Consider the following 144,179-nt stretch of genomic DNA (forward strand, 5'->3'; position numbering starts at 1 on the left):
CTTCGGTATGACGGTGATGTTGACACTTCTTTTGCTAGTGCGGCTATAATATAATATAATTAATAGGCTGCTGCTCAACGATTAAAATCATAACCGAACTAAAAATTGAAGTGTCAACATGACCTTCATACCGAAGAAAAAACAAAAAAACAGGGAGTCAGGAACATTGACGCTAACCATTACCTCGACGTGTTTCGACTTATGAGTAATGTACAAGCATACATGTGTGGACGTGTGTCAACGATCGCATAACGTGCCTACAACACGTTACTCATAGGTTAGAAATAAGTTTCGGGTACGCTAAAGATTACCTCGACGTGCTTCGACTTATGAGTAACTTACAAGGAACGTGTGTGGACATGTGTCAACGATCGCGTAACGTGCCTACAACACGTTACTCATAGGTTAGAAATAAGTTTCGGGTACGCTAACCATTACCTCGACGTGCTTCGACTTATGAGTAACTTACAAGTAACGTGTGTGGACATGTGTCGATGATTGCGTAACGTGCCTACAACACGTTACTCATAGGTTAGAAATAAGTTTCGGGTACGCTAACCATTACCTCGACGTGCTTTGACTTATGAGTAACTTACAAGTAACGTGTGTTGACGTGTGTCAACGATCGCGTAACGTGCCTACAACTTATGGCCAGCGTTACGCGGAAAGTGTGAGTCATACGCTGGCATACATTGAAAAATTTCAAGCATGGAACATTGGTCTAACACCTCGGCATACTACGACCTATGCCAGTGTACAAAGACGTATGCCAGCATACGACAAAAAAGCCAGCGTACTACGACGTATGCCAGCGTACTCTTAACATATACAAACCTACCCACAACGTCTTCGACGTATCAGCGTTTTAGCCAAATTTTGCATACGTTAGGCATACGCTGGCTTAATCGTCAAGGTGTGACAGGGCCTTTACATTGTGCTTTGCTATTATCAGTTTTATACTTTATTTCTATACTAACGGGGGGGGGGCGAGTAAGGGGTGGGGGAGCGAGTAAGGGGTGGGGGAGGGAGTAAGGGGTGGGACTGAGGAAGAGGGGGAGCGTGGAAGGGGTGAGAATGAGGAAGGGGAGGAGAGCGAGGCACCCACACATTGCTATACACTTACGGAGGCAGAGTGAGGAGGATGGGGAGAGAGGGGGTAGTGAGGTGGGAAAGAGGGTGCTCTGGACATGCCATTGATAGGGGGACTTGTGGGAAAGTGGGGAGGTAGGAGTGGTCCACCTATGCCGGCAATAGTACAGGATTGAACGAAATTGGGTAGGTTAAAACAGCATGTTCAAACGGATAATACTAAACACCACACAGATGTCCATGGTTGGTTAAGGGGCTTTGGGAGAAGGCAAGCGTGAGGAAAAGGGAATGGAAGGGGTATGGAAGGAAGGGCATTTCCATCAGTAGTTGAAAAAGCCATGCCAGTGTTTGTGCCTTTATTTAATTTGCACACATACAATAAGCTCCAGAATCTCTTAACCTGAGACGAATTGCGGAATTGATCCGATCAGCAGTTCTGACTGCCACAAAAAATAAAGCTTTCATTTGTCCAATTCGCACATTCTTTGATACCCCTTCCTCTCCTCAACTTCCGGAGAGTTGTATGGTGGTGGAGGGGGTTTGGGAGGAGGATTGCATAAAGGGAGGGGAAGGGAAGGCATTGTGAGGGAAGGAGAAGGCACTGAGAGGGGTAGGGAAGACAGTCAGAGGGGAGGGGATGGCAGCGTTAGGGAAGGGGATAGCAGCGTGAGGGAAGGGGATGGCAGCATGAGGGAAGGGGATGGCAGCGTTAGGTGAGAGGATGGCAGCATGAGGGGATGGGATGGCAGCGTGATGGGATGGCAGCGTGAGGGGATGGGATGGCAGCGTGAGTGAAGGGGATGGCGGCATGAGGGAAGGGGATGGCAGCGTGAGGGGATGGGATGGCAGCGTGAGAGGATGGGATTGCAGGGTGAGGGGAGGGGATGGCAGCATGAGGGAAGGGTTGGCAGTGTGAGATGAGAGGATGGCAGCATGAGGGGATGGGATGGCAGCATAAGGGGAGGGAGAGGCAGCATGAGGGGAGGGAGGCAGCATGAGGGAAAGGAGAGGCAGCAAGAGGGGAACGGAAGGCAGCATTGGGCGGCAGTGTAAGGGGAGGGTAGGCAGCACACCAGGGCATTCCCAGGGTGGTAAAATGCGCCCAAACAGCAATGTTTTCTTTTTAAACATCATGTTATGTATAAAACCGGGTGGGAGCACACACGTTCCTCCATCCTCCTCATATGCAGACACACACACACCCCATGGAGAGTCATTTGTACCCATTTGTTCAACGTTCATGTGTGCTGTCTTTGTACCTCTTCATTTTAAGCAAGTCGACTATTAATATTTTTCAGGAACTATAAGTATATTTATATTCATATTTTGTCTTGCGTCGGCGTGGCGACCCATCCAGGATTTTGCTCAATAGCCCAGGAGACTGCTTTGGCAGCAGTGATCCTCTGTACAGAGAATGGTCCCAATGGATGGGATATAATTTTTTGGCAATGCAGATCGCACAAAACGGTACAAAGAAAACTGCTTACATAATTGCTGTAAAAAGGGACCGCTGTGAACTGTATTGTCATAGATTGCAAAAGCAGGTTATATAACACGGCGTTTCTCTCAATGAAGTTCCACTTTCTGCACATTCCTTAATCTTTTCTTCACTAAATATAATCGTCCAAACAGTGGAAAAAAACTGAGCTTAATGCTTTGCTTAAATAAATACACTAAGTGATAAAAAAAATCACTAATTTGTTTTAATTCTAAGATTTCACTCCAGATTTTGAGACTTATTTAGTCCATGAGATTCGATTCTCAAATCAGATATAATATTTTGATTATATACTTTGTCTTGGATGAGGGGATGGGATGGCAGCATGAGGTGAGAGGATGGCAGCGTGAGAGGATGGGATGGCAGAGTGAGGGGAGGGGATGGCAGCATGAAGTAAGGGGATGGCAGTGTGAGATGAGAGGATGGCAGCATGAAGGGATGGGATGGCAGCGTAAGGGGAGGGAGAGGCAGCATGAGGGGAGGGGAGGCAGCATGAGGGGTGGGGAGGAAGTGAGAGGAGGTGAGGAGGTATGAAGGGGATGGTAGGCAGCATGATGGCAGGCAGGCAGCATTAACTCATTAACTCAGCATTAACTCAGCATTAACTCAGCATTAACTCATCCAGCATTAACTCATGGATGTTGAAGTTCCCACGGTGTCTTTTATGGAGTCGGCGAGTTATTGCTGGCACCCTAAACAAGTTACTTTATGCCAAACAAAATTCTTCTGATGAGAAAACATCCCAATAACATGATGCTGCCACCACCATGCTTCACAGTAGGGATGGTGTTCTTTGGGTGATGCGCTGTGTTGGATTTGGGCCAAACTTAATGTTTTGCAATTTGGCCAGAAAGTTCCATCTTGGTTTCATTAGATCACAAAACTTTTTGCTACATGGCTTCAGAATCACTGGAGTTTTTTTTTTTGCATACCTCAAATGGGACTCAAGGTGGATTTTTTGAGTAATGGCTTCTTTCTTGCCACCCTACCGCACAGGTCAGACTTGTGGAGTGCTTGGGATGTTGTTTTTGCATGCACACAGTGGCCAGTCTTTGCCATAAATGCATGTAGCTCTTTCAAAGTTGCCATTGGCCTCTTGATGACCTCTCTGATCAATCTCCTCCTTGCTTGGTCATCCAATTTGGATGGACGTCCTGATCTAACCAGGGTCTTTGTGGTACCACATGCCTTTCACTTCTTAATGATTTTCTTAACTGTGCTCCATTTTCTTAATGCTATTTAATTTGAGGCGATAAGGCAACAAAAGGTGAAAATTTTGAAAGGGGGTGGAGACTTTCTATAGGCACTCTGTATGTATTCCAAATGCATTTATGTTGTTGTTTTTGAATTGACTTCACTTCTGTTATAAACTCTATTTTTAATTTGGAGCATTATTTTTAGTTGTGCTTGTAAAGCTGTTGTTAAAGTAGTGTTTATGTTGATCTGAGCCTGAATAGTTGTCTCTCACTTGCATTACCTGCTATATCTCTACTTCTTACTACCAATATAGCATGCATGCTCACCCCCAGTATTGATCGGATTCCAAGAGACTGTCTGTACACAATTTGACATAAGACTCCTCTTACCAGTGATCCCCTGATATCTGGCCTGCATGTTAACACTAAGCACTGATACCTGGGCTACATGTTGTTACACAATTTCTCATCCACTCTGTAGAATATCTAATTATTGCATTTACACATTTTGAGTCTCATAGGATGGTTGGGATGTTTAATACACTTTCCTCTGAGTTTTCTGGTCTGTGTTGGATTATCAGTGCAACAATAAACCATCGTTTTTGTCTTTTTTTTTGCAGGCAGGGTGTTACATCATAAAGTGCACCATGCCTCTGATAATCGACGCCAAGCTGGGGACCCATCTGCCAGCATTAACTCATGGATGTTGAAGATCCCACGGTGTCTTTTGATGGAGTCGGCGAGTTATTGCTGGCACCCAAAGCAAGTTACAAATTGCCGTCCTGCCTCCGTCTCTCTTGGTAAACCACACCTGCAATTGGGAAGAGTTTCCTGAAAGCATCTCATCACGAGTTGAGAGAAGCTATCCTCTTTTGGTGGACTGATAAGATGGGATGCTGATGCTGTTGATGATGCTGATGATGATGCTGATGATGATGATGCTGCTGATGATGATGATGATGATTATGATGATTTTTTTCCCCAAAATATACAGCACTGCTTCAATAAGAAAAACTGAATTAAATTTGAAATGTCTTGTAAATGGTCTGCAGCATGAATGTTAATTTTAACTCGACTAATATTTTTGTCATTTTATTCTTCAGAAGGACAGGAGACGGGACGTGTGCTCTGCCCCACCAAACATGACAGTGATTTTTTTATTTAAGTAGATCAGTCAAACCTTTACTAATCCTTGTGTAGCTTTGATACCTTCAATCATCCCAAAATCAGAATTGGGATTAAATATGTACAACCATTTCACAATGGTGCAAAATTAACTGACATATTTAGGGAAGGATAAATTGTGACATAATTGAAAACTGATTGTGCACAGTATATAGCCAAACATGGAATTATAATTTTTTTTTATTCATGCAGTGATTGCACATTTATATCGTTAAATATTGACCGCAAAAATGATTCAACTTGTTGGACGTGCAATGATGATAAATAATTATAATTGTTCAGGAATCATTTTTGTCTGATCACCCTTCATGTCATATTCCATCATTTGTTTCTCGTCCACAGACTTATGAAAAGCATTGATGCACACAACAAGCAAACAATAATTTTTTTGCAAGTATTTTCACAAGCTATTTTGATTATGAACCAAATATGAAACATGATATATGACATTAAAATATCCACAAACAGAGGGGCATTCAAAATATTCCACAATCGAGATACAGTTTGGAGACAAGAGGTTCGGGGGTTGTATATATTGATAAACTAACAGGGGCACTTGTTGTTGCTGGGTCCCTCCTCCTGCCACTTTCCCTCCCTCTTCCCACCCCTTCCCTCCAGACTCCCACTCCCTCTTCCCCTCTCCAGACTTCAACTCCCCTTCCCATGCCTCCCCTGATAATTAAAGGTTGGCTTTGGGGCTTCCCACTCTCTGGAGACGTGCACAGTGCAAAATACAAGTTATCTCCGCAGCTGACTTGTAATACCCTCTACAACCACCAACCAGTGGCGCTACACGATACACATTTACATCGAGAATTTACGTCGACCTTCCCTCCAGAACCTCCGTGACTACAAATGAAACCAAGTAGCCCATTTTCACCAGAAGGTCGAACTTGGTCAATGTGCCAAGTTTGGTGGCAATTGGCCCAGTAGTTTTGGCATGATTGGTGTTACACACACATACACACACACACACACACACACACACACACACACACACACACACACACACACACACACACACACACAGACACACACACACACACACACACACAGACACACACACACACACACACACACACACACACACACACACACACACACACCAATGACATTTATTTATTTACAGGAAGAGAGAGCATGATTACAATAGATTTTACTTTCTATAATTTTCTTCATGGATCTGTTGCATAGGATGATGGCAAATGTTGGTCTTCTTTGTATAAGTAAATCTGAAACATAAGGAATTACATTCATAGTAGCTGGCAGGTTCCAGCAAAGTTCCTTGTGAGGTGCTAAATGGAACCAGTTATTGACATTCATCAGTAAGGAACAGTCAGGCACAGAGTAATGGCATGGAATAGCAAGGCCAGAGCTGGGAGTAATTGGACGAGTGAACAAGTCAACCATCCAGAGCTGGAACAATGTACGACTACAACTGGGATGACAACCCAGCCGATACTGGGCTCCATGAGTGTCATTTCAGCCATAATTGGGCTCAATAAATACAGTTCATTGATGTTGACTTGACTGACAACAAGAACACCACGCTACCTTTTATCAGAGAAACTATCAGCTATATCTCTTCCTTTTTTCATGCACCAGCCTCAGCCAAAGCGTATTGGATTGAAATCACAGACTTCAGTTCGGTCCAGGTGGAGAAACAGTGACCCTACATGGACTGTTATGCCATGGTGTGACATTGAGGATAAGCTCTCTATGTGTATGAAATGACTCATAGTTAAGATTTGTATGGAGATCTCAACATTGTTTTTGTGTGTCTTTATCTGTCTTTTGTGTTGTTTAGTTGTACCTTCGCAGAGACTTCGGGCAATTTTAAATTATCTTTGTGGTTTATGATATTATTGGAGTGAAGTGTTTAAATTCTCTGTGTGGCTATTTTATTGTATTGCCAAAATTTAAAATGTTTGCTTGCCTTTGTAATCATAGCATTCATGTTAGTTGTAAAGCTGTTGTAAATACATATTCATGACCTCATTTAATTCGTTTATTTTTGCCAATGTGTTTGTCCTATCATTACCTCTGCCACGGAAGGTGGATGGAGGTTATGTTTCCACTCCTGTCTGTCTGTTTCTTTGTCTGTATGTGAATTGCCTGCAGGTCACAATTTTACACTGATCTTCACAAAACTTCGCCAAAACCCAAAAAATGGTGAAGTTAGTCATAAGCAAGAAGCCTATTGATTTTGAGGTCAAAAATTCAACATAGGCCAAAGGTCAACAACTTACGCCGAATTTCTAAAATTGTCAGTTTTCATCCGATTGACTTGAAATTTGAAAAGGATTTGCATATTTGGTCATGGAATTCAATCACCAATCATTTTGAGGTCAACATAGGCCAAAAAGTCAACATAGGCCGAATTTCTAAAATTATCAATTTTCATCTGATTGACTTGATATTTCAAGAGGATTTATATGTCAGGTCATTGAATTCAACAAGCCAATTATGTTTTGAGGTCCACATCGGCCGAAAGGTAAACAACTAAAGTGGTATTTCTAAAATCCTCAATTTTCATCTCATTGACTTGAAATTTGAAGAGGATTTACATATCAGGTCATTGAATTCAACCACCAATTACTTTTGAGGTCAACATCGGCCAAAAGGACAACATGGGCCGAATTTCTAAAATTGTCACTTTTCATCCGATTGACTTGGAATTTGAAGAGGAGTTGCATATTTGGTCATTGAATTCAACCCCCAATCATTTTTGAGGTCAAATTTGTTTTATCTATTTTGCAAGTATCTTGCTCTGCACAACGCCTTTTTGTTTGTTAGTTTGTGTGCAGGATATTTACAAAAGTCGTGGCCGGATCCGGATGAAATTTGGTGGCAGGTTCGGTGTGTGACAAGGACAAACTGGTTATATTTTGGTGAAGATCCGGATCCAGATCCGATTCCAATAATTTTTTATGTGATTCTTCACCATTGAGAGATAGGGCCAAAGACGATATATCATGACATTTCAAAAATTATTGGGCCCGAAATGTTCTTGTCGATCAGGCATTACGTGGCGGAGGTATGCGCTCTACCGAGTGCCCTTCTCGGTGACAATTGTATGATTCAGTTTTGGAAAATGATAACCCAAGATGTGTGAGTTTAAGTGTTTGTGTCCATGATTGCAGGAAGAATTAAGCTGGTGTGATGGAGGTACTAGACAGGTAGGGGGAAGGAAGGTGGATAGGCTTCAACTGCACAATGTATTTGTGCTGACCACTATGTCAGTATTTAACATGAGGTGACTGATGGCATTGCAAATCGCTTGCCTTTCTAGTAATTGCACTGCACCCATGTGGCCCCAGAAGGTAATTAGATCAGTAGGTAATAAATGTGACAAGCACAAACTCTCTTTGCCTTGATGCCCTCAAGTGCAAAGATAAAGCTTATTGATGCTTCAGGGCTGTCTGTTTCTGTGCTTTGTGTCAGTGTGACTGATAACACTGTGCTAATTTGCCTTCGTGTACTTTTTGCTCGTTTGAGATTCTGCTGCAACTCCACACACTCATATTAGTGCAATCAATGTAGTGTACATGATATGCATCAAAAGCTATTTGTTAATCACTAATTAGCACATTCAATGAAGTTAACAATGGTGGCATTTGTTCAGGCTCTCTCAAGCATCATGGAGTGAAAATGGCATTTGACTGTCATTTGACGAAGAGAATGGCTTATTATCAGATCAACATGAATTATTGCCTAATTAAATTAGTATGTCATCATGTTGCTCAGTTGAAACAGTGAGGATAACATTTGTATTATGGAATGATACATCTATGCAGTTGTACTTTACTTATAAGATTATGAAGACTAGTAAACTTCATAAAAAATAATTTTGGTGCATAGACAAGGAAACTTTGAAACAGTCCAAAAAATAAACTTAAACAAGATGGGTATTGCTAATTTATATACAGTATTGAGAAAAATGAATCGAATAATTTTGTCTTCGAAAGGGTCATTTGAGATTTGTTACCCCACGTGCGAAGCAAAAAGCAACGAGAAGCAATTGGTTTACTTTGTCTGTCTGTCTGTCTGTCTGTCTGTCTACAGACTTCTGTCTGTGATCGAGGAACAGCTTGATTTCATTTGAATGTTATATTTTGAACAATGGAAAAAATAATTAGAACACGAACCTGCAGTTTAGCAGTACTTTGGCTCTATTTTTGGCAAATTGTACAGAATCTTGTTGCAATTTCTCATGCGCAGAGAGGAGTATAAGGTAATCGTTTTAGTTTGGCTGCCTGTCTGGCAATCAAACAAAATTGAAAATCATTCCATCTAGGAAACTTATTGTTTTTAGGGACATCAGAAAAGCACACAAACAACAGGTACGAATAACTCATTTAACGTGTTTTGTAAAAGGTCTGCAGCACGAATGTTAATCTTAACTCGACTAATATTTATGTCATTTTATTCTTCAGAAGGAAAGGAGATGGAATGTGTACTATGCCCTACCAAACATGACAGTGAATTTTTTATTTATGTACATCAGTCAAACATTTACTAATCTTTGTGTTGCTTTGATACCTTCAATCATCCCAAAATCTGAATTGGGATTATGTAAAAAAAATTTACTCTTTTAAATTTACAAAATCCACAATTCTCTATGTAAAAAAAGTTTCACGTGTTAAATGAGGTGGTGTAAAAGATGGAGTATCAATGGCAGTGAAATTACAAAAAAAAACGTTTTTTTTTTTCCAACAACCTTTAAAACATTAATTTTATTTCAATTGAGTGATACACTTCAACACTGGAGGACAAAAAAAATCTTTTTTACCACTTCCAAAAAACTCCAGTTTAGCAGTACTTGGACAAATTATTACACCATTTTACGACATCTCAACCAATAAACTGTGCTGCTTGTACTCTCAGCATTGCAGCTTATTGAGAGTCAGACAAAATGGCGGTTCATGGGAAATTTAGATTGTGCTCAGAAATTCAAGAGTTTGAACAAACAAGAGTTTGAACTATTCTTCCCAGGTCCTTTTTCTCAAGCCTGCATGAGGTGAGGTGTTCTCTGAACTCTCTGTTTCAAAAATGTTAATGTTCTATCTGTAAGCCTTTCCACACACACCAAAACCACATTGGTGTTCTTTGACATCATGCGGAATCAGAAAAGGTTCCTCATTGTGCTTCTGTATAAGAAAGTATTTATGTGCGACTGAATTGGGAAAGATTGTACAGCGGAATCAGAAATGGTTCTTCATTTCCTGTTGAATCAGAAATACTTCGACATTTTCCTGTTGTTTCAGAAATTGGTCTTCATTGTCCTTCTGAATTAGAAATGGTTCTTTATCATGCTGCTGAATCAGAAAGGATTATTTGTGATGTTGCTGAATCAGAAAGGGTTCTTCATTACGCTGCTAAAATCCTGGTGTTAGCTTCATGGTTAAGCTGGCTGGCTTGAGATCCTCGGATCCTGAGTTTGAGTTGCGTTGGCTGCTGAATTAACACCAGATGGGGTCGACTCAGCCAGTCATCCTTCCGAGGTCGGCAAAATGAGTACCAGTGTACTGTTGGAGGGGCACAACATCATCGGCACAGCCGTGCTTCCAAAACATGATAGCTACCTGGCAGCCAAGCTGCCATATGCAAGAACAGAACAGATTACACTGTTCAATAATAAAGGATTACTTCTTCGTCATTCTCAATCAGAAGAGGTTCTTCATTGTCCTGCTGAATTAAAATGCTTCTTTGTGATGCTACTGAATCAGAAAACGTTATTTGTCATGTTGCTGAACCCCAAAGGAATTTTTCATCATCCTGCTGAATCAGAGCAGATTCCTCATTGTCCTTCTGAATAAGAAATGGGTCTTCCTAGCGCTGCTGAATCAGGAGGGGTTGCTTGTGGTGTTGCTGAATCAGAAATGGATCTTTCATCCTCCTACTGAATCAGGAGTCCTTTGCCATATTGCTGAGTAATAAAGGGATCTATCTTTCATCACTGCTGTATCAGAAAAGGTTCCTCAACGTGCCACTGAAACGTTGTCAATGCTTGATGTGTTAGATCTTACCTTTTGTGCGAAGACTTCGTTTTCCTCTGTCCCTCATTACTTTGCATATTGTTTCGCACCTTTTCTGAAATTATGACGATAAATGCTAATAAATTTATCGCTAAAAAGACATTTTTAATGAGTTCCCTAATACAAGGAACTTCAACACAGGAGAAGGCTATTTCGGCCCATCAATTAACCTGGGATGGGATTGCAGTGCCTGTCATAGAACTGACAGGCCTGCAGCTGCCACTGGTCTACATAAAATGGACTGGGATAGTGATAGTGCTGTGCAGTACATTACCACTAATTGATATGATTGATAATTCTCGGTATCACGATTATTTCAAATTTCTGCACATTGACGCTATCACTTTTTAGGACCTTTTTTTGTATATATCCTTTAAGCGAGTAATTGACCACAGTGAACTGCCTGCCCAGGTGCTGTAGAGTCAATTACTCCCATAAAATGCACCATAAATGAATCGATTAATAATTTCTCTTAGAAAGAGAAGGCCAGGGAATGTTTTTTTTTTCAAAAGTTATTTAGACTTTGAAAGAAGGTGCCAATTTTTTTTAATGATGTATATCTGAGTTTGCTGTTGAAAGCGAACGATTCTGATTTTCCCAATTTCAGTGCTCAGTCCGTGCATTTTAATTACTCACAGTCTACTTTCAACCTTTGTCTGATTCCAATTTTTTTTATTTGCCATCAATGAAATATTGTCCCTCTTCCCTCTTTACTGCTCCCCTGGATGAGATGGTTGCATAAATTAGATTTCAAAGTAAACACTGGATTGAGAGACATTGCCTTGTCTGGAAAAGGGTCTGTGGAGAGCTCTTTTGGGATGAGTGAGTGGATTAATTGGGGGCACCCACCAGTACTTTGAGGGAGGAGATTTGTTGGAGAGGTCAGCTTTCAAAATAATATATTTACTTGTTTGCACAAAGATGGATGGAGCTGTGAGTTTTATGAAGTGGTGAGAAATTGTCGTTATTTGGGCTAGCCTTTCATGATGGGGAAATGACCTGCTTGACCACAACTATACCTTTGCACAGCATTTGGTGTACCAATGGTGAAAGCATGGATAGTACAGCCATAGACGGGATTGGATATGCCATTGCATGACAGAAAAAGTCGTTATATCCCTGGGGGTAGATATATCAACATCTGGAAAGAGTTGGAAGCAATATTATGCCATGGAGATGGCAGACCCATCCTTTTTTTAAAGAGACGTTTGCAGTCCATGCTATTCGGTCAAAGTACAAACAGCCTTATTCTGCATCATTGAGGTTTCTCCATTCGTGTAGCTGGAGAGAGATATGAGCTTTGACAAGAACTTCGTCAGAGGAACCAAAAGGGGCAGATGAGGAACAAGACAAGTTGGGTTCCAAACAGAACCCTGTCAAAAGACTTGTTGATAGAAATTTGCCATTGATCACCACAGCCATATGCTGAAAAACAAACTTTTACAGTTCGAAGTGAAACCATTCTTGACACATTATATTATCTAACTTCACCACTTGCCCTGTTGTTCATAAGAGTTCCATCATCATCTTAATGCCATATTGACGTTTATCGATTCCTCTGGGAGTGTTCTTCTCCAGCAATGTTTGTGATATTATTAATTCAAAATGTCCAGTTTGTTTTCCCCCAGTTATAGCATTACACGCTCTATCCATCTGGTTCTTAGAGGACCATTTTTCTTTCGAATACAAAGTCAAAGATTGTGGAAGAGTGAAAACACTGAACAGATCAGGGCACAACAGAACAAAAGGAATAGTAGAAAGAGGAGGAAAACACCAACAGCAGGGTTGAAAGACAAAATAGAGGGACACTTGGACAAATAAGGGATGTGGGGCGGAAAGTGCGGTGGGGTGGCAGGATGCATTGGGGTGGACAATATGGAGACAGAAGCAAACACTCAAGATGATAAAATTGGAAACTTGGAAGGATGTAGGCTTTGGAGTGTGTGTGTGTGTGTGTGTGTGTGTGTGTGTGTGTGTGTGTGTGTGTGTGTGTGTGTGTGTGTGTGTGTGTGTGTGTGTGTGTGTGTGTGTGTGTGTGTGTGTGTGTGTGTGTGTGTGTGTGTGTGCGCGCGTGTGTGGGTGGGGGACGGAGATATAGAAGATATGTTTTTGGATGGTGGATGATCTGATCTAGGGGTGAACAGCTGTCTTGAAGACTTGGAGGGAAGTTTGAGATTGAAGAGAATGTGGAAGGTAGCAAATGAGTGGAGGTGATCAGTGAATCTGGATTTTGGGAGTTTCACGAGAAGGGGGTGTATGGTGGACCGCATTGTGCCATACAGAAACCTGGGGGTAACATAGCATAGAAAGAGCTGAGGGTGCAAGATCAGAAAGGAGGTGGTTGAAGATCCAGAGACCACTGACCTGTCTCCAATGGGAAAGTGATAGCCCCATGAAATCAGGTTTATCGTGTGAGAATCCGTTGATCTTGAAGGCTTTGGTTTCCACAGTATCAAGCTGAACCTTTTCGTTGGGCAGGTGTTCGGGCATGCCAAGGAAGGACTTTGTATTGTGGAGGATGCCCAGGTGGTGACTGGCTTTGGAGGCCAACTTTGAAATGTGGTTTGCCCAAGAAATATCATTGCTGATTTGTGGTTTGCCCAAGAAAGACCAGGAGTTTGAAAGACTGAACCTCCTCAAGAGGATTGTTATGAAAGTAGATGGGAGGGTTTGCCAGATGGTATAGAGACGAAGAGATAGAGAGAGATAAAGACAGAGACAGAGAGACACATTTTCAGGATTGAAAGACATATTCCAAGTACATGACCAGCTTTTGATTTTGTCAAGGTCAGAAGAGAGGAAAGACAGTGCTGCCTGCCTATCTAAAAGATGAAGGACGTCGTGGCAGAGGGTGGAGTCACCAGCAAATAGATAAAGTGGATTTAATTAACAGTCAGATAGATTGTTGATGAAGATTAGAAATAGGCTGGGCTCAGAATACTTCCTTGTGGCACTCCAGCCTTGACAGGAAGAGGAGAAGAAAGGATTCTGATCAAAGCCACACTTTGGCTACGAGAGTAGAGGAAGTCAATAACCCAGGAGTGGAGTTGACCTTAGCTGCCAAAGGCAGAGAGTTTGAAGAGCAAGGCAGGATGCCAAACGGTATCAAAGGCTCGAAATATGTCTTGACAGATGGCCTTATGTCTTGAGAGATGTCTGACTTTGAGGGTATCCATCCATTGTTGGGAAAGTAGAAGCAGCATGTCCAAGGCAGAGTGACATGGGTTGAATCCAAATTGATGATCTGAGATGAGGTTTTTGGAGAGAGAAAAGGAAGGATTTCATATCACCTGCAATGAATGAGGGCAAGGGGAGGACATGGGGTGAACAAGATGGATACAGCCACAAATTCTCACTTACAGAAGTGGAAGGAAAGTTGAAATGTCTTGCATCAATAAGTATTCAACCCCTTTGTTACAACACCACAAATTGAGCTCAGGTGCAACCAATTTCCTTTAATCATCCTTGAGATGTCTCTTCAATTTGATTTGAGTCCACCTGTGGCTAATTCAATCGATTGGACATGATTTAGAAAGAAACACACCTTTCTATACAAGGTCCGACAGTTGACAGTGCATGTCAGAGCCGAAACTCCACCATGAATTCCAAGGAACTGTCCATAGAACTCCAAGATAGAATTGTGAGAAGGATTAGATCTGGGGAAGTGTATAAAACAATTTCGAGAGTGTTGAAACTACCTGAGTACAGTGAGCTCCATCATTAGTAATTGGAAAGAAAATGGAATGACCCAGACTCTTCCAAGAGCTGGCAGTCTGACCAAACTGAGTAACCAGGCAAGAAGGACCTTCGTGAGGGAGGTGTCCAAGATCCCAATGACCACTCTGACAGAATTATAGAATTCCTTGGCTGGGATGGGAGAACCTGCCAGAAGGAAACAGGCTCTGCAGCACTTCAAAAATCGAGGCTTTATGGGAGAGTAGCCAGACAGAAGCCACTCCTGAGAAAAAGGCACATGACAGCATGCCTGGAGTTTGCAAAAGGGCATGAGTTTCAACACTCTGCGAGCACGAGGCAAAATATTTTGTGGACTGATGAGACGAAAATTGAATGATTTGGCATGAATTCAAAGGGCTGCTTCTGGCGGAAACCGAGCACAGCTCATCAAGCGTCTAACACCATACCTACTGTGAAGCGTGGTGGTGACAGCATCATGCTATGGGGAGGATTTTCAGTGGCAGGGACTGGGAGACTTGTAAAGATAGAGGGAACAATGACTGGAGCTAAATACAGGCAAATCCTTGAGGAGAACTTGCTTCAGAGTGCAAAAGACCTGAGACTGTGTTAAGCATTTATCTTGCAACAGGACAATGAACCCAAGCATAAAGCCAAAGCAACACTGGAATAGCTTCAGAACAAGAATGTGAAAGTACTTGAGTGGCCCAGCCAAAACTCAGACTTGAATGTCATTGAGAATCTATGGAAAGACTTGAAGATTGCTGTTTATCGATGCTCCTCATCCAACTTGACAGTGCTTGAGCAAATCTGCAAGGAAGAATGGAAGAAAATCCCCAAATCCAGATGTGCAAGGCTGATACAGACATAACCAAGAAGACTCAAAGCTTTAATCTCTGCCAAAGGTGCTTTGACAAAGTTTTGACTTTAGGGGCTGAATACTTATATAAATTAGATATTTCTGCATTTCACTTTCAAATGGTTTGTAAAAGATTCTAAAAACATGTTTTCACTTTGTCATTATGTGGTATTTTGTGAATATCGATGACAAAAATTATAAAATTTAATGCATTTTAAATTCAGGCTGTAACACAACGAAATGTGACAAAGTCAATGGATATGAATACATTCTGAAGGCACTGTATATGTGATGCTCATCCACCCATTGTGTTGGACTATTATACCCTTACATTTGCACAGGTCATCCAGAACAACAACAGGTCATACTATTCTACTGTAATTTCCAATTAAATAAATAAAAAAGTAACATAAGTGAATTTATGCATGTTTTAATTGCCATACAGTGTATTATCTCTTTAAAATGCTGCATATCAACTTTAATACCCAAAATGATATCATATTGTGTTTAACTGATTAAACAGATTGCTATATACTATATAAAGCGAAAACGAAAACCCAATCTATTCAAATTGATGGTGTTTCAAACGGCAGGAAAACATGAACATTTGTCTGGTCTACAATTGTGGGCAATCAAATTATTAATTCGACTGCACTAATAAACACTTCTATCTTGCAAAGAACCAGACAAACTCATTGGTCAAAATGGATTATATCAACAAAAGGCTCACAAGGGTGTGCTTACCAATATGGGAATAGGGGTGCGGCTGACTTTTCCAGCCATCATCCTTCAGAGCAAAAAAGCAATAAAAGCAAAAAGGCATTTTTTGCCCTGACTAAGCTTTAAATGTCAACTGTAGTTCATTTTCCATGACAGTTAACACACTCTTATAAACTCTTTGGAGATAAAATGCATTGACTATGTAACCTTTACAATGATGAGAATTCCTTTTATTAAACAATTAATTTCTATTGAAAACATGTTAAATGTATGTATGTATGTATGTATGTGTATATATATATATATATATATATATATATATATATATATATATATATATATATATATATATATATATATATATATATATATATATATATATATTTTTTTTTTCTGGAAATCTGTGCAGTGTCTGTGTGTGTTGTTTTACCACTGAAATACTGCCTCAAACATTTGTGAAATTGTACCAAACTTCCAGACTGCACGTTCCCTCCGATATGTATGTTCTGGGGGCTTGCATTTTTTTTTAGAGATTTTATTTTATTTTTTGACTCGAAGTCGCCAAGCAGCAATGTTAAAGTCACAGTGCTCAGCTGGCACATGGGAGGAATGCATATCATGTTTTCATTCCTTTACATTTATTTGTATTCACCATTTGATGTATTTTGCTTACAAGAAACCTGTGTCTTGATAGCGATGTGTAGTTCACAGCGGGAGTTGTTTTCAATTACGTGGAAGTGAGGTTATATTTATACCATGGCGGTGAGGAATTATTTTATACCATGATGGTGGTGTTTTTTTGTACCATGGCAGTGAGGTGTTTTTAAACCATGGCAGTGAGATTTCTTTTTATACCATGGTGGTGAGGCATGTTTTTAATACCATGGTGGTGAGGCATGTTTTTAATACCATGGTGGTGAGGCATGTTTTTAATACCATGGTGGTGAGGCATGTTTTTTAAACCATGGCGGTGAGGCATGTTTTTAAACCATGGCGGTGAGGCATGTTTTTAATACCATGGCGGTGAGGCATGTTTTTAATACCATGGCGATGAGGCATGTTTTTAAACCATGGCGGTGAGGCATGTTTTTAAACCATGGCGGTGAGGCATGTTTTTTAATACCATGGTGGTGAGGCATGTTTTTAATACTATGGCGGTGAGGCATGTTTTTTAATACCATGGTGGTGAGGCATGTTTTTTAAACCATGGCGGTGAGGCATGTTTTTTAATACCATGGTGGTGAGGCATGTTTTTAATACTATGGCGATGAGGCATGTTTTTTAATACCATGGTGGTGAGGCATGTTTTTAATACTATGGTGGTGAGGCATGTTTTTTTATACCATGGCGGTGAGGCATGTTTTTAATACCATGGCGGTGAGGCATGTTTTTTAAACCATGGCGGTGAGGCATGTTTTTAAACCATGGCGGTGAGGCATGTTTTTAATACCATGGCGGTGAGGCATGTTTTTAATACTATGGTGGTGAGGCATGTTTTTTAAACCATGGCGGTGAGGCATGTTTTTAAACCATGGCGGTGAGGCATGTTTTTAATACCATGGCGGTAAGGCATGTTTTTTAAACCATGGCGGTGAGGCATGTTTTTAAACCATGGCGGTGAGGCATGTTTTTAATACTATGGTGGTGAGGCATGTTTTTTAATACCATGGCGGTGAGGCATGTTTTTAAACCATGGCGGTGAGGCATGTTTTTAATACCATGGCGGTGAGGCATGTTTTTAAACCATGGCGGTGAGGCATGTTTTTAATACCATGGCGGTGAGGCATGTTTTTTAAACCATGGCGGTGAGGCATGTTTTTAAACCATGGCGGTGAGGCATGTTTTTTAATACCATGGTGGTGAGGCATGTTTTTAATACTATGGTGGTGAGGCATGTTTTTAATACTATGGCGGTGAGGCATGTTTTTTAATACCATGGTGGTGAGGCATGTTTTTAATACTATGGTGGTGAGGCATGTTTTTTAAACCATGGCGGTGAGGCATGTTTTTAATACCATGGCGGTGAGGCATGTTTTTTAAACCATGGCGGTGAGGCATGTTTTTTATAACATGGCAGGGAGGCATGTTTTTAATACTATGGCGGTGAGGCATGTTTTTAATACCATGGCAGGGAGGCATGTTTTTTATACCATGGTAGTGAGATGTTTTTTATACAATGGCGGTGAGGCATGTTTTTAATACCATGGCGGTGAGGCATGTTTTTTTATACCATGGTGGTGAGGCATGTTTTTTTTTATACCATGGCAGTGAGGCATGTTTTAATACCATAGCGATGAGGCATGTTTTTAATACCATGGCAGGGAGGCACTTTTTTATACCATGGCAGTAAGATGTTTTTTTATGGTGGTGAGATGTTTTTGTATACTATGCTTGTGTGGTGTTTTTTATACCATGGTGGTGGTGTTTTTTTTTTAATACTATGGTGGAAAATAACTCAATTTCTACATGATGGATCACATTAGAAAAGGGAATCTTTAATTTTGTATACATGGAGGCAGAACATTCAATGATTCAACGAAGCATTCAAATGATCTTAACTAACAAGTTTCCCCAAGCAATCCCTCTTATACTCGTTTAACAGCCAAACAATGGGAGGGTGAGACATTTTGCAATTCAACTACGGGAAGGGCTGTTAGGCACAAGGTGAAAGTTTGCAGTGTTACCCTTGAAGAAAGGATGATAAGTTTGGGGAGAAGAGGCAGAGAGAGAGGGTGGAGGGATACATGAGGTCATCACTTTGAACATGCATTCCCAAAACACCCAGCCTGTTTCTGTGCAGCGAGCAAGACCTTTTTCATAGTAAGATAGAATTCTACTTTGCTTGTTTTTTCATTTATATCACTATGGATGTCAAAAGACTGTCGGGGAAAATGGTAATTTTACTGACAGTCAATTTGACTCCAGCACAAAAGTAAAACCTTATTTTATACTATGTTCAATTGAAAGCAACAAGTGAATATAATTGAGAATAAAGGAAGATAATTATTTTCCTTCCACATCCCCCCCTCCCCTTTTGTCCTATCAGGACAAATTTACATAATTGTATTACACAGGATCACCATACCTTGTTCTTAAAGAAGAAAAGATATCCCTTACACAAATTCACCACAATAATGGCAGCGAGCGCTCATAGGAGAAGAGTGCTAGACAACAGCCATCTTGATAGCACCCCAGTCAGGTTAAAGAGTGTGTTTCTGCCTAGTTTACAGCCTGTTCGTCAGCAGCTGTCACGAGTTGTAAAGGCGTGCTACTCGAGGCCAGAAGAGAAGTGGGTCAGGGTGTAAATAGAACAGCACCCAATGGGAAACACAGTCTAGGCACTCCTTGAGCTGCAAAGAAAGTACATCCTGGCAGGTACGAGTTTGGGCCTGTCACTGGGTTGCATATGACACTGGGTTGAAGGAGACGAAGAGGACTCGAGATGTGTGACCCAGAGATCCAGTCCCAGCAGAATTTGAGAATTCGTAGCAGCAGTTCGTGCAATCAGGTTTGATTCGCCAAAGTGAGCTATGCACATTGGAGGCAGCCGCAATGGCCCCACGGCCTCTCCACACCATTGGGCACAAGTTGCAGATGACTTGCCGTATGGACCTTCAGGGCCTTCATTGTGCATTTTGCTTTCACAGCAAGTTCACAATGTATCTGCTGAGCAAGGGTTTTGAGAGTGTGGTCGGGGTTGCTCTGACAGGCAGGCGCTATGCAATGGCGATGTTAGGTCTTTGCCTTGCTGGGGTTTGACTTGTCTAACCTTCTCTTCAATGTTTTTTTTTCTTACATGCTCATCTTATCTCTCAGGAAGGGGGTCATATCATGATCACGTGTTGAATGCCCAACCACCCAAATCTGGGTTCTCCCCATCATCCAATCTTTTCGGTCGAAGTTCTTCCAAAGCTTCATTCGACGAAATCATATTGTGCAGAGTTCAACTGCTCTCAACACCTCAAAACAAACAAAATCGAGGTTAAACTCTTATTATAATTCAATTAATCAATAAAACGTAGTGGGCCCATGTATTTCAATAAGACTGACAGGTTCTTATAGAAGCATTTCACTTGCATTGCATGTAATATCAGAATTTTACCTTTCTTTTTTTCACACCTAAATGACATGCTAATATCTAAAGAAATCTCGGTTGTATGTATACCCAAAAACATCTCATTTGCTATTTGCATGTAGAAAGGGTGGCAGTATTCATTAGGGTTCCAATTTTCACAATTCTCGAAAGGCCTCTTCAATTTGTACCATTAAAGAGGGGGTCATTTCTCTTTCAAAGCATGAGGCAATCAGTGAAGGAGCCTTTCGTGAGGGCAATGTTGTAGTAGCATGATTGAAAAGTACGATGAGAATAAATAACATGACCAACAAAAATCAACAATTATGTTCACCATACTCCAAAGATTCCTTTTATTCAAGAAAAATATTCCATCATCTGTATAATTATTATGAAAGTTAGCTTCTTCTTCGTCATTAATTTTCAATGTGTTCTAATTTGTCTGAGATATAGGTACAACATTCAAACCCAATAAGAGGGCAGGCTCCCCCCTGTTAAGTAAATACTAAATCCAAAGCGATTCGATTTTGCACAGTTACCCTTTGCATTAGCAATCATTTCAACATTCATATTTGCTAAACTATCCACAGTTTCATTCACAAGCAGTTCAAAAGCAGCTGCCATTTTTTTTTTTTTTTACACACAACTTAGCACTTCTGTACTGTGGAAAGATGGTCATAAAGGCCAAGTCAGTGTTACAAATACCCTGCTGACTTCGTTGCAAATTTTGAAATCTCTTTCTCTTCTTCTTGCATATGGCAGCTTAGCTGCCGGGGTAGCTATCATTTATTGGATGCACGACTGTGTTGCTGATGGGGTGCCCCTCTACCAGTACACACTGGTACTCATTTTGCCGACCTTGGAAAGATGACAGGCTGATTCAACCACCTGGTGTATTAATCCAGCAGCCAACGGGGCTTGAACTCAGGACCTGAGGATCCCAAGCCACCACCCTCACCACTAAGCCAACACCAGGCTTAATTTTGAAATTGAAAATGGAAAATGGGTAAGCAAACGTACAAGAAGTACCACTTCATGAAAAATCACGCACCTGTCCAACTAATCAGAAAACACATAAAATAAGTATTGCTTCATGCTGCTTGTCGGGTGTCATTACACGATTTTCAATAATAAAATTCTTACACTCTAACAGACTTAACATTAATTTTTCTATTGCCTTCTGTACTAGGCAATAATTCTGGTTTATCTTTTTTGTTTGTCTTTTCACAAAATATGGAAGCATTTTACTTACATTACAGTTAGGCCAGTACCAGCTACTAATCAGTGAGAGAAATAAAATTACAATGCACGGAACAATTCCAAATTCCATTAATTGATTTCATTATTGTTGTTTGGTCTCACCATTCTTTCGATTTCTGCATTATGGTAATGCAAATACCATGTTGATTTCCTTCATATATTGATTTTCCCCTTACAGTTAGCTTATGATTCATATTATATAATATTGACCAATCTGTCAATCAATTTAATAACATATACCCTCCTTCAATATTATGCAAGTACCTCAACTTAATATATTATCTTGACTCAATGCTCAGTAACTTTTGTCTCCCCTTAATTAATAGATCAACCCATGTCATGAGGTCCATAGCAACAGTGATTGATAATATATTAATCAATCAATACAAGTTACCAACAACCAACGGCATACCTTTCCTGTGATACAACGGATCATTTACCTGTGTTCCAAATTACTGCTTTTAAAAGGTGCAGACTCCAATAACTCACTGTCACTTGAAGACCACAACATTAAGCCTGGTGTTGGCGCAGTGGTTAGGGCAGCGGATTGGGATCCAAAAGGTCCTGAGTTCAAGCCCCGTTGGGCCACTGAATTAATACACCAGGGGGTTGACTCAGCCTGTCATCCTTGCGAGGTCGGGGAAATGAGTACCAGTGTACTGGGCCGGTGTATACCCCGGTTAAAATAGGTGTACCATATCCCTGTGTCGTAAGAAGCGACCAGGGTTGCGTCAGGAAGGGCATCCGGCGTAAAACATGTGCCAAATCACTATGCGGATCATACGGATGATCCGCTGTGGCGACCCCTAACGGGAGCAGCCGAAAGAAGAAGAAGACTTGAAGACCACAACATAGCTTATAATACATTTATATTAAGATTATGAGACTTGTATGATAAAGGTTTCCCAATTTGTAATTCCAAAACAAAACTTGATATTAAACTGGACACCGGTGAACTGATGGGCTGCCAAAATCGATCAAGTGCAAAATGAGGTTGTATAAAAAAATCTTTCATAAACCTTCAACTGATAACTAATCTAAATTCAAGCAATTTCAAAACAAAGTTAATCTGTTGACTAGACAAGCAAAACAAAAATCATCACAAAGAGAAGCCCTCCCAGTACAACTCAAATACCAAAGGAACCTCGTCTATAATCAACCCATTAATTATAACCAAAAGAAACATGAAGGCTTGAATACCATAATGAATTTTAATGGAGAAAAACGCATAATGAACATTAAAAATGTTGTGCCTCCAGTGCTCAGTGAGTTCCTTTTTTTTTTTTTTTTCCTTTTCATGAGCTGAGTCTGAAAGTAATTAACTCGGTTACCATACACAACCTCCACTAGTTATCAACTCTTCCCCATGTTTATGTATGACAACTAACCCAGTAAGCAGGGGTGTGAAAAATCACCTTTCTGATGAATAACACATGCAAACATTATCACAAGTATTATTCGTCCATCATCACTACAATACAGGTCAAAACACACTGGTGTGCTGTTGCGAGGTTGTTATAATTTCCAAAATAGATTCCCAAAATAATTCAAAGCTCGGTTGCACATTGTTACTTTAATTAAACAGGAGTAATTAAACAAGAAAGGCTATCATTGTTGTCAAAGGTCGATTATTTAGGAGTCTTTTCGGGACTCCCAGCTCTGCGAACTCCCCATCGTGAGAGGAGTGGGTCCATGCCGCTCGGCTTTGACATTTTACAGCAATTTGAGTTGTTGAGTTGCAAAACTTGACAGTGACCCCAGACCACTTTGGCTGAAGAGCATTCATTTTGGATAATTTGGAAACAAAAGCTTTGACAACAATGTTGAAAGATACAAAATTTCTCCAAACAGTTTAAACAAGGCCAAATGCTGATGCTGTTTCATCCATAATCAACCTTTCTCATCACTATTCGGAATTATTTCATCCATCAACATTTAAACCTCTGTAATGTTCCTTTCTTATCCATATACATATGTGTGTGACCTCCATGGAGGTGTGTGGTGGAGGGGGATGTACATACATATATCTATCGAAACATGTAGAGTGTGACAAGCACTCCCCGATCCCAATTGGATTTAGTCCTACACCAAAGTGTCATCTACAACCCAAAGGCATCAGCCTGGTAAATGTCAAACAGACAAAGATTACCTGGTCAACATCAGTTAAACATTCAAACGGAGCCGCCTATCCAGCTTTCCAGCATGTTTGCCCTCGTCAGGAAGCCATACCGATAAATATCCAACCAATGATGACCACGTTCATCGTTTCAACGTCAGATGCACCTCTTGACTGTTATGGTGAGCATTGCCGCAGATTATGTATCACACGGTAAAACTGCATAATTCGCAAAGAACAACCATCTGTCTACCACCAAGACGATGGTTCCCAGTATGGAAAACCATTCAACGGGAAGGCACGTGATGTGATCGGCTGGTAAATTGAAACATGTGTAGTGTGACAAGCACTCCCATGATCTGTAGTGGACATAGTCCTACACCAAAGTGACACCTCCAACCTGGAAGCCTCGGCCTGGCGACTCTGTCAAACAGACGAAGATTGCATGGACAACACCAGTTAAACGATAAACGGAGCTACCTATCCAGATTTCGGGCATATTTGCCCTCATCAGGATAGCATACCAGTAAATATCTAACCAATGACTATGTCAAAGACCGTACATAGTGTAGGTCTATGCCCAATGGAGATTGGGAGAGTCCTCATCACACCTACATGTTTCGATAGATACATACATACATGCAATATATATATATATATATATATATATATATATATATATATATATATATATATATATATATATATATATATATACATACATATATATTATAAGAAGAAGACGCTTCAAATCAAAAGTAAAAACTACATCGACTCCACTAATTTGAGCAAAAAGGTGAGAGCAGACGTGGTCTCAGGCAACGTTTCGCCCGCATCACAGCCGGCTTCATCGGGCACAATAGAGTCTATTGCTCAAACTAGCGAAGTCAATCTCGTTTTGTACTTTTGGTTGGAAGCGCCTTCTTCTACTTTAAAATGTATAATCCCAACCGCTCCAAACATATATATATATATATATATATATATATATATATATATATTTATATATATACATATATATATATATATATATATATATATACACATATACATATATATATACATATATATACACATATACATATATATATACATATATATATATATATATATATGTAAAAAGAGATACCGGGCGTAGTGGCGTGCGCCTGTAATCCGGCTACTCGGAGGCTTGGGTTGGTGAATCGCTTGAGGACGGGAGCTCTGCGCAGGGCCGTGCTCTGAGAGGGTGTAGGGCAGCCCGGAATCCTGGCGAAACCCAATCCTTATCCCTGTGTCATAAGAGGTGACCAGGGTTGCGTCAGGAAGGGCATCCGGCGTAACACCTATGCCAAATCAGTATGCGGATCATAACGGATGATCCGCTGTGGTAAGCAGCCGAAAGACGAACAACAACAACAAGAATGTAATAAAGAATGACCCACCCACAACTCTCACCTGGAATAATCAATCAGCTATCAACCAATCAAGTAAACCTAGGTGGCTAGGATTAGATAGATAAATCCACTCCTCCCATGCTCTTCAAGCCGAAGAGGCTGCATAAAACAACCCCCCCCAAAAAAGCTACGAAGGAAAGCCCTTTGCTGTTTCAAACCCTTTTCAGAGTTCTTCCACTGCAATAAAGACATTCACAAACAGTGCACACATGAGAATCCCCATGCTACACACCCCCTCATCTACCAGACCGGTTTCATCGCTTATTGGTGAATAATCAGCGACAGTGCAGACAGAAATGCACATCAACGAGGCTCCAAAGCATGTACCACGTGCAAATGTCGAAGGTTGTTGATATATAAATGATAGTGAAAGACCAACCGTCCTCTCCTCTCCCCTCCCTCCTCTCTTGTCCTCCACCCTACCTCCATCCTCTCTTCTCCTATCCTCTCCCTCCGTCCTCTCCTCTCCTCTCCCATCCCTCTGTCCACTCCTTTTCCCTCCCTCCATCTCTCCTCTCCTCACCCCTCCCTCCACTCTCTCCTCTCTTCTGCCCTCCCTCCATCCTCTCCTCTTCCATCCCTCTGTCCTCTCCTGTCCCTTTCCTCCGTCCTCAGTATATGATAAATGGGGTTTCTGGGACGCCCATTCAAATGAATGGGGGGAAAGGGAAAAACTTTCTGACCCAAGCCCCAAAAGCCCAAAATAGGAGACTGATTTTCTCCCCACCTATCCCCTTCCCTCCCATACTAGCAAATGTAAAATTGAGACTATGAAAGATTGAGATTTACTGATTAAAGCACATCTTCCCCCCAACATAATCACAGTCCTTTATATTTCCATTCCACTCAAAGAGCGAACCAATGAATATTTGCCCATGTTCTACTCTAGGGAGTAACTTAATTTTCCTATAACATTCATTTCAATCGAGTATATTCACTTTATCTCTTCAAGCACGAAAGAAAAGGAAGTTCACGATCCCTCCTTTGGCTCTGTAAAATGGGGAAGTGCCTTTAAGAGCACAGTCGTGCTGTGAAAATGAGGAAGTATTCTGTGTCCATGTCTCTCATGGTTATATATTAAATCATCAGAACACTAACGGAACAAAGTTTAGCTAAAAGCAAGCAAAAACAACTTTTAAACGTAGGTTTTTCTCAAAATCATTCAAAGCAAGCTGTTTCATTTTCGTGTTAAAATGAGTCAGTCTGGAGTCAGCCAAGCTGCCTCACCCGAACCAAGCCAAAAAAATTCCGTCATTTCCTATGTGGGACATACTCTGAAAAACCCATTGTTGTGTAATCTCCCATTACATCATCAGCAGGATGCTATTTATTACCAAAGCGAACTTCGTTCTTATTCAGAGAATTTTGAGTCTTATTCAGAGAATGGAGTATTTAGAAGAGAACTCTGACCTTGCGGATCAATCGTTTTCATAAGATGAGAGGTGAGATTGTTGAACCCATTCATTATTTGTTTTTTTATACAGAATTAAATCACTATACAACCAATAATTATTGTGTCTTTTTCTAACAGTCTGTCCCCAATAAGAACATCATTGATAACTGATCCAGAACAGGAGGCCTTTGAATTACACGATGAATGGCTAAAAATGAATGACTTCCTTGAAGACATCCGATCGTTCAGAAGAGAATTGAATGACATTTTTGTTGCTGGCAAGAAATTCTCTCACGTCCTCTGACCTTGAAGAGTCGAGTCAAAGGTAAGAAATTATCCCTCTGTCTCTCTCTGTGTGTATATGTGTGTTTATATGTGTGTGTGTGTGTGTGTGTGTGTGTGTGTGTGTGTGTGTGTGTGTGTGTGTGTGTGTGTGTGTGTGTGTGTGTGTGTGTGTGTGTGTGTGTGTGTGTGTGTGTATGTGTCTCTGTCTTTGTCTCTCTCTGTCTCTCTCTCCCTCTGTCTCTATCTCTGTCTCTATGTCTCTGTCTATATCTCTCTTGAGTGTTGACTCATTATTATTTTTATTATTATTTTTTTCAGTTTAAACACCTGTCTGGATGAACCTAGCACACATCTTAATCTTCTGGAGGAATCTGACACGACACTCAATCTTCTGGAGGTAAATGTTATATTTATTATTTTATTAATATCATAATATAATCATCTTTATATACCCTAATTGTTCTTCCCTCTTTGTTTTGAACAGAATATGTTGATCGAGTTTCAAAATCACAAACCATAAGACTGCTGTGCAAGAAGACTTTGTTCAATGTTGTTTTTTTTGTTTAATTATATATGCTTCCCTTATAATTATCTGATTTTGAATTATGAAAAAATAATAGAGGGGATGCAAGGGGGGGGGGGGTTGGGGGGTCGGTGCTCTCCCCCAACGACCCACCACCCCCCTCATCCCTCTCCCCTCCCCTCCCCATGTGTGTGGGGAAGGGTGGGGGGTGGGATGAGGGGGGTAGTGGGTCAAAGGTGGGGGCACACAGGGGGTGGGGCTTGAGTGGGTGGAGCTTGTATGGGTGGGGCTTGTGTGGGTGGGTGGGGTGCACAGGGGGGTGGGGCTTGTGTGGGTGGGGCTTGTGGGGGTGGGGCTTGTGTGGGTGGAGCTTGTGTGGGTGTGTCAAAGGTGTGGGCACACAAGGGGGTGGAGCTTGTATGGGTGGGGCTTGTATGGGTAGAGCTTGTATGGGTGAAGCTTTTGTGTGTGGGTGGGGCTTGTGTGGATGGGACTTGTGTGGGTGAGGCTTGTGTGGGTGGAGCTTGTGTGGGTAGGTGGGACTTGTGTGGGTGAGGCTTGTATGGGTGGAGCTTGTGTGGATGTGGTTTGTGTGGGTGGAGCTAATTTTTTAAATTAAATAAACATGTGTGTGGGAACTAATAAACTAATCACTAATTATGTGGATATGATGGATGTAGGTGCGGCTTATGTGTGTGGGGCTTGTGTGGATGTGGCTTTTGTGAGTGTGGCTTGTGTGGATGTGGCTTGTGTGGATGTGGCTTTTCTGAGTGGGGTTTGTGTGGGTGGGGCATGTGTGGATGTGGCTTGTGTGAAGAAGTAAACAAAAAAAAAATTTCAATTTATCTTTGTCTTTTGTAATTCCTGTGAATAAAATTAACCTAAAATCTCTTCCCACTTTAAATCACATAATGTGTAAGTCCAAGGAACTGTACCGACAACATGAACAATTTAAAAAAGTTCATTTGTCCATCGCTTGGTATAACTTTTTACAAAATGAGGCTTCCACCTGTATATTCTTGCTATATCACCAACTTTGAATTTACGCTTTCTGACATTAATCTCTTTTTCATATTTTCATTTTGTAAATGTTTCTGATGGCTTCGTTTTCGTTGAGGTATGAATCGTGTCATTGTACTTATCTACAATGTCCTGAATTAAAGATAACCATTGTTGAGAACAGAGTTGAGTGAATTTTTTATATAGTCCTCTTTTAAAGTGCGATTAAAATGCACAATAACAACCGCTTTTCCTTCATTAAAGGTGCTGTCTAATGTAATGTTGTTATTTTTAAGAAAATTCATAAATGTTTTGTTGTAGAACTCTGCACCCTCATCAGTCCACAATTTTTTCGGTTTTCTCATACTTTTAATAAATATCTTTTGAAAGGTTAACATGAGTATTACCTGTTTTGTTTTTCAAAGGAAAAACCCACGCATATCTACTCCTCCAATCAATAACGGTTAAAGCATACTTATACCCATTACCATAATTGAGTTCAATTAAATCAGCGGTCCAGATATAATCAACTTCCTTAGAATAAACCTTACCTCTATGAAACTTTGCGATAATTGGTTTATGTAATTCATCAGTGAATTGCTCTTCAATCTTAATGATATCATTAGAACCTATAACTTTTTGAATTTCCAAGCCAAAATTTCAACTTAGCACTGATGATCTTCTTCACGATGAACCGATCAACTTTTTCTTCAAGGTTGGATTTTGTATTAGAGATAAATTATACAACATTTCTCGATCCGCTTACTGTTTTTCTTCCAACGTTGTGGGATTTCCAGGATCAATACCATGCCTCATGCACACTTCATCAACGCTATTGATAGGTTTGCTCCACGGTTTAGGATTGTCAGAGTCATCTAATTTTTATTCAAGTTTGTTCGTGGACCATGGAAAGAAAACCCTGGTAGATGTAATTCCCCTGGTATTCCAGTTGTTGTAAATTTACTTCTTGATAAAAAGTTTTGCATATCTCCCCCTCGTTTGTGTTTGGTGATGAATTCACTCTTTTTTGAGCCACACACCGAAGATGTCAGGTCAGCTATGGGAGCATGCGCCAGAGCAGCACGTTGCTGCATCCACTATCCGCCGATATTCCAGGGGCCTCCGTCTGGCCATCCCCCAGGCAGATGCCGAGCCCATCCCCATCTCCTTGAGATGCCGATCAAACTGCTGCAACCACGAGGCACGTGGTTGGCCCATTGGCCTCCTCCACTCATGAGACTCCCTCGCTGAGAGAATCTGGTGAGCAGGATCAGCATCAGGAAAATGAGCCACATGTCCATACAGCCGCAGCTGACGCTCATGGACTATGCAGGTAACAAATCTCATTTGAGTCTCTCTCAGCAACCGCTTGTTGGACACAAATTCCGACCAGTGATAGCCAAGGATCCCAAGAGACACGGTACCAAAGGAATTAAGTCTCCGTCTCAGATCCTTGGTCAGAGTACAAGTCTCGCATCCATAGAGCAAGACTGGAGGCACCAAGGACCTGAAGACTCAGACTTTCGTCCTCCCACACAGGTACCAGCAGTGCCACACCACTTTATCCAGTGAATCCATGACTCCCCAGGCCTGACCGATACATCCATTGACCTCTGACTCACAGCCTGCAGAGACATGAATATCACTGCCAAGATAAGTAAATCTCTCCATGACCTCAACATGCTCACCATGAACAGGCACAGACAGGACAGCAGCATCCAAGATGTAATTGAAAGCCTGGATCTTAGTTTTGACCCAGGAAACCCGTAATCCCAGTGGCTCCGACTCCTCATTCAGCACCTCGAGGCCTCCCGAAAGGATATCTAAGGTCACGGCAAAGATGACTGCATCATCTGCGAAATCAAGGTCAGAGATCTTGACATTCCAAAACGATGCACCGCAGCTTGATCTCTCCGATATCCTCCCTAGAATCCAGTCCATACAAGTGCTGAAAAGTGTGGGGGCCAGTACACACCCCTGACGAACTCCAGTGACAACTGGAAATAAGTCAGAGATGGCACCACCACATCTCACAGCATTCTCAGTCCCAGAGTAGAGTTCAGACATCAGATTGATCAGTTTTGGTGGCACCCCACGAAGACCAAGAATCCTCCTGAGGGCATCCCGATTCACTGAATCAAATGCTTTACAGAGATCAACTTAAGCCGCAACATTCATCTGCATTCGTGAGGACATGGAAAGCAAGGATACGGTCAATCATTGACAACTTTGGTGTAAAGCTTGACTGCTCTGGAGGCTGGTGCTCAAGCAGATGGTAGCGAACCCTATCGAGAATTATCCGAGCAAAGACCCTGCCCGGCACTAAGAGCAGCGTCATGCCTCGGTCATTCTTGCAGTCTTGGCGATTACCCTTCCCTTTCCAGAGAGGGACAACAAGGCCCCTCTTCCAGTCAGTTGGGATGATGCCTATGTTCCAGGCAGAGCACAGAACTGCATGCAACGACACGAGTGTGGCATCTCCACCAGCCTTGAGAAGTTCACCATGGATGCCACAGATCCCTGGAGCTTTACCCCATTTCAACCGGTTCACCACAGCCTGTGTTTCCACAAGCGAAGGTGGACCACAGTTGATTGGAGGGTCAGCAACAAAGATTGTAACACCCCTGACAACCAACTCGACAGCTGTTGGATCAGTCTGGTACAACCGCTCAAAGTAACCGGCCCAGCGGGCCTTCACTTCGGACTCCTCTGTCAAAAGCTTACCATAAAACTTTAATCTCAAATCTCAATCTACCTATCTCGGAGGTAGATGAGATATCTCAAATATCATATCTACCTACCATATCTACCTACTTACCATATCATAGCCTACCATATCTCAAATCTAGTAAACTAAAATTCATGAAACTCAAAATCGAGTAAACTATTCATATGTATAAAGTAAAACTTTACTTCAAATAAAATTCATCTTCAGTGCTTTCATTGGTGCTTTCACAATCATCTATAAAACTACTTTCATAACTATTGTTTGAACACAAACTCTCAGTATCATAACTGTCTTGTGTTCCAACAGAGATACAATCATCACTCTCATAATCTTCAAAATCTTCAGTTGAATAATGACTCATATTTAATTAGTAGAAAAAACATTACCATCTATATCTATATACTTTTATTCATGAACTGATTTAACAACGACATTTTTATGTTAAAGGTAATTTTAAAATGGTCCTTAACTACGATTTAATGAAATGTCATTTCACCTGATACATTAACATCCTTTATTTCATCAGGATTTACATCTTTAGGGTTGTTGAAAAAAATACAAATTTCTCCTTGCATATTACAGATGGTCTTACCTTTTCTTTCTGAAGCTTCATCCATGAGGTTTTTCTTTTTTGATAGTTTTTCCTGTTTCATTGCTTTTTCTAGTTTTGAATATATTGCCAGAAGGAGAGGAGAAACTTTTGTCAGAGCTACTTTAATTGATGTTCTTCCAGATATACGAAAAGCCCTTCCACTGAAGGAAATTGAAGAACTCATATTATTCACCGTAATTCTTTTTATCCAATAGTTGTTATATTTATCTTTATTCAATTTTACATCCTCGACATATTTCTCAGAATATTTTACAACTGAAGAGATTGATTGAAACTTGTCTTTTGTGTCTTGATACGTTGTATTTATTAAGTGAAAAAAGTTGGAGGATAAAATGGTTTTAAGCACAGATTCGCCTATAAATTAAACGGAATTTTAATCAAGAAAATTTTGTTTTAAACAAAGTTTTGTTATATAAATATGGTGAATACAATATACTGGGATGTTTGTAATCATGAATATAAATGTAATAAAAAACACCTTCAAACCAACAAACACACATTCAATCTGTTCAGACAAATATCTCCACTTGACCAAGAAACAAAACATTGTGATAGATGTGATAATGATATTCTTTAAAAAAAATTTTTTATAATAAACACCTTCAATCACGCAAACACAAGAACAATGAAGAAAGGGAGGGTGCCACTAAATTCTCCATTGAAAACACTGATGGGGCATTTAAAGGACATATAAAAATAAGATTGTTTCGCTTTCAAGACCCTGGACCATCTTCAATCATTGAAGCTGTTGATATAGTTAAACAAAGTATTGATACTATAATTAAAAACACATTAAGTGAAATTAGTGGGGCAATTTAGCTAAATATAGCATAACAATTGTGCATTTTGTGAAGGAAAGCACCAAATTTGGCTGAGGAGTAGCCTATCATATTATGAACAGATTTGGAAATTTGGCCATCTCAAAATTTTTGATGGCAGTGGAAAATGGCTGCTACAGCCATCAGCAGCTGAATTTGAGATGGCCCCAGATCCAAATCTGTTCATAATATGTTAGGCTACTAGTGTGCCAAATTTGGTGCTTTCCTCACAAAATGCACAATTGTTATGCTAAGTTGCCCCACTAAATGAAAACTTTTAAGTTTTATATGGGAGTAAAATTGAATATGGTAAGAGAAGGTGATGAAACTACTCCCTATACGAGGAAAAACCCTCACTTTATCTCTTCATTTTAAGATTTTGTAAGATGTGATGTTTACGATGAACTCCAGAGAAAAGAACAAGATGTTGATAACACTGTAGTAGGTTGTGGATTTGCTATTACAAAAATACTCTTTTTAGATATACACATCTTAAAAGCAGATCATCTTCAAGCTTCTTCTTATATTGATTTACCAAAAGAGATAAAACTTAAGAAAGCAGTTGTTAATATTCAAAACAAAGATAATAAATGTTTTCTATGGTCTATTCTTGCTCACTTACATCCTCCACAATGGAAACCTGAAAGGGTTGAAGATTATAAGAAATACGAGAATACATTAAATGTTAAAGATTTAAAGTTTCCAATGTCATTGAGAGATATTCCAAAATTTGAGAAAATGAATAATCTATCTGTTAATGTATATGGATTAACGGATACAAACAAAGTTCAGATATTAAAATTTTCAAACAACTATAAAAATGATGAAACACACATTGACCTTCTCTACTTTACTTCAAAGGAAAAATCACATTACGCTTTCATCAAAAATTTATCAAGATTAACCAAATCACAACTATATAAGAGAAAATGTAAAACGTATCCTTGAAAGAGGTGTCTCAACTCCTTGCGCACAAAAGAACGATTAAATCAACATTCAAAATATTGAAGGAATCATAAATCAACCATAATTAATTTCCCAAAAGCAGGTTCAAACATATCATTCAAAGATTTTAACAAGTCTATAAAAGATCAGTTTGTGATATATACTGATTTTGAAAGTATCCTTGAAAAGATAGATACTGTTTCTCCAAATCCAAGTAAATCATACACAAATAAATATCAAAAACATACTCCTTGTGGTTTCTGTTATTATATCAAATCATCCATTGGTGATGAATACAACAAGTTAGAACTTTATAGAAGAGATGCCTCAGAGGAGTTTGTAAGACGATTGGAAAAAGTCTGTATAAGATGAAGAGAAATAATGGTTAAAACCTATAAACCAATGTCATTAACAAAGGGAGAGAAAAAGGAATTTAGAAAGAACAGTATCTGTCATATTTGTGAGGAGAAAATTGAGGGAGAGGTCAAAGTTCAGGATCATTGTCATCTTACTGGAAAATATAGAGGTCCAGCTCATTCCCATTGTAATCTTAATGACAAGCCCCCAAACTTTTTTCCTGCCTTTCTTCACAACAATGCTCACTATGACACATCTATTTATAAATTTACTTTCAAAGACATATGGCGATATTTCTTCCATTCCTCACACAGATCAAAAATAAATCTCATTCACAAAAACAATTCATACATCCCCCATAATCCATATCAGATTTCTTGACACATACAAGTTTATGGCAAGTCCATTATCTAACTTCGCATCAAATATTAAAAACTTACCGAATCTTAAATCACATTTCTCAAATCAAGAAGAGATTGATCTCTTTTTCACAAAAGGGAATATATCCGTATGTCTACATGGATTCATTTGAGAAGTTTAAAGAAACACAACTTCCTTCACGGGAAAGTTTCTATAGCAAGTTGAATAAAACTCATATTTCTGATAGAGATTATACACAAGCTAAAAAGGTTTGAGAGAAGTTTAATATAAATAATCTTGGAGAATATCATGATTTGTATCTGAAAACTGATGCATTCTTATTGGCTGCTGTGTTTGAAACTTTTAGAACAGTCTGTCATAAAAAAAATTCTTCTGGATTGGACCCCGCTCACTATAACACAGCCCTGCGTTTGGCTTGGAGTGCTAAGTTAAAAATGACAAAACAGAATTTGGAATTAATTCGTGATATAGATATGCTTTTAATGATAGAGAAGGCTAAAAGAGGAGGAATATCTCAAGTATGTTCCAATAGATATGTGAAAGCAAATAACAAATATCTTCCTGATTATAATAAGAATGAGGACAACTCTTACCTGATGTATTATGATGCTAACAATTTGTATGGGTGGGCTATGTCTCAATCTTTACCTCAAGGAAAACTTAAATGGGTTAAAGGAAAACATTATGAAAAAGTTTTACAAGACATTGGTGTCTCCTCTCAAAAAGAATTGGATGAAGCTGAAGTTGGATATTATATTTGAGGTTGATTTAAAATATCCAGAAGAACTTCATCACAAACATAAAGACTGATCTTATGCCCCTGATAAAGAAAGTCCAAGAAAAGAATGGTTAAGTGATTACCAACAGTCAATTAATATAAAAGGTAAATCTTCAGAAAAACTACTTACTACATTAAATGATAAATAAAGTTTTTTTTTTGCATCAAAGGAACTTGAGACAATATTTATCTGCTGGGTTGAGGTTGAGGAAAATTCATGGGATTTTGAAATTTATACAAAGTCATTGGTTAAAGAAGTATATTGATTTTAATACAAAAAGGAGAACAGTAGCAAAAACAGATTTTGAGAAGGACTTTTATAAATTAATGAATAATGCTGTATTTGGAAAGACTATGGAAAATGTTAGGAATCGAAAAAACATAAGACTTGCTTCATCTTGGAAACAGGCTTCAAAGCTAATTCATAGACCAAGTTTTGAGTGAGCGGAGGTGTTTTTGGAGAACTTTTATGCTATTCATTAGAAAAAGGAGAGTATTGGAATGGATAAACCGATTTATATAGGAACAACAATTCTTGACTTGTCAAAGTCGTTAATGTATGACTATTACTATAATAATTTAAAATCAAAGTATAAGGATAATATATCATTGTTATATATGGATACAGATTGTTTTATATTAGAAATTAAGACAAGTGATGTATATGAGGATATGATTGTTAATGTTGATATATATGATACAAGTAATTATAAGTCAGGTGATGTGTTGTTTTCATCAAAGAATAAAAAGGTTATTGGTAAGTATAACGATGAATTGGGTGGGAATGTCATGAGTGAATTTATAGGATTGAGATCAAAGTCTTACGCTTTCATGTATATTGATAATAATAACATTAAAAGCTGTGATAAGAAGCTAACGGGAATAAAGAAAAATATAATCAAGGAAACATAAACTATAAACATTATTACAACAGTTTAACCTTAAAGAAGGAAGAGTACAGAAAAATGAATACAATAAGAAGTTATATACATCAATTATGCACAGAAGAGATAAATAAGAAAGCATTAGGAGCTTTTGATGATAAAATATATATTTTAGAGAATGGAATCAATCGTCTCCCTTATGGTTATACGTATGTGTTAAGATATTGGGTTGGGAATTTTAACAGACTACCGCCATCTTCTTTCTGATTTATAAATGATAGAACCAAGCAATAACCAAATCAAAGAGTGGAGATGTAATCAGCCTTGATATTTAAATGGGAAACATAAAAAATGTGAGAAATATCAAATAAGTCTTATTGAAGAAATAGGCGGGGTAAAGTAGATAAAACAAATAAGTGGATAAATTTAATTACAAAGAAGTTGGAGGATGTAAAGAAAAAAATTAATATCCTTGAATGGACTGAAAACTTTGATGGGTATCAATTGAACAATGGAAAAACAATTTATTACAATCTCAAAATGATATATGGATCAGGAGGTGGTCAAATAAGAGCATAAAGAGAAGTTTATCATTTCATTTCTGCTCAACAAAGACTCTTATACCAAGAACCAAGTTCCACGTTATTCTTTGTGATTATACTCGATGGAAATGATTGTTATAAGATAATTAAGTTATTCCTTGAAGTAGAACATGTGAAAATATTTGTTGGTTCGCTCTTTCAGTGGAATGAAAATATAAAAGGACTCTGATTATGTTGGGGGGGGGGGGGAAGAAGTGCTTTTATCAGAAAGTCTCAATCTTTCATAGTCTCAATTTTACATTTGCTTGTATGTGAGGGAAGAGGATAGGTGGGGAGAAAATCAGTCTCAATTTTACATTTGCTTGTATGTGAGGGAAGGGGATAGGTGGGGAGAAAATCAGTCTCAATTTTACATTTGCTTGTATGGGAGGGAAGTGGTAAGTGGGGAGAAAATCAGTCTCCTATTTTGGGCTTTTGGGGCTTGGGTCAGAATGTTTTTCCCTTTCCCCCAATTCATTTGAATGGGCGTCCCAGAAACCCCATTTATCATCTACTGTCCTCTCCTCTCCTCACCACTCCCTCTGTCCACTCCTCTCCTCTCCCCTCCTCTCCTCTCCCCCCCCATCCTCTCCTATGCCCTCCCTCCATCCGCTCCTCTCCCCACCCTCCTTCCTTTCCCCTCCCTCCATCCTCTCCTATCCCCTCCCCTCCCTCAGTCTTCTGCATTCGCCTCTCTTCCCTCCATCTTCTCCACTCCACTCCCATCACTCCGTCCTCTTCGCTCCCCTCCCTTCACTCCTTTCTCTTTGCTCCCCTCCCTTCATGCCATCCTCTCTGCTCCCCTCAGTCTTCTCCACTCCCCTCCTTCATCTCTGCTCCCCACCATCCTCTCCACTGCCCTCTATCCTCTCTGTTCTCTCCGTTTTCCTCTATCCTCTCTGCTCCCCTCTGTTATCTCCGCTCCCCTCCGTCCTCTCTATTCCCCTCTGTCCTCTCCACTCTCCTCCATCCTCGCTGCTCCTCTCAAAACCTCTCCATCCTCTCCCTCCTCTCTGCTCCCATTCATCCTCTCCCCTCCCTACCCTCGGTCCTCTCTGCCCCCACCCCAATACCATCTGTCTTCTCCCTTCCCTCCATTGTCTCTCGTCCCCTCCCTTCTGGTACCTTACAGGTGCTGTAGAAAGCTGAAATTTTGATGATTGTCAGGGCAGGCCAGATTAAACCAGTGACTTCCTGCAGGTATCATGCAAATCTGTAACAAGCTGTTTCATGGTTGGGTTGTCAGCGACTAACCTATCTCCTCCACCAGATTTCCTGATGAGGAGGGTGTATGGATAGGGGCATCAAGCAGGATTGAAAACAAAAACTGCCAAAGGATGTAGGAGCTCCTTGTGAACAAATGGCCATTTATATCTAGTGCCCAACTGCGGATGTCCTCCTGCATTTGGGTTGCTTTTTTTTACGAGGTTTGTGTCAAGATTTACACCCCGGCCACTGTAAAACATTTCATTCTGCCAAAATGCATAGAAAACTAAAAACCCACTCTGTGGGAGTACCTCCTGTGCTGCCACACTTCGCAGAGCAGCTCAACGGATGACAGGATTGTGGCAAAGCTTTCCGGACCCCCATTCCTTGATGATAGGAAGAAAAGCAGAGGGTAAACGTCCTGGGTCAGATTGCGGTGGTGGAGTGGTGCTGAGGTGTCGTCCACCAGATGGCGGTCACCTTGGATTAACCTGAGGCGGTCCCTTCAGGTGAGTTCCTGGAATGTCCTATCCCAAAGAGCTCAACCATTTGAACATAGGTATTGCAGCGCCGTCTTGGGTTCGGAGACCGGATAGTGGCGAGATCATGGCGGTTTGTTACACGTACAATAGGTCTGGTTGCCATGATGGTTATAACACCAAAGGAGTAGCTGTAGCTAGGCCCAATAAGCTCACAACAATGATAATTGATGTAACACCAGTCAACGAGCATAATATGCGACTTAGGATTCGTCACTCATTGGGTGTTGTTTCCCTGGTCTCTGTATATGCTCCGACTGAGGCAAGTGATCTCACCATGAAGGAAGTATTCTCTGCTTCTTTGCTAAGGATGCAGTCTGTGGTTGATCAGTGCCCCAGGTAATATACTCTTGTAGTCTTGGGGGATTTCAATGCATCGATCGGAACTAACGGAGATGGTTATGAGATATGTATTGGTCCCCATAGGTCTGAAACTGTGAACCAGAAAAGCACTAAGTTCCCTGACTTTTCAAGAAGTCATGGACTTAGGGTGGCTGGTTCATGGTTTGAGCGCCCACAGGCACATCGCTCGACTTGGTATTCCATCACTGGTGGTGTGGCAATGGAGATTGACCATGTACTCATTGACGGACGCTGGAGGATGATCTAGAACTGCAGAGTCTACATGAGTGCTCAGTTCCTCAATACCGACCACAGGCTTGTTGTTGCAACTCTGAAGTTTCAGCTTAAATCCAGGATAATGGTACCATCTCAAGCTTGGCTGGATGTTGGCAAGCTCAATCATGAGAGGGTAGCTACAGAGTTTGCAAACAGGCTGAGTGGGGATTTGGGGGGTCTGAGTGCTTTTGGAGGTCCTGAAGAGTTGTGGAGTGCCTTCAAGACCACCATCATTGATGTTGCCGGTGGATGTCTTGGAACTCACCGAAGGGTGAAGAATAATATTTTTTCTCAAGGGACACTGTATACCATTGATCAGAGTTGCAGGGTCAGGCTTAATGGCAGAGCTGAACTGTTCAGGGAGTTGAGGCATAAAACTGCATGTCCACTGAGAGAGGACATATATGAGGAATTTATGAGGGGGTAGAGCATCACCTCTGGACAAGTGATTCTCGTCCTGCATGCAGGGGAAATTCGCACATTGTGTTCCTTTAAGCATATCCCTCAGTGTACTGCATTTGGAGTGGAGGGTGGTGGGCTCTTGACAGAGGAGTCCGACATGAAGACCAAGTTTGCTGGTTACTTTGAGCGACTCTACCAGGCTAACCCACCAGCTGTTAAGTTGGATGTCGGGGGTGTTACTATCCCTATTTCTGACCATCCAATCAAACGTGATCCACCTTCGTTTGTGCAAACACATGCTGCAGTGAACCGGTTGAAATGGGTTAAAGCTCCTGGGATGCTGAACTTCTTAAGACTGGTGGAAATGCTGTACTTTTGGCATTGCATGCAGTTCTGTGCTCTGCCTGGAATGCAGGTATTATCACAACTGACTGGAAGAGGGGCCTTGTTGTCCCTCTTTATAAAGGGAAGGGTGATCGCCACAACTGCAACAACGACCAAGGGGTGATGCTGCTCTCAGTGCTTGGCAAAGTCTTTGCTCGATAATTTTTGATAGTGTTCGCCACCATCTGCTTGATTACCAGCACCCAGAGCAGTTGGGCTTTACACCAAAGAGGTCAACGATTGACCATATCCTCACTTCGGTTCCTCACAGAAAGCAGAAGGCAGTTTCGGCAGCGGCAGCTTGGGCCTATGTTGATTTCTGCAAAGCATTCAATTCAGTGAATCGGGATGCCCTCTGGAGGATTCTTGGTCTTCATGGGGTGCCACCAAAACTGATTAATCTGATGGCTGAATGATATTCTGGAACTGAGAGTGCTGTGAGATGTGGTGATACCATCACTGACATATTTCCAGTTGTACTGGCTCCCACACTTTACAGCACTTTTATGGACTGGATTCCTGGGAGGATGTCAGAGAGATCAAGCTGATATGCATCATTTGGGAATGTCAATATCTCTGACCTTGATTTCGCAGATGATGCAGTCATCTATGCGGAAACTCTGGATATCCTTTTGGTGAACCCTCGAGGTGCTGAACGAGGAGTCGGATACACTGGGATTACGGATCTCCTTGGTCAAAACTAAGAGACAGGCTTTCAATGACATCTTGAATGTTGTGATCTTGTCCGTACTTGTTTATAGTGATGATTTTCACATCTGGGTCAAGACTAGGGAGTCAAGGATTCACTGAATCATGGGGTGTGGTGCTGTCGGTACCTGTGCAGGTTGATGAAAGTCTGAGTCTTCAGGTCCTTGTAATTCAAGTACCCTCCCCTCCCTTGCAGCACTCTCTGGGGTTCGGATGTAACACCAGTCAAGGTGTGATACCTTGCTCTACGGATGTGATTCTTGGATTCTGTCCAGGGATCTTAGAGGGAGAAGTAATTCCTTTGGTACCAGGTCTCTTCGGAGAATCCTTGGCTACAACGGGTCGGACTTTGTCTCCAACGAGCCGTTGCTAAGAGAGACTCAAATCAGATTTGTTACCTGCATAGTCCGTGTGTCAGCTGTGGCTGTATGGACATGTGGCTTGTTTTCCTGACGCTGATCCTGTTCACTAGATTCTCTCATCGAGGGAGCCTCATGAGTGGAGGAGGCCAATGGGCCGACCACATGCCACCTGGTTGCAGCAGGTTGATCAGTATCTCAAGGAGATGAGGATGAGCCAGGCATCTGCCTTGTGGATGGTCATATGGAGGCCTCTGGAGTACTGGTGGAAAGTGTATAATGTGATGCACTGCTGCGGTGAATGCTCCATACCTGACCTGACCTGATGGACATCAAAGCTGGTACACCAGAAAAAAAGGATCACAGAATCGTTGGACAACTTCCATGAATGACAAAAAAAATGAAAAAATTCACGTGAGTGACTTGAGACAATGGGGAAGCACGGTAATTTGGTCTGCTGATGGACATTAAAGCTGTTACACAGGGAAAAATCATAGAACCATTGGAAGTCGTCCGTAAATGAAAATATATATCAATGAAAAATAAAATGCAGGTGATCAATCCGAGACAATTGGGGAAGCACAGTCCATATGCTTACAATATGTGTCAGCATACCCTGCTAGTCTTCCAATATATAAAGTTCTTTCTATGACTGATTGACTCATATTAAAGATCGGTGCCTTCTGGGTGACGCAGAAATGCTGAAATTTTGCCTTCTGATGGACATCGAAGCCAGTACACAGGAAAATATTACAGAATCATCGGATACCATACATAAATGAAAATATAAATAAATGAAATAAATAAATATATATATATATATATATATATATATATATATATATATATATATATATATATATATATATATATATATATATATATATATATATATATATATATAGCAATCTGAGAATGGGGAAGCACGGTAATTTTGTGTGTCAAAGGACATCGAAGTGGATACACCAGGAAAAATCACAGAACTGTCAGAAATCATCCATAAATGAAAATATAAGTAAATGAAAAAGAAAATGCAGGTGAGCAACCAAAGACAATGGGGAAGCACGGTTTGTTTGTTTATACAATGTGTAAGCACACCCCGCTAGTATATAACTGTAATTATGAAATTCTCCTGACTTGAACCAATGTCTTTATTGTGACCCCTCATCACGATGGCATCATGCCTGTCAACCCCGAAGGGCATCCAGAAGTTCATGTGAGGCAAAGTCCAAAGCTGTCACCAATCAGATGAAAAGTGAAGCTACCTTCCTGGTTTCACCCTTCTTTGGGCTCATCAGGGCAACAGATCACTTTCCATCCACTCGGTGATGTTTGAAGCCCTTTTGGCTTATATACTGGCATTTGATGCCCCGCTGACTATGACTGATGAAGCCAGATTGTATTTGGCTCCAACAAGTGCCATGTGCCACATGGATACATTGTATTATGTTCACCCACAACCAGGAAGCACCACTGATGTTACCAGACCTTTGGGGTAGGCTATCAATTTGGTCTGCTCAGTGCATCAACTCTGAGATGACGTTATGTTTCTGCTGAAGTAACAATCTTGGTTAGGCATGGAATTTGGAACTTGCAGGGGACCGGTATGCAATGGCCTTTTCAACAAACACATGGCTGGGTTATTTAACATCCACCAGCAAGTGCTAGCAGATGCGGCAGGTGGCTTCACATACCTCCAAAGGATGATGCACTCATTGATGCAAAGCCTTGCCTGAAAAGCAAAAGGATGACAGTTATATCGTCTATATTGGAATCCAATCAAGAATACATAACATAAAGGTAATATGTTACCATTGAGCTGTCCTGTTATATAATAAATAAACAGAAACAAACAATTCATTTTATAAATGCTTTTGCATCTAGTACTGCATGGACGACCAAGTCCAAGAATATGGAGTGAACTGACAAATAAATGCAACTCTTCGAAATCAAATAATTGACATATAATGAATTAATTTAACTCTTCAAAAATGAAACAACAGATATGCAAGTAAAACCACCCAAGGAATAATTATGTAATGAATATTAAAAAGATAAGTTATTACCTGATACTTTTGTTATGTGTGACAAGTAATGCCTTTGGCTGATGAGACAGAAATCAACGAGTTTAATATTACATTGTCATCCACATCATTTCTCCTTTAGGGTGGTCATATTAGTTACACACGGATTTGTTAATCACCAATCACAGATGTGCTGTCACTCAAGACATTCCCACAAGTGTATGTGGGAGTCATACTCAAGCTCTAAAGCAGCTGGAGGAATATCAATACCTTTTTGTTATTTTCTTGCAGTTGTTAATTGTTTCGGATGTATCCAGTGAAACACTTTACTTCTGATGCAGTGATTTCACTTTATTGTTGAGAAGACAGCAAGAAAACAAATTATTCTGGAGAATTGATATTGTTGCTCGACTCGGGGTCGATATGCTCACAGGGCATGCCTGTAATGCAAAGCCACACCCAAATGGGATGGGTACAAATTAAACCACCTCCCACGGCAGGTGCCACATCATGATCAGAAAGTGACCCAAATAAGGAGCAATGAAGATGGCCAATTAAACCAAGAAAGGAGACGATCCACAATACCATTGATACCAAAAATAGCGTTCCCCCACATGAGTTAACAAGAAGAATACTATTCCTTTCACCTGTAACTGGCATGGAGAATATTCATATTGAAGACAACTCAGTCACAACTCTCCTTGAGCAACTCTTGCAAAATTTTCTTATTGTTCATTTCAGCCAGGGCGTTTCACTCTTGAATCCAATTCACAATTGCCTCTAATGAAATTTCAATCCAGATCCAGACAGACAAATTTCAATCCAGACAAATCTCATACTCTCACTATGTCTCTTCGAAAGGACCCTTTAGAACCCCCCCCCCATCCACTTTCTCAACAATCCTCTGGAAGAAGTCTTTTCTTTCAAGCTTCTGGGTCTCACTATCTGCCATGACCTTTCCTGGGAAAGTCACATTTCCAACCTCGCCTCAAAAGCCAGTCGCCGACTGGGAATCCTCCGTCGTGCAAAGTCCTTCCTCGGCCCTCTTGAGCTCCTGACCACTTACAAAGCTTTTGTCCGTAGCCTGATGGAGTACTGCTCTCCCCTCTGGGCTGGTGCTCCTGCCTCCCACCTTTCTCGGCTTCACGCTGTCGAAAGCAGGGCATTTAAGATCATCGGCATCTCCCGCAATGAAGCTGAGTCTTTGGGCCTTTCACTCAATCACTGCAGGCTGGTCGGTGGTCTTTCTGTCTTCTACCGACTCCTCTCCAGCCTTGCCCCCCCTGCTCTCTCTGCGATTTGTTCCCATCACATTTCCACAGGGCGCTCAAGGTCCGCCAACAACCCCCTTCTGGTAAAACTACCAAAATCACGAATTATTGCTCATCTTCACTCTTTCATTCCTCTTTTTTCCCGCCTTTGGAATAAACTTCCTCACTCTATTCTTTCCCATTCTTCCCTCCAGGCTTTCAAAACAGCTGTTCACCACCATCTCTTATCTTCCCCCATCCAAATCCTCGATCTTTTCTACCCCCGATAATCCACCCAAGCCCACTTCCTTCAATTCCCCTGCTTTCCTTCCTGAAAGTCCCTGAAATGTCCATCTTCTCTTCGCCATGTTCCCAGTCCCATACCCATCCCTCTCCCATCCACAGTTCACCTAATGTGTCTGTTCCCCACTGTTTTGTCCCTTCCACTCCCACCCCTCTTGTCTCATGCCTCCTTGCTGTGAGTTGTGTGTTAGCTCTCATACGAGCCTCGACCAAGGTATACAAAAAAAAAAAAAATTGGTGCCCCTGTCCGATCAAAGCTGTCTGATGGAACCCCTCCAGAATATTAATCTACAATATGTGTTGATAAACGAGTCTATGCTCATGGAGTTGGAGGTTTTGATATGAATGGCATGCGATACCATGCAAGTGAAGATTACTCTCCAACATTTGAGGTCATTTTGTCCTTCTTTGATGATGAATGGGACAAGGTAGTCGACGGTGCTGTACGTGAAAGTCGAATCTGGATGCAGTTTGTCTTGTGGAAGGTTAGACATCTTGTGCCCACACGGAGAACCTCAAAATTTCCGGCATGTCACACATCTCAATACATGCATTGTCACAGTGACTCTGGATCCAACTATCCAAAATTCAACTTGACAAATTCCATTCAACGTCATGCCATGAACAGAGTGACCAGTCTCAACATGATAATGGTCGATGATTCCACTGAGGTAGCTGCGACATGGAAGCAGAATGGGATGTTTAACATCCCTCAGCACTGCTGCCCTCTTAATGCATCCACCAACTCTCAATATTTTGTTTTTATCCAGAAATTTTGTCCCCACCATATTTCTGCAGGGCGCTCAAGGTTCGTCAACAACCTACTGTTGGTAAAACTCCCAAAATCACGAATCACTGCTCACCTTCACTTTCATTCCTCTTTTTTCCTGCATTTGGAATAAACTCCCTCACTCTGTTCAATCCCATTCTTCCCTCCAGATCTTCAAAACAACTGTTCACCACCACCTATCTTCCCCCATCCAAAACCTCGATCTTTTCTACCCCCGTTAATCTACCCCGAACCCACCTCCTTCAAATTCCCTGCTTTCCTTCCTAAAAGTTCCTGTAATGTCCATCTTGTATACCTTGTGTTCCCCACCCCATCCCTCTCCCTTCCACAGATCTATTGTCTCTGTTCCCCACTGTTTTGTCCTTCCCACTCGTGCCCCTCTCGTCTCATGCCCCCCTTGTTGTGTGTTGTGTGTTAGCTCTCATACAAGCCTCAACAAGGTATACAAAAAAAACAAAATGATTGGTCAAGCATGTGTAGTGGGCTCCTCTTGCTGACTGACTGATATTTGCATTGATTCTCATCAGTTGCATCACTACTAGATCCAGACCTGCTCAGAACACAGATTTCCCTGGGAAAAACCTGAGCCTGCACCAGTCTCACAATCACTTGTTCTGCCTGTTGCATTTCAGCCACAGAGATAGGAGGAGCATATGTCTTCATCTTGTCATTGACCAACAAGTTGTTGACAGGAATTCTGGACGGCATCTTCACGCTGCGATGTCTAAGTTTGTCAATGAAGCAAAGATGCAATGTTATGACTCTCATGGCAAAATGCGGTGGAGAAATCCTGAAATCAATCCATCAGACTCGCAGAGCCAGTGGGTGTGGCCTAAACAGTGAACACTGATACATTCTTCACCGAAGGATCAACTATTGTCAGCTGGACACATTCATCAGCAGGTGGTGGGGTATCAATCACTGAAAGGAATTCTGAACCAATCCACTGCAGCTTCCTGTCAATCAATTATTGAGCTGACAGACCACAAGAGGCAAGATCCACTGAGTTGCTGGTGGTGTCAAAATATCTCCAGTCCTGTGGCAAAGTGTAGTCTTGTATCTTCTGCACACAATTGGGAACAAATATGCGGAATCATGTACTTTCATTGGAGATACACCGAAGTACCACTATACTGTCAGTATAGAACAACTGAGTGATGCTACTGGATTCCAAATACTTCAGGAGAAGCCTGTGCACTTTCACAGAGGTGACAGCTGCTATGAGCTCCAATATTGGTACTGTGACCGGTTTTGATGGAGTCACTCTCAATTTCCCCATAATCAGTGACGAGTTCACTATACTTTTGGTATCTGTCAGTCAAAGATAATTGCATTGACCATAGCCATCCAGGCTGGCATCAGAGAAGTGGTGTATGTCTGCTGATTTTACATCATCAAAGTCCTTTGGCTTATAGCATGGGGCATCTCAAGTAAAGACTAGTTCCGAACATCACATCTCCATTTCTCCCACTGGACTTTGGTACTTTCAAAGAATGGATCATCCCAAACACATCTTTCATGACACAACACCTGGAGAATGCATTTTCCCATGAGCAGGAAAGGGTAAAGAAGATCAAGGGGGTCAAATACGTTGTTGACGATAGACAGAATTCCACAGTGCATGACTGTTTTATCTTGGAGTTAAACGCGAAACTGGAAAATGTCACATTGACCAAGCCAATGTGCTCCGAGAATATGCTCACTCATTCATCCATTGGGACCATACGCTGTACAAATCATCGGTGCTGCCAAAGCAGCCTCCTGGACTATTGGGTACTTAATAGACAGGTCGCCACTCTGACACAGGATACTCAAATGGCTCCATCATCCCAGCAAGCTGGGACTCATTTTGCCGACCTCAGAAGGATGACAGGCAGAGTTAACCCCACCTGGTATTAGTTCAACAGCTGAGAGGGATTTGAACTCAGGACCCTAGGATCCCAAGCATGCCACCTGAACCATGAAGTCAACACGAGGCATAGAGTGTGCTCCATAGGCAAATATTCTCAAAACATGTTGATGTTCTGAATGTCCTTGGCATGCTTAGAAGAGGCGATTGCTATCAGAATGTCTTTGTCATTTGAGATGTACTTGTGGAGATGGAAAGGTGCCTTTTCACAAAGCCACCCAATGTCCTCTATCGGCTGTAGGGCCTCAATACATGTTGCTACCGACTTCAACCTGTCATCAGATAGAGGTGCTTTTTTGACAAAATCTGCAGCTTTCTTGCCAGAACTATCCTCAAATGTAAAATAAATAATTCTCGTTTCCGGAATTGGATCTCCACCAAAATCAAATCAATTCGGCCATGCCACACATCCAAAGAGTCCACCAAGTTTCGTTCGCATCCATCCAAAACATTTTGAGATATCATGTTATATATCATTTTTGGCCCGATCTACCAATGGTGAAGAATCACTTAAAAATTCTTCTATCTGGATCTTCACCAAAATCTAATCAAATATAAAAAGTCCTTGTCACGCACCCAACCTGTCCATCAACTTTCTTCGAAATCCGTCCATAATTTTGTTAGATATCCTGCTCAAAGACAGACACACAAACAAACAGTGATTTGACTTGACTATATATGGCCAGATTGGTGCTTCACATATCCTTGCATTGCATCGTGAAGTGTACCATCCTTGAGATGGGCATTCAGCTGAGTGCCTCATCTGCAAGTATTTTGTAGGGGATGTTAAATATACCATCGTGTCATTCACAAAGAGTAGATAAGTTATTGCTGGTACACTGCAAAAAATATTGAACTAATTACCGATGAGAAGGCAAAGGCGCACGGCACCGCGGTTGTCCAACAATTCTGTGATCCCCACCCCCAAACGGTATAGTCCTTGGAAGGCGGCTACTTTGTTTTATGATCGTGGTGGGATGGGGGATGGTATTGCATTGGTTTTGCTGGGTTGCTGTGTTTCTCAAGATGGGGTTCTTTCTTCCTTATTTTTATTTTCTTGGTTTGTTTTCGATCTTTCTGCTACTAGAACATCCTTCCCCTTCCGCCTTGTATTCCCCCTTCGAGGCCTCATGTGGTCTCGTGCAAAAAAAAAAAAAAAACTGCGTGAATTTTTTTGGGTGAGAAAAGATAACAAAATAAGACCAAGTATGGTGAAGGAGAGGAAGGAAGAAGATTAAGCACGACGGGTGAGTGAAAAAGGCGGGAATGAACGGAGGATGCGCGTCTGGCCTGTGTGATGAGAGACCTGCCTTGTAAGGCCTCGTTGAGGATTGGAGTGATCCCTCCGAGGGCCGCCTGTTGGCGGCACCATCTGTGTTGAAGACACTAAGGCAGAGGAGAGCCTCACTGGGACATGCTGGTCAGAGGGGGAGCAGAAGCGTTTCCTCCTCCTGTCACCTGAGGCGACCTGAAGCAACATGTGGCTTCAAGGTGTTGCAGGAATTCCTCCAGTTATTTCATTGGCAAAGTTTGAGAACCTTTCCAGAGAGAGGGAGGGGTGGTGGTGAATTGTCAACCTTGTGGCCTGTGGCCGGGGCAAGGCCATCGTAACATCAACTCGAACAGGCCTGAATACTTCTTCTTCTTCTTCTCCCCCCCCCCCCCAACCTTTTACTTTACACATTATTTTATTTATATCTTGGCAAATATTATTTTGTTATTCCCCCTCCCACTCTTGGGACAAGCACGGGATACCGAGTGGGCCGTGGAATTGTCTTGTTCATTTCATCTTGGCGCCTGTCTGCCCTTGAATTTCTTAATTATTACCACTGCATATATTTTATTATATTCCTTTTTGTAACATGGTTTATTCATTCCTTCGTGGTATACCCTGTGTTTCTTTATCCTGAGTAAAACGTTTGCATTTGTTCCTCTTGTTTTGAATTTTGCATTGCATTCTTGGATTTGCATACGATACTATGTGTTGAAGAGTGGGGAGTGTGAATTTACATCAGCATTAGGATGTTAACTTCGCTCGGTCACATCCGACTGCCTATTTGGCGTGACCACACAAGGGGTACGTATTGGTCTCCAGGGCACATCAATTAGGACCTCTGGAACAATAGAAGGTACCCCGAGCCCTCTACCTGAGGGCTAGGTCGTAACATTTGGCAACACTGAACATGCCTTCAAAAAGAGCACCACAGATAGATTAATGAAATGTCAAACAATATCCAGCATGAACATTGGTCATAGTAACATCACTAACTGCTGGACTTTGGCATTGAATCTCTCCAGCTGCATCCACTCAAAGCCTTCTCCTTTGACTTCAAATTGGGTAGTACGCCGATTACTTGTGGTCTCCTTAACATTGATATCCTCAAATGAGAAAATATGAAGCCCTCATTTATTGGAATTCATAGAGTTCTGATATGCACCTCTTTTCCTTAAATCACCTGCACGATAAACTGAGTCACTTACATTGGCCTCTCTTCATGCCTGTCACTTGGTGAACTTCCCTAAGGTAGTACTACTCATGGACACTCAGTGCTTTGAGCAATGCTGCCTGTATCCGGTATCACATAAATGAATAAAGAAAGATGTCTTTTTGGCAGTAATGTCTGAGGTAGAAACATATTTAACTCAACAGGTTCTTACCAATTCCTAATCTACAACTTCAAACAAGTGTCCAATGTGTCCAAATTAGACAATTAAGTGGCAAAAATTAAATTAGTTCCATGTTATTTGATGCAAAAATAAGCAATTTTTCAGCTTCATACAACTTAGTGTTTTTGAGTTATAGTGTGTAGACAAATAAAATGACAACAGACAGACGGACACACAGAAATACAGGCATAGACAAACAAATTCGAAAAGAAGAAAAATGAAAACCTGCCAAGTCAATATCAACAATATTAAACTGGTCAATTCATGTGTATTGTCCAACCTGCAATGTCATGATCACTATAGCTGATAGTTCTATCCTCTTTTGATGAAATACTCGAAGCTGTTTAAATGTTTCAAGTAAGGGACTATCTCTATTTATTTAATACACAAATATGGCGAAATTTTGAATCCACATTTCTAACCCCAACCAACTTTTGTAAGAGGATGCACATGCTAGTGTGAATTAATTTGCCTGCGCTCACGAAGCGAGAAATGTGGTGACGCGATCTGTCGAGTGCGTACATACGTACGTGTCTGCATTTTGTTATTCCCTTTCTCTGGAACCACTTGTCAGATTGACACTAAATTTTCAACATTGGCACAACTACTCATATAGAATGTAGTATTGATAATTATGATGTCAAGGTCACATGATGTGTCAGCAATGTTGGAAAAAAGGAAAAAAGTTGCACCTCTATCTCTGAAACCACTCCATGGGGAAAAAATTGAAACTTGGCAGATGTCAAATACTCCCTCTGGGGAATAATTGTCATTTTTTGATGATGTCATAGGTGGCTTCATTATGATGTCACAATTGAATACGTAGAATGCTACATCCAATCAGTATGAAAAATTTTGAAGATCATCTAGGGATAAATTGGTCAACAGAAAAAAATATTATTACATCATCGGTCATGTGGTTCAGCAGCAATTTAAAAAAAAAAAAAAAAAACTTCAAAAATCTTCTCTGAAACAGCTGAATATATCGAAGAGAAACTTTACAGGCATGACTGCTTATCCATGAAGAAGAAAATGTTCCTCACCTATGATGTCATAGATCTGATAACATCTTTGAATTTTGCCTGTTTGGGTTCCTTCTTATGACTCCAATGCAGTACCTATTATATTTGGTCTTCCATTTGACATGACTTTAATTTTTTTTTTAATGACAAAATTTGCTGCCAGAAGAGTTGGCTCGCACCAAGTCCTTCTCAAGACTGCGTGGGGTAAGTATTCTATGAATCACATTTAATAATTTAAGGGAGGGAGATGTAAGGTTAGATTTTTAAAGTCGATTGCAAGAATCACGTCAGCACATAGTCGATGAGTAAATTTACATCTGAATTTAAAGAGGTATGGTTTAAAATAAAGTATCAGATTATTAAATAGTGTCGCATCCCCAAATTCATGGCGGGGGGAGGGGGATACGTTCCTGAAAAATGCTGCGAATGTCAGGGCATTGTTTCAATGGGAAAACGGGGGATAGGTTCCCGGCAGTTCTTGATTCATCAGGGAAAAATCAAAAATCCTGTGAGAAACTGTGAATACGCCTGTGAAAATGGGAAAGAAGCCATGAATCAAGGTGAAAACATGAAGCGCAGGGCCGCAAATGTAGAAGCATGTTAGAAAAAACACAAATATGCAAAGCACAGAGCTGCAAAATGTAGAAGCAGGTCAGAAAAAACAAAAATACACCCGCAAAAGAGCAACAAAAATATGTGAATACGCCCGTGAAAAAAAAAACCCATGAATATGTCCATGACAAAAAAAATTGAATACACAAAGCACAGGGCTGCAAATGTAGCAGCAGTCAGAAAAATCGCAAATACACCCTCGAAAGAGCGAAAAAACTGAGAAGACGCCCACAAAAAAACCGCAAATACGTCATGCACAGGGCTGGGAATGTAGAAACAGGTCATATTTTATGTTCCGCGAATATGTGGGATCCGCAATTTTCGGGATTTGGCAGTAGTTGAAGTGATATTTAATTATAATTGATGTTTAAAATATTAGGGAAAATATTTTGAGGAAATTATTAGAAATAAAATATTAATATGCAGTATATTGACAAACATGATTCATTAACAATTCCCCACCGACCCTCCTTCTTCCTTCCATGTCGGCACCATGTACTGCATATGCTACATGCCCGAACTAGTCTGAATCTCCTTCCCTCCCATCCAGCACCCTTTGTGTGGAATTAATAAATATATCACCTCAAAGCACAGTTTTTGATAAAAAGAGAGAAAAAATATGTTTGCATAAAGCAAGTAGAGAGTCCATCAACCCTTGTCTCACCTTCTTTTTCACAAGCACATCAATCCAGGGCTGGCAAACATTATTTCGACTGACAGAACAAGTATACCTTGTAGTTTTGCCTGACAGTCCATCTCCCATTGCACATTCCTGCTTGGAGTAAAAGTAGTATTTCACAATCAAACAAGATGGTGCAGAATTTTTTTTTGACGTGGTTCAAGTTTCCACAATTTTATAGCTGCATCATCTCCTCCTTTACCATTTCTCCAATGGTCCCACCCTGTGCAAAATGAAACGTCAGACTTGTGAAAGGCTAGTCACTGCTGAATCCCTTTTGTAAGATCTGGACAAGATATACTGCTGTCCAGCTACTTGTAACATGACATTAAATGCTGGCAAATTGCATGCTCTCATACTATCTCTCCACAACGAGCAGCAACAAAACAAATCCACTTCTCCAAACAGCCACTGGAAGAGGTGTAGTCTCTGAAATGTCTTTGCCTCACGATTTGCCGAAACTTGCGTAATCATATAATCAAGTTAGCATCAAAAGCTAGTCGCTAAAGGTGTATTCTGAAGAGAATGAATGCATTTCTTCACAACACATACTTCATCATGGTGAACAAGACTTACATAGTTTCCCACTCGGGAATCATGCTCTGGCTTTGCAACTTGATTCTCTTCTAGCAGTTGAAAGTATGGCCTTCCACTCCATATATATATGTATATATATATATATATATATATATATATATATATATATATATATATATGTATATATATATATATATATATATGTATATATATATATATATATATATATATATATATATATATATATATATATATGTATATATATATGTATATGTATATATATATATATATATATATATATATATATATATATATATATATATATATATATATATATATATATATATATATATATATATATATATAGTCATGCGCCACTTCACGACGGGGTTACGTTCTGAGAAACGCGTCGTTAAGCGATGTCGTCGTTGTGCGAACATCATTTTTTTTTTCGTTTTCGTTTTCGAACATCGTTTTCGAGCATCGTACTTACACAAACCTCGACACCTAAGCTCTATGATGTATCCTATTGCTCCTCGGATACAAACCTGTACAGCATGTTACTGTACTGAATACTGTCGGCAATTGTAACACGCATCCAAGAGAGACGGAAGACACGTTAGTTTTACCTTTGTGCTGTTCATGACGGCCATCGGTATTGTGAGCAGCAGCTTACAATCTCCTCTCGCATCGATGATAGAAAGATGAATAAATAGCGTTTGGATTTTATAAATACGTAATCAATGCATCGATGTTATAATTTATAAATGAAGAAACGAGCTCCTGTCAATTGTGATATATATTTTCGGAACAGTGCGATTGTTTTAACAACATGAACAGCTTCACTAAAAACAAATTGGTGTTTTAATTTCTACTGTAACAACGATTTATTCGCGGAATTTTTCAATTCAAAGGTAATTTACTTGCGAGAAGGTAAACGTGCAAACATTGTTTCAGTTTGAAAGCCGATTTCCTTGAATCCCGATTTAGCACGACCCTGCTTTTTTCGCGATGACATTTTATGGACCTCAACGATCGCATTATAACAGGGCCACACTGTCGTTTATCATTATGAAGTATTATGTACTGTACAGTGTACATAATTGTACGTGCTATTTTTATACGACTGAAAGCGCGATGTCGGCTGCATCACTCGGCGATAGGAATTTTTCAGCTACATTTTTTTTTTCATTTTTTTTTTTTTCAGAGCTGGGAGATCCGTATATGCGATCCGTCGTTGCCCGGAACGTCGTTAAGCGGCACATGACTGTTCAGGTATGTATATATATATATATATATATATATATATATATATATATATATATATACAGGTATATATTCTGTACTACCCTTATATATATATATATGTATGTATAATATATATATATATATATATATATTACATATATATATATATATATATATATATATATATATATATATATATATATATATATATATATATATATATATATATTGTTGTGGTTACCAGATTCGCAAACCACCATTCAGGTCCCTTAGGTGAGGTATCTCGGTAAGTGCATGTGTAGTTAGGCCCAAACCCGTTGTCTAGTGGGAATACATGTCATTTATACGTGCTGCGACTCTTTAGGATAGCCGTTTTTCTTTTACTATCTTTATTTTGGACCAATCGCCACCATCACAACCACAACAACAACCACCAACCACAACGCCGCTTCACCACAACCGCCATGACCTTTACCGTCGCAACTCGCCACCATCGCATCACCGTCATCTCGCGCCACTCATGGGCACCGATGCTGGACTCGTGTAGGGCGCACGTTGAACAGCGTGTACAAAATCACGGATTTTCTGCTTCAAAAACGGATCCAAAACGACACACGCCCACTTTTTGCCGTCCAATCGGTGAGCGAGGGGCGAATTGGCCCCGCCCCAGGGCGATCGATATATGCAAATTTGTGGATCAAAAAGCCTTCACGCCCACTTTTTCTCGGGCCAATGGGGAGCGAGTTGAAAGGTCAAAGGGAGGGGGTCAAAGGCGAAGTTACGGGGGATAAAAGGACGGTGTTCGTCAGTCAAAGGAGTCGTAAAAGTCGGAACGAGGAAGAAGGGAGTCGCAAAGGAGTCAGAAGAGAGTCAGCAGAACGGGAACGAGAAAGAGTCAGCAGAACGGAGGCGAAGGAGTCGGAACGAGGCGAAGGAGTCGGAACAGAGAGTCAAGACTTCGCGGGCGGTGGAGCTGCTCGTCGTGTGCGTTGAAGTCGGAACGGAGGGGACGAGCTGTGGAGAGGCGGCGAGGGCGGACGAGGGGGTGCTCGCGTCGTGCAGGGAGCTGCACCCCTGGGAGGCCGGCAGCGCGACCTGGCCGAGGTGGAGACGCTCGTCGCGCACATAATAAAGATCCTCTATACCCCGAGCATCAGCAACCCCCTCCTGTTTCCCCCCGCGCTGAGATAGTGCGACCAAGGGGGCCCCGTTCCCACCCCCTGCCAGGCACTGTCCACGAGGCCCGCGGGTTGCGGGGCCATCGCCGCTCCGCGTCTCATCACCAGACGGGTAGGCCCGACCTGGTCTCGGCCCCAGGCCTACCTCATTCTTGAGGGTATTTCTTTTCCTTGGTTTTGGGTATGTGTTGTCGGCGCCGTCTGTGAAGTAGAATTGTATAAGTGTTGCCGTGTGCTCGGTAGTCGGTATTAGCTCTGCACTGTGTTTTCACTTTTATGTTTGCTTTTTGTGTAAATGGAATTGTGTTTTCTTTTTTTGTGTGCATTTGGTGGAATTGTATTTGTGTGCTTCCCGTGTGTCGCGAATAAAAGTGCTTTATTGTTGAGCTGTTCTCCCGCTTCGCTTCGTATTTTCCCCATTGAACCCCCATCTTGCTTCACGTAAAGGGTTGGTAGTGGGCTGAGTACGCCCGATAATTAATCGAACCGTCGAGGTCGACGATAACACCGCTCGGTTATTCTGATAGTACGGAACGGGTCGCTTCGGTGGCCCGTGTCCGAAGTCGACCTGCGGCGAGGTGCGATCGCCCGGTCTACCCTCCGCGTGGGTACTTAGGTAGTTCGAATTTGGCGAGCAACCCTATCCCACGCGGGGGCTGATTGGCTCGATCGCGGTGAGACCGAAAGGTCCACCCGTGACTGGTTCCCGGCGTTAGTCCGAGAGGGTCACGACTGGATTGTCCGTCCGGTGGGCGACGTGCCGCGATTCGAGTTACGTGGCCGTTCGCACGCCGGCGGGCGCGAAGACCGCAACACTGGTGTCAGGAGTGGGATACAAATTCATCGCCCTCCTCGCGGCACTGGTATCGGAGAACAGGAAAACGGGCTCTCCTGTCTCCGGCTAAATTTACGGGAATCGGTCCAGGGGTGAGAGAAGCGACCCCCGATTCCCTCCAAATTACGAGCGAGCAAATTAACCCTTCACGAGAAGCAAGATGGCGTCTCAAGGCGAGCGGGAGCCGGGGGTATTAGAAATGTATATGTGTAATAATGTAGAGTCCATGGTCCAGGATGGAATCTCCGAGCAGGAAATGTTGATTGTGCAGGAACACGGACTCGCCCAACTGAACCCAAGGCCCGAGGTGGGTGCGGCAGCGGCCGCGGTGTATGACACCTCCCCCCCCCCTCTCCACCAAGACCCTTCCCCAACCCTTGCCGAAACGGCTCAGCTGAGTGCATCCAACATGGCCCAGCTATGCGCCATGCTGGCGGCAATGAACAAACAAATGAATGAAGTGAAAACGACGATGGATACAAATACAAATGAAATAAAAAACGAAATGAAAGGCATGAACGAAAAGATGGATGCGAATACACAAAAAATGGATGAAAAGATGGATACAAATACAAATGAAGTGAAAACGACGATGGATGCGAATACACAGCAAATAAACGGAATGGAAGCAAACATGAAAGAAGAAATGAAAGAGCTGCGGGGTGAGACGCAGAACATGGGCCGATGCCTGCAGGCGGGCATGAAGGCCGTGACCAGGGAGCTGGGAATGGCGACTTCACGTGTGGGAGCAAACGAGCTGGGTGGGGGTGCAACGGCTGACAGGCCCGCGGTGGAGGCGGGTGAAAAAATAATTCGTGGAACGTGTTGGGCGAGGGTCGTGACGATGACCGAAAGGGAAAAAATAAATGGGGAGACCAAAACGTGTGAGACGAGACACGAGGTGACGACAACAGAAATAATAGTTGAGACACGGGAGATGGGAACGATAGAGGGAAATCTACACGATGAAGACGGGGTAAGTGACGCGCACGCACACACGGAGGTAGTGGAGGACAATGGGGTTGAGCTCGCGGAGCGTGTTGGGACCCGGTGCGAGCACCTGGATGGCCTCCTCCAGGAACGAGGGGAGGGAGTATGCCCCCTTGAGGCGAGTCACGACCAGGTGAGTTCGGTCGTGTTTTGCGAGGTTGAGGGGACGAGTGCTGTGGACAGGTGCACTGAGAGCTTGGGGGGTATAGAGGCCCCGGAGACCCTTGTGGGGACACGAATCCCCAGTGTGGTTGTCCCTGTGTGTGTGGTGCAAGGTGTGAGTGCGTCCCCGTGTGTGGAAGCGACCCCGTGTGTGAGTGGTGTGGTGGCGATGGTGCCGGAGTGCGTGCTTCCCAGCACGCCGTGTGTGGATGAGGCACCGTGTGTGAGAGAGGCCGTGTGTGTGGATGAAACGGCCAGTATGAATGAGGCACCACGTGTGAGTGGTGTGGTGGCGATGGTGCCAGAGTACGTGCTTCCCAGCACACCGTGTGTGGATGAGGCACGGAGTGCGAGTGAGGCACCGCGGGTTAGTGCCCCCGCGTGTGTGGATGAAACGGCCAGTATGAGTGAGGAACCGCGGGTGAGTGCCCCTGCGTGTATGAGTGAGGGACGTTGTGTGGAAGAGACCGCGTGTGTGAGTGTCGCCGTGTGTATGAGTGAGGTACCGCGGGTGAGTGCCCCCGCGTGTGCGAGTGAGGCACCGCGGGTGAGTGCCCCCGCACGCGTGAGTGAACGGCCGTGTGCAAGGTCGCTGTGTGCAAGGGAGACCGTGTGTGTGAGAGAGCGGTATGTGAGGGAGATGTCGGTTGGCATGCGGGAGCACGCAGCCGCATCTCCCGGTGTGAATGTGATGGTGTGGACTGTGTGCGTCGTAACACGCAGGTGTGCGTGGGTCGAATGGAGACGGAGACGGCGACAGAGGAGAGAAAGCCGGGTAGCGGCTGTAGTTGTTTTGAGGACCGTGCCGGGTTCACCCAGCAGTGAGCACGCGGTTCGTGCTGTGCAACGCACGAGACCGCCACGTGCTCGCTTGCGAGAGTGAAGTCCCGGTCCGGAAACGCACGCGGTGGATTTGCCGATCCCGCGGACGGACAAAGTTAGGCAGGTAAATGGATTTGGACCGGACGGGTTCTCCACGCGATCGTGCGTGTTAAGCTCCAACGGGCAAAGCACATGTGTTCGCGTGGGGAACCCCTCGAGACGTGTGGCTTGTGTTTTTTTTTATGCGCACGGTGACGTCATGGCTGCACGTGGGGTTGGAATCCGGCAGGAGGGGTATCTCTGCCGGATGGTCCCGTCCAAGGAGGGACGAGGAACACGTGCAGCTGCATGACGTCACGGGCAGGTGCAAAGTGCGCGAGCTCTGAGTTGCCGCGCAGGTGCTGGGCATGAAAAAAAAAAAAAAGGAACAAGCCTCACTTTCGGGTACACAGGATTCCTGGGCAAGGGGTGGAAGACCTCCTTGACCTGGGCACAGGATGAAAACTAGTTAGGGGGAAGGGTTAGCTTAGCAAGACCGACTTCATGGGGCAGGGGTAAGTCCTCATGGAGTCCGTGGAATGGATTAGTTAGAGGGATTGTAGCCAGATTTAGGTTGGGAAATAAAATGATTTATTTGGAGACTGTGACAGACTTGTGAATGTGTAGAGGGGACGTAGCTTAGCAACGTAGTGTTAAAAGGAACGTGCTACTAGTTTAAGGGACGACGTGGGAGCACGAGTTAGTTAGGGGATGTAGTTAGAAGGATGGCAGAGTTCAGCGGTGTGTGTGTTGAAGAGTTGTTGGTGAGTTGTGAGGTGAGTACTTGTTGAGTGAGTGAGGCCAGCGGGTCTGTGTGTGTGGAGTGAATGGGGAATGCATGGTGCGATGAGTGATTGGGGGGAGGAGTGACTCCCACCCAAGGGACCCCGGGGTCAGAGTAAAGTGAGTTAGCTGGGTTAGTCAAATTGAAAAATGGAGGTCGTTTTGTTGTTAGTGGGAAAGTAGGCTCGAGACCCATTTGGAGGGGTGCAGGAGCCCTGTTGACGGGCTTGGGAGCGTGGCTGCGAAAGGTGAGTATCGCTGAGTGGGTACCCCGGGCACCAGGCTAGTCGGCCGCGGTAGGCCAAGGGCCCATGGGGGGCCGGGATAGAGTAGTGGGCACGGGTGCGCCTGCTTGGTGCAGGGGCCCGGGGCGCCATTAGCCGCGTGGGCAGTGCAGTGGGCACGGGTGACCCTCGGAAAGGGGCCCGGGAGGCCGGCCTGCCACGTGTGCGTTTCAGGGGAGGTGCCATGGGGGGGCACTCCCCGGTGTTAGGGAGCTGGTAGGCTCGGAGGCAGTGTAGTGCCCGGGCGTGCCATAGCGGGAGAATCGGCAGAGGGTCGTGCCTGCCAAAGTGAGCCACGTGTCCCAGCCAGGAGACCGTGTGAGGGCACGGAGAGAAAATTGGGGGGCGAGGCCCGAAATTGTAAGGACACCAACACAGGCGACGGGAATCTGGGTTGTTAGAACCAATAGTTTAAGCGAGAGGCGCTTGTTGAAAGCCCCGGGGTAGTTTAACAGTTAAATGGTTAGGATAGATTAGGAGATGTACCCCTCCGCACCATCCATCCCCTCGCTGTCATTGTGGGCCGCTGGACCCACTTTGGTTAAGATCGCCGAACTCTGGGGAGGCCATTCTGAGGCTTCGTTGGGCCTCGACACAGGACGTTAGCTCTCCCTTATTCCCCTCTGGGAAGGGAACGTAGGGGTTGGGAGTAGGCTAGGTGACAGAATAGGTTAGCCGAACAAGGACGATAAAGGGGGTTAGGGGACGATTTATAGTGGGGAAGTAAAAATAAAAACAATAAAAAAATAAGTTGGGGCTAAATTGGGGTTTGACAAATTAAGGGAGTGGGTATGTACAGTGACAGGCAAAGGCGATAGGTGGGAGGGAGACAGGAAGGTAGGTCCGAGCCCGCCTTCCAAGTGGCCAGCACCACCGCACTCCCTCCACCAACCTCCACTGAACGGCAAAGGCTGGCCAACTTCATCGGCTGGCCGTGTTTTGCTTCAAGGCGGAGGCCGGCCAACTTCATCGGCAGCTGTTGTTTTGCTGCAAGGCCTGTGCCATCGGCTGGCCGTGTTTGCTTCAAGGCCTGTGCCGGCCAGTTTATCTGCTGGCTGTTTTTTCTTCAAGGCCTGTGCCGGCCAGTTCATCTGCCGGCTGTGTTTGCCTGCAGCGGCCTTCTTCTGCGGGCTGTGTTTGCCTGCTGCCTTTGCCATGCCATGCCCACTGCCCCTGTTCACCAGCCCCCGTTCAATTTTTGCTTTGCCCCCCCCCCTGTTCGTTTCCATGTGCGCCAGGATCTAAAAGCAACAGTTTGCAAGCTGCAAGAACTGCCCTGTTGGCAGCTACAACACGGGCCTGTAGTGGCAGCCCGTGCACCGTGTTTGTGTCCATGCATCCATTCGTTGTGCTCATTGCGTGTGCCACTTGAGCTGGCACGGAGACTGCGTTTGTGCAGCCCATGCACCGTTGTGGTTCACTGCATTCAGTTCAAACCGTTCATGCATCCATTCGTTGTGCTCATTGCGTGTGCCACTTGAGCTGGCACGGAGACTGCGTTGTGCAGCCCAAGCACCGTTGTGGTTCACTGCGTTCAGTTCAAAAGGGAAGGCCTTGGACTGCGTGTGAGCAGCCAGCCACGTTCCCTGTCACCTGCATTGTTTGAGTCAGAGACTGCATGTGGGCAGCCTGGCTCCCTGCTAACTGCTTTTCTTTGCAGAGTTCAGTGATCCTGGGCCATGGTTTAGTGTAAAATTTGTAAGTTAAGGTTAAGATGTACTGTACATATGAGTGCGCCCCCGGCATGTATGTCTTAGCGCCGGCAATTTTATTTAAGTCGTCCGTGTGAGTGAGTTTGTTTAGATAGTTACGCAGCCCTCAGGTTATTTATTTTGGGGACACGAATACCATGAATGTCGCACTCAGGGATCCGTAGGTAAAATGTACTAGGGGAAAACTACACATGATGGCACACGAAAATTTGACGACTCGGGACGAGTCTGTAAAAAGGGGAGGGGGTAGTGTTGTGGTTACCAGATTCGCAAACCACCATTCAGGTCCCTTAGGTGAGGTATCTCGGTAAGTGCATGTGTAGTTAGGCCCAAACCCGTTGTCTAGTGGGAATACATGTCATTTATACGTGCTGCGACTCTTTAGGATAGCCGTTTTTCTTTTACTATCTTTATTTTGGACCAATCGCCACCATCACAACCACAACAACAACCACCAACCACAACGCCGCTTCACCACAACCGCCATGACCTTTACCGTCGCAACTCGCCACCATCGCATCACCGTCATCTCGCGCCACTCATGGGCACCGATGCTGGACTCGTGTAGGGCGCACGTTGAACAGCGTGTACAAAATCACGGATTTTCTGCTTCAAAAACGGATCCAAAACGACACACGCCCACTTTTTGCCGTCCAATCGGTGAGCGAGGGGCGAATTGGCCCGCCCCAGGGCGATCGATATATGCAAATTTGTGGATCAAAAAGCCTTCACGCCCACTTTTTCTCGGGCCAATGGGGAGCGAGTTGAAAGGTCAAAGGGAGGGGGTCAAAGGCGAAGTTACGGGGGGATAAAAGGACGGGGTTCGTCAGTCAAAGGAGTCGTAAAAGTCGGAACGAGGAAGAAGGGAGTCGCAAAGGAGTCAGAAGAGAGTCAGCAGAACAGGAACGAGAAAGAGTCAGCAGAACGGAGGCGAAGGAGTCGGAACGAGGCGAAGGAGTCGGAACAGAGAGTCAAGACTTCGCGGGCGGTGGAGCTGCTCGTCGTGTGCGTTGAAGTCGGAACGGAGGGGACGAGCTGTGGAGAGGCGGCGAGGGCGGACGAGGGGGTGCTCGCGTCGTGCAGGGAGCTGCACCCCTGGGAGGCCGGCAGCGCGACCTGGCCGAGGTGGAGACGCTCGTCGCGCACATAATAAAGATCCTCTATACCCCGAGCATCAGCAACCCCCTCCTGTTTCCCCCCGCGCTGAGATAGTGCGACCAAGGGGGCCCCGTTCCCACCCCCTGCCAGGCACTGTCCACGAGGCCCGCGGGTTGCGGGGCCATCGCCGCTCCGCGTCTCATCACCAGACGGGTAGGCCCGACCTGGTCTCGGCCCCAGGCCTACCTCATTCTTGAGGGTATTTCTTTTCCTTGGTTTTGGGTATGTGTTGTCGGCGCCGTCTGTGAAGTAGAATTGTATAAGTGTTGCCGTGTGCTCGGTAGTCGGTATTAGCTCTGCACTGTGTTTTCACTTTTATGTTTGCTTTTTGTGTAAATGGAATTGTGTTTTCTTTTTTTTGTGTGCATTTGGTGGAATTGTATTTGTGTGCTTCCCGTGTGTCGCGAATAAATGTGCTTTATTGTTGAGCTGTTCTCCCGCTTCGCTTCGTCTTTTCCCCATTGAACCCCCATCTTGCTTCACGTAAAGGGTTGGTAGTGGGCTGAGTACGCCCGATAATTAATCGAACCGTCGAGGTCGACGATAACACCGCTCGGTTATTCTGATAGTACGGAACGGGTCGCTTCGGTGGCCCGTGTCCGAAGTCGACCTGCGGCGAGGTGCGATCGCCCGGTCTACCCTCCGCGTGGGTACTTAGGTAGTTCGAATTTGGCGAGCAACCCTATCCCACGCGGGGGCTGATTGGCTCGATCGCGGTGAGACCGAAAGGTCCACCCGTGACTGGTTCCCGGCGTTAGTCCGAGAGGGTCACGACTGGATTGTCCGTCCGGTGGGCGACGTGCCGCGATTCGAGTTACGTGGCCGTTCGCACGCCGGCGGGCGCGAAGACCGCAACAATATATACAGTCTGGTGTTGGCGCAGTGGTTAGGGCAGTGGCTTGGGATCCAAAAGGTCCTGAGTTCAAGCCCTGTTGGACCACTGAATTAATACACCAGGGGTTCACTCAGCCTGTCATCCTTCCGAGGTCGGCGAAATGAGTACCAGTATACTGGGCCGGTGTATACCCCGGTTAAAATAGGTGTACCATATCCCTGTGTCGTAAGAGGCGACCAGGGTTGCGTCAGGAAGGGCATCCGGCGTAAAACACGTGCCAAATCACTATGCGGATCATACGGATGATCCGCTGTGGTGACCCCTTACGGGAGCAGCCGAAAGAAGAAGATATATATATATATATATATATATATATATATATATATATATATATATATATATATATATATATATATATATATATATATATTTTTTTTTTTTTAATATAAAGGGGCGTCCCACATATATCTGTTAAAATCCGTCACTTTGTTAAGTTTTTGTTCCTTGAAACCGAAAATTCACAAGATAATGTGCATGTGTGTGATTAATTTGTTTAAAAAAATTTGCACCCCTTTATCTGAACTTTTCTGCAGCATAACTTGGTTCCTCCTAAGAACATAAGGGTAGTACAGAATTCACATGAGATTTTTTGAATGTGCCTTATTTTCTACCATCTGGCATTTTCCACAAGCCATGGAATGTCCCTTCTTTTCCATTGTTTGGCATTTTCTACAAAGCATGCAATGTCCCTTCTTTACTTTGGTTTGCCACATGGCACATACCATATAAAGGGGTCTTTTCTATGCCCCTGGTATTTTTCCCAAGAATTACCCTTGGAAATTTCCTTTTGGAATGATTTGGAATTACCCTTGGACATTTGCCTTTGGAATTGCCCTTTCGAGCCCTTTCAAATCACTGTTTGTATCATATATATATATATATATATATATATATATATATATATATATATATATATATATATATATATATATATATATATATATTTTTTTTTTTTCAGAGGTCACCCTTTCAGAGGTCACCGATAAAAGAATCACCCTTTACAACGTTCTAGAATTACCCTTTGGAACCCTTAAGAATCATCACTTCGAATTACCCTTTAGAACTGATTAGAATTACCTTTTAGAACTGATTAGAATTACCCTTTAGAATTACCCTTAAGAATTACCCTTTAGAACTGATTAGAATTACCCTTTAGAATTACCCTTTAGAATTACCCTTTAGAACCGATTAGAATTACCCTTTAGAATTACCCTTTAGAACCGATTATAATTACCCTTTAGAATTACCCTTTAGAACCGATTAGAATTACCCTTTAGAATTAGCCTTTCAAATTACCCTTTATAACCCATTAGAATTACCCTTTAGAACCCATTAGAATTACCCTGTGGAACCCTCTAGAATTACACTTTAAAACCCTTTAGAATTAAACATGGTGGGTGAGAAAGGTTCTTCCTCTTCTTCTTCATTTTCGATGGACAGATGGACGGAAGGAAGAACAGTCAAATATTGAAGCGGCTTCAACGCTTAAAAAATAGGAAAGGAAAACCTGGTTTTTTTTGCTATTTTGTTGGGGAAAAAATTAAGTTTTAAATCGTGCTGAAATACTAAAAATATAATTAAAAATAGCCAAAAAGTAGGGAAAATTATTTTTGCTAACTGCAAATCGACTATGGTCATGCTGTTTGTTTTTGCTGCTGCAAGAACTGGCCATCTGGAGAGATTTGAAGGTGGGACAAGCCACATGTTCATATGATTGATGCACAAATTATGATTAACTTGTCCCTATTTTTGAAACATTTATTAAAGAAAATATGTATGCATCGACACAAAAAGGTATTTAAAAATTGAAGAGCTAATTCTCATGCATGCAACTCCGGCAGCCAGCTATTTCTCAAATTCTGTTTAAAGGTACAACACCCTGCCTGCACACAGTCACTCTATTTTTTTCAGCTATAAATCATTTTTCAAGGTAATCCATATTGACCCAAAATTTAACAAGTCCCACCGTGCACCTTGCTTCATATACCACACAATGCAATCATATTTTGTTTATTATGAAAGAGTACATTCAACAATGCTCTCGAGTCAATATTGGTTAATGAAGTCCAGGTTCATCAGAAAAGAGAAATTGCTGTCAGCAGTAAAACCTCACTTCATTTTACTTCCAACTTTAACTTTTTGATCAATGTTTAAACCGAGGACACCTTGCTTTATGTGTGTGAATTTTCAGAAATGTGTTATTTGTGGATCCAACAAGCTGTGTATCACAATATGTGCTTATTAAGCATGAAGCAGAGCTTGGCAACACGTTGCTTGGCAATGCAACATAACGTCTCAGTAATAGGTTCAGGTGAAGAAAAAAACAAAAAAGACCACAATTTCTCCATCTGATTGCTTTTAATTGAGATTTCCGAAAGCTCTGAAGGAAAATAAATTTACAGATTATCTTGGTGCCAAATGGTTTATGGATGCAGTGCTGTGCCAGGGGAATACCAAAAAAATAATTTGATCGCATTAGTTCAAATGTTCATGGCCCTTATAACAACAGGTTGTGATTATTACCTCCACCACCAAAGATGCACAGAGGTTATGCTTTCATTCCTGTTTGTCTATCTCTGGCTGTCTGTCTGTCTGTGAGCAGGATATCTCAAAAAGTTATGGACGGATTCCGACGAAACTTGGGGGACAGGTTGGATGTGTGACACGGACAAATTTATTCGATTTTGGAGAAGATCCGGATCCAGATACTGGGATTTTTAAAGTGATTCTTCACCATGGAGAGATAGGGCCAACACAATATTGTTGCGCCTCTGCGAAGCCGGCGCTCCGAGGGAATAACACCCAACATATAGCGTTCCCGAGACAGTTAGTACCTCCGCCTACAAAGGTGAAGGAGGTCATGTTTTCACTCCTTTTTGTGTGTTTGTTTCTTGGCCAAATTTTTTTTTTGACAAGTACGTTGTTCGTGTGTGTGTGTGTGTGTGTGTGTGTGTGTGTGTGTGTGTGTGTGTGTGTGTGTGTGTGTGTGTGTGTGTGTGTGTGTGTGTGTGTGTGTGTGTGTGTGTGTGTGTGTGTGTGTGTGTGTGTGTGTGTGTGTGTGTGTGTGTGTGTGTGTGTATTTGTCTTTCCGCTCGCCTCCAGCCCAAACTGCTCACCAATTGTTCTGAAAATTTCAGAGAATAATGTGACCAACCCTGCGACGGTCCTGCATTGGAGTTTTGTAAAATTTGGTCGACTAAAAAGGTCTACATCGGCCAATACGCCAATTTGAACTGAATTTTCTAAAATACTCAAATTTCATCCGATTGTCTTGAAATTTGAACAGAATTTGCATATCAGGTCAATGAATTCAACCTCCGATTACTTTTGAGGATATCTTAGGTCAAAAGGTCAACATAGGCCATAAGGTCAACCCAAAATAGGCCAAATTTTTAAATTGTTTCTAAAATTGTCAATTTTTATACGATTGATTTGAAATTTGAAGAACATTTGCATATCAGGTCGCTGAATTCTACCACCTCTTAATTTTGAGGTCAGCATAGAAGAAAAGGTCAACATAGGCCAAATTTCTAAAATCCTCAATTTTCATCTGATTAACTACAAATTTGAAGACTATTTGCATATGAGGTCGCTGAACTCAAACACTGATTAATTTTGATGTCAACATAGATGAAAATGTCAATACAGGCCAAATTTTCTAAAATCCTCAGTTTTCATCCAATTGACTTAAAATTTGAACAGGATTTGCAAATCAGATCAATGAATTCAACCACCTATTGATGTTGAGATAAACATAGGCCAAAAGGTCCACATAAGCCAATCAGCCAATTTGTGTCAAATTTTCTAAAATCCTCAATTTTCATCCGATTGACTTGAAATTTGAAGAGCATTTTCATGTCAGGTCGCTAAATTGAAACATATTAATTTTGAGGTAAACATAGGTCAAAAGGTCAAAATAGGCCAAAAGGCCAATTTGGGCCAAATTTTCGAAATTCTCAATTTTTATCCAATTGGGTTGAAATTTGAAAAGGATTTACAGATCATGTCACTGAATTCAACCATTTACTATTTTTGTGATCACCCTTGGCGAAAAGGTCAACATAGACCAAAAGGTTAGCATAGGTCAAATTTCTAAAATAATCAATTTTAATCCAATTAACTTGAAATTTGAAGAGCATTTGCATATCAGCTCACTGAATTCAAACACCTATTAATTTTGAGGTAAACATAGGCTAAAAGGTCAAAATAGGCCAAAAGGCCAATTTGGACCAAATTTTCTAAAATACTCAATTTTCATATAATTGACTTGAAATTCGAAGAGCATTTTCATGTCAGGTCGCTGAATTCAACTACCAATTAATTTCCAGGTCAAACGGTCAAGACAGGCCTAATTTCTAAAATTGATAGATCGGGCCAAAAACTAAATAAATAATTATATCTCAAAATGTTGTGGACGAGTTATGACAAAACAAGGTGGATGAGTTGAATAGGTGACAAGAACAAGCGGATTGGATTGTGGTTCAGATCCAGCCCATCAGTGGGATACAAAACGTTGAATGTTCCATCTGGCAGAGGTATGCGCACTACCGAGTGCCATTCTACTTCATGCTGTTTTGCCAAGTTGTCACTCTTTGAGTGATTTTTTCATCTTTATGTTTGTCTGTTTGCAGGATATCTCAAAAAGTTGTGGACAGATCCGGATTAAATTTTGTGGACAGGTTCGGTGTGTGACAAGGACGAATTGATTCGATTTTGGTGAAGATATGGATCCGGATCAGACTACTGGAATTTTTAAAGTGATTCTTCACCATTGAGAGGTCGGACTAAAAATGATATATTGCACGATATCTCAAAAAGTTGTTGATGGATTCGGATGAAACTTGGTGGACAGGTTGGGTGTTTGATAAGGACGAATTGATTCAATTTTGGTGCAATCCAAATCCGGATCTGAATACGAGAATTGTTTGATTTTTAAAGTGAGTCCATCATTGAGAGATAGGCCAAAAACGATATAGTACTGTATTGCATGATATTTCAAAAATGTATTGGGTCCGCTATGTTCTCGTGGATCATGCATTATGTGGCAGAGGTATGCGCTCCACCGAGTGCTCTTCTAGTTTGATTACTGTTTGTTTTGTTCGCCCTTCCACATGTCTAGTGGGCAAATGGGACAAGATGTGTTGCGTAGGGCTTTTAGTTTTGTCTTCAATCCCCGATTCTTTCATCTCTTTCAATCTCTTGATTTCACAACGAATCCCCTTCACACTTGTATTCATGTCAGGCCAGCAACACTATCTCCAGAGCATCAAGAAGGCACAGCAACCGCAGTCTCATTTGCATGTGTGTGCCATTTCCTCGTTTGAATGGCGTGCCATTAACCAACCGACATCTCCCCGCAGACCCTCACCACACTCACAACACTACAACCCTCACCATAAATACCACAATGCCTCCTAAAATTCCCCACAACAACCTAAGTAGGGTGAATATACTGGTTCTGGCTCACTTTTCCCCATGTAAATGAATGGGGGATTTTCAGCGATTCATATTTTTTTTCCCTAAAAATAAACCCCCTTTTTATCCCAAGGTATATTTATTTGTCTCCCCTTTTAACCTGGGGATACTTTTTTTCAAATAACCCATGCAATAAGATAAAGATTTGTTAAAGGTGATTCGAAAGAAATATCTGAAACGTCTAAGTCTCGGGACACTCTTTATCAAATAACCGATGCATATTGTTTAGCTCACTCATTGAACCTATAAACATTTGTTTATTCTCAAATTCCTTCAATAGTTTAATTTTCTTTGCACAATAATCCCCATCTAAAATATTGAAAAACAAAACATTTAAATCTTTATATTTTTTAAGATACCCCTTTTGTGCCATTACGAAATGATAAACTTCTCTTAATGATCTCATCTGGCCACCGCCCAAGTTGCAAATCATTTTTGTGCATAAACCACGCCATAAAAAAGTTTTGTTTCAAATGTTTTCAGTTCGTGCCATGAAAATGAGGAAGTGTTTTTTTGACACGGTCGTGCTGTGAAAATGAGGAAGTGTTTTTGGACAGTCATGCTGTGAAAAAATAGGAACTATTCTGTGAGACAAGGCCTCGTGTTTCTATTTTATCTCAGAACACGAACAGGCTTTTAAACATAAATTTAATCAAAATCATTTTAGGGCATTTTAAGTATGTTTTAAAAATGATTCATACAATTTGAGAATATATCGCCCAGTTATTTTCCAAGCTGTCTCGCCCGAAGCGTCATTTCCTGTGGCCACACCCAATGATTAAGCAATCTCCTCATCGTTGCCTTATAAGTGATTCGCCAGACAAAGATTCTGCCAGACGGGATTTTCATTTTTACAACTGAGACATGAGCGATCTTTCTTCCGCGAACAAAACAGCTCAACACAAAGTTGGTAAGCCTGTGTATAGGTTCCTCTTTGAACGATGAAGCAATTGATTATAAATTAAATCGTGATAATTCTGATATATATATTTTTTTCTTGGCAGGTCCTTGGAAGAAGAGCAGTTTACATATCACGACGAGGTGCATGAAATTAATGCTCTTATTGAAGAGGTCAATCATCTTAGAAGAGAATTGAAAAACATTTTTAATGACTGACACGACGTCTTATCACGGCCTCTGATCTTTTTGCCATCTTGTACCAATGGTAAAAGAAAAACTGAGACATGGACTCACTCTCTTCCGATAAAGATAACAGCTCACTACAAAGTTGGTAAATTTGTGTATGGTTTCCTCTTTGAACGATGAAGCAATTGATTATAAATTAAATCGTGATAATTCTGATATATATATATATATATTTTTTCCTGGCAGGTCCTTGGAAGAAGTGGAGTTTACATATCACGATGAGGTGCATCAAATGAATGCTCTTATTGAAGAGGTCAATGATTTTAGAAGAGAATTGAAAAACATTTATAATGACTGGTACGAAGTCTTATCACGGCCTCTGATCTCGAATGAATTAAACCAATGGTGAGACACGTGTGTGTGTGTGTGTGTGTGTGTGTGTGTGTGTGTGTGTGTGTGTGTGTGTGTGTGTTGTGGTGTGGGATGTGTGCATGTATCTGATTTCCATGTGTGGTGGGTGGGTGTTGAGAGGTGAAACAAATACCGATGTGTGTGTGTGTGTGTGTGTGTGTGTGTGTGTGTGTGTGTGTGTGTGTGTGTGTGTGTGTGTGTGTGTGTGTGTGTGTTTGCGTGCGAGCATGTGTGCGTGCGTGTGTCTCTTTCCCTGTCTGTTTGTCTCTCTATCTCTCCCTGTCTGTCTCTTTGTATCTCTCTCTGTCTGTCTTTCTACCTACCTCTCTCTGTCTGTCTCTCCATCTATACCCTTGACTCATTATTTTTTTTTTCAGCTCGATCACACAACATAAGCTGTTGAAGCAATCTGGTACAACACATGATTTTCTGGAGGTAAATGTTTCTGAATTATTATATAGTTATTTGTTTATTTATTCTTTTATTAATATCACTCTCTCTTTGGAATGTCGCCTTATGTTGGTTGCATCATTAGTTTGGACGCGGTTTTACCAGTACACTGGAATTCATTTTATTGGCCTTGGAAGGATGACAGGCTGAGTCGGCCTCCTGGTGTGTTAATTCAGTGGTCAACGAGGCTTGAACTTAGAACCAACACCAGGCTTATTAATATTACCATGTAATTATCTTTATAAAACCTAATTATTATCCACTTTTTGTTTCAAAACAGAATATGGTGTCTGAGTTTCGAAATCACAAGACATCTGAAGAAGATTGGGGCTTGTGTGGGGTGGGGTTTTTGTGTGGAGCTTGTGGGGGGTTTGTGTGGGGTTTGTGTGGAGCTTGTGTGGGGTGGGGTTTATGTGGGTGGGTTTTGTGTGGGGTTTGTGTGGGGTGGGGTTTGTGTGGAGCTTGTGTGGGGTGGGGTTTATGTGGGTGGGTTTTGTGTGGGGTTTGTGTGGGGTGGGGTTTGTGTGGAGCTTGTGTGGGGTGGGGTTTGTGTGGAGCTTGTGTGGGGTGGGGTTTATGTGGGTGGGTTTTGTGTGGGCGGAGTCAAAAAGGAGCGGAGTCAAAAAATTTCAATTTATCTTTGTCTTTTGTAATTCCTGTGAATAAAATGAACCTAAAATCTCTTCCCCTTCCAAATCATATATCTTATAAGTCCAAGGAACCGTATCTATTACATCAACAATTTAAAAAAGTTATTTCGTCCATCGTTTAGTATAACCCTTTTCAAAATGAGATTTCCACCTATATATTCTTACGATATCACCAACTTTGAACTTAGGATTTCTGACATTAATCTCTTTTTCATATTTTAATTTTGTAAATGTTTCTGATGGTTTCATATTTGTTGACGTGTGAATCGTGTCATTATACTTATCCACAATATCCTGAATAAAAGATGACCATTGTTGTGAACCGAGTTGTGTGAATTTTTTATATAGTCTCTCTTTTAAGGTACGATTAAAACGTTCAACAACAACTGCCTTCCCTTCATTAAAGGTACTGTATAATGTAATACTGTTATTTTTTAGAAAATTCATAAATGTCTTGTTATAAAACTCTCTACCCTCATCAGTCCACAATTTTTTAGGTTTTCTCTTACTTTTATTAAATATCTGTTGAAAGGCTAACATAAGAGTATTACCTGTTTTGTTTTTTAATGGTACAACCCATGCGTATCTACTCCTCAAATCAATAACAGTTAAAGCATACTTGTACCCCTTATCATTATTGAGTTCAATCAAATCAGCAGACCAGATATAATCAACTTCCTTGGAATAAACTTTCCTTCTCTGAAACTTTGTGAATATTGGTTTATGTAATTCATCAGCGAATTGCTCTTCAATCTTAATGACATCATTAGAGCTTACAAGTTTTTTGAATTTCCAAGTCCAAGTTTCAATTTAGCACTGATCATCTTCTTCACGATGAACCGATCAACTTTTTCTCTCAAGGTTGGATTTTGTATCAGAGACAAATTATACAACATTTCTCTATCGGCTTCATGCTTTTCTTACAACGTTGTGGTATTCCCATAATCAATATCGTGTCTCATGCACACTTCATCAACTCTATTGATGGGTTTACTCCATGATTTAGGATTGTCTGCCTCATCTAATCTTTTATCCAAGTTTGTGCCTGGACCACAGAAAGAATACCCTGGAAGATGTAATTCCCCTGGTATTCCAGTAGTTGTAAATTTACTTCCTGATAAAAACTTTTGTATATCTCCTCCTCGTTTGTGTTTGTAGATAAATTGATTTTTTTTTGAACCACACACCGAACATATACCTTTTTGTATAACCCTGTTATTTTTACTTTTAATATATGAAATATTTTTAGTATTAGTTTTCTTTTTACATTTGAGAGAATAACTCATTTATTTATGAGAAAAATTCCTGCAGAGTGCAAAAACCTTTTTAGTTTCCAACATGCACATTTGAATCTTAATTTTTAAAACATAAAGAATCCTTAGAAATGCCTTCACTCTCTCCTCCATTTATTTAAGAAAAAAAAATGAAAAACTTGAATTAAAATGAATATCTTGTCGATGTCAATAGTCTTGTGGAAAATATTTCAAATAGACTTGTCAATTCTTTGTTTTCCTCCTCAGTGGGTTGAGTTATTTTCTGTAATACCCCCAATCTTTTTTTAATCTCACTGTTAGTGTTTCCATATTTTGATATTTATTTTGTCTCGCTCTTTCCTCCCTCTCCTTCTCTCTCTCCTCCCTCTCCTTCTCTCTCTTCTCTTTTTCCTCCTTCTCTTTCTTCTCCCTTTCCTCCTTCTCTCTCTTCTCCTTTTCCTCCTTCTCTTTCTTCTCCCTCTCCTCCTTCTCTTTCTTCTCCCTCTCCTTTTCCTCCTCTTCCCTCTCTTCTTCAACTCCTTCCTCATCCCTGATTATCCTTGAATCACTTACACCCCATAGAATATCATACATATATTCATCAGGATTTCTTGTTATTCTTGTATCCAAAATAATTTTTTTTACAACAGGAAACCAATAAAATTTCTTTTGAATTTCTAAAAGAGCCTGACCTTTTCTTAACTTTATAATTTTTTCATTATTTAACATTCTAATTAAATCTAAAGTTGTCGGTTTATCAACATCAGCATAATGCCAATCTTTTATTGAAAATACCTCATTCTTATGTTGTAGAACATATTTATTAAAATACCGGATACCCTTTTCTTGAAGGTATGCTTGGACACAGAAATGATAATTTTCTTGAAGCCTTCTTGCTGTCATTTATGTATTAGAAATATATGTTAGAATAATATTATTATGGCACGAAACACCTCCCCATCTTCCCATAGTTAAATCATTTTGTATTTCCTTACTTATTATATATAATCCTGTTTTTTTCTGTTTTCATGACATAAACAAGGGCAAAACGATTATTATATTTACCCTTATTAAATTCTTTTATTTGTTGTTTACTAATCGTGGCCCCACAAAACTCATTCTCAATACCAAGTGGATAATATTCTTCCTTACGAGACTGATTTAATTGTTCCAGGTCTTCGAGGTTAATTTTAAATGACCAATTATACCCTAAATCATTCATATCATACCCCCATTGTTCTATTCTCATACAAACGATACGCCCTTCTTTATAAAATTTATTTTAATTCGAACTGTGAATTCTGTATGACCTGGAGATAATATCAACACTTCTGTATCTTTGGAATACACGGCCATTTTATTTAAAGATATATATTGTGATAAATCGCTTAATCTCACCAAGTCATTCGCGTCAGTCGGGCTTGGATATTTTTTTAATTTATAAGCATTTTTCATGTTAATATTTTTGGTTATATTATATTTATGTCGTTCAGCCTGTGCCTTTGTGTAATAATTTGATAAATCAATATCCAGTTCTTGAGATACACCAAAGATAGAACCATCTTTACCAACATAAGTCATTTATATTAGATTAAAAATAATATCATAAATTTTTTTATTTTTGTTGAGTTTAAATAACACATATAGACATAATTGACCACAACACTTGGAATTTAATTCTTGGACTTGAAATGTTTGAGAAACACCATTCTGTAAGAATTTTATGACTTCAACAGGTGGTGCAAGACCAAAACTATCAAAATAATATTTGTCTTGACTATTAAAAATACAAACCCAATGAGAACCGTTCCCATTATTATCTTCAAAGTTCATAATAATATTCTTTGTATGTTTCGGCACATTTGTTAATTCATTTCTCATACAAATAACCACATGATGAATTTTTAATTTCTTACAATATTTGACAAGTTGTAAATTTGATGTTGTATTCTTTCCAAATTCTTTAAACCACTCATCAATGCTCATTTATTTATTAGAAAGATAGAATCCATTACCTCTTTTCGTTAATTTTAAACCTGCTTGTGCTATAGAAGAAAGCATATCTCCAACTAACAATCTCGCTTTATCAGGCAGACCTTCAAGTTTTTCAGCAAAATCTACAATTACACCACTTCCACTAATTTGTTTCTCCAACTCTTTGTTATGTCTTTCCAATTCTTTTTGAGCCTGGAGTTGAGCCTTCCTTTCGTTGGCAGTTTTCACCGCTGTTGAAACACCACCCGTCAATGCTCCAACCGCACTTAAACCAGCAAATAAAGGAATTAGAAATGGGAGAAATCCTCCACTCGTCTCTCTTATTGAATATTTTTTCAACGTTGGTTTTGTCATTTTAATTTTAAGTGAGCCAGTGTCATTCAAGATTTTAACCTGTTCTCTTGTGAGCAAAACATCAATTCTTACTGCTCCTTTTCTCTGAATTGTATTCATGTTAATCGTACAAGGCTTTTGATTTTGAACACAAGATGATACTTTATGAAGATTGATTTGATTAACATATACCCCAGTTGGTACTTTGCCACTCATTTATTTAACAAAAAATTATGTGAGACTAATCATCACACCATTATCTATATTAATCTGTAATTCTGTTTCTTCCAAAAGCAAACAATATGTATCAACTTCTTCACTCTCTCCTCTTTCAATGTATAGGGAAGTATCCACTCGATTAGACTTTATAGTTTCCTTTTGAGCGCTCAGGTCAAACGCATAGATTGTATACAAACTTTTAAATGCTGTCATATCCAAAATAGGTTCGTTATTTCCATTACTTTCACACACCTTTTGGTAAGACTTGTATGCTTCAGCAAAATCATTTTTTTCCCAATTAATTTCCAATCTATCTCGTGGATAAAATGTTCCATCTAGAGAAACGCGAAGTTGTTTCACCTTAGCATTATCACTCAATGCATTATTCTTATCAGTCGCAGTATCACCATCTGGCTTTTTTAAAATGATCCAAAGATATCGTGGCTTTCCTTCCAGAACACCCAAATTCCATGTGTAACTAGTTTGGTTGAGTTTAATGTGTTGACATCTTCTTTTGAGGTATGATACACTGAGTGGTTTCTTTGAGTTAAGTCTTCTATTCAACATCTCTTCTGTTTTAAGATTAGGAGTATATTCACTGATATACCAACTCATTTCCTCAATTACAAACTTATTCTGTTCACCAAAAGCACTACCAACACCAAAAGCAATCGATTTTCATTATCATTCCTTTGTAGTTGAAATCTAATTTTAAGACCATACAGAACTTTATCATGATCACAAAATCCAAATATACCTTTAAGAGGAACTGCCACAGTAAAACTATTTTCTGCTTTTGTATCATCATTATACGCTCCTTTCCTTTGAGTATATCCAGGGTCTGTGTTTGTTCCCGTTGACATATCAGGAATAAAACCTTCGACAGACCCCTTTCCCATTCTATCACTGAATGTATAGAGTGTAAATTTCATCATTTCAGATACAGCAGAGACATAATCAACCGCTTCAACTTCTTGTGTTCCAATATACAAATGCACACTATCAAACATTTTCCAGAAGAAATCATTTACAAGTGTAGCGTTTGTGTTATTCCCAGCTTTAGTGAATTTAAATTTACACAACAAGAAACTTTCGAAGAGATTCAAATAGGTTTGTTGATTATTTATTTCAAAACTTTTTGTACCATTCGTATTCCAGTCTGTTCCAGTTATTGCATTTACCTTGAAGTAATCTTTTTTTTTTAGTGGAGTTTGAGATAATAATAGTATCATCCAAATCATAGATACTATCAATTGCTTCCATACTTGTATTTATTTAGGAAAAAAGATGTTAAAACTTTTGAAACCCTGATCCAAGTATTCAAATTATTTTCTGTCATTCTTGGGGGGACAACTGAGTTTTGCCTTTCTTAATTTCTTTTATTGCTTGTAATTTATGAGATTCCTTCTGGGCATCTTTTATGCTCTTTACAACACCTGCTACATTTCCCACAGCAGCAGTTGAACCAATTAGATCTTTATGTTTAAGAATAGTTGAACCAATACCCATTCGAGTATCAATTATCCCATCTCTTCTAAATTGATGTCCAACACCCCTTTGTCTCTTAGGTTTGTAGTATCCTCTACCAAGATACATACCTTCACCCTTGTAGTATGGGGAAAGGAACATCCCATCCCCTGTAATTATTTTATATTTTCCCAACTCGTGTTTCCTCACAATAACCATCGTATTTATTTATTGGAAAACTTCACGTAGGTGAATTCTGATGGATATAACTTCTCCATTAAAAGAAATCATACGATTATCTTGGTCGGTTATCCTAACATTTACTCTGTGTATGGTTTTTCCTGACACAGGGAGATAAACCAAATTTTTGGGTTCCATATTGAATTTATAACCAATTGGGGTTGCGTATGCGCTGAATGAAAATATTGTATTTGTTTTTTTTCCATCATTACAAGCACCATCAATCAAATCACAGTGAATTAACACCGAATTTATTCCTGAGGATATTTGAATGACATTATCACTGTAAAACGTCCCATTAGTTTCAATCTTTTTTGAGGAGAAACCCAATAACTCTCTAAATGAATTATCAATTGTGAAATCAACCTTGTAGTTATTTTTTAACTTTAATCGTTGATTTTGAAGTATGTTTTTGAATGTCTATAACAATATTTTTTGGTTCATCACCCTGTTCTTTCATAAGACGAGCAATTTCGGAAGATATTTGAGAAATCTCATATGCTCCGGGTGAGACTGTTATCGTTTTATATTCACTTCCCGGATTATAACTAAACTTGTCATTTTTCTCGGTTATATTAAATAAGGTATTATAAGTTTCCATGGACAATAAAGATGCCTCATATTCTTTTGTTGTGTCAAGTTGTAGTGGGTATGGGAATGAAGATGTGTGGTCGCTTGTTGTGAAATTGAAACTAAGGATTGTGCTTCTCATCTTATTTAATATGAGATAAAATGTCTTTATATTGAGATTTATTAATTATTTTAATGTTCATCAACTGGTCTAAAATGGCTGATGCTTCATAAAAACAATTGTTATTTCCAGCCTTCTTACTACCTAACAACAATAACAGTCTATTAACTAATTGCGATGGGTCATTTGGAAGAAAACTAACACCTGAACCAAGGATACTTAAAGCCTGAATAATGTGTTTCTGTTTCTCATTTTTTTCTACTTTTACCAGAAATACTAACCCTATAATTTAGAGTGTTCAGCAGATCAATATATACTCTATCATCATTATTTTTCATATCCAATGGTTTATCAATATACTTTGATTCATCCCTCACAGTTGAACCTTGTCTTCCATCTTTTGTGAGAAGAAACATTAATCTCGGAGTTAGTTTAACAAGGGGTTGAGCAGAACCTAAGAACCTTAATTCATCATTAAATATCAATACCTTTTCTTGAACAAGATGAAATATTGCTGGTTGTTCTGTTGGAATGAGTCCTGCTTTGGTTTTTGAATCCGCTGAATATTCATTGTTTTGAAGAGCATTCACAATATAATCAGGGGGTCGATTAATCTCTTCCAGTTGTTGAAATAAACCTTCATCATCATATACCTTTAATTCTCCTAAATGCTCTAATTCTTCCTCCGTCATTTGATCAAATCTTTTAACATTTGAAGTTTTTTAGGAGTATATTCTACTGTGGGAACTGTGGAAACATCTTTCATTTTTTCTTGGGAAGTTTTTAAAAGTGGTTTAAAAAATTTCTCTTGTTTTCTTTCAAATGCTTCTTCGCCCGTTAGTTTCTGTCTGCGTTTCTTCTTTATGTCTTCCTGCTGTTTTACAACTTTTGAAACCAACTCTTGATGTTCCTTAAATCTTCTTGCTCTTTCTTTTGCATCCATTTATTTATTGTAAAATATCATTTAATGAATTGTAAAGATCAACAGGGAAATTTTCCTTTTCTTCATCATTCAAGTAGATGTGTTCAAATAAATCCTTTTCTTTAAATATTTCATCAAATTCTTTATTGACATTAATGCGAGTTGTAATTTCTTCTTCACTAATACTTATATCTCTGCTTTTCATACGTTTGCGTTGAGTTTCTTCATCAACATCAAAACCGAATGATAAAATCTTCACTCTGCTCAGATGTTTAATAATTTGTCTCGTTCCTTCTGGATTAGTTTCTAATATCCCAAGACCACCACATTTTAGTTTCCTTAACTCACTCTTACAATGTGAATATTTTGTTGTACCAAGAGAAACCTCCTCAAATATTTGACCTTCATTCCTCAATCGCATATGTTCCTCCACTGAAATATAGTGATAATCTTCACCTTTTACTTCTCCAGGTCTTATTGCTCTAGTTGTTGTTGATACAATGCGTATCACGGGGTGTTTTTTAAGTAAATTTACAATATTCTCATTTGTACTACACAAGAACCTTGATTTATGAAAGTTTTTTCCAGAAGCAGATTTACCCACAAGATTTACAATAATAGTTGTCATTTATATATGTAATTGTTTATAAAACAAAAAATATATCCCTTAATATCTCATCTTGTTTCACAACAATATATTTATATTTTTCAGTCGTGTGCTTCATGTAATCCTCAAATTTCTTTTTACTACATAATGTAGAACAATTATCTCTCCAAAAATTATTGATATCTATTGAATTTAACTTGAATAAAATAAAAGTATTAGCATTGTTTCTGATGGAACGACGAGGAAGTTGAAAGTACGATTGACTAAAATAAATACAATTACAAGAAGAATGTCTCCCTCTTGTGTAATAGCTGTCCATTACCGTTTGGTTTCTCTCATTAACACAATTATCAAAGATAACGAGGTTCTTTTTGGATTTATCCAAATCTTGGGGAGACGGTATATCATCCGTATTATCACTAAGAATACAAGTTATCGGCTTTGATTTCTTTTTATGTCTCTGTGTATCACAAAATAGTTGAATTATATCTTCAATGTTATAATCATTTAGGTTTATTGACGTTTAAATAAACCGATTATATCTTCTTTTTGAAGACCAGCATTAAAACCTTGTGAGAGTAGTTGATACTCTGGTTGAAAACTCGACTTTGTGAAAATTATTAAATTATCATAATCTAAAAAGTTGGGAGTGAGGAGCATCTTTAAAAGTAAGCAGGTTTTTCCACATCCACTTGAACCAACTATGAGACATCTTAATGAATTTGGGAGATTTTTATGGTTGTTAAATTTTATCTTATTTTCCCAAATGGGTAAAAATCATTCATTTATATATTTGGAAAACAGGTTATTTAATTTATTATTGGCTTTTTTAGAAACTCTATATTTTATCCTAAGTTCAGGTTTAATTTCAAGATAATCCATTATTTTATTTATACAATATCTTGTGTTGATATTTCCCTGAAAATCACATCCATGAATAATATATAACAACAATCCTTTGAACATTTCTCTAATACGTTCAGTTTCTTCCCATGTAAGGAAAGGTGTGTTATCACCCTCATACTTTACATTCATTTCTCTAATCAATCTTGTAAAGTAATTCATTTTTGGTGTAAATCAAAAAAGAATTATTTTCCTTTTTATATTTTTTATTATCATTAATTAGAAGATAATCACAGAATATACATTGTTTATAGGCTTTTGACTCTGTGTTTAATCCCCGTCTTTCACACGCAGGACATTTCTCAAATTTGTCATATGGAGAATCAGGAAAGTCTAGCATATTTATAAAGTAAAACTTTACTTAAACTGAAATTCATCTATACTTTCAGTTGTATATTGACTCATATTTAATAATATTACCATCGATATTGATATACTTTTTTTCATTACCAGATTCAACAACAACATTTTTTATATTAAAGGTAATTTTAAAATGATCGTTAACTACTATTGAACGAAATGTCATTTCACCTGATATATTTACATCCTTTATTTCATCAGGATTTACATCTTTAGGGTTGTTGAAAAAAATACAAATTTCTCCTTGCATATTACAGATGGTCTTATCTTTTCTTTCTAAAGCTTCATCCATAAGGTTTTTGTTTTTTGATACTTTTTCTTGTTTCATTGCTTTTTCTAGTTTTGAATATATTACCTGAAGGAGAGGAGAAACTTTTGTTAGAGATACATTAATTGATGTTCTACCAGGTATACTAAAAGCCCTTCCACTGAAGGAAATTGAAGAACTCATATTATTTACCATAACTGTTTTTATCCAATAGTTGTTATATTTATCTTTGTTCAATTTTACATCCTTGACATATTTCTCAGTATCTTTAACAAATGAAGAGATTGATTGAAACTTGTCTTTTGTGTCTTGAAACATTGTATTTATTAAGTGAAAAAGTTGGAGGATAAAATGGTTTTAAGCACAGATTCACCTGCAAAATAAACGAAATTTTCATCAATAAAATTTTAGTTTAAGCAAAGATTTATTATATAAATATGGTGAGTACAACATACTGCGATGTTTGTAATCACAAATATAAACATTATAGAAAACACCTCCGAACCAACAAACACACATTTAATCTATTTCATAAAATATCTCCTCTTGTGTTGGAAAGAAAACATTGTGATATCTGTTCAAAGGATGTTTTGAAGAGAAGTTATAATAAACATCTTCAATCACAAAAACACAAGAAAAATGAGTTTAAAGTAAAGGGAGACTATTATATTGAAAACACTGATGGGGCATTTAAAGGGCATATAAAAATAAGGATTTTTTAATTTGGAGAACCTGGTCCATCATCAATAGCTGAATCAATTGAAATAGTGAAACCTGATGTTGAAAAAGTTATTAAAAAGACATTAAAAGAAATGAAAACTTTAAAGTTTTATATGGGAGTGAAAATGAATATGAAAAGACAAGATGAAGAACAAACTCCTTATATGAGAACAGATCTTCATTTTATAACATCATTTCAAGATTTTTTAAATAGTGGGGTTTATGAAGAACTATCAAAACAAGAGGAGGATGTTGATAATACAGTGGTAGGAAGTGGATTCAATATTTAAAAAATCATCTTTTTAGATATACACATTCTAAAATCAAACCCTCTTAAAGCTTCTTCTTATATTGAAGTACGAAAAGAAATAAAACTAAAGAAGGCAGTTGTTAATATTAAGAACAATGATAATAAATGTTTTCTCTGGTCTGTTCTTGCTCACTTTCATCCACCAAAATGTAATTCAGAAAGAGTAAAACAATATATGAAATATGAGAATACCTTGGACATTAAAGATTTTAAATTCCCAATGCCACTAACAGATATTGCTAAATTTGAGAAAAAGAATAATCTTTCTATTAATGTATATGGATTAACGGATACAAACAAAGTTCAAATATTAAAAATTTCAAACAACTATAAAAATGAAGACACACACATCTTTTATATTTTAGTGTTGGAAATAATTCACATTACACATACATCAATAATTTATCAAGATTAATCTCTTCTCAGGTATTCAGAACAGCAAACAAAATATATCCTTGTAAGCGATGTCTTAATTCATTTCATACAAAAGAACGATTAGAACAACATTCAAAATATTGTAGTAATCATAAATCAGCTGTAATTACAATGACTAAACCTGGTGAAAAGATTTCTTTTGAAGATTATAATAAATCTATCATGCACCCATTTGTGATATACGCTGATTTTGAGTGTATCCTTAAAAAGATAAATACTGCTTCTCCCAATCCAAAAGAATCATATACAAATAAATATCAAAAACATATTCCTTGTGGTTTCTGTTATTATATCAAATCATCTGTTGGAGAAAAGTATAACAAACTTGAACATTATAGTGGAAAAAAAGCTTCACAAGAGTTCGTAAAACGATTAGAAAAGAATTGTATAAGACTCACTAAATTAATGAAAGAAACAAATGAACCGATGAAATTAACCAAAGAAGAAAAATTAGAATTTAGAAAGAACAATATCTGTCATATTTGTGAGGGGGAAATTAAGGAGTCTAAAGTTAGGGATCATTGTCATCTTACTGGTAAATATAGAGGTCCCGCTCATTCCTGTTGTAATCTTAATTATAAATTACCTTCTTTTATTCCAGTCTTTCTTCACAACAGCGCCAACTATGATACACATCTATTTATAAATGAACTTTCAAAAACACCAGGGAATATTTCTGCCATAACAAACACAAGTCAAAAGTATATTTCATTTACAAAAATGATATTCACAAAACCTTTAACTCGTATTGGGTTTCTAGATTCTTTCAAGTTTATGGGAACACCACTAGCCTACCTCGCATCAAATCTAAGGTCCACGGACTCTTTTCCAAATCTTAATTCATTCGTTCCAAAAGAGGAAATTCTCACTAAAGAGGAAATTCAGATTAAAGAGAGAATTCAAAGTAAAGAGGAAATTCGAATTAATGAGGAAATTAATGAAGAAATTCTAACTGAAGATGAAATTCTAATTATAAAGAAAATTCGAACAATGAATGAAATTCTAACTAAAGAGGAAATTCAGATTAAAGATGAAATTCTGATTAAAGAAGGAATTCTTATGAGAGAGGAAATTCAAACAAGGAATGAAATTCAAAGTGAAGAGAAAATTCTTACAAGTAAGGGAATTTATCCTTATGATTATATGGATTCATTTATGAGATTTAAAGAAACACAACTTCCTTCAAAAGAAAGTTTCTATAATAACCTTTATGAAGAAGAGATAAGTGATAAGGAATATAAACACGCACAAGAAATATGGAAAATTTTTAAGATAAAGAACCTTGGAGAATATCATGATTTATATCTAAAAACAGATGTTTTATTGTTAGCTGATGTGTTTGAAGCTTTTAGATCACTTAACTCTGTCATAATAAAAATTCTTATGGATTAGATCCTGCCCACTATTTCACAGCTCCTGGTTTAGCTTGGAGTGCAATGTTGAAAATGACAAAACAAGATATAGATTTAACCAGTGATGTTGATATGCTTTTGATGATTGAGAAGTCCAAGAGTGGTGGAATATCACAAGTATGTTCAAAAAGATATGCTAAAGCAAATAATAAATATCTTCCAAATTATGATAGTGAAAAAGATAGTAATTATTTGATGTATTTTGATGCTAATAATTTGTATGGATGGGCAATGTCTCAATCTCTGCCTTATGGTAAATTAGAGTGGGTGGAAGAAAAGGATTATGAAAAGGCTTTGATGAATATTGTTATTTCTTCTCAAGAGGAATTGAATGACGAAGAAGAAGGTTATTATTTTGAAGTTGATTTGAGGTACCCGAGTGATCTTCATAATAAGCATAAAGACCTTCCTTTTGCATGTGAGAAAGAAACCCCAAAGAAAGAATGGTTCAGTGATTATCATAAAAGTTTTAATATTAAAGGCAAATCAACAGAAAAGTTATTAACAACATTCTATGATAAAGAGGGATATGTTTTGCATCAGAGAAGCTTAAAACAGTTTTTGAGAGAAGGATTGAGAGTAGCTAAAATTCATAGAGTTTTAAAATTTAAACAAAGTCCTTGGGTGAAAAAGTATATTCAATTCAATACAGATATGAGAGCAAATACAAAAGTAAAATTTGAAGGGGACTTTTATAAATTAATGAATAATGCTGTATTTGGAAAGACTATGGAAAATGTTAGAAACAGGCAAAACATTAGATTCGCAACATCTTGGAAAGAAGCTTCGAGATTGATAAATAAACCAAGTTTTGAGAGTGAAGAGGTTTTTTTCAGAGAACTTTTCTGCAATTCATATGAAAAAGGAAAGTATTGTAATGGATAAACCAATTTATATTGGAACAGCAGTTCTTGATTTATCAAAGATATTGATGTATGATTATTTGTATAATGACTTAAAGAAAGAGTATGGTGAAAATGTTTCATTGTTGTATATGGACACTGATAGTTTTATCCTAGATATAAAAACTGATGATGTTTATAAAGATATGAAGAAAAATATTGGAGTATATGATACAAGTAATTTCAGCAAGAAGAGTGAGTTATTTTCCAAAAAGAATGAAAAGGTTATTGGTAAGTTTAAGGATGAGTTGGGTGGAAAAGTAATGAGTGAGTTTATTGGATTGAGAGCAAAGGCATATGCTTATAAGTATGGTGATCAGATTGACAAGAGGTTAAAGGGAATAAAGAAATATGTAATAAAGAAATCAATAACTTTTAGAAATTATTATAATTGTTTGATGAATAAGAAAGAAGAATATAGGAAAATGAATACAATAAGAAGTTATAAACATAACATATATAGTGAAGAAGTAAATAAAAAGGCATTAGGAGCCTTTGATGATAAGAGATTTATTTTAGATAATGGAATAGATTGTGTTCCATATGGATATTGTATGATAGAGTGAATAGAATAGATTGTGTTTTAACGATGGGAAGATGGGTTAGGGTTTTTTAAGGGCTACCGCCACGTTTTTTTGCAATATATAAATGGTCAAACCAAGTATTAATCAAACTAAAGAGTGGAGAAAATCTCAGTCTTTGTATATAAATGGAAAACATAATGAATGTGAAAAATATCAAATAAGTCTAATTGAAAAAATAACTAAAACAAAGGTAAATAAAACAAATAAGCAAATCACTTTAAAAAGTAGTAAGTTAGAGGATGTAAAGAAAAAAATGAATATCCTTGAATGGACTGAAAACTTTGATGGTTATCAATTGAACAATGAAAAAACAATTTACTATAATCTCAAAATGATATGTGGCTCAGGAGGTGGTCAAACAAGAGCATTAAGAGAAGTTTATCATTTCGTAATGGCACAAAAGGGGTATCTTAAAAAATATAAATATTCAAATGTTTTGTTTTTCAATATTTTAGATGGGGATTATTGTGCAAAGAAAATTAAACTATTGAAGGAATTTGAGAATGAACAAATCTTTATAGGTTCAATGAGTGAGCTAAACAATATGCATCGGTTACTTGATAAAGAGTGTCCCGAGGCTTAGACGTTTCAGATATTTCTTTCGAATCACCTTTAACAAATCACATTACCACTTTAGTACTTGAACAAACTTTATCTTATTGCATGGATTATTTGAAAAAAAAAAGTGTCCCCAGGTTAAAAGGGGAGACAAATAAATATACCTTGGGATAAAAAGGGGGTTATTTTTAGGGAAAAAAAAAATGAATCGCTGAAAATCCCCCATTCATTTACATGGGGAAAAGTGAGCCAGAACCAGTATATTCACCCTACTAACCTACTCTTGACCTCCTTGCCACAATCACCTCATCCACTTCAGTCTCCTCACCGAAACCGCCTCAAATGCTCCCAATACATCAACGCCTTCACCATAAATGCCACAGCGCTTCCTCTTCCTTACTACAACTGCAATAAACCAGCCCAACCGCAGTTAGCTCCCTGGATGCTCACCACAGTCTCTTGGATACCGGGGGAATGAAGGACATTACAAGTCGGAACACTTTGGCATATAACCTGACGCGCAAATATGTGCAGGGGCTCATTCACTGGCATTTGGGTAGTCCTGGTTGTCTGTTAAATAATAACCCTTGAAGTCTGTCACATGGCCAGGCTGAGGAGTAACTGAAAGTTTTCTTTACACATACAGATTTTATGCCTGGTCTTGGCTTAATGGTAAGGGTGGTGGGCTTGGGATCCCAGGATCAAGAATTCAAATCCCCCTTTTCTGTTGAATTAATACCAAGTGGGGTTGACTCAGCCTGCCATTCTTCTGAGGTCGGCAAAATGAGTACCAGCTTGCTAGTATCTTGAGTTGGAGTGGCGACCCGTCCAGGATTGTGCCCAATAGCCAAGGAGACTGCTTAGGCAGTACCAATGCTCTGCACAGAGTATGGTCCCAATGGATGGATGGATACAGATTTTCTTACATGCTCCATTAAGCTATCTTCTCACACATCATTTTTCTATCTGTGTCTCGTTCACTGTGAACACATCACTGAAAGAGCATTGCCGATTCACACCTTCCTCTCTTGCATCACAGTGCACCACATTTTTGCACCTCCCACTCATTCACCATCGACACTCAGTTTTCTTCCCTCCTCTTCCAGAGCGATTGAGCTGTGTAGGTCCATTGACAGCACCAGGTATCAACGAGGTCGTTTACACCTCAACTGCTTCTATCTCTGGCTATCTCTAGCGTGTGTGTGTGTGTGTGTGTGTGTGTGTGTGTGTGTGTGTGTGTGTGTGTGTGTGTGTGTGTGTGTGTGTGTGTGTGTGTGTGTGTGTTATTTTAGTATATTTTAATATTGCACAAGCTTTGTTTTGGGTTAATTCTTCTTTGTGTCTTCTGTCTTTGTAAATAATAATTGCATTTTATTTTGCCGCACCTACAAATCCCTTTGCTTTCCCTGCAGTACATAATTGTGAATAACCCAACTATTGTGCCACATAACTTCCCTCACCTTCGCTAATAACAAATTGCTTGTTATAAATGTACTCAGCTCATTTCATCTTTTCCTTCATTGGTCCAACATGGTCCACACATTAACTCAGCTGGGAAGTTCTACCCCAATAATTTGCTCTTAGTAGCCAGTACTAACACTCACACTTTCACTCGGCAGTAATCCTAGTGTGCAATGAGGGCACAAGACCCCAATTGTCTCGGCTGTCGACAGGTAAGGTATCACGTGAGGTAGTGTAACCCTTAGCGGATTGGCAGTGCCAATCAGTGTTCGAGGTTGCTTAGCAACCTGCCGGTGTGCAGAGCTATCTGTTCCCGGCGGCCACAGGACTGGTTTTTAGAGAGGGACCCGAGTGCTTCCCCTTATGGCGTGCCTCAAACCCCGAGTCCACAACAATATATAGCATGATATCTTAAAATGTTATAAACGGATTGGGACGCAAGTTGGTGGAAAGTTTGGGTGTGTGACAAAGACGAATTTATTCGATTTTCACGCAGATATTCAGGGCCCAAAATCTTCAGGGAATGGAAGGGCTGCAAGCAAGTTTACTTAATAATTTAATTATGTATCTCGCAAATGTATACGGTATTTGACAAAAATTCAATCACGAATTCAGTTTGCTAATTGCATCATCACTGACACATGCTGATACAATACATCTGTCAGTAAAAAGGCAGAAATTTAGCCAAGGTACTGTTATACAATCGCCTAGTTTTTTTCAAAAGACACTGGGTTATTTAGACTCGAAGAGCAAATGCAAACAGAACAACTGGCTTAACATGCTCTCCAAAGGATATTTTACTGATCGTTGTAATTGCTGCCATTGAAGCACCAGGATGATTGTTTACAGTTAGGGTAGGAATCAAAACCCAGGCTGTGTCGAGCTCAATGGCGAATACGCTACATCCTCGCTCTCCGCTCAGCTACGTTTAAACATGATTTATTGAGCATACATGTGAGCCACCGATTTTAGTGCAGTCACAATATATTTGTCAATGCTTAATGGGTCAAAATAGAAAACATTTTAGTTTAGTTATTGATTGAACTTCATAATTAATCACAGAATTTTAGATCAGCGAGCATGACGTGTGTGCTTCTTGTTAACAACTTGGGGCCAAAGGAAATTGTCTTTCTCTAACAAAATACCACTTAAAAAGATAAATGTGCGAAGTTTATTTTTATCATTACTGTTAATTGTTATTTCATTAAAAAAAATGTTATAACCATTTTTTCTTGGTGTAAAGGTGTGCTGATTATTGTTCTCAAAACATGTATGACTTGGTAGTAGAAGAGCGCAAAATGTAACATTCCAATGGCACTGAGTACATTCTCTGAACTAATCCGGTTCGGCGCTTGCTCTTCGGGCTGTGTGCGGCATTATCTCTGCCATACAGGCTCAGAGAATGGGTAAACATGCTGCTAGCAAGGAAAGGTCAGCACGTTATGTGCTTTACTCTGGATTTTCTCACATTTTCATTCAAAGATTTTTCAAATGTTGGGTCCAGTAAGTTTGCCTTTCGCATTAAGCTACATTCTTTCTCCAAAAATGATGCAAAAATAACGTTGACTGATCTGGCAGGATAAACAAGCTTGTTCAGGTGCTTTGGAGAAGAAAAAAAATTGTCTGTTTGGTTTTCAATTAGTTAAAGTAAAATGTGTTCTCCAGAATGATGCAGTGAGTGGCCAGTTGCTTGTACATATGAATGTATTTGTAAAAAAAAAAAAGTGAACAATTAGATTTGAGATAGGTCACTGATCTGTGTGCAAGGCGCATGTTCGATGAGACAAATTGTTAAATTCTACAGTGAAAAATCAAGATACCATTAACCCTGCAATTTAAATGGTCATGACAAGATGGCACACCTTGCAAACAGGAAAGATAAGTGGACACGAGGGTTTAAATGAAACGAGGAAACTCCAAAATTGTCAGAATAAAGCTACAATCTATACTCTGAAGCAGTTAGAGTCATTATTTTTGTGAACTCCTCAAGTTTTTGGCAGATCTCAACCAAATGTTTCACACATACTCAGGGAACCGGTGGGGTTTGACATAGAATTAACATCCACGGGCAGAAACAGGATGGATAATCAAACTCTCACCAAGAGTAACAAGGGCGTGATGTGCAGCAAAATAAATTATTTCAGTATCAAATATATTAAATAACAAGTTTGAATGGATGGAAAGTGTCATTGAAGTGTTAAGAGACAAAAGTGTCTTCATTCTGGCAATACATACGAGCCTCGACAGTGTATGATGGCACACAAATTGATGAATCACTTTGCCTGTGATAAAACAGGTTGACAGCTTACTGGGTCGGGATTCAAACCCAGATTAAACAGCTTTGAGGTGAGTGTGTGTCCCTCCAGGCTATATTTTGGTATGTTTGTCAGAGGTGACTATGTGACAATATTAACAACTCTATGGAGATGTTTATATGAGAGGGAGTTTTGCATTTCTCCTGTGGGTTGGTGTATTTGTGTATTTTATTTGATGCGGGATTGAGACAAAAACAAAAGTGTCGAAGCATGTCATGATGGCAATCCGTAAAAAGGATTGTGGTGTTGTTGTCTTGTGCTGTCATTCATAGCTTCACATCATGGTAAATGCAATGCATGGAAGAATTGTGGTATCGTATTGTGCTATCATTCCTTTCTTGTTATTCCTTCCAAACTTGTGTGGTTGTTTTTTTTTAATTCCATTCCAACATGGTTTTTTCTCCATTTATATTAATTTTATTTTTTCGACTTGTTTCTGTTATTTTTTTTTCGTGGTGGAGGGAGAGAATTATGGATGGTTGTGTAAATGAGGCTTCATCTGGAATATTGTGCACGTAAGATACAGAACATCCAGGTCGGAGTGGAGGAAGTCAGGAAATGGCCAGCAATGCTAAGAGTAGATTAAGCTCCATGGTCAGATAATATGTACCTGAGAGTAAAGCTTGGAGGTAAGATAGCAGAGATGGGGTGATGACATTCAGGAGAGATGGGATACTTTCATAGATTGACAGATGTAGTTTAACATGAAGAAATGCAAGGTGATTGGGATGGGTGAGTGCATTGAAAATAGAGATGATATCATGTAAGGGGCGATATTGTAGTTTGTTACATAGATGAAGGATTTGGGGGTGCTAATAGATATTAGTGGGACAACTTAGCATAACAATTGTGCATTTTGTGAGGAAAGCACCAAATTTGGCACACTAGTAGCCTAACATATTATGAACAGATTTGGATATTGGGCCATCTCAAAATTTTTCATGGCAGTGGAAAATGGCTGCCACAGCCATCAGTGGCTGAATTTGAGATGGCCCAATATCCAAATGTGTTCATAATATGTTAGGTTACTAGTGTGCCAAATTTGGTGCTTTCCTCACAAAATGCACAATTGTTATGCTATATTTAGCTAAGTTGCCCCACTATATGGGGGGTAAGCAGAGAGGGCAGTTACAGGAAGGCATAGTCAAAGCTAACAGGGTTTTAGGTTGTATTTGTAGGGGGGTAAATCACATCAAAAGAGGTGGTGTTTACACTGTATAGGAAGTTAGTGAGGCCTCATCTAGAATACTGTGTGCAGTTTTGGTCACGACATTTGAGGAAGGCCATAACTGCAGTGGAGAGGGTTCAAACATTGGGGCTACTAGAATGGTAATCCCAGCCACCTGGGCTAATTGATTAGGTGAGAGCGGTTGGTTATTCCTTCCAATTACGGGTGAGAGATGTGATTGGGTCTTGTTATTTATATGTGTACTCGTGAGTTTCCCATGCTACACATGGGTGGGATTTCTATCGCAGAATGTCTTCTGTTTTTGGTCTGTCTGTGAGCTTCAGTGTCTCTTGCATGTTCTTCCTCTCTGAACTCAGCATTTTGTCTCATTTTTCTGTGACATTCGGTGGTTTTACCGTGTTTTTGTGTCCTGTTGGCATCATCCTGTCTCTGCTTTATTTATTTATTTTGAACTTCAGAGCTTCCTCCTTATAAGACTATTTTTATTTTGTATTTTTTTCTCAGCATTTGGAACCCTTGTGGAGCTGTGGTACATGTTGCACCTTCGAGTGTTCAAAAGCAAACAGACAATGTGGAAATGGCGAATGACAAACCTTGAACCAATAATTTCCACATTCCTGTGCCATCTTCAGTTGAACGCCAGGCATGTACATCCGGCTCGTGAATGACTTGGACAAAAAAAACACTGCAGCTGACCCCACCAGAAGGTGGGTATACGTAATGTTTTCATACATAGTCAATGGCGAAACTGCAAATGCCCAATTCTGTGAATTTGAATGAAAAATTGTGGCATCTCACAGGTGGGAGCAGAGAATCTCAATTGTACTGAGAAATTGCCAACCCCGTGAAAGTGTTTACATGCAAAGAAAGATCATCGTCATATGGGTGGGTAGAAATTAAAAATCTCAAATGTATTGAAATATTACCAAACCAGCAAATCTTTCCATGTGCAGTAAATGGTGAAACTGCTAACGCCGAACCCATGAATGAGTTGACATGCGGAGAGAGAGGACATCTTTGTACGGCTCGAAAGGCGAAATCATAATTTGATTGAGAAATTAATGAAACCTCCCACCCACCTTAGAACACCCGCTGGGACCCCAAAAGGTTCCACAGAAAGTTTGGTGGGGCTAGCCCCAAATCTGAGAATCTGAGGGAGGAGTTTGGGGACAGACGGACAGACAGACAGAAAGATGGACAGCCCTGCTTTATTACATATACATATACATATCTATATATATATATATATATATATATATATATATATATATATATATATATATATATATATATATATATATATATATATATATATATATGTATATATATATATATATGTATATATATATATATATGTATATATATATATATATGTATATATATATATATATGTATATATATATATATATATATATATATATATATATATATATATATATGTATATATATATATATATATATATATATATATATATATATATATATATATATATATGTATATATATATATATATATATGTATATATATATACATACACACACACAAATCTGTCAGTAAACAAGGCTCTTCTGGCTAGGAAGAGTATAATTCTCAATTTTATCGACCAATCCACCACAGAGAGGGAGCTGGTCAATAAAATTGAGAATTAAATTATCTTCTTGGTTTTGGCTGCAGTACAATCCTGCATAGATGCAGGGGGGTGTCGCTCTGCTGAGCTCATGCTTAAAAGGTAGAGCCGATGCAACTGTTTAGCCAGCAGAGCCTTTTTTAATTTTTCATTGTTCCTGGATTCTCCCAGAATTGTTTTGTCTTCCACAGACAGGTTAATGTGTGGCAAGCGTTTTCTGTTGGTCAGGATGCATGCAGCAATAACTGGTGTGGCACTTGCTTCTTGGTACCAATTATAGTGACAGGGTATGTTCTCGACATATATGTATGCGTATGTGTATTTCTCATTGAGCAAGACACTCTTGTTAAGGAAGACCAAGAGGACGGTCTATTTGGCAAAGAGCTTGTCACAAATAAAGACCATCCAGAAGCGACGTCTAAAACTGATTGAACTTCTTTCGGTTATATATTTTATATCAATGAAGCACCCCGCCCATCGTGTAGAGTTTCTGATATTTCTCACATATAAACATACATATATATTGAAACGCATGGAGCATGACGAGTGCTCCCCCGATCTCCAATGGACATAAACTACTACACTAAAGCGTTACCTCCAACGCAAATGCCTAAGCCAGGCGACTCTGTCAAACAGACAGAGATTATATGGTTGGCATTGATTAAACATCAAACGGAGCCACCTGTCCAGATTTGGGGTTTATTTACCTCTTATGGAGGTGCCTTTTTATACAAAAACAATGAGAAAAAAAATCAAAACATTTAAACAGATTGGACCGTGCACCTTGACCCCAGGGCCAAAGCACACAGTCCAACAAGACTGTCCCATTGGCATACACATGTCCATCAGCTCACAAGCTGAAGCACATGGTCAAACACACACATCCTATCCCTCAAGGGCCAGAATGCATGGTCATATAAATGGACTCCTCCATAGGAGTGAGTCCCCATAAATTCAATGGCATGCCGTCCTGAATTTGGGTTTATTTACCTCTTATGGAGGTACCTTTTTAGATCCTCGTGGAGGATCTCTAAGTCTTTCTCACGTTGTTGTTCTTGTGGACTTTTTTGTTTCACAGCCTTCAGTTTTCATCGAAACTTCCTGAAACTTGGCGTGTGTGTATATATATATATATATATATATATATAAAAATACCCTGCGCAGACAGTAACCATCTCCGATTTTGAAAATTTCTCCTAGAAAAGAAGTTATGACGTCAAAATATCTCCGCTAATGGAAATCACCTAAAAAATTATCTCCGAAACTCGGCAAGCTTTTTGAATTATGTTTGCAGGAATCGAACAGGCCATTAGCAGAGATGAATTACCGCACATATGATACATCACTATCACGTCATATCAATTTTTATGACGTCATTCCTATTTTTTGACATTTTTTGTTTCACAACCCAGAGTTTTCATCGGATCTTCGTGAAACTTGCCATGTATATGCAGAAATTCCATGCGCAGGCAGTAACCATGTCCGATTTTGGAAATTCTTCCCAGAAAATAGTTGTCATAATATCACCGCTAATGGAAATCGCCTATACCATTATCTCCAAAACTAGGCCTGCTGTTTTAAATTTGTTTTCGGGAATCAAGCCGGTCATTAGCATAGATAATTTATCGCAAACCTGATACATCACAATGACGTCATATTCGTTTTTATGACGTCATCGTTAAGAGGACGAGGATCTTAGCTCAATTGAACTTGTTATTTTTTAAAAAGGTAAAGAGAAAATCAAAGCATTTAAATAGCTTGAGGTGTGCAACTTGACCCCATGGCCAAAGCACACAATCCAACAAGACTGTCCCATTGGCATGCACATGCCCATCAGCCCACAAGCTGAAGCACATGGTCAAGCAAACACATACATCCTCACCCCAAAGGTCCAGATTGCATAGTCATACAATTGAACCCCTCCATATGAGTGAGTCCCCACGACTTCAATGGCATGCTGTCCCATATTTTCATCAGGACCACAAATACCTAACCAATAATGAGCACATAGTTTAAACATCAAAGTTACCTCCTGGCTGTTATGGTGAGCATCAGCCATGTATTATGTCTCACATGGTAACACCACATAATCCGCAAAGACCAACAGTCCATCTGCCACCCAGAAAATTGTTCCCAATAATGCAGACCAATCATCCAGAATACACATAGTGTGATCGGCAGGTAAATCAAAATGTATGGAGTGTGATGAGTGTTCCTCCGATATCCAATGGATATAAAGTCTGACACCAAAGGGTCACCTCCAACCCGGAGGCCTCAGGCCGGTGACTGTCAAACAGAGAGAGATTATATCGTCAACATCAGTTAAACATCAATCGGAGCCATCTAATTGGATTTCGGGCTTATTTACCCTCATCAGGGTGGTACACCATATAAATATCTAACCAATGATGACCACATTCTTCATTGATTGTTCTTTGCGAACTATTGTTCTTTGCAGATTATGTGGTGTTACCAAGTGAGACAATCCATGGCTGATGCTCACCACTACAGCCAGGAGGTACGATTGATGTTTAAACAATGATACGATTGATGAATGTCTTGGCTCAGCTAAGTTCTTGATTCTTTATGTGTGATACTAACCAGATAATTGGCAGATGCAAGCTGATAAAGCAGGGTATAAATTGGTTGTGTGGTTTCTCAGAGTAATATAAATTATTATATCATTTGTAATCATCACAATGATTCTCTGAATGAAGTAATATAGCAAATACAGGATGATAATTCTAATGACAATTCCATTGCTCGCTAATAAACCTGCCTTCAAGGTGTCCTTTTAATTGCTAACCTAAATGTGAAACATTTCCTTCCTATTTGCATGCAATATGAAACAAATGCCATGAAACAATCCTCATTTGAAATGGGAGAAACTCCAACAAAATCTATAAGCTTGTAGAGGTGCCCTTGATGTTCCCCTGTACACTGCAGCAATGATCTGGAAAGAAGGCCATAAGTTACGTATGTGCTGTTAATCTAAATGGAATAGATTTCATACATTTACTGCTGAAAGTCCCTTGTATCATGCCCGATTACCATGGGTCTTCATTTGGGGACCGTTTGTAGCTACATAATTCTGTGTAAAGTTAATGGAAGGCAGTCACTATGACGGATAATGAGCCATGAGTTTCATGCAGTTTGATGTGGTGTGGAAAGTATTGTATTGTACAGGAAAAGCCGCCACTGTTCCAAGGTTTTATCAACCATTGCAGTAATCCCTTGGAATTCTTAAAAATCGATTTTGGGATTTGAAAATTTATTTCCACTCAAAAGAATAAAGAAGCAGGAATGCTGAAATCCATTATTTATGAATATATGAAAGAGGATGGCTGTTCCAGTGAAATAAGTTCAAGTCTACTCTGCACAAAAAGTGACACATTTTTCACAATATGGTAAAAAAAAAAAAAACAACAATGGTACAAATTGTATATTTTTATTTTATTTTAAACCCTCACAGCAGTTAAATATTTTTGGGGTAAAACACAACTGACAGAGCCTTTTCAAAATCCAGAATTGTCAAACTGAATCAGAAGCTTGAGGGGGAACATGTTCAAAAATATTAAATGAGCAGTGCCATGAGTGTGTTATGATAATTAATTAAACCTCACTAGTTCCAATCTGACCAAAAAAAAAAAAGCAATTTTTATGAATTGTAGTTGTTGGAGTAAAATCTGTTTTCGATTTTATTATCTTTCCTAAAAATAAGTATTGATGGTGATTGGCAATTGTGGTGTGCTGGGGAGTGGGAGAAATATTTGATGATGGAGGCAATCAGTTTGTACTCCATGTTCTCCAACAACTGAAACATTAAGTTCGCAGTTCACAAATTATGTCATGTCAATATTTGGTCAAGGACATTTGGTTAAGAAACCTGATAGCTTTCATTTGTTTCGATATCTTGGGGATCCACAACTAAACCAAACAAATTGAGTCAGTATGTTAAATAGGTATTGTGACGACGTGTTAAAGGATTTCACACCATTTGTCATAAAAAGCATTCATCATTTTATCGAATATTTTTGGGGGATTCTGAAGAATATGAATCACTGCACTTTCTGATGATGGTCACATGCAAGAAGCACTGCATTGCATTCCATTTTACAATTGCTTAGGTAAACAATTCCACGTCAATAGCCATGGAGTTTGTTCTTTTTGTGTTGAAGATTATTATTATTATTTTCAAAGCCAGCACAAATTGCTCGATCTGTGAATCCTGATTGTTTCGACACTGAAATATTGGCTCAGAGAGGATCTTTTCAGGCAAGAAAGTCCTCAGGAAAGCAAGTTACTAGTATAAATTATCTTATGAGAAGGCCGATCGCGGAATTCAGAAAAAGTATCGTGGCTATTGAGGGATGACATAGGATGGTGGTGCAATACTTGCTTGAAGCTCTGGAAGGAGGAGGAGGATTAAACTGTTCTTGGGAGATGGTTCCACAAACATGGAGAAAAGAGGAACAAACGAGTATATGTTGATAGAAAGAATGGATTTGGGAGTTTATCCAGGACGAGTGGATTATAAATGCATCTTGAATGAGAAGGGCACTGGTAGAGTGCATACTTCCACCATGCAATGTTTGACCTGCCTGATCCAGGAGAACATATCAGGCCCAATACATTTTTGAAATATCATTCTATATATCGTTTTTTGAACGATCACTCAATGGTGAAGAATCACTTAAAAAATTAGATCCGTATCCGGATTTGGATCTTCATCAAAATTGAATCAATTCTTCCATGTCACACACCGAACGTGTCCACCAAGTTTTGTCCGAATCCGTCCACAAGTTTTTGAGATATCGTGTTATATATCGTTTGTGGCCCTAGTTCTCAATGGTGAAAAATCACTTTAAAAAAATTCAGATTCGTATTCGGATCTTCACTAAAACTGAATGAATTATTATCACACACCAACGCGTTCACCAAGTTTCATCCCGATCCGTCCACAACTTTTTGAGATGTCGTGCTCTATATCGTTTTTGGCCCTATCTCTCATTGGTGAAGAAACACATAAAAAATTATAGTAGTAGGATATAGAACCAGATCTTCACCAAAATTCATCAGTTTTTCGTTGTCACACACCCAACCTGTCCAAAAAATTTCATCCAAATCCGTCCAAAACTTTTTGTGATATCCTGCACACAGACAAACAAACAGACAAACAAATAAACCAATGTCACCCGCAGGGTGACCCGTATCTTGCCAAAAGGTGACCACGTGTGACTTCTTTAAGGTCACACTGAGGTGAACAGAGCTGCTATCCACCAGGAGCGACTCCTTGAGGAATATCTGCCTACGAGAGATTCCGATGAGAATCGTTCTACAGAGTAACCATGAAAAATATGCTTTTTCCTCATAACGTCACCAAATGACGTCCTAATGTCTGAAGCTTGACATATCTAGAAAGCACTCATCGAGCTGTTCAATTTGAGGTACTACACGATATGGTTCCTAAAACTTGAAAATTCGACCTTGGGGTAAATATGTTTGACCTGAGGCGCTAACCATGAAGGTCAAGGCCAATCGCCACCAAAAACTAACCAGCTGAGCGCCAGACTATGGACTATATTCCCATGAAGTTTGAAGATGATCCGATCAAAATTACTCAAAAAATAAGGGTTTCGTCGACTTCCCTGATTTGTGACAAAGTGACCTTGACCTTCAAAATTTTGTGCACTGAAAGGGACCTCTATAGGCCTCTGATATGCGAAGTTACAAAAATTTCCGATTATAACTGTGCTCTGCCGAGTGATTTATACGTGATTACAGACCAAAAAAAAAAAAAAACATATGAAGGTCAAGGCCAATCGCCACCAAAAATTAATCATCTGAGTGCCAGACCATGAACTATATTCCCATGAAGTTTGAAGACGATCCGATCAAAATTACTCAAAAAATAAGGGTTTCGTCGACTCCCCTGATTTGCGACAAAGTGACCTTGACCTTTGACCTTGACCTTCAAAATTTTGTGCACTGAAAGGGACCTCTATAGGCCTCTGATATGCGAAGTTACAAAAATTTCCAATGATAACTGTGCTCTGCAGAATTTTTTATACGTGATTACAGACAAAAAAAAAAAAAAACATACAAGCTGACTAACATATCTTGCAAAAACTTCGTTTTGGCAAGATAAAAAACAAACAAACAGACAGAAATGTGTGAAAACATAACCTCCTTCACCTTTGGTGGCAGAGAGAATGAGCTGGAGTGGTTCTGAAGGCAAATAATGGAGAGGGTGCTTGACCAGAGGAATGTTAGGGAGGGGCTGAGGGTGAAGGACACAAGAGGTCAATGACCAACAAGCCTTGTGCTACAGCCTCATAGTGAACTGTACAAAAACAATAAATTTTTACAGCCTCGGTAAAAGCAATTAATGTCAATAACAATATGAGCATTAAATATGACAGATCAAGGAAAAACAGATGTGTTGATGGAGTTCTGGCCCATAACAGAGAGCAGTAATCCATTTAACTATGGACAAAGGCATTGTAGCCTGTGAGTGGAGTTCTGATTTTTCAATTGAGGAGAAGAAGAAGAAGAGGAAGAAAGCATCTCAAAATGCAAAGCCCAACTACTTTGTATTCAGACTTCTTCTTCTGTATGCTAAAAGGTACCTATGAAATTTTGACTAAATTCTTTATTTGTCTTCTCCATATTCTTATTATAAAGTTTTGTTGAAAATGTGATAACAAAAGCTCAAATGGTAAAAACATTACAGCCTGGACAGACACACACACACACGTGATTGCAATACCCCATCTTCCGCTGCATGGGGAACAAACTAATAATATTGTTGCGAATTCGCGCCCGCCGGCGTGCAGACGGCCACGTCACTTGAATCGCGACCGAGTCGCCCACCAGACGGACAATTCAGTCGTGACCCTCTCAGAACAACACCGGGAGCTAGTCACGGGTGGGGGTTTAACCTCACCATGATCGTGCCAATTACCCACCCGCGCAGGATAGGGTCGCTCGCTAAATTTGATCTACCTAAGTACCTGCGCGAATGGTCGACCGGGCGATCGCACCACGCCACAGGTCGACTCCAGACACGAACCGCTTAAGCGGTCCGTTCCGTGCTACAGTGATAACCGAGCGGTGTTATTGTCGGCCTCGACGGTTCCGATTAATTATCGGGCATATTAAGCCCACTACGAACCCTTTACGTGAAGCAGGATGGAGGGTCAATTAAAAGGAAGGAGACTAAGCGAAACGGGAAAACAGTTCAACACAATGCACATTTATTCCGCGGCACACGGAAAGCACGTATATACAGCCACAATAATCAAAATGCACATATAAAGCGAAAGCAAGAGTTAAACCGAATACGCGTACACACGGCAACACTTATACAGTTCTACTTTACAGACGGCGCAAACATACATTTATTCAAAAGCAAAGGAAAGAAGCCACCCTCATAGACAAGGGGGCAGACGGGGCACGTGGGCCTTTATGGCGTGGGACTTGGCCGACTGAACGAGTCCCACGAGACCGTTGCAGGTTACCTGCATCCTCGTGGTGCGATGGTGGGCGAGCTCTCTCCGGCGCTCCTTGTACGAACGCACAGGTCCGCGCGACACAGCTGGCAGAGTGGCGCCTCCAGTCCGCGTCCCTCCGCAACGCCCGGACTCTCCACCGACTGCAAGCTCCAACGAGCGGGTCGCTCTATGGACCGCTTCTCCAAGACCCAGACGGGCAGAAGACCATGAACCGCCGACTGACACTGACACTCTCACCGACCGCCCTAACCTGACCTCCTCTGACCTGACTTCCTCCGAGCAGCGCCACCATGCGCCCTTTTATTTCCCCGGCACCCCGCCCCTCCCTTCGCAGCACGCGGGGGGGGGGGCGGGAGGGGGGGAACATTCCACTCGAGAAATCGGAGTGGGAGTTGAGTTCCAACCGTCATTCTTGTTTACCAGGGAAATCGGGGTGGGAGTTGAGTTCCAACCGTCATTCTTGTTTACCAGAGAAATCGGGGTGGGAGTTGTTGTTGTTCCCCTTTTGTGTTCGTGGAGATGTAGACGGTTGCTGTCGGAGTGGTGAGGATCGTGTGGTTTTTGAGAGGCAGGTGTGGTTGTGGTTGTTGTGAAGCGGCATTCTGGTTGGTGGTTGTTGTGTGATTGCGGTTGAGACGTGGTTGGTTCAAAATAAAGATAGAACAGAAAAACGGCTATCTCAAAGTGTCGCAGCCCGAATGAATCACATAAATTCCCTCGAGAGAACGGGTTTGGGGCTAACTACACATGTACTTAGAGATATCTCACCTACGGGCCCTTCATGGTGTAATGCGAATTTCCACAGACGTAACAATATAATATGGGTTCCCTTACAAGGAAGTCAATGGAGGAGGAGGAAATTAGGCCCATCAAGTCTGCACAATGGTTGCCAAGATATGGTTGTTTTTCCACGATTCATGTTAATGCAGAGTGTCAAGCAAACAAGCAACACAGCATTATTGAAGTCTTTGGTATGACTTGTCATGGTCATACTTAAATTGTTGACCTCCCAAACTCAGAGCAGATGCTCCAACGATTACACCACCTATTCTGGTTAAGACAAGGATCTGTGGAGGATGGCCAGTATGAGGCTGGCATTGGAGTTAAACTTTGCAAAATGGTCAGTCCAGGTGAGGTCATGGCTGTGGATTAGGACTGGATGTTCAGAAGACCTCTTCCAGTGGCTGGTCATGGAAATAGATAGGTTGGTTTGTTTGATGATGCTTCTGGAGCAACATTGTGAAACTGTGACATGTGTCTGCATTCATGAACAGGTTCACTTCATGAGATGAGCATCTCATCAATTCCAGATCAGCAGGGTGTGATGCACTTGCCGTATGCCTGTCAATGGGATAGGGGTACTGAACAACACAATGTGGAGTCATCTGCAAAGATAATGAGAAGGCTTTCTCGAGCATGTAAGGTTTGATGTAGATAAGGGACAGGACTGGGAACAAGATACTACATTGGGGCACTCCCTCCTCCACTGGAAAAGGAGTGGAGAAAAAACAAAAGACAGGTGTGAAAGTGGCCTATATGGCACAGGTAGTAAGTTTGGAAACCAGAGAAAATGCCAAACATTGTTAAATGCCAGAGAATTATCCAAGGAGATGGTCCTGAACTCTTGTTTAAAAGATTCCTGGCCTCCAACTCTTGCCGAGAGGGGGACAGCAGAATGCCTAAATTTGCATGATCATGATGGAATCCAAACTGATATTCAGACATAATGCAGTTTGAAAAGAAGGAAGTGTTGCATAGGTAGTAAAAATTCACAGTAATTATGCACAGGCATTGGAAATAGCAGGAAAAGGAATTACTTTATTCCATGATGCATATCTGCATGCAGGGCTGTGTCAATCCACAGCAGATCCTTGCACAACACAAAAAGTGATCTATTCTTTGTAATATAATTACAAATACACCACAACAACACTTTACACTGAGTCATCTGAATTTGAGAGGAACTATTTTTGAACCGTTCTTGTGAATGGCAGTGATTTTTTTTTTACTGACTTCAAGATAGACAGCCAAAAGAGAATAAGAGGCTGAAGAGCACAGAGAAGGGTTCAGCCAGAGTGTCAGAGCAACAATTGAAAAATTGTACACTGATACTATCTTGATCCATTTATGAAGCAGGTTCAAAACTGGCAGAAATTATTTTACCTTTTTGGGTGAGAAGGATGTACAGTTGACAGTGGATATGAGGGGGGGTAAGATGGAGACAGAAAGTGATAGGTTGGGTAGGTGAGATTTGCAGGCCAAACTGGGAGGAGATATTCCGCTTTGCATCGACAAGAATCTGTGGTTATGTTCTTGCGGTGAGGGAGTAGATGCTTACATCAGAGACAAGATTGACAAGGTGCCACAATGACTGACTAAGGAGACTGGTTGCAGATTTCAGCTTTGAGATTTGCAAAATGACTTTTTTTTCTTGTCTTGCTTGTAGATCAACACACAGTTGTTGCAAGCATTACAGTTGACCGCAACTGCCTCGCCACAAGATTCAGTGTATGACGGCCAAGAGGAAGGATAATCTTTCACTAAGAGTTGGAGAGTTACTGCCACGATGCTGGCCAATTTCCAAATTCCTGCCACCTTCAGACGAGCATCGCCTTGGCCATCTGGTTCATGAAAGATTTGGCCAAATTTTTTGCCAGCCTACTCAACACAAAGGTGAGAATAATTGTGACAGTTAAACAATAATATGGAGTCGTTGAGGAGGAAGAGAAGGGGGAACAAAGGATTAAAGGAAAGACAAAAACACAAGCAGAGAAGTATCAACAGACGTGAACACGAAAAGAGCGAGCACACAGTTAGGACAAAAACAAACGAGCTAAATACAAAAATATTACAAGAAGGTTTCTAACTGATGACAGGTAACTGCATTCAATGACTTGAGTGATGTTACTAATGATCAAAGTGGATAGACAAGACACAATATATAAACCAGACAATGCTCCCCCCTCACGACCAAACCCAATCCCCCAACCAGCATCTCTTCTGCCGAGGAAAGTTTTATAATGAAGAAAGACAAAGAGAAGGGGACAAAGAATAAAAGAGGAAAGAAAAAAAAAACCAGGATAGATAAAGAGGGATTAACAGATTTTAATGAGGGTGAAATGAGAATATGACTTGAACAAAGAATTACAAACCCAGCACAAAAGTAAAAGTGAAAGTATAGTAATCGATGAGACATGTATATTCACAATTAAGATTAACAAGCCAACCCCAAAACGGTTAAAACAAAGGCATTCTGGACAGTATCCTGAGCTTTTGAAAAAGAGTTGCCAATTGCCTCAATTGTCTCTGGTTTTTGGACGGTATGTGGTCTATAAGATTGTGTGTGTCTTGAAACGCATTCACATAATAACGAATATCAATTTCAGCGAGCTTCTTTCGTATGAAATTGATGTCAATTAAGTCAGTTGCAACGAACAACTCCACAACAGTATACCTATCTCTGGTAGACCAGCGAATGATCAATACCATCACATTCTTCAAGCATAATCTGAAAAGAAAGAAACTACGAAAGTCCACTTGTTGCTTTAACCTTCAAAAACTGTGTGTGTGTGTGTGTGTGTGTGTGTGTGTGCGTGTGCGTGTGTGTGTGTGGTGTGTGTGTGTGTGTGTGTGTGTGTGTGTGTGCGTGCGTGTGTGTGTGTGTGTGTGTGTGTGTGTGTGTGTGTGTGTGTGTGTGTGTGTGTGTGTGCGTGCGTGTGTGTGTGTGTGTGTGTGTGTGTGTGTGTGTGTGTGTGTGTGTGTGTGTGTGTGTGTGTGCAGGGTAAGTCATAAATCGTGTCCAATGGGAATTTTTAGCTGCCTTTTATGTTGCGTTTCAAACAATGATGGGAAGTGACTGACCCCATGAGGGATAAACCATTGGAAAAAGTGAAACTTTTGTGGTGCCATTGAAAAGCGTGCTTTGCGAAGGACACCCAAAACCTTTGGAAGAGCTCAAAAACATTGTGCATACACAATGTCTCCACAAATTGATTGGAGACCACCTGTGGCCAATTCAATTGATTGGACATGATTTAGAAAGGAACACACCTATCTATATAAGGTCCCATAGTTGAGAGTGCACGTCAGAGCAGAAACTCTACAATGAAGTCCAAGGAACTGTCCGAAGAACTGCAAGATAAAATTGCGAGGCGTAGGTCTGGTGAAGGGTACAAAACAATTTTTAGAGTGTTTCATGTTCAAGAGCACAGTGAGCTACATCATGAGGAGATGGAAAGAATATGGCACTACCCAGAATCTTCCTAGAGCTGACCGTCTGACCAAACTGAGCAACTGGGCAAGAAGGATAATGCTCAGGGAGGTAGAAATAAGTTTCGGGTACGCTAAACATTACCTCGACGTGTTTTGACTTTTGAGTAACTTACAAGTAACGTGTGTCAACGTGTGTCAACGATCACATAACGTGCCTACAACTTATGGCCAGCGTATACGAAACGTGTGAGTCATACGCAAGCATACGTCGAAAATTTTTGAGCATGCTTAAAATTTGTCGACGAGCTCGGCGTACCACTAGGAATGCCAGCGTGCTTCAGTGTGCTCTTAACGTATACAAAACTTACCCATAACGTATTCTATGTGTGCCAGCGTTTTAGACAAATTTTTCATACGTCGGCATACGCTCGCTAAATCGTCAACATGTGACAGGGCCTTAAGAGAGGTGTTAAAACCAGTGGTTTTGGACTAAACAATGCATAAATCGAGAAAAGGACCAAATACCAAGACCTCAAGAATGATGTGAAAAGATCCTAGAAGCTGAAGAATGCCAAAGTTGTACCATGATAGATGGAGCTCCGGAAATGATGACAAAGAACGTCAAAGAGATATGAATATTACCATCCCTGAGAATATTACTACAAACGCACTACAGTTGGAAGACGTCCGGGGCTCAGCGACGATTCTGAAGAGAGCCCTCGGCATAAAACTTTGAGAACAGAAAAACTTCACAGCTTGGTCCATGAATCGTATCCCCTTCCTGAAATAAAGGTGGATACTTTGAGCACACCCTGGGAGGACTCCATTCCACATTCTGAAACTCGCACATGAAGATACCAATCAATGACACACACAGCTGGTAGGTCTTGTTTCACCTCCTGAAACCCACCCACATGTGGAGATAGCAGGCAACAGTAACTTGCATGAACAAACGCGTGTGTGTGCACATGTACACACACACACACACACACACACACACACACACACACACACACACACACACACACACACACACACACACACACACACACACACACACACACACACACACACACACACATTGCCATTTATTAGTATAGATAGATATAACTACACATACACACACTTTATGTCACACCAATCTAAATTTTCTGTCTGCAAATATATATTATTCATTTAATGTGGATTCCATCTTTATGTTGACTTTGGCAGTGAATTACCTTGACCTTTGGGGAATTTTTGTTCTCCACAGAATCGAAACAATGAAAAATAGTTTAAAAGATTTGGTAAACAGATATATATATATATATATATATATATATATATATATATATATATATATATATATATATATATATATATATATATATATATATATATATATATATATATATATATATATATGATGGTCTGAAATCATTTCTAATTGTCTTAATTTTTGACCAATTTGGCATTTAAAGTTTTTTTATAATTTAATTTGGCTTCATTTTGCATTTGAGGATTGACCTTACCCAGTGGTCTGCAGCCTGAAAACAGTAATTATCACAGTAACAAAATTTGGTACTTCGATAATCATCAAAAGTTGATCATGCTAGTCTTGAGTATTTTTTCCCCTGGACACGTCATGGAGAGGGCAGTGGCAAATCCAGGGGGGTTTCCTGGTTGCCCGGAACCCCCCCCCCTTCCCAACAAAAAATATTTACCATTACAGTGTCAAACCCAGGGGTTTCCTGGTCACCCAGAACTCCTTATAGTATGTCATATACAGTAAGTCCTCGCTTTTCGCAAGGGTTGCGTTCCTGGAAAACCTTATGATAAGCGAAACTGTGTTAAACAAAACATATTTTCCCATAGAAACCAATGTGTTAAAGGGGGGATGTGTTTTTGGCTCGGAATTTTTTGGACATAAACACAAATAAACAAAACACACTCCTCGAGTCGTGGCAACTTACCCCGAGGCTGGAGGAAAGGAGTTGATTGCGGTGGACAAGTCACACTTGCAGAGTGGCAGAATCGTCCCCCTCTTCACTTGACACTGTGCTGTCACTTTCTTCACCAGCGGGAACGGTCTCTTGGCAGCTGGTTGAAGGAGCATCCTGGATGGTGGATGGAGTTGGTGCTGCATCTTTTGGCTTGAAAAATGCATGGAGAGTGGGCTGGATGGCTTTCTTTTTCTTTGCTGCATAAAGTTCCTTGTAGCAACAAAGGGCATCATTAACAACACAGCTAAAATCAGTGCTCCTTTCAAGATTTGGATCTTGCTCGATAACAAATTCTATGGCACTTCCAAACGAGCTGAGGATTTGGCTGAGGTTTTTCATGGTGAGATGCTCGGATGAAGGTGTCACAGCATCTTCTTCTTCCTCAAGAGCCCACTGCTGTTCCAACTCCATAAGATCTTCATTGCTTAAGGGTTCTGCATGAGACTCCAGTAAGTCATTCATGTCCTCTTTGTCAACCTCTTCAAAACCAGCCTCCTGCGCCAGGTCTACAATTTGACTTGTAATCAACGGAACATCAGCAAACCCCGTGAAATTGTGGACACACTCAGGCCACACTTTCTTTCACACAGCGTTCATTGTGAAGGCACTCGCCTCCGCCCATGAATCCTTCATGTTTTCCAAAGCCATTTTTATGTTGTATGTTCGCCAAAACTCCTTGATTGATAGCTTGTCCTCATCAGTTTTTTTGATAAGCTGCAGCATGGTATGCTTAACATAATAGGCTTTAAAAGCAGCAATAACTCCCTGATCCATAGGCTGTAAAAGTGAGGTAGTATTTGGTGGTGAAAATACTACCTGCACGTTTTCACACCAGTCTTCCATTTGCTGAGGATGGGCAGGAGCATTGTCTACAAGCAGCAAAGATTTGTTGTCAATGTTGTTCTCATTGGAGATACTTCTCAACATGATTGGAGAAGTAATTGATCATGTAATCGTGGGTCAATGCCCTCACAAACGACACGCTTTTTCTTGTATCACAGCAAGAGATAAAGGCATGCGACGTTTAGTTTGATCTTCTATCCACACACATAATAAACGCTCCATGTTGTGCATAGCACCATCTCTCATTCTCGTTAGTGTCGTTGCACTCGAACTGGTCGCAATCTGTGATATTTTCTTTATCTTTGCCGAACTTTGAACGATCGAATGTACAGTCGATGCAGTGATTGCTGCACGCGGCCAATTTCCGTTGTCCCTTCACCTCGTTCATGTCTTTTAATTATATCCAATTTCACCTTCAATGTGACAGCCTTTCGTTGTCGCTTGAAACGAGGTGTGCTCGGCTAAAGACTTGTGGGTCGCTTGGGATTCATACTGGAAGGTATCCAGGCGAGCGTGAAGAGAATACGTACAGTACAGCATACAGTACATGCGCAGTAAAGTGAAAGTGTGTTTATGCGCATCCTGTGTGATTGTTGTTTTTTGCAGGCAGTTTGAAACTTTTTTTTGCGTTTTTCCTTGCAATGACAATACGATAGGCATAAAATGTTTGCGATAATTGAAAAATTGGTCATTAAAACTAAATTACGAATAATCGAAACTACGATATGCGAACTTCTGGTTAGCGAGGACTTACTGTAGTTGCTAGTATGTCATATAGACACTACCATCACTCATGTAGGTCTCACTAGTCATGATATTTAAGATTGAAACTTGAAGTTTATTGAATTCAAGCTATTTTATTTTTAGTTATGCATTTAAATATTAAATTAATTAACTTTTGTATCTTTTTGCATAATACGTGCATATCAAAAATATGTGAATGTGCATTTATTTGAAAGCTGCAATAAAGTTTTCATAACGTTCATATGACTTGGATTTTCTTTTATTTGGAACCCCACACCCCCCCCCCTTTTCCTACCCAATTCCTGGATTTGCCCCTGGAGGGTGGACCTTAACTTTGACCTTTAAGGGATGAAGTGGTTGACCTCTAAGGAATTTGGTGTTGTCTCTCTTGAAAACAATTAATACTGCAGTTTAAAATATTGTTAAACAGAGCGATAAAAGCCTGGAGTTGATCCTAACGGTCTTCCTATTTGTCCTTGAGTTTTAATTTCCTTTTGGTCTGTGACCAAAATAAGAAAGACCTTTAAACTCATCACATAGAAAACGTTTGATTTTAAAAATTCAGAAATACAATCCTTATAAACTGTAATTTCCTGAAAAGTGAAAAGATATCTTCAATCCCATTTCCCCTTTAAACCTAAACCATCAAAATAATAGGTTCGAGAATGATTTTCATGGAAACGTACAATACATTTATCAATATAAAAGAAATGAACAACTTTATTTATCTCAGCATTTGAGATACAGTGTCCACATGCTGACTCACCTCACAGAGGGCCAGCCCACATTCCATTTTACGCTCCATCTCCTCCTGACCAGGAGATGCCATCGATGCCAAACAACCGGTCTATTTTTGTCACCATCTCATCTTGACCTTCTCTAAGTCATCATTCAGGCTGTCCACTCTGCAAACCTATTTATGCTGTCTGGATGGTGCACTTCCAAATGTAAACACACTATTAAGGGAGAGTGGGTATAAACATCTCCAAAGCCAACCTCTCCCCCGCCTCAACAGGGACATTGGAATACCTCACCTGTACTGCCTCGAAGTGATTCAAAGAATAGAAATAAAACTAGCCAAAATACAAATTTTTCTCAAAAAAGACCTTCGGTTCCAAGAAAATAGATATTAGGAGTAAAAACACCTGCTCATGAGTAAATATTTGAGTAAATTATTTGCCCTCGTTTACAAAAAGGAAACGAAATTTGGAATTCCAAAATTGTGAGTAATGATCATATATATCTATATACATATATATATATATATATATATATATATATATATATATATATATATATATATATATATATATATATATATATATACACACACACATCTTCTTTCGGCTGCTCTGGGTCGGGTCGCCACAGCCAATCATCAATTATGATCCGCAGACTGATTTGGCACAAGTTTTACGCCGGATGCCCTTCCTGATGCAACCCTGGTCGCCTCTTACGACACAGGGATAAGGATTGGGTTTCGCCATGATTCCGGGCTGCCCTACACCCTCTCATAGCACGGCCCAGCGCAGAGCTCCCGGCCTCAAGCGATCCTCCAACCTGAGCCTCCGAGTTGCTAGATTACAGGTGCATGACACTACGCCCGGTTACATATATGTGTGTGTGTGTGTGTGTGTGTGTGTGTGTGTGTATATATATATATATATATATATATATATATATATATATATATATATATATATATATATATATATATATATATATATATATATATATATATATATATCTCAATCACTATGTGGCTCCAAACTTTGCGGATTATGCGGTTTTACCCTGTGAGACATAATCCACAGCGATGCTCACCATAACAGTCAGGAGGTGCCTCTGATATATAAACAATGAATGTGCACATCTTTGTTTAGAGATTTATTGGAACGCCTTTCTGCTGAGGGCAATCATGCATGAAAATTTGGATAGTTGGCTCAGTTTGATGTTTAACTGATGTTGACCATATAATCTTTGTCTATTTGACAGTCACCGGGCAGAGGCGTCTCGTTTGGAGGTGACGCTTTGGTGTTGGACTATGTTCTATGGAGATCGGACCAGTGCTCGTCATCCTCCACATGTTGTGATATATTTACACTACATGACCAAAAGTGTGTGGGCACCCTTGATATTTAGTGGATTTGACTATTTCAGCCACACCCATTGCAAAATGGTGTATAAAATCTAGCACACAGCCATGCAATCTCCATAGACAAACATTGGCAGTAGAATGGGCCACACTGAAGAGCTCAGTGACTTTCAACATGGCACCATCATAGGATGTCACCTTTCCAACAAGTCAGTTCATCAAATTTCTGCCCTACTAGAGCTGCTTCTGTCAACTGTAAGCACTGTTATTGTGAAGTGGAAACGTCTGGGAGCATCAACAGCTCAGCCTCGAAGTGGGAAGCCACACAACCTCACAGAATGGGACTGCTGAGTGCTGCAGCACGTTGAGCAGAAAAATTGTCTGTCGTCAGTTGCAACACTCACTACCGAGTTCCAAACTGACTGGAAGCAATGTCAGCACTAGCACTGTTCATCGTGATCTTCATGAAATTGGTTTCCATGGCCAGGTAGCCGCACACAAGCCTAAGATCACCATGCGCAATGCCAAGCATCGACTGGAGTGGTGTGAAGCTCACCGCCATTGGACTCTGGAGCAGTGGAAATGCATTCTCTGGAGTGATGAATCATGCTTCACCATCCTGCAGTCCGACAGAAAAATCTTGGTTTGGCAGATGCCTGGAGAATGCTACCTGCCCAAATGCATAGTGCCAACTGCAATGTTTGATGGAAGAGGAATAATGGCCTGTGGCTGTTTTTCATGGTTCGGGCTCGGCCCCTTAGTTCTGGTGAAGGGAAATCTTTATGTGACAGCATACAATGACATTCTGGACGATTCTCTGTTTCGAAATTTGTGGAAACAGTTTGGGGAAGGACCTTACCTGCTTGAGTATGACAATGCCCCCATGCACAAAGCGAGGTCCATACAGAAATGGTTTGGTGAGATTAGTATGGAAGAACTTGACTGGCCAGCACAGAGCCTTGACCTCAACCCCATCGAAGACCTTTGGGATGAATTGGAACGCCGACTGCGAGCCAGACCTAATCTCCCAACATCAACGCACGACCTCTCTTATGCTCTTGTGGCTGAATGGAAGCAAATCGCCACAACAATGTTCCAACATGTAGCGGAAAGCCTTCCCAGAAGAGTGGAGGTAGTTAGAGCAGTAAAGGGGGGACAAGCACCATATCAATGCCCAAAATTTTGGAATGAGATGGACGAGCAGGTGTGCACATAGTTTTAGCCATGTTGTGTATATTTGTTCAAAAATTACATCATGCTCAGGGAGGGGTGGGTATGTATGTCCAAACGTTATGGTGTGTTAATTCGGAACAAAGATCATGAAAGAGGTGATTGTGGAACATGAAAACCGAATGAACAGAAAAGTTAAGGTGGACAGGAAGAAAGGAATCAGTGTTAATAGAAAAGATCAGAAATAGGAATACGGTTGAAAACGGCAATTGATTATTGTTTTATCATGTGTTCTCTGAAGATTTCACAGAACCTCAGTGGCATCCACATACATGCAATTTTGTCACCCATTAATTGGCACGGTTTCAGATCAACAATTATTTTGGGAGACCAACCAAATAGGCCTCCAATGGGCCAAGTAATTCACGGAACTCCCAGTCCCATTAAATTTAACCAATATCAATTGTTTTTGATGCCTGTTTTGGGCTTAATAGTTACGGTGGCAGGCTTGGGATTATCGGGTCCCGAATTGAAATCCCACTTCCTTCGTTGAATGACTACCAGGTGGGGTTGACTCAGCCTGTTATTCTTCCAAGGTCGGCAAAATGAGGACCAGCTTGCTGGGATGATTGACCTATTCAAGTATCCTGTGTCAGAGTGGTCACCCCCCCCCCCCCAGGGCTGTGTCCAATAGCCCAGGGGACTGCTTCGGCAGCACCAATGCTCTGCACAGAGTTTGGTCCCAATTTATGGAAATTGCTTTTTAGAAGTTCCATGTGTTGTCCTCATCAAATTTACATTCCATCAACTGATGAGGGACCAATATAAGGACCCTCGTATTGGTCCCTCCTCAGTTGTGCCCAACTCAAGAGCCCAAAGATTACTGCAAGTAATACTCTTCGAGCAGATTAACCTATTTACTTAATTGAACCATCACTCCACATTGCTACAAATGGAACCATTACTGGGTTTCTTTATCTACCTGTTGCTCAGTTTCTTTACTATTTTCTCCATTGCTAAAACTTTCCGGATTTACACATTTATTCAAGGCCATCTTGACGATCCTCCAATATTTCATTATTATCATTATTTTCATTAAAAGTCATTTTTAATGCTTAGCTTGTTACTTACGAAAGCTAAAGATTTCGTAAGTATATTGATGACTTCCGTCATCTGTTTGTGTGTTTGTTTGTTTGTGTGTGTGTTTGTTTGTTTGTAGGCACGATAACTCGAGAACAAAAGAAGCTACCAATGTCAAATTACACCACGTGATTCAGGAGGGTAATGGCTAGTGCTGATTAGATTTTGGTCAAAATCAGTCAAAGGTCAAGGTCACAGTGATGTCAAACATCCAAAAAAAAGTTATAACTCGAGAACGGAAGAAGCTACCAATGTCAAATTACACCACGTGTTTCAGGAGGGTGATGGCTCGTGCTGATTAGAATTTGGTCAAAATCGGTCAAAGGTCAAGGTCACAGTGAGTTCAAGCATTCGATTTTTGATGGTTTGGTACAGAATCATCATAGAAACTTCTGCTTTGCGTCGCTATCTTCTCTCGAGACAGCTTTTATTAGACAAGGTCAGAGGTCAAGTTGACGATTTCGTAAGTACCAGTCTATGACTGCTTGTTTGTTCATTGAAGTTTTAACATCCAATATCACCTTTAGGTTTTTCACCATGGGAAGCCATCATTTCAAGTTCCTTGACAATGCCTTGCAGGGTGCTTGTGATTTCTCTTCTTAATTACATTGCAGCAGTGTGCTTCAGGTGTGTTTAATTGTCTGTGATGGTTGTGTGTATTTGCCAAATGTCATTCACTATTTATTGCTGGTTTTGGCCACACACATAGATGTGGATGTAATGTTACTGCTCGGCATCAGTTTCATGATCAGGATCTCATCATATTTTTGGTTTTGTGTTCACGATTTCTAATCCTACCTATGGATATTTTTTGCTTCCTTCTTTTTTTTTTTTTCCTAAACCTTATTCCTACATCTTCCTGATTACTCTGCTCTCAAACTTAAACTTCACTCCCTTATTTTTCATTTATAACTCACTCTCTCCCTGGTTGAAAAAAGGAGTCTTAACTCTTGTCCTGTCTTTGCTCGTTCCTCCACTGCATGCTGCTCTAAAACCACAACTGTTCCCATTAGCTCAGATATCCTCATTTGTCTTCTCTGCGATTATACACTCATTCATCTTCTCCACTATCCAGCACTCATTCTTCTTTTCAAGGTTTTTATCCCCACTCTTTGCTTTCTTAATTCCAGCATTCCTCTTCTCTTCTGCCGTTCTTACCCGAAGAGGGCCTAATTCCCATCTTCATCCAATCCAACCCATTTTCATCGAAACACCTAAGATGTACCTGCATTCAAAATCCCCAAGCACCCATACTCTAAAGCACGATCAGTGTTCCAACCCTCTTCCTTTCGTTTTTTCCAAACCAAATTTATCTTCCCCATTAGAGGGCTCAGATCAAACTTCTTGATCTCTCCATTCAAGTGGATGCAACTACCCCGGTTATTGTTTTCTCAAGATAAACTTTTATCTCCCAGAATATTAGCAATAACCATCACTATGTATGAAGTCACTCATCCACACTATTTGCCTAAATCCATTAGGCCGACACAATGAGGATTTAGGATTTTAATGAGGAAATAAGATATTCAAGTTAAAAGGAAACTTCTAAATTTAGTTGCAGTGTGGGAAAAACACACCTTTGTGTGTGTTTGGAAGGATGTATAAAGACAGCCAACAACGAAATAGGAACTAAGTGCTACTACACTGATTTTGAAACAAACATCAAATGACAGGCTTAGCAATGCTTCATTTATTACCTTTGCTACCAAATGTGGATGGAGGTTATGTTTTCACCCATATGTCTGTATGCATGTCCATGAGCAGGACATCTCAAAAACTTGTGGATTGATTAAGAAGAAATTTGGTGAGCAGGAAAGGTGTGTGATAAGGATGAACCGCTTTGATTTCGGTGAAGATGTCGAGAAGGATACGATAATTTTTACGTAATTCTTCACCATTGAGTGATTGGGCTAAACAGGATATATAATGTAATCTCAAAAAATTATGAACAGATTTGGACAAAACATGTTGGACATGTTCGGTGTCAGGTCAGGGAGTAGCGCGTTGCTGCGACCACTTTCCGCCGGTACTCCAGGGGCCTCTGCATGGCTATCCTCAAGGCAGCTTCCTGTCCCACCACAATGTCATTGAGATGCAAATCAACCTGCTGCAACCAGGAGGCATGGGGTCAGCCTGTTAGCCTCCTCCACTCATGAGGCTTCCTTCCAGAAAGAATCTGATGAACAGGATCAGCATCATGAAAATGAACCACATGTCCATACAGCCACAACTGACACACACAGATTATACAGGTAACAAATCTCATTTTAGTCTCTCAGAAACCGCTCGTTGGACGGTCTGAACAGCGATAACCAAGGATTTTCTGAAGAGAACTGGTGCCAAAGTGGTTAAATCTCCATCTCAGATCATTGGTCAGAATCCAGGTCTCCCATCCGGAGAGCAATACTGGAAGCACCAAGGACTTCAAAACTCAGATGTTCATCCTCCTGCATAGGTAAGAATAGCGCCACACTCCAGGATCCATTGAATCCATGACTCCCCAGGCCGAACCCAGTCATATATTGACATCTGTCTCAACATGCGTATACATGAACATCACTGCCAAAGTAAGTGAATCTCTCCGTGACCTCAACATCCTCACCAGAAACGGGTACAGACAAGACAGCAGCATCCAAGAAGTCAATGGAAGCTCGGATCTTTGTTTTGACAAAGGAACTCTGTAATTCCAGCAGCTCTGACTCCTCATTCAGTGCCTCGAGATCCCCCATAAGGATATCCAGCATCTCCGCAAAGTTAACTGCATCATCTGCGAAATCAAGGTCAGAGATCCTGACATTCCCAAACAATGCACCACAGCATTATCTCTCTGACATCATCCCCAAATTCCAGTATATATAAGCACGAAAAAGTGTTGGGTGCAATACACATGGACACATTCCACAACAACTGGAAAAAGTCTGAGATGGAACCACCACACCTCATCGTCAATATCATAGTATAGTTGCTAAATCAGATTGATCAGTTTTGATGGCACCCCACAAACACCGAGAATCTTCCAGAAGGCATCCTGATTCACTATTCAAATGCTTTGCAGAGATCAACATTGGCCGTGAGCTGCCCCTGCTGAAACTCTTATCTGTGTTCTGTGAAGACCCGAAGAGCAAGGATACGGTCAATCATTGACCATCTTTGGTGGAAAGCCCGATTGCTCTGGGCGCTGGTGCTCAAGCAGATGGCAAACCCTTTCAATAATTATTTGAGCAAAGATGTTGCCCGGCACTGCAGCATCACCCCTCGGAAGTTGTTGCAGTCCTGGCAGTCACCATTCTCTTTCGAGAGAGGGACAAAAAATCTCTCTTCCAGACAGTTGTGATGATACCTGTGCTCCAAACAGAGCACAGAACTGCATGCAATGACATGAGTACAGCATTTCCACAAGACTTGAGAAGTTCAGAACAGATGCCACAGATCCCTTGAGCTCTACAACCTTTCAACTGGTTCACCACAGCCTGTTTATACAAATGAAGGCAGTTCACAGTTGGTTGGAAGGTCATCAATAGGGAGAGTTACACCCCTGACATCCAACACAACAACTGGTGGGTCAGCCCTGTCCAACTGCTCAAATAACCGGTCCAGCAGGCCTTCACTTCGGACTCCTATGTCAAGAGCGGCACACCGTCGACTCTCACTGCAGAACACCGAGGGATGGGCTTGGAGGAACACAATGCACAATTCCTTTTCAAGCAGGACAGAATCACTTGACTACAGGTGATGCTCTTCCCCTTCAGAGATTCCTTGCACAAAGGCCTCCTTGTCTTCTTCAGCAAAAGTTCAGTTTTATGCCTCACCTTCCTTAACAGCTCACCTCTGCCATTAAACCTTTCCCTGCAAGTGGTCGATGGTATCCAGTGTCCCTTGGGAGACAAAGTTCTTCTTCGCCTGACAGTGAGTTCCAAGACTCCATTGGCAACATCAAGGATGGTAGGCTTGAATTCATTCCACAGCGCTTCAAGATCCCCTGAAACACTCAGACCCCACAATTCCCCACTCAACCTGTTCGCAAACTCCTCAGCTATCGTCTCATAATTGAGCTTGTCAACATCCAGTCTTGGCTGGGATGATCCATTCTCCCGGATTTGAACTGCAACTTCAGAGTTACTACAACAAGCCTGTGGTTCGAATTAAGGAACTCAGCACTCTGGTAGACCCTACAGTTCTGAATCATCCTCCAGTAACCATCAACAAGCAAGCACATGGTCAATCTCCTTTGCCACAGCACCAACATTGGAATACTAAGTCCAGCAATGAGCCTGTGAGTGCTGAAACCATGAACCAGCCACTCTTATTCCATGATTTATTGAAAAGTGAAGGAACTTCGTGTTATTCTGGTTCACAGTTTGACCTATGGCGATAAAAACGTGCCTCATAATAACCATCCCTATCGGTGCCTGTCGATGCATTGAAATCCCCAAAGACTGGAAGAGCATCTCGCCTGGGACACTGATCAACTATAGACTCGAGTGTGGCAAAAAATGCCTCCTTCAGTGAGATCACTCGCCTCAGTCAAAGCATATAGAGAGACCAAGGAAATGACATCCAAGGAATGACGAATCCAGTCTCATGTGCTCATTGACCAGTGTTACCTCAATTATCATGGGATTCAGGTTAGTGGACACAGCTACAGCAACTGCTTGGGCATAGTTACCATCAGAGCGACGAGACCAGTAGTAGGTGTAACTACCGGCCATGACTTCACCATTATCTGTTTTCTGTACCGCAAGCTGCTGCAATACCGATATACAAATTCTTGTCACCCATCCACAGGGACTGCCTCAGCTTAACCCAGGGAGTCTGCAATCTCGTGGACGACACCTCGACACCACCCTGATACATGCCACTGCAACCTGACCTAGAAAGTTTACCCCATGCTTTTCCTCCTATCAAAGAATGGGCATCCCGAAGGCTTTTCCCCTATCCCGTCATCCAGTGAGCTGCCCTTGTGAAAGGTAACTGCACAGGAGGTACCTGATCCTCCCAGAATGGATTTTCAGTTTTCTTCACATTTTTTTGTGCATTTTTCAGAATGAAGCATTTTTCAGTGGTGGGAGTGCAAATCCTGCCACCAACCTCATAGAAAGAGGTAGCCCAACTGAAAGAGGATGTCCGCAGACAGCTTGGCACCAGATTATGGATGGCCATTGGCTCACAAGGAGGTCCTCTGCCCTTTTACAGTTTTTGTGTTTAATCCTGCTGGTTGTCCTTATCCATACACCCTCCTCACCAAGAAACCTGGTGTGGGAGACGGTTTAGTCAACAACAACCCAACCATAAAACAGGTTAGTGCAGGTTTACATGGTACCTGCAGCAAGTCACAGATCTGATCTGGCTTGATCTGACCTGAGCAAGTTCCTGTTTTATTCATTTTCTTGCAAAATGTTTAATCGTAGTTTTATGGTTTTGGTTGTTGCATCCCTTGATGGTTATGCAATCCATGCATGAGACATTGATCTCCAAGCAACACCACATTTGTGGCGAATGACATTGCATGAATAGAAACTTTACAACTTGTTGGTGTAAGTGGATTTTCTGGATACATACATCTCCTAGGAACCATCTGGTTACTGGTGAACCTCCATATCAAAGAAGGCCACCTTGCATACAGCAAAGTGCCAAACCTGGCAGCTCGTTAAAGCTAAAAAGGTTTTATGTTGTGTTTGCAGGAGAAGAATTTCAAAATCAAAAAAATTAAGTTTTAACATTGTGCAGAGGTATTGTGTCTAGCTTTTGTCACCCACTCTGAAGGACATGCAGCAGCTGCCCAAGACGTGGTTCAGTGTAAAGCAACTAAATTGATTTTGTGACTTGCTGGACTAAACTGCAAGAAGAAGCTGAAGGAGATAGGAGTACAATTTACATTAGAAACAAGATGATTATGAGGGGTTCTGATAAAGAAGTTTAAGATAACACTATGTAACACATTTTTTGTTCCTGGATAGTAAGTGTTATTTCCTAATTGCTTATGCCTCTGAAGTACAGAAAATGGCTATTATTCCCCTCAAACTTTGCTTTTGTGACCAGGAGAAAATTTTTTGAAATCCACTTGTTTTCAATGAGAAAACGGACGAATTTGTGCCTTTTCATTCGCATAAAGTCAAAAAATAAACAACATGAATCAAAATTAACATGTATTTATACTAAATTTATACAAAAATGACCACAAAAGATTTAGAAGTCAGTAGTTTTTCGAGATTTACGATTACACACCAAATCGCTTTCACAAATAAGCCTCCAAATGTAGTCTCTCATCATGTTCTGGTTATACTGCCCTTGGTTGCGGCGTTCGAAGTCCAGTATATCATGGTGGAAGTGCTCGTCTTGCTCCTCTGAGTATGCTCCCATATTATCCTTGAATTTATCAAGATGAGCTTCAAGGACATGGACTTTGAGGGACGTCCTGCAGCCCATGGTGCCGTCGTTCTTCACTAAAGTCTCAACCAGCTCCACATCGTTTTTGGCCTTGTGATTGCCCAGGAAGCCCCGAACCACTGCAACAAAGCTGTTCAAAGCTGCTTTCTCCACCCTAGTGAGCTTACTGGGAAATTATTTGCACTCCATGATCTTCTTTATCTGTGGTCCGACGAAGACACTGGCTTTGACCTTTGCCTTAGACAGCTTCGGGAAGAAATCATGATTGTACTTGAAGGCTGCCGATTCCTTATCTTGAGTTGTGACAAATTGTTTCATAAGGCCCAACTTGATGTGCAGTGGTGGCATCAGCACCTTCCGGGGGTCCACCAGTGGCTCGCACTCGACGTTGCTCCTCCCCAAGGATAAATCGGTCCACTGTGGCCAGTCCAGCCTGTGGTAGTGCGCCTTGGTGTCCCTGCTGTCCAAAAGGAAAATATAGCAGGGAACTTGGTCCAACCGCCTTGGAGACCCATCATGAATGCCACCATTTTGAAGTCTCCGATGACCTTCCAGCCATACTCATCATGCTTCAAGGCATTCAGCAAGGTCTTGACGCTGTTGTAATCATCCTTTAGGTGCACCGAGTGAGCAGGGGAAGAGAGGGGTACTTGTTCCCGTTATGGAGCAGCACAGCTTTGAGGCTCCCGGATGAGTTGTCAATGAAGAGGTGCCACTCGTTCGGGTTACAGGCGATTTTGATCGCCTCAAACAGACTGGTCACATTGTAGCAGAAGCAGAGTCCATCTTGACTGGTGAAGAAGCTGGAAAAAGCTTGATGGTGATTCCTCTGATCTGTGACTTGGACACTTTCATCCAACAAGTTCCACTGCTTGAGCCTAGACGTCAGAAGCTCGGCATTGGACTTGGTGAGACCAAGATCTCTGATCAAGTCGTTGAGGTCTTTTTGTCTCAAACATCAATCTTCTGGTAACAAAAGCAAAGTTTGAGTGGAGCAATAGCCATTTTCTACACTTTTGAGGCAAGTTCAATGTAGAAATGATACTTTCTACCCAGGAACAAAAAATAAATAAAAATTTGTTATGCAGTGTAATGAGAATAATATACAACTTCAGCTTCTTTTCAGCAGAATAGTCAGTAATAGGACCAAGGACCACAGTCTTCAAATAAGATTATGAGAGTTCGGACTGTAGAAAGACAGGGGTCTCATGTGTACTGAGTGTGATGTCTGTGAGAGGGTCTCATCCAAAGGTGAATGTGCTGCCAGTGTTTGTTCATTCTTCACCCTTATCCTGTTCGGTCAAGTCGTGGCCAACTTCTGGAGAGATTAATTATAATCTGAGTTATGCAGCCATTCCCGTTATGTTAGTACTTCCCAAAGCTCTGGTAGAGATACTTTGGTTGTTGGCTTTATCTCATCCATCCAGCAAATACAAAGTCTGCCTCTTCCTAGTCTTCACTCACCCATTCCCAGCATGATTTATTTTTCCAGACTTTAGTTTTCTGTGTGCATGGTGTCCAAAGTATGAAAGTTTCTGCTTTAGCATCGTTTATTCCAGCCAGTGTTTGAATATACAAATTGAATTAATCAGTAATACACCCGGCGATGTTTGTTTGCCTGCTCCACCTGTATGATCAAAGATCAAGACAAACTTCAACACAGTTTGTATTCCTGTATGAAGATCAAAGACACATCTACTGTCCCATGGCTACCTGACATCGATCATCTCGAAGAAGGCGAAGAGGTGTGTGAGTTGCTGTTGAAGCTGTTGACTTGGCTAAAACATCCTAAGAGAAAAAATGCCGATCTAAGCCCTACCACACTGAGCCTGGCCTCCATGATCACCTACCGCATCACTGGACATCGCACAACCACTGTTATCAACCTTGGAATAAATGTCCATGGAATGACTAGAAGTAAAGATCTGGTTGAAACATTGCATAAGAGTGATATCTGCATCAGCTATGCAGACATGCTGCTCCTCTATGACCACTGGGCTCTGAGGGATGTTGAGGCATCAGCATCCTGTCTACAGGAGATCACTGACAGCAAGCCAGCCATTGTGATCATCGATAACGACGACTTCAAGATTGATACTATGACAGGCAATGCAACAGGAGCTCATCGAATAAGTGTTATGTTTGTGCAGCCTGAGAGCTATGAAAAGAAACCAGATGAAGAGCCTGCTGCAAGGCTCATCAAGAAGAAGGAAATCTCTGCACAGCTGAAACAAAAGTATTCAGAGCTTACGTAGGTCCAGCAGTACAGGTGCCCACCTGGCAGCAAGAGTGAGCCACCAGCTCGTCCCATGGTACATCCACCAGTGAATGGCACAGCTCCACAGCGTGCTCGCTCTGTGATGCATGCACTGTCTCGTGCAGACGATGACGGTACAAGACCACCACCTCACAAGCAGCGGGTTCCAGCATACAGTGGTGCCCAGTCCTGCAGCCATCCACCGCCCAGCAAGAGCAAGTCCTACTACCACACAACCTACCCAGAACCTTCAAGTAAGTCAGTGGTGCATGACATCATGGTGAAACTAGTGGAGGCCATGCATAAGAAGAATATTCCATTTTCCTTTCTCGTTGGTGACATGCCCACATACAAGTTGATCGTGCAGCTCAAGATGGAGAATCAAGAACTGTTCAAGGACATCATCCCAATTCTTGGCGCCTTCCACCAGCAGATGTCCTACATCTATGCTATCTATAAAAGATTCAATGGCTCTGGCATGGCAGACACTCTAGTTACAGCAGGTGTAGTAGTGGAGGTGTCTGTTGACCAAGCACTACGAGGGAAGCACTACAGGCGGGGTGTGCGCTGCATCCTGCTCTGGAGAGAGGCTCTTATCCATAAACGACTGAGAGAGATTCTTGAGTATGAGGAACTATCAGAGGACATCAAGCAGAATCTTGACACTCTATGCAATGCACTCACCAAGACATAGGAGGCTCTACAGGAAGCTCACAGTCATCTTGAGGATGATGATGATATGAAGGAGCTGATCAACAGAGTTTATGAGAAACCTGGCACAGACATGGGGAACTTCTGGGTCTCATTCATAGAATTGTCAGACCCTCTTGTCCAAAGTATTGATGCATGTCATGCAAGAAATGTCTCAGAGTACCTATCATCAACATACAACATGTTGCCTGGACTGATGGCATATGACAACCATGACTATGGAAGGTGGTTGCCAGATTATTGGGCGATGCTCTCTTGACTGTCAAATGAGCAAATGGCCTTCTTCAACGATCACTTCACCCAATCCATGACAGGGCTACCCTACTCCTGCCAGCCACTGGACCTTTCGATAGAAACGACTATGAATCTGAACTCGAAGCTGAAGCAAGGATGGCTTCAGCTTTTGCATAATGAGAAGCAACTGTTCTCAACAACAAGGAATGCAAACAATGTCGCGAACGTGAAGGCTACTGGGTAATCGGAACCTCAAGTGCCAGCGTTCCCATAGGAAACATATTGAGTGTCAGCCAACGAGGATGAAGAAGGATAAGCAGGCAGTTCACGACCTGCAGGCATGCATGAAGGATTTTGATGCTGAGCCCTATGACATCTCCTCACCTACACTGAGGTCACTACAGTCTGGCCTGGTCGCATCACTGGAGTTAGTGCATGACCTCAAGACCGCACTACAAGATGGCCAAGCACAGGTTGAAACAATCCTGCAAGAGCGAGCGTTCAACAAGATGAAGCCTCTCACTGCAACCATCCACAGGAATAAGAGGAAGAATTTTGCTCGTGTACAGATCTGTGCACCATCTGGTGTGTCCATGAAGGTGGCCCAAATGGAGAGGTCAGGGCTGGCAGCCCTGGTAGAACTTGTGGAGGGATCAGGTATGATACAGCTTGAGTCAGCCCTTGAGGGGAGAGTGACTGAGGAGTGCCACTCACTCTACAACGTAGATGGATCAATGTGCAAGACTGCGAAGAGCAAGTTGTTACAACTGTTCAACCTCGACCCAGTTGCTGAGAAACCACGGGACCACATCAGCCTCATGGACATGGGGCTGCTCTGGCGGCTAGCCACCCCACGCCCGAGGACCGAGAGGCTAGGAAGTGGGATGGCTCAGAGTACTGCTGGAGTGACTACCTGGATAAGATCTGCACTATCATCCTCTCAAGCCAAGCTGATACATGCCTCATCATCCTCATCAATGACAAGTATGACCTTCCCTTTAGCATCAAGGATGATGAGTATGATCGACGGGCAGCAAAACATCTCCACATCCCAAATGTTTTCCCTAAGCCTGAAGACATGTTCCCAGGAGCTGCTGAGTTCAACAAACTCATGGTCAATTCAGGAAACAAGATCAGACTGCAAAAGCTTGTGAAGGAACAGTTGAAAAAACAAGTTGGTCGGGTGCAGAGTAGCATCATATACTGTGAGGGTGAGATGTCAACTAACCTGAGCACTGGTGTGGCAAATGGGGACTATGTCTTCAAGCATCCAGAGGCAGATACAATGCTGCTCTCGGCCTATGCCAAGCTGAGGACCGGAAACTACACTGGAGCAGTTGTACTAGACAGCGAGGACACCGACGTGTATGTCCAGGCGGCTTATGTCTCACAACAACTCCGAGGTGATCTGTTGATTAAACGCAAGAATGTGTTAATCAACTGCCATGCCATGCTTTCAGAACAGGTTGCAGATATCATCATACCCCTCCATGTCATTACTGGCAGTGTTCACACATCAGGGTTCTATGGGCATGGGAAAAAGCCAGTGTTGGAGAAGGTGATCTCTGATCCTGAGGTGAGAGAGCTCCTAGGACGAGTGGGTGAGAGTCTGGAGTTAGAGGACGAAATCAGAGCTGATATGAAGGCTTTTGTCCTCTCCAAAGTTTATGCTGAGAGTGCAGATGTTACCTGTGGGCAGGCCAGAGCTTCTAAGTGGCACAAACTGAAGAAGAAGAGTATGATCCGCCTCCCACCTGATGATGACTTGTTGGATCTCCATGTGGAGAGGATGAACTACATCAGATATTGCCAGCTCCATTACAACCTGTTAGAGCATCCGTCCCCTATTGACCATGGCTGGGAAATTCTGAATGGGAAGTGCCGACCAGTGTGCCACACCCTCCCCCTTTACCCCAGCAGCTCATACCTTGTAACTGTTCAGATGAGAATAGTGATGAGAGTACGAGCAATGATGAGAGGAGTGAGGCCGGAGAATCCACAGATTTGGATGAACACTAGCGGTCCATTAGTTACATTGGAAAGTTGTAAATTCAGGTTAAAGACATTGTACTTCCCTAAAATAGGGGGATATTGATGTACAAATGCATGCCAATGTATTAGAATATCAACATTTCATTGGTCCACCTCCAGTAATTCCATGACCCCGGAGAGCAAAGGTTTGTTCCTCATCAACCACAAATGTTTACCTTTTTGACCTTCAAGATGACCTCTGTGCATTTACTTGTACTTCTACTGTCCATACCTCAACTCAACATGAAAAGAGCTTTCATTAGAGCCTATTATGAAGGCTCGAGGACAACATTGAAAAATTGACCTTTCCCAGCTGAAAATCAGCAGCCATCTTGGATTTGAAGGTCAAAGGTAGGTCAAATCATGAAACCAACATCAAATATGAATTCCTTGACCCAAAAAGTCCCAGAATACATATACTGTGTGGCATTGTAGGCCAAACCATTGGAAAGATAATTTCCAACATGGCCGACAGTAGCCATCTTTGATTTGGGGCTCTGACGGAGTTAGGCCACATTTTTGCGAGGGGCATGGGGGCTAAAAATTTTATCTAACCCTCATAGAAGACAAATCCACTGAGAAACGAACCTATGCTCTCCACTGTCACGGAATTGCTGTAAATGACCGAACTACACCCTCATTACACATCCTTTACTGTCATACCAAACAGCTCGTGGGATATGTGTCTTTTGCATCTGAGAAGGTTCTTTCAAGCCTCAACCCTGCTTTTGCTACTGGACTGGACGACAGCTCACATGTCCTAAAAAAAAAACCTGCTATCTGCTTGGAAATAAGCCAACATCACTATGTAACATAAAAATGTGCAAAAACCGACCCCCCTCAACTGCAGACCTATCAGCTTACATTCAATCATCAGTGAAGTAATGGAATCCATCAGCGCAGTTGAGGATGAAAACCTTCCTTTTCTCTAATAACCTCATCTCAGATCACCAATTTGGTTTCAGACAAGGTCATTCCATTTTATATGTGCTGCTTCTACTCACCCAACAATGGATGGAGGCCCCCAATGTCAGACATTATATCAGGGCCAACTCTCTGGACATATCTTGTGCTTTTGATAGTCTGACATCCTGTCTTGCTCTCCATACTGCTTGCCTATGGAATCAAAGGCTATCTCCACACATGAGGAGGTTCAGTTATTCAAACTTCTGGGTCTCACTGTTAGCCATGATCATTCTTTCGCAAATGACATTTCAATGTTGGTCTCCAAAGCCTGTCACTGACTGGGCATCCTGCATAATACAAAGTCCTTATTTGGCATACCTGAACTCCTAAGCACCAGAATGCCTTCATCCACAGTTTGATGGAGTACTGCCCTCCCCTCTGGGATGGCTCCTCTGCCTCACATTTTGCTCAGCCTGACCCTGTGGAAACCAAAGCCTTCAAGATCAATGGAATCTGCTACATTGAAGCTGAGTCTCTGCCCTCTGGGCTTATCACTTTGCCATCGTAGACAGGTCAGTGGTCTCTTTGTCTTCTACTAGGTGATCCTTTCTGGTCTTGCACCCTCTGCTTTTTCCATGCTTTGTCATCCCAGATTTCTGCAGGGCTCACACGATCCACCATCAACCCTCTTCTGGTAAAACTATCTAAATCCAGGAACACTGTTCACCCCGACTTATTAGTTCCTATTTATCCCCACCTGTGGAATAAACTTCCACATCTTCTTAAATCTCATTCTTCCCTCCTTGTCTTCAAGACACCTGTTCACCACCATCTAAGATCATCCCAAATCCTAAACCATGACCTTTTCTAACAGCTCGTTAACCACACCCAAATCCCTCCTAATTCTTGAAGTTTTTCCTCCTTGGAGTTTCATTTTCCACGCATGCATGTTTTGCTTCCTGTTTTTGTCTGTTACCTCCTGATCAATTTAGTGTGCTAGTTTTTTCCATGACCCTCGACTATCTATACAAAAAAGGAAAAGTTAATGTCACTGTCTCCTCCAAATTGTTTTCCTCTGGTCTGCTTCTTCATGCTGAACTTCACAAACTTGTCGAAGACAACATAAATTTGGATGTCATTGGGGAACCCCATATATCAAATCATCTGCATGATGCAGTGGAAAAATGATTGCATTATCATTTCCTAATTGGAACTTTTGGATTATTTGGGTTGGTAGGGGAGGGAGTGTGAGCATCTACATGAATGAATAGCCATCAAAAATGACAGCATCAGATGACTCTATCTGACTTTTCTCTGAGCACAGCACCAACTCCTCAAGTCTTTGCATGAATCTAATTTCACGCAGGACATCATGGGCTATGGAGTGAAGCACATCACCAGGGGTTTTAATATGAAGACATTGATGAAGCACTCATGCCTTCATTTAAGAACACCCAGCTGAAACTGAACTGGGGTATAAAAATATGCATTCCAGCTCAGTTGCACTGTTCAGTTTTTTTTTTAATATCTGTCATTGTTTTCACTAGTTATCTGGGAGGAGTATTTGTCGTAGCTCTTCTCTATGCCTTGTTCAGGTTCAACAAGGTGTTCTTATATGAACCTTTCAAACATTGTTCTGTAGTATCATTATCGAATGCATTCAACATCAGCTTTGCATAGCAAGTGTTGCAGATACCCCAGTGGCAAAATTTGCCAACCATGTCGGCCGGTTTGATATATCAAATGGGTCAACGTACAATTTTTTTGAACAGGCGAATCAGCATCCCAAAGTTTTGCTCCAGCCATCAATGCATCAAAGGTAGTAGAACATCTTTTTTCTTCACTTTCAGCAACATTCTTTCAAATTTGCACGAAGTGCTTTGGAGTGATAGGTTTGCTAGGGACCTACGAGCACAGTTCAGATCCCCTCAGAGCAGTCCAATTAGGATTCTGCCAGCTCCTTTCAATGTCTTGTTCTCTGTGATCAACACCCGTAAGTCCATCCTTAGATAATTGATTTTTGCTCTGAGATAATTTCCCAATAAAATGAACATCTTTCAGTACTTCAACAATGTCAGGCAGGACCCTCATATCCATCAACTAAACTGGCATGTACTTTTCACATTTTAAGCATTTGGAGGCTTTAGTGACTCATTAATTTTTCTTTACATTTTGGTAATAGCGGTAAGAAAGCAAATCTGTGAACATTTATGAGCCAATCAGTGGAGCCCTTTCAGGGAGCCAATCAGCATGGCAGATACCGAAGGGTACACTCACTGAGAGCTTATCCATGACACGTTATGAGCTCGATGCACACATTTTTGTGCAAGACTTTCTCATTTCATTCATGAGTCACTCAACACATCGATATTTAATAATGACTTTTTTTTTTCTACACCACCAAGACCAGTGAGTGAGGTGGATTGTATTTGATTGGCTGAACAACCATAATGTCAACGAACGAGTCCTTTCTGCCTTTTGCATTCCACACCATTTTTTGATGCTGTGATGGCTCGACACCAATAAATACTTCCTCCTTCACCATTAACAGCTGGAGAGATGATGCAAAGGATTAATCATCAAATGAACAACATGTCATTGCATTTTAAATGTGGGTGAGACTTATTTTGTTCTGGTTTAAACACCACCATTATCGACTGACACATTGAAAGGAATCATCACCACAGTGGCAACAAAATTGGTAGTTACAGCATTTTCATGGAGTTACACTATTTTATAGAGTTGCACCATTTTCAGAGTAGTTACCCAAAGTGCAAAGTGGGGTTGAGCAATTGGTTCACTCCATCTGTCTGTCTACAGACGTTAGTCTATGATCGAGAAACTACTTACTTTCAATTGAATTATATATTTTGAACACGATAGAACACGAATCGGGACATGAATTGGAACACAAACCTGCAGTTTAGCAGTATAGTACTTTGACTATAAATTTGGCAAGTTGTACAGAATCTCATCCCGAGCACACATGCACACAGAGAGGTAAGGTAGTCATTTTAGTTTGTCTGCTTGTCAAACAAAATTGAAAATCATTACAAATAGGAAAGTTGCTGTTATTAGCGACATCATAAAGGACACACACAAACAAGTGTCAACAACGAGAGAGAGAGAGAGAGAGAGAGAGAGAGAGAGAGAGAGAGAGAGAGAGAGAGAGAGAGAGAGAGAGAGAGAGAGAGAGAGAGAGAGAGAGAGAGAGAGAGAGAGAGAGAGAGAGAGAGAGAGAGAGAGAGAACAGTCTGTGGCTGCTGGTTGCATCATTGGTTGGGACATGGCTATGCTGCTGATACAGTGTCCCCCTTACCAGTGCACTGGTGCTCATTTTGCTGACCTCGGAAGGATGACAGCCTGAATCAACCTCCTGGTGTATTTTTAATTCAGCGGCCAACGGGGCTTGAACTCAGGACCCTAGGATCCCAAGCCACCACCTTAACCACGAAGCCAACACCAGGCTTGTGTCAACAACTAATTTAACGTGTTAAATAAGGTGGCGTAAAATATGCTGCATCAACGGTGGTAAATTTCCCCCAAAATTTTTTTCCCCACATCCTTGAAAACCAATCTGTTATTTCAATTGAATGATATATTTGAACACAAGAACACAAATGGCCTTGTCAGCACTTCCAAAAAAACACATTTTAGGGGTACTTGGACAAAATATTCTGCCATTTATGCCATCCCGACGAAATAAAATTTGCCATTCACACTCTCAGCGTTGGAAAATGTAGAGATTCAGACAAAATTGCACGGCTCATCAAAAATGTAGATAATTCTCGGAAATGCAAAGCAAGAGTCGAAAAGACCCTTCCTATGTCCTTTTTTTCCAAGACTGCATGGGGTAAGGTGTCAATGAACTCTCAAGTTAATGCATGGAATGGTCTCCCTGGAAACGTAGTGGCAGTGGAGGAGGTAAATTGGTTGGTTTTAATCAGAATAAAATCGGTAGCGGGATCCATTGGAGAAAGAGGGGTATGGGGATATTTGCAGGACTTGTAGGTAGCCTGTGTGTGGATAGGTGATGGTTTCTTGGTTTGGTACAGTGCAGGAATAATGAGCCAATGGACTCATTCTGCGCCAAAGTTCCTTGTGTGTATTTTTGATTTAAGCATCTCATGTGTGGTTGACATTCAGCAAACATAGAACCTTACACAAAAATTCATTCCAAAACGTCAACAATGGTGATGCAGCTCTATTTTCTTGCCTGAACAAACCACACTAGTAGTGGGGCAACTTAGCATAACAATTGTGCATTTTGTGAGGAAAGCAACAAATTTGGAACACTAGTCGCCTAACATATTATGAACAGATTTGGATATTGGGCCATCTCAAAATTTTTGATGGCAGTGGAAAATGGCTGCCACAGCCATCAGCGGCTGAATTTGAGATTGGCCAATATCCAAATCTGTTCATAATATGTTAGGCTGCTTGTGTGCCAAATTTGGTGCTTTCCTCACAAAATGCACAATTGTTCTGCTATATTTAGCTAAGTTGCCCCACTATAGTGGCCTCACATTCTCTCCGATTTCTTTAATTTGCTCATTAGCTCAATGAATCTCTCATTTAACAATTTATTGCCTGCACGGTCAGAAAATGTATGGTCGATAACACTGAACAACAAAATTTTTTTACTGGAGATGTGTAAAGTGATTTAGACTAATTTGGGTACGCTGATTACAAAAATCATAACCGTTTTGCTGTATCACGTCAGGATTTTCAGTAACAGAAATATTCCCATTGCCTAGAAGTCAGGATTTCAATGAAATTTACAAAAATTCATTTATTCATTTATTTCATCATGAATGCTTCAAAATTATAGAAATTACAGAAAAACTCCACTAGAATGTAATTAAAAATGCTTTAGGCATTTTGCTTTGCGTTTGTGCTGCTCTGTGTCAGTTTCACGATGCAGGAACCAGCAGAAATCGCCCATCATGTTCGGGTTGTGCCGCCCTTGGTAACGCGTCTCCATGAGTGAAATCTCTTGGTGGAATCGCTCGCCGTGCTCGTCCGAGACTGCTCCCAAGTTGTCAGGGAAGAAGTTCAGGTGCTGGTGTAGGAAATGGATTTTCAGGGACATCCTGGAGCCAAGTTTCCTGAAGGACTCCAGCAGCTGCTGCACTATTTCTTCATAGTTGTCCGCGCGCTCGTTCCCCAAGAAGTTGTCCGTCACAGCTTTGAAGCTCCTCCACGCTGCCAGCTCTTTGGGGTTTAGAGTTGTCGGAAAAGTTTCGTCCTTCATAATCTGTCGGATTTGCGGTCCAACAAAGACACCAGCCTTGATCTTGGCCTCCGACAAGGTGTTGCCAAACTTTTCCTTGAGGTATAAAAACCCACGCCCATTCAGATCTATTGCCCGTACAAAACTTTTCATCAAGCCGAGCTTTATGTGGAGTGGTGGAAGGAAAACCTTGGCTGGGTCGACAAGGGCGACATGCTTCACGTTGTGTCGACCAGGTACATGCTCTTTTCGCTCTTCCCAATCTTTCTTCGTCCAGTGATTCTTGTCGTCTCTGCTATCCCAGAGACAAAGGAAGCACATGTATTTCGTGTAGCCTGACTGCAGCCCTAACAACAGCGCCACCACTTTCAAGTCTCCGCAGATGTGCCAGTTGAAGTCATTGTACTTGATGGAATCAAGCAGCTGCCGCATAGTCTCATAGGTCTCTGTCATGCCGAACGCGTGAGCCAGTGGGACTGATGGTTTCTCGTTGCCATTGTGGAGCAAAACAGCCTTCAAGCTGTTCTTCCCCGAGTCGATGAAGAGGCGCCAGTCTGCAGGATCGTGATCACACCCAAGTTCTTTCAACAGACCGTTGATGTCACTGCAGAATGTCATCGTGTCTTCCATCTCAAAGAACTCAGCCATGTCTCTGTGACGTGCTCTGAACAAGGATATCTTGGTGTTAGGTTCAAGTAGATTCCACTGCTGCAGCCTTGATCCAAGCAGCTCTGCCTTCGCCTTTGACAGCGAGAGATCTCTTACAAGATCATTTAAGTCTCCCTGGTTCAGAACGTGTGATTCTTGAGTGTCGGGTTCAAAAGGTTCATCATCACCATCCTCTTCACCACTGCTTACAGCTATGTTCTGATCAGCTGGAGGTGTTGGAACGGGGTTCTCGTCATCATGAGGCACAGGTTTACGAGCAGAGACGCAGTCAGCGTACTTGATGTGACCTTTATTCTTCTTGTTGAAGCCGGCGATGCTTGTGCAGCAGAAATAACAATCATCATGATGATTCTGCGGCTCACGCCATATCATGGGCACCGCAAATGGCATGCTCGCGCACTTGCCCACCAACCACTGAGTCAAGGTTGTGTGACAGCTTGTGCAGCAGATGTGTGGTGCCCAGCTCTGTTCTTGGTCCCCCACCTTACACCCGAAGTAGTGAATGTAGGCGGCCTTCATTTTCACTGCTGTAGATATACTTCGCTGTTGATCTTTTTTGGTATACCGACCACAGACATAACAGAAGTTGTCAGGATGATTGGTACAGGAACGCCTACTCATCTTTATCTGAAAGAAAGAAATATAACACAAGTTAACAACAATTGTACGAAATAGACATGTTAAAGACATATGTAAATTTCATTGAAATCCTGACTTCTAGGCAATGGGAATATTTCTGTTCCTGAAAATCCTGACGTGATACAGCAAAACGGTTATGATTTTTGAAATCAGCGTACCCAAATTAGTCTTAATCACTTTACACATCTCCAGTAAAAAAAAATTTTGAAATTTGTTGTTCAGTGTAATCTGAAAAAATAGATTTGCTTTCTTTTTCATGTTGTTGTCTGTTTTCTCACAACATACATTGAAATTGTTAAGAAAATTGGGATTGAGTGAACCCTCAACAATCTTCAGTTGATAAAGTGCTCAGTCATTGTCCCCACCCCACCCCACAAGGAGGTCTTAATGATTGGGGGCCATTAAAGAAGGAGTAGTTGTAGCAATGTTATATTTTCTCAAACTAGGAGTTAGTGTGGCTATGTAGTTGAAGGCTTTCTTTTTGAAGCACACTGATGCATATTTTGCATTCACATGGTTGTAGCTCCAACTGTTGTCTAATGTGTTATTATAAAAGTCTGTTCCACATCGGTAAGCCTTTGATCAACCTTGACTGTGCATCACGTGTGGTTTTGTTAGACAAAAATTGAACTCCTTTAAGATTGACACCAATTGCAAGAAAGAAGTTAGTGAATGCTTTCAGTGCTGCGCATTGCTGCTTCATCATTGGACAGTATCAGATGATCGCTGAGTGCACTTGAAGCACACTTTGAATAGCGACTTCTTTGCAAACAAATTCCCTGGATTTTTATTCGTCTTTCGGCACCAGTTCAAAAGTTTCAAAATCAGTACAAGTTCTCTGAAAATCAATTTGTGGCATGTAACAGGTTACCTGCATAATGGAAAAAAAAGCATGCACATTGCAAAAGGCATGCTCAGACACCTGGGATGTCATGCCCACAAAAGTCTATCCTTATCAGGAATTTGCAGGCAGCCTGTAGGGTAGGCAGATATCAGGACAGGCAATACCTCTCTCAACTGCATGCCTTGCTTGCACACGAAAATTACCACCAAAATTCACACACAATCGGCATTGCAAATGCAGATGTACAGTGTGTCATTCTCTATTTTTTATTCTATAGTCTCAACAAGTGATGCAAGTGCTGAACGGAAATTATATCATTGCACTATGATTTCAAACTTAGGATCTCATGATTTGCCATCCAGGAAGAGAAGGCAAGTTGTTTCAGAGCAACTGCCTAACCACACGATCCAGGGTACCATGGGTGGGAAGAGGGGTAGGATAATTGAAGACATAATGGGATAAATCTGTGCATGAGAGAGAGAGCAGATTTCTATGGAAGAATTCCCAGGCTGAGTTAACATCAGGGCAGTAGATATGGGAGACGAGTCCTGAAGAGAGATGGCTACTTGTAGTCCCTGCCAATGTGCTTGAGTGAAATGCCAGACTCTCTGGCATTGAGACAGCTCTCTGAGAATAGCCCGAGAGATGTTTACCTTCAATCGAAGTTTCCCTATCTGCGTACTTCATTAATATCTAGCAAACATATACAACAATGCAAATCTAGCAAAATTTTAACCAGCATACACGGGGGGAAGTGTAGTCTTCATACCAAGTGAAAAGTAGGCACTCTATGTCAGTTTTGGACAGGATGGCAAAACTGTGCAGACCACAACAGATGGCAGTGTGTTAGTCAAAGCCTTGAAATCAAATCATAAGGAGGTTGATGCTATAACATTGTGGTCATGGCAAAGCTGCTGCACATTATGCAGCACAGCACATTGTTGTAAGCGGTCATGAAACCGATATTCATGTGTTAATTTTGCATTACTCTTCTACTACAAGTGCAAGCATTCTCACAGGCAGAAAACGAAAACATGCCAGTCTTACCTGGTACATCCCAATCTGCCAATTTCTGTTCGTCATCCACTCAATACTACATGATGTCTTTGTCTCTGCTTCCTTTTTGATCCTCTGCAATTTTTTGAACCTGCTCTTGTTTAGTTACTCCACGAAGCTACATTTCTGTTTACAAAAAATACACACAATAGAGAAGAAGCTTGAGAAGAAACGCGATAAAATCCCTTTGTGTGTCTCTGATCGAGCTGGTTGTGACATTTTATCTGGAAAAACGTCTTAAACACTCCATATTGATTGCGAAAAACAGCAACATATTTAAAGTAAGGCTAAAAGAGCTTGGAATCTAATAAGATAAGTCATGCTGTGTGTATTGATGCGTTTCACTCTTTATTAATGTTACAGTTGATTTGGCAGTCAAAATCATGAGCGATCGCTTGAAACATTCAAATGATGAGAAAATGTGATGCCATAATGGTCAGTTTATACCAGACACTGTCTTTAATCTGCTGGGTGCATCTGACTAGTCTGACATTGACATGTGTTGCAAGGCACTGTCTACAGAGCTTTGATATAGCTGTGGGATCGCCGGTATCTGTAGTCGTAGTTCAATGACCTCATGCTGATGGGGAGATTGTATTGCAACATTGTTGAGAGAGATGAGGAGTTTTAGCTGTGATTCCAAAAAATACATGTTTATGACACATTTTGCAATTGTGGATAAGCTCCACCACCTTCTCGGGCAACTCTGCTGGGTCTTCATCATCATCATCATCATCATCATATAAATGAATTAAAATGAGAAAGAGAAAAAAATGGCCTTTTTGGATGTGGAGGTTTACCAAAAACCAAATGGTTCACTGGGGACACCTGTGCACATGAATCCGATGCATTGCAACAAATTATATTGAATTACAACATGTGCTTCTGATTAGTCACAAATGGAGTGTTGAGAGCAGTGGCATTCCACCAACATTGAAGAGCAGTGACATTCCACCAACTTCTTGCGTGTGCTCAGATTCATCATCCACGAAAGGAAATAAGATAAGTGAGAGATTTTGCAATAAAAAGATTATAACAGAACCTTGCTCACTCGCTTTCAAAACCCAATGCTAACAGAGCAGAAGAAGGTGCAAAGGATCGAGCAATGTGCATTTACATATTATTCCTGCCACGTCACAAAGAAGTGTCAGAATAATTCACAGTGCAGGGATTACCAAATTCAAATATGTTTCAAATTGGAGAATAATTGCTATTTTGCAGCACTATTAAGTGATGATGGCCACCCTATGTTGGTGTGACTGGGAAATTTTTAGAACAGAAATGAGAAGAATCCAGTAGGGCAACACTACTAGTCAGGGTGACACAATTGCAGGATATGTCATTGTGCACGATCTGGCCATGATTTTTTTTTAATCTCGGTTGAACATGTGTCCTCATTACCTTGGTCAACTAGCCTGGTGTTGGCTTAATGGTGAAGGTGACTGGCTTAAGATCTTAGGGTCTTGAGTTTGAGCCCCTGTCGTGCCATAAATGAACACCAGGTGGGTTCACTCAGCCTGTCACCCCCCCAATGTTGGCAAAATGAGTACCAGCTTACTGGTAACAGGGGCACCGGATCAGCAGCACAGCCACACTTCCAGAAAATAATGCAACCAGCAGCTACAGGCTGCAAATGAAACAAAAACAACCACGGACAACAAAGTGAGATTGTTTCTCAACATGAGGCATGCCAAAGGCTCCAACAAAACAATTGTCCTATGTCTCCAACATTCACCTTTAATACAGGCTGCAATTGCAGTTTGATGTAATGCATCAATGATGCATAAGACATGCAAACAATAACGCATCACTTGGACACGTCTTCAAAAATCCAACAGAACAATGCCTGTGCACCACATGGCAACACCTTCATATGACCCTGCTAAACCGTGAACCACTCCAACTCGCTCACAAGTCCAATGATGAGCTTCACAGAATGTCTTACCCATACTCGTGTTGGGATGCAAAGCAGGAAGAGCAGTGACATGCCCCAGAAGTAAATAAGCAGAAAGTACATCCGCAGCCAATCGTGCACATCCATGTAACACCACATTATGCCAAATGCACACCTGCATTGAACAGGCTCTCGATGATGATGATGATTTCAGGCTTAAGGTTTAATGCTCTTTTTATTGTTGCACTTGCACATGACCATATGGTTCGGAAGGGAATAATAGCATAACCTATGTGAGCAAGGTTTAGAACTGAAGTCTGTAGAGGTCTATGAATCACTGATGAAACGTTAATTAAGACTAAATTTACTCTTCCCTGTGTTCTGTACAAGCAGTGGAGTTTTCTTTAGTGCAAAATATTGGCTGGCTTCTTATCTTTTTCTTATTTTTCTCTTTTTGTCATATCCTTACAAGGTTGACCGATTTTCCTTATAATCGAAAATAACTTCGCTGTTTTTTCCTATTAATCTGTTCCATTGATATGAAAGACACGGACATTAAATGATTATGGAGAGATTTTTGACCGACATAGACTCGTAACCTCATGAGGTAATGCCTCTTAATGGAACAACAAACAAGCAACGGATTATTTTCAAGCATGTCATTGACTGCAAGTCATATGTTCAGCATTAAGAAGCTCAGTCGATGTGTACTTTAAAAAAAAATTTAATCTCTGCCACCGAAAGTTGATCGAGGTTATGTTATCACCCCTCTGTCTGTTTCTGTCTGTGAACAGGATATCTCAAAAGGTTAAGGATGGATTCGGACAAAACTTGGTGGACAGGTTGGGTCTGTTACAAGGACAAAATGACTAGATTTTGGTGAAGATCCAGAGAGGAGAATTTTTTTTGAATTGTTTTAAGCAATTCTTCGCAATTGAGAGGTCGGGCCAAAATTATATATAACATCATATTTAAAACAAGTTGTGGATGGATTACGACAAAACTTGGTGGACGATTTGGATAGGTGACAAGAACAAGCCCATTAGATTTTTGAGGTCTGGTTGCAGATCTGGCTTATCAATGGGATTGTAGACATAAACTGTTCAGCCTGATGGAGCAATGGGCTCTACCGAGTGCCAATGTCGTTTTTGACTCACCTCAGTTTTACAACTAAATATGGGTCTTACAACTACCGCAATTTTGAACTGCTTTTGGAACCAAAAATCAAAGGCAAAACCAACATGATGTTAATGAAGCTCGAGCCACAGGCTAAATAAAACAAGAGCAATAATTGCTTTGCAATACATGTCCTCTACCGAAGTGATATTTTCCCAGGTCCAAAAAGGGCATAACTGTGAAAAATTGACGAAATGCCATGAAACTCGAACTTATTCTGTAACTTGTCATAATAAAGCCATGTACCGAGTTTCAGTTGAATATGTTAAAGGGTATGGGGAAAAACCAAATCTGAAAAATCACAGGAGAGACAGACAGACGGATGGATGGACAGACAGAGAGCAAACTATTAATCCCCTCCAGTGAAACCGAGGGCTGCTTCGGACAGGTTTCGTGAGCACCTGCAAAAGTATATCGTGCTAAGACCCAGCTTGAAGGCAGCTCCTGCCACGGACGAGGGGAGGGGGTGAAGCGGAGTGTAGTGGGATTTGAAGATATATATATATATATATATATATATATATATATATATATATATATATATATATATATATATATATATATATATATATGTAAAAGGCTGCATGTAAAGCCTCTGATGGAGAATTATGAAAAGGAAAGGACATAGAAAGACTGAGAAATTAGAAGATTGACATTCTCAGAGGGTTATGGACTATGTTCCGAGCACGATCAATTATGATTATTTTCACGAACGCGAGTCTCCTGTTCTTCTTTCTTTGCATCCTTCTTTCTGTCATTCCTTTCCCTTTTCTTTGCTCGCTTGCTTTCTTTCTTTCACTCACCAACGCCAATTAATTTCTCATCATACCATTTGTTTTCATCATTCCTTCTTCCCTACATTTTCTGTCTCTGTCCTCTTCCTAATTTATTTGCTTTCCACCCTTACACACATTCACTTTCGCGTTCCCATGTCCGATAGCTCCATCGTTGGATCTTCTGCCTCATCTACAGTTCCCGGGAATCCCGCCAAGAAACGCATTAAATATGTGCCCCGAGTGACGTCACTGCTCCATGGGGAAACAGCAGTGCCATGGCTGTGCGAGGAGCAGGAGGGGATCGGAGTGCGGATGGTCCCACCTTCAGTCAGAACGTGGGAGCCAGTCAACAAGACAGTGTAAAGTGTGTAGGTCGTCTGTCCTGTCCCCATCCATTTCTTTCTGTCCTCATCTCATCTTCCTCACCAATCATTCATCCATCATTCTTTCCCATTCATCCATCTCTCTCTCTTCTACATCAGATGCATGATGGCGGCATATTGTACTGTCGCATAGTAAGTCATTGATAAGGTTCCGAAGGTGGGTATGTCACGTAGAGGATAAGTGGAAATGTATTTGTGCTGTGATTAATTGTGTACATATTTGACATCCCATTGTTTTCTCTCCTTGGAAATACCTGTTTGCCTGCCATTGTAAATACTTGCATTTTATTACTGCTGCTAAAGGCCATTTCTTCAAGAAACTGTGTCCTGACTTATTCTATCTGTCCTGTTGAGAGCATAAGACTGCTGAGGTGTTTGGACAGCTTGGATTTGTCCTCTCAGGTCAATCTCGATTGCGGTTACGTGATGTTGGTTCTGCTCGGCTGAATGATTATGGTTTGTTGCATAAATGATGCAGTTCTCCTTTTGCCTCGCTTAACTTGCCAGCATGGTAAACCGACCGTGGGCGTGAAGATACAGCCAGAGTTGAGAGTTGCAAATGGAGTCCAAAGTGATTTAAAGACACACCATCCTCTCAGAGTTTTCCAGAGGAGACATCACGGTCAATATACTGCATATATATATATATATATATATATATATATATATATATATATATATATATATATATATATATATATATATATATATATATATATACTGTATATATATATATATATATATATATATATATATATATATATATATATATATATATATATATATATATATATATATATATATATATATATATATATATATATATGTATATATATATATATATATGTATATATGTATATATATATATATATATATATATATATATATATATATATATATATATATAGTTGTGGTTACCAAATTCGCAAACCACCATTCAGGTCCCTTAGGTGAGGTATCTCGGTAAGTGCATGTGTAGTTAGGCCCAAACCCGTTGTCTAGTGGGAATACATGTCATTTATGCGTGCTGCGACTCTTCAGGATAGCCGTTTTTCTTTTACTATCTTTATTTTGGACCAACCGCCATTGTTACCACCACCAGTCACAACATCAACCACCAACCACAACGCCGCTTCACCACAACCGCCACGACCTTCACGTCACACCTCGCAACCGTCGCATCGCCACCGTTCTTGTGCCGCTTGTGGGTACCGGTGTTGGACTCGTGCAGGGCGCGCGCCGAACAGCGTGTACAAAACCACGGATTTTCTGCTTCAAAAACGGATCAAAAACGACACACGCCCACTTTTGTGCCGTCCAATCGGTGAGCGAGGGGCGATTTGGCCCCGCCTCCAGGGCGTTGGAGGGCGATCGATATATGCAAATTTATGGATCAAAAAGCATTCATGCCCACTTTTTCTCGGGCCAATGGGGAGCGAGGTGAAAGGTCGAAGGGAGGGGGTCAAAGATGAGAGGGCGAAGCCACGGGGCTGATATAAGCGACCGTGTTCGTCAGTCCAGTGAGTAGTAGAGTCGAGAGGGAACAGAGAGTTAAGACTTCGCGGGCGGTGGAGTTGGCAAGAAGGAGCTGGTCGTCGTGTGCGTTGGAGTCGGAGCGGAGGGGACGGAGCTGTGGAGAGGCGGCGAGGGCAGACGAGGGGTGCTCGCGTCGTGCAGGGAGCTGCACCCCAGGGAGGCCGACGGCGCGACCTGCTCGAGGTGGAGACGCTCGTCGCGGGACTCGAGGCAGAGTGGAAATCCTCTATACCCCGAGCATCAGCAACCCCCTCCTGTTTCCCCCCGCGCTGAGATAGTGCGACCAAGGGGGCCCCTTTCCCACCCCCTACCAGACACTGCCCGCGAGGCCCGCGGAGTTGAGGCACCATCGCCGCTCCGCGTCTCATCACCAGACGGGTAGGCCCGACCCGGTCTCGGCCTCAGGCCCGCCTCATCCTTGAGGGTATTCTTTTCCTTGGTTTTGGGTATGTGTTGTCGGCGCCGTCTGTGAAGTAAAATTGTATAAGTGTTGCCGTGTGCTCGCGTAATCGGTAGTAGATCTGCATTGTCGCATTTGCTTTTTGTGTAAATTGCATTGTGTTTTTCTTTTCTGTGTGCTTTTGGTGGAATTGAATATGTGTGCTTTCCGTTCAGCGCGAATAAATGTGCTTTGTGTTGAACTGTTTCCCGCTTCGCTTCGTCATTTCTTTCATTGAATCCTCATCTTGCTTCACGTAAAGGGTTGGTAGTGGGCTGAATACGCCTGATAATTAATCGAACCGTCGAGGTCGACGAATAACACCGCTCGGTTATCCCGATAGTACGGAACGGGTCGCTTAAGTGGCCCGTGTCCGAAGTCGACCTGCGGCGAGGTGCGATCGCCCGGTCTACCCTCCGTGTGGGTACTTAGGTAGGTCGAATTTGGCGAGCAACCCTATCCCACGCGGGGGCTGATTGGCTCGATCGCGGTGAGACCAAAAGGTCCACCCGTGACTGGTTCCCGGCGTTAGTCCGAGAGGGTCACGACTGGATTGTCCGTCCGGTGGGCGACGTGCCGCGATTCGAGTTACGTGGCCGTCAGCACGCCGGCGGGCGCGAATCAGTAACACTGGTGTCAGGTCGTGCGATACAAATCCATCGCCCTCCTCGCGGCACTGGTATCGGAGAACAGGAAAACGGGCTCTCCTGTCTCCAGCTAAATTCACGGGAATCGGTCCAGGGGTGAGAGAAGCGACCCCCGATTCCCTCCAAATTACGAGCGAGCAAATTAACCCTTTAAGAGAAGCAAGATGGCGTCTCAAGGCGAGCGGGAGCCGGGGGTATTAGAAATGGATGTAGAATGTGTAGGATCCATGGTCCAGGATGAAATCCCCGAGCAGGAAATGTTGATTGTGCAGGAACACGGACTCGCCCAACTGAACCCAGAGCCCGAAATAGGTGCGGCAGCAGCCGCGGGGTATGACACCTCCCCGCCCCTCCCCACCAAAACCCTTCCCCAACCCTTGCCGAAACGGCTCAGCTGAGTGCATCCGACATGGCCCAGTTATGCGCCAAGCTGGCGGCAATTACAGAAAAGATGGATACAAATACAAATGAAATGAAAAACGAAATGAAAGACATGAACAAGCAAATGAATGAAGTGAAAACGATGATGGATGCGAATACACAGCAAATAAACGGAATGGAAGCAAACATGAAGGAGGAAATGAAAAAGCTACGGGGTGAGACGCAGAACATGGGCCGATGCCTGCAGGCGGGCATGAAGGCCGTGACCAGGGAGATAGAAATGGCGACTCCACGTGTAGGAGCAAACGAGCTGGAAGGGGGTGCAGCGGCTGACAGGCCCGCGGTGGAGGCGGGTAAAAAATAATTCGGGGGGCGTGTTGGGCGAGGGTCGTGACAGAGGAATCGACGGTGACCAAAAGGGAAAAATTAAATGGGGAGACCAAAACGTGTGAGACGAGACACGAAATGACGACAACGGAAATAATAGTTGAGACAAGGGAGGTAAAGGGTGAAGAGTTGGCAGAGACACGGGAGATCGAGGGTGAATTGGACGGGGTAAGTGACGCACACACACACACGGAGGTAGTAGAGGATAGTGAGGTTGAGCTCGCGGAGCGTGTGGGGACCCAGTGCGAGCACCTGGATGGCCTCCTCCAGGAACGAGGGGAGGGAGTCTGCCCCCTTGAGGCGAGTCACGACCAGGTGAGTTCGGTCGTGCTTTGCGAGGTTGAGGAGGCGAGTGCTGTGAACGGGTGCTCGGAGAGCTTGGGGGGTATAGAGGCCCCGGAGACCCTTGTGGGGACACGAATCCCCAGTGTGGTTGTCCCTGTGTGTGTGGTGCAAGGTGTGAGTGCGTCCCCGTGTGTGGAAGCGACCCCGTGTGTGAGTGGTGTGGTGGCGATGATGCCAGAGTACGTGCTTCCCAGCACACCGTGTGTGGATGAGGCACCGTGTGTGAGTGAGGCCGTGTGTGTGGATGAAACGGCCAGTATGAGTGAGGCACCGCGGGTGAGTGCCCCCGCATGCGTGAGTGAACGGCCGTGTGCAAGGTCGCTGTGTGCAAGGGAGACCGTGTGTGTGAGGGAGATGTCGGTTGGCATGCGGGAGCACGCAGCCGCGTCTCCCGGTGTGAGTTTAATGGTGTGGACTGTGTGCGTCGTAACACGCAGGTATGCGTGTGTGGAATGGAGACGGAGACGGCGACAGAGGAGAGAAAGCCGGGTAGCGGCTGTAGTTGTTTCGGGGACCGTGCCGGGTTCACCCAGCAGTGAGCACGCGGTTCGTGCTGTGCAACGCACGAGACCGCCACGTGCTCGCTTGCGAGAGTGAAGTCCCGGTCCGGAAACGCACGCGGTGGATTTGCCGATCCCGCGGACGGACAAAGTTTAGGCAGGACTACGGATTTGGACCAGACGGGTTCTCCACGCGATCGTGTGTGTTAAGCTCCAACGGGCAAAGCACATGTGTTCGCGTGGGGAACCCCTCGAGACGTGGGGCTTGTGTTTTTTTTTATGCGCACGGTGACGCCATGGCTGCACGTGGGGTTGGAATCCGGCAGGAGGGGTATCTCTGCCGGATGGTACCGTCCAAGGAGGGACGAGGAACACGTGCAGCTGCATGACGTCACGGGCAGGTGCAAAGTGCGCGAGTTGCCGCGCAGGTGCTGCGCATGGAAAAAAAAAAAAAAAGCAAGCCTCACTTTCGGGTGCACAGGATTCCTGGGCAAGGGGTGAAAGACCCCCTTACCTAGGGGCACAGGATGGAAACTAGTTAGGGGGAAGGGTTAGCTTAGCTAGACCGACTTCATGGGGCAGGGGTAAGTCCTCATGGAGTCCGTGGAATGGATTAGTTAGAGGGATTGTAGCCAGATTTAGGTTGGGAAATTGATTAAAGAGATTCGGAGACAGTGACAGACCTGTGAATGTGTAGAGGGGACGTAGCTTAGCTACGTAGGTTAAAAGGAACGTGCTGTAGTTTAAGGGACGACGTGGGAGCACGAGTTAGTTAGGGGAGGTAGTTAGGAGGATGGCAGAGTTCAGCGGTGTATGTGGTGAAGAGTTGGTGAGTTGTGAGGTGAGTACTTGTTGAGTGAGTGAGGCCAGCGGGTCTGTGTGAGTGGAGCGAATGGGGAATGCATGGTGCGATGAGTGATTGAGGGGGAGGAGTGACTCCCGCCCAAGGGACCCCGGGGTCAGTGTAAAGTGAGTTAGGGGGTTAGTTAAATTGAAAAATGGAGGTCGTTTTGCTGTTGGTGGGAGTGTAGGCTCGAAACCCGTTTGGAGGGGTGCAGGAGCCCTGTTGACGGGTTGGGAGCGTGGCTGCGAAAGGTGAGTATCGCTGAGTGGGTACCCCGGGCACCAGGCTAGTCGGCCGTGGTAGGCCAAGGGCCCATGGGGGGCCGGGATAGCGTAGTGGGCACGGGTGCGCCTGCTTGGTGCGGGGGCCCGGGGCGCCACAAGCCGCGTGGGCAGTGTTGTGGGCATGGGTGACCCTCGGAAAGGGGCCTGGGAAGCCAGCCTGCCACGTGTGCGTTTCAGGGGAGGTGCCATGGGGGGCACTCCCCGGTGTTAGGGAGCTGGTAGGCTCGGAGGCAGTGTAGTGCCCGGGGGTGCCATAGCGGGAGAATCGGCAGAGGGTCGTGCCTGCCAAAGGGAGCCACGTGTCCCAGCCAGGAGACCGTGTGAGGGCACGGAGAGAAAATTGGGGGGCGAGGCCCGAAATTGTGAGGACACCAACACAGGCGACGGGAATCTGGGTTGTTAGAACCAATAGTTTAAGCGAGAAGCGCTTGTTGAAAGCCCCGGGGTAGTTTAACAGTTAAATGGTTAGGGTAGATTAGGAGATGTACCCCTCCGCACCATCCATCCCCTCGCTGTCGTTGTGGGCCGCTGGACCCACTTGGTGTTAAGATCGCCGAACTCTGGGGAGGCCATTCTGAGGCTTCGTTGGGCCTCGACACAGGACGTTAGCTCTCCCTTATTCCCCTCCGGGAAGGGAACGTAGGGGTTGGGAGTAGGCTAGGTGACAGGATAGGGTAGCCGAACAAGGACGATAAAGGGGGTTAGGGGACGATTTATAGTGGGGGAGTAAAAATAAAAAGAACAAAAAAATAAGTTGGGGCTAAATTGGGGTTTGACAAATTAAGGGAGTGGGTATGTACAGTGACAGGCAAAGGCGATAGGTTGGGAGGGAGACAGGTAGGTAGGTCCGAGCCCGCCTTCCAAGTGGCCAGCACCACCGCACTCCCTCCACCAACCTCCACTGAACGGCAAAGGCTGGCCAGCTTCATCTGCAGCTGCTGTGCTGCAAGGCCTGTGCCGGCTGGATCGTCTGCCGGCTGGCTGTTTTTCTGCAAGGCCTGTGCCGGCCAGTTCATCTGCTGGCTGTTTTTCTTCAAGGCCTGTGCCGGCCAGGCCTGTGTTTTCTTCAAGGCCTGTGTTTGCCTGCAGCGGCCTTCTTCTGCGGGCTGTGTTTGCCTGCTGCCTTTGCCATGCCATGCCCACTGCCCAGGTTCACCAGCCCCGTTCAATTTTTGCTTTGCCCCCCCCCCTGTTCATTGCCATGTGTGCCAGGATCCGCAAGGCAACAGTTTGCAAGCTGCAAGAACTGCCCTGTTGGCAGCTACAACACGGGCCTGCAGTGGCGGCCCGTGCACCGTGTTTGTGTTCACCCATCCATTCGTTGTGCTCATTGCGTGTGCCACTTGAGCTGGCACGGAGACTGCGTTGTGCAGCCCATACACCGTTGTGGTTCACTGCGTTCAGTTCAAAAGGGAAGGCCTTGGACTGCGTGTGAGCAGCCAGCCACGTTCCCTGTCACCTGCATTGTTTGAGCCAGAGACTGCATGTGGGCAGCCTGGCTCCCTGCTAACTGCTTTTCTTTTGCAGAGTTCATTGATCCTGGGCCATGGTTTAGTGTAAAATTTGTAAGTTAAGGTTAAGATGTACTGTAAATATGAGTGCGCCCCCGGCATGTATGTCTTAGCGCCGGCAATTTTATTTAAGTCGTCCGTGTGAGTGAGTTTGTTTAGGTAGTTACGCAGCCCTCAGGTTATTTATTTTGGGGACACGAATACCATGAATGTCGCACTCAGGGATCCGTAGGTAAAATGTACTAGGGTAAAACTACACATGATGGCACACGAAAATTTGACGACTCGGGACGAGTCTGTAAAAAGGGGAGGGGGTAGTGTTGTGGTTACCAAATTCGCAAACCACCATTCAGGTCCCTTAGGTGAGGTATCTCGGTAAGTGCATGTGTAGTTAGGCCCAAACCCGTTGTCTAGTGGGAATACATGTCATTTATGCGTGCTGCGACTCTTCAGGATAGCCGTTTTTCTTTTACTCTCTTTATTTTGGACCAACCGCCATTGTTACCACCACCAGTCACAACATCAACCACCAACCACAACGCCGCTTCACCACAACCGCCACGACCTTCACGTCACACCTCGCAACCGTCGCATCGCCACCGTTCTTGTCCCGCTTGTGGGTACCGGTGTTGGACTCGTGCAGGGCGCGCGCCGAACAGCGTGTACAAAACCACGGATTTTCTGCTTCAAAAACGGATCAAAAACGACACACGCCCACTTTTGTGCCGTCCAATCGGTGAGCGAGGGGCGATTTGGCCCCGCCTCCAGGGCGTTGGAGGGCGATCGATATATGCAAATTTATGGATCAAAAAGCATTCACGCCCACTTTTTCTCGGGCCAATGGGGAGCGAGGTGAAAGGTCGAAGGGAGGGGGTCAAAGATGAGAGGGCGAAGCCACGGGGCTGATATAAGCGACCGTGTTCGTCAGTCCAGTGAGTAGTAGAGTCGAGAGGGAACAGAGAGTTAAGACTTCGCGGGCGGTGGAGTTGGCAAGAAGGAGCTGG

At 41.5% G+C, this 144,179-nt stretch overlaps 1 long non-coding RNA gene across 1 annotated transcript; it reads right to left on the reverse strand.

Moving 5' to 3' along the window:
- Positions 1 to 18,786: 18,786 nt before the first annotated feature.
- Positions 18,787 to 99,176, reverse strand: LOC147026513 (uncharacterized). The gene is made up of 3 exons (XR_015058376.1): positions 98,926 to 99,176; positions 42,358 to 42,395; positions 18,787 to 20,238 (listed from the first exon to the last, which is right to left on the reverse strand). It is a non-coding gene; the product is annotated as an uncharacterized LOC147026513 (long non-coding RNA).
- Positions 99,177 to 144,179: the final 45,003 nt, after the last annotated feature.

Source organism: Eptatretus burgeri, chromosome 5 (assembly GCF_056783735.1).
Source record: "Eptatretus burgeri isolate ZD-2024b chromosome 5, Ebu_testis_v1, whole genome shotgun sequence".
Classification (NCBI taxonomy): domain Eukaryota; kingdom Metazoa; phylum Chordata; class Myxini; order Myxiniformes; family Myxinidae; genus Eptatretus; species Eptatretus burgeri.